This window comes from Melanerpes formicivorus, unplaced genomic scaffold (genome assembly GCF_026170545.1).
Source record: "Melanerpes formicivorus ecotype bairdi unplaced genomic scaffold, bMelFor1.0.p_v2 SCAF_4, whole genome shotgun sequence".
Lineage (NCBI taxonomy): Eukaryota > Metazoa > Chordata > Aves > Piciformes > Picidae > Melanerpes > Melanerpes formicivorus.
The window spans coordinates 7,337,261-7,452,796 of NW_027142356.1; the positions used below are offsets into that span (position 1 = coordinate 7,337,261).

The following is a 115,536-nucleotide window of genomic DNA, read 5'->3' on the forward strand; positions in this document are numbered from 1 at the left end:
TATTATGTGTTTGTCTGTGCAAATATTGAATACTGTCCAAGAACATAAAAGAAGCAGCTCAGCATTAAAAGAGATACGAGCACTGCTCTTTCCAGGGAGGTGATTGGGAAAGAAACTTTTCTTGCACAAAAATTAGAAATGAGTAGCCAGATGGTATTTATTTGTACCATTATGATATGAAGAAGTGATGATTCCATCCTGGTTGTCTTTTCTTTGGCCCACAGCTGTCCTCTGTTTAGATGTCATCTACTTTCTAACAATTAAAATTGGTTTGAGTTTTGAGCTTGAATGTTCTGATTATATATTGTGCCCTGACTCCCCCCATTCTTACACATGTGGTTAGAGCCTCTTAGCACTGTTTAGAGCCCTAATTTTACACAGGAGTGGAGACTAAGAGAGGAGAGGGACAAGGTGAGAAATTTTGTTGGGTTTGAGAGATTGGCTTCAACTTCTAGACAGATATTTCATGTTTTTATGCTAATGCAAACTCAGCTTCTCTGCTTATGTTAGAAGAAATAATGAGAGATCTTGAAGGTTTATTAGATAAAATTATTAAACAAGACTAAAGCTGCTAAATGAATTCATTAAGATGACTGAGTAATTCCAAAATTACTGAGCTTCCCACCTAATTTCAAAACTGAACATTCATGTACCCGGGTATGATTTGGAAATAGCTTTTTGTTAGCCATGTGGTGATCCTAAAATGTAAGTCCAGTTCAAATAGAAGTCCAATTCTACACTCATTTGCCCAGACATTAATGTGGGGTAATTCTGCTGAAACAAGTCTGGTCACTGGAGTGGCACGAAAGAGTGGTTCAAGAAAGAGTAGAACTGGCTATATATCAGAGTTTCAGCTGTCTTTCGTCTTACATCAGTGTACTTAGGGCAGCTCTTTACCTGAGAGTGGTCTATGGATGTGAGATTGTTTCCGATGTGAAGTTAACCTGTGTGTATGGCTGGATTTGTGTCCTGTAATGCTTCCTCTGGGGTCATAGCCTGTAATTCCTTCCCCAGATACTTCAAAGGACTGCCTCTTTTTTTCTTTCTGATGGGGAATTTGAAGTTTTTCAGGTGTCTCTCAGCAAGGGGCTCATTCAAAAATGAGGAATCTGGCCACAAGTCACATGAAGTTAGGATTGAAAGTACTTCCTCAGGGGCCTTTTGTTTTGGTGTTGTGGGTTTTTTTTTGTTTGTTTGTTTTGTGGGGTTTTTCTTGGTTTGATTTTTTTTTTTCTTTTTTATGGATGCAGACTGTAGTCAAAGGCTGTATTGAAGCCCTTGTACTTGAAGAGACTTACTTTTTGGTTTGCGTTTAAAAATCTAGGCTCCATCTATGCCTAGAATTTCTGGCAAGGGTATTAGTACCTATATTGAATTTAATATAACTCCTTTATAGCCAACTTTGGCATAGCTAAGAACAGATCCTGATTCTAAATTGATGTAGAATGCAGCTACATTGACAGGTGGTCAGTTTAGAAGAAAACTCCCTTCTCCTATATTAAAAAAGTCCTTTTTGGTATGTTCTTTTTTAACTTCACACTTCTCTCAGTAAGTCCTCAGGGAGGACTTCAGTGAAGGGAAAAAGTGCAGTTATGAGTTGGGCTTGGTATGTGGTACTTTTTGAACTGCTTTGCTCAGTTCTCTGCATGTACAGGACAGTAACATGAAACTTTCATTGTGAAGCGGCACTAACAGCATTAGGTCCCTACTGTGATTTTTCTTACCTGTACCTTTAATTCTTTCTATGCACATTTCAGTTTTAAGCCCTTTTTAAACAATAGATTCTTTTGATATTGTAGATTCTGACATTATAAATGTCCTGGATTTGTTAGGATGCTGCCTGAAATAAACTAGTTCTTAAATTTTCCCAGGATTCACTAATGCAGCCTTTCAGGTTCCCAAGTATCTTAATTACTTGGTATGTGATTTCAAAGTTTTTGGTAATTTGAACCTCTTGACATTTTAATGTTGAAACCTTACTCTGTGTCCATTATGTTGTCCACTTAGTTTAGGGAGATTGTAGTAGTGGATTGTTTTCCACAGTTTAGATTTACCCTAAACTAAACTACACAATTGAATTTTTAGTAGTGGTAGATTATGCTGATTCTAGCTGAACACTTCATAAGCTTCTCATCCTGCTGGCTGCTTTCCTTGCATACGAGTGCTTCTGATAGGCCAGTGCAGCATGTAATTTCTGATAGCATAAAAAAGCAGTGAATATCTTTGTATGGGTAGCAATTAAAAAAAAAAATTAGTTTACAGCCCAACAAATGATTAGTACTCTTAGCCAGAAAGCTTAAGAGTATCCTGAATCCTGTCTGCAGAGTAACAGATAAAACTCTTCAAGACTTTTAAGGAAAACTTTGCATCTATGAAGTCTGGATATATGTGCAGTTTTGGCTGTGGAGAAGGATGTATGAAAGAACAAGTCTGCATCTGCAAGATGCTAAATGCTCTGTTCTTCATCTACTACAGTACTCTGCCCATGGCATAATTTAGAATAGAATACAATAAATCAGGTTGGAAGAGACCTTCAAGATCATCATGTCCAACCTATCATCCAACACCACCTAATCAACTAAACCATGCAACCAAGCACCCCATCCAATCTCCTCCTAAACACCTCCAATGGTGGTGACTCCACCACAAGCTCACCCCATATTCACTTCAAGCTGTCCAAAACAATATACTTCAATGAGTGTGGCTCTTAGCCTAAGTCAGTAACCCTTGTTCAATATACTGACTATGGCTAAAAGTTGCACCCACACAGCTACATCTATTACAATTGTCTGCCTGTAAGCAGAACAGCCCAGAGCAGGTAGAATGTCAGCCTGTCAGTGATAAGTTAGACACCCCCTCACTCAGATTTCAGCCTCATGGTAATTCCACTGAAGCAGCAAACTGCAATGAACACATAATCTACCACCCTGAATATAGGCTTTGAGTGTTCCACTAGAGTGGTCATAAAGAACCCCGGACACAACAGGGTCATTCTTCAGTGGCTACCTCATGTTGTTTGTGTGGGTTTTACTCTTGCCTTCCTTCCCTTTTGTAAATAAATCAGTCAACCTTTTTGCAGAATGTGGTTATTCATCAAAAGGACAGGTGAGGTAAAAAATTTTACTGGTTCTTAGTTGCTAGTCTATCTATCCAGATATCCCCATATTTCCTAAGTTACCAGGAATCTTGCTCAATCCTTTATTTTTGTTATGTTGAGATACAAATACCGTAGGGAAATTGTGCTTGTTACTCATTAGACTCTATACATTATTATACTTTCATCTTTTCCTGCAGAACACAAGATAGGTCACGTTACTGTTCTTGAGCTGCATACAATGTGTATGTGCAGTTTACTTAGCAGAGTAGCTGTTTAGTTGGAGAATTGGAAGCATGAAGAAAATGATCCATGTAGCATCCTGGGGAGGAGAAAGGAAAGAAAAATGCATCCTCCTTTCCTAATCAGTAGCAAATTGGGATCTGGTTTTGGCTGGACCTTAGGTTGGAGTATTAAAAAAGTCAAAACCAAACCAACAACATAAAAAAAAACCCCACCAAAAAACCACAACCAGCCAACAAAAGAGCAGCTTGATAAGTAACACGTCTGTCATCCAATTTCTCTCTCTCCTTTTTTTTTTTTTTTTTAATTCCCTTAAAAATACTCTGAAAAAAATGCTTTGTTTACTGTGATGAATCTTCTGAAGTAATCTGATGGGTTTTGGTAATTTGCAGGCACAGAATAAAATGAAATGTTACTGAGGGGCAAGGAAGATACAAAATGAACTGTCTTAATAAAGCAGAAAAATGCCAAATAAGTCACCTTGTGTAAAGCTGGCAAGATATTTGATCAAATCTGCAAATTTAGTTAGGCATTTTTCAGGAATGCATGTACACACTCAAGAGGTCTTTTTATTTGTCTGCAGACCAGAGCCTTTTTAATTTTCTGGTGCATTATAACAATCCTATCTATACATACAGTTGAGTGGAAAAAAAGAAGTGTTCCATTGCTTGTTGCTTTCATATGGCTGTGTGAGTTTGGACCCTGCATAAGGCAAAAAGTGTTAATAAGTTGTGTTATTGGTGTTAGGTTGCCTAGAAACATGGTAGCATTGCAAGATATAGTTGGCGCTGGTGTTACATACTGGCTACTTTCTCATCCCTCTTATTAATGAATTCACGTCCAGTGATGGTGTTAAGCATATGACTTCTAATGAGAGCTTCAACTGGAAATTGTAGCTAGGTCAGCTAAAAAAGGAAAATGTGAAAGAGTTTGTGAGAAAAGGTCTCAAGAACTTTAAGCTGTGTCTGTAAGAAAATTGCTATGAACACCTCTTGGTATGACAGCATTTGTACCATCATCCTTAGCTCTGCTTTTTAGTAGTGGTGTTGTATGCCACTGAAAGCAAAGGGTAGAGGGTGTCAGTAGCTGTGTTAAACTGGCTCAGGTGCTTCTCTCCTCCCACTGAGTCTGATTGCCTGCTTTTTGTGTTCTTCCAGTGCTGCTCTGCTTGGCTGTCAGGGACTTAGGAAAAATGTTTTGTTGCTGTTTCTTAGTTTTCTAGTGATATCTGTGTGGGCTCTGTGCCAAGCTATTGTGAAAAGTTTTGTAACCTTTGATCCAGACTCATGGAAAGTTAGTCATCTTTTGCTGCATGTTGTATTTGTGGAGTTCCCTGAGGTGCAAGGGATAGGGAAGCAGAATGCTGTTTTCTAGCAGCTAAAATTCTCCATGGAACTCAGTTATTAGGAGTAGACAAGTACCTAAGACAGTTCAAAAAATCAGTGTAGTGATGTATCTTTGCTGCTCTCAACACATTAACAGTATGTCTGATAAACACTGTCAACATAATGTATTATGCTTTGAAGCATGAACATAGATTTAATACACAAATTTGGCTTCTGATTGTTCCAATGTAGTGTTTTGGAGTTGTGTTTTTCTTTTGTGTGTGTGTGTTAGGCATGGAAATGGAACCATCTGTTTTTCAGACTTGCCATACTTTAAATAAAAGCAAAACAAGTTCCTCAGCTGACTCCTCAACCAGAGTCAGCTGCTTGACTTTTGACATGTCAAAGCAGTGGTTTTTTTTTTGCTCTTGTGTTTTTCCCCTCCACGTGTTTCATTTCCATGTATGAATGACTACCTAACACATCTTGACTTTAATAAATAATGCACAAAGAAATGGAAGTGTTTGAAAACTGGTGGTTAGGCTTTTTCCTTATTTTTAAATCTGCTTATCTTAATCAACACAGCAATCAGATTATGCCAGGTACTTGGAAGTATGCACCAATTGTTCCAGAGTATAGGTTGATTGGGCTGATCGTTGTTCATCCTGATATATTAGCAATTGGTGTACCAGCAAGCAGCTAAATGACAATGTAGTCAGTATATTTGTTTGTATTTGCCCATGGACAAAACAATGTGAAAGTTTTAGTGATTAATTAGCAATATGAGTGCTTTTTTCAGTTAGCTTTTTTCAGTTAGCTTTTTTCAGTTAGCTTTTTTCAGTTAGCTTTTTTCAGTTAGCTTTTTTCAGTTAGCTTTTTTCAGTTAGCTTTTTTCAGTTAGCTTTTTTCAGTTAGCTTTTTTCAGTTAGCTTTTTTCAGTTAGCTTTTTTCAGTTAGCTTTTTTCAGTTAGCTTTTTTCAGTTTGCAGCATCTCTTTCTCACTAAGTTAGTAAGAAAGGATGAAATTCTTAATGTTTCTATATGCTTGTGCTAGGAGAGGCTGGATAGCAGGCAAAAATTGGAGCTGCCTTGGATTTGATTTTACTGGCAGGTGAGATATTTTGAAGTGAGTCGCAAGGAGTTAATCTTAAGTGTAGCAAGATCATTAAGTGTAACCAATTCCTGCAGCTCTTGCTTTTCTGTCTGTCTGGAGGAGAAGGAGGTATCTTGAGAATTTAACATTGCCAGAAAATGTGTGTGCATCTTGCTGAGACTGTTTTTAAAGGGAGTAATTACTAGGAGTAGAAATCTGTTCTGAGCTGAACGAGGAGCTTTGTGGCACAACCAGAGAGCTGGTAGTGGTTTCTGTTTCCCTACTAGAAAGCTCAAAAATCTGATGAAAAAGGCAAAATAAAATAATGAGGCTCCATTAACTGTACTTGGTAAAACTTTTCTCCTTGAAATACATATATAGCTTTACTTTGCTAGGCTTTTATAGTCCTTCTGCTCTGTTTTGCTTCCTGACACTTTTCATCTGTAAACATATTTAATTCATAAAGCTTTCAAGAAGATTTTGTGTGTGTGTGTGTGTAAAATCTACTGTGAATATTTTTGATGTGGTAAACTTCTGCTGTATTATCAAGAGACTTTTTGATGCTTTTGGGTGTAATTATTTTAACCAAGCTCATATTGTTTTTCTTTCCTTTCTCCTCAGTGCATTTTGGCATGTTTTTATACCTGGAGGTGAAGACATTTCTGCTACTTAAATGTACAAAGACCTATTTTTTTTTTTTTTTTTTTAATATGTGTATATATATATATATTTTGTTTTAAACTTGAGCTTGGAAAGTGTATGAAAATGACTCCATTGCTTCCTAGTCTTTTATCAACAGATTGTTAAATCAGCTGCAGAGTTTTCCACACTCAGGTCTATAGAGCCTGGTTCCTAACTACATTCTCTCTGTTCAGATGAGTGCCCTAAAATTCTGTGCTCAGTCCATGGCAATGTATTCTTCAACAAAATCGTGGGTGGCATGTTAATGGATCTGGGGGCTGTTAGCCACAGGCACGCAAAAGTCACAGCCTTGTCTAAGGAATATAAGAAAGCAAGTCTATCAGCCCCAGCAAAGTTTGGATAAGCACGGGATTGTGCTTAGTTGACTTCCTACTAATACATAGGCTGCATTCAGATGTCTGTATATTGTAGTGCAGGAGAAGCCATGAGAAACAATGAAGTTCCCTGGAGTTCAGAAGCATTTCAGACTCACGAAGTCCTGGGTCTGGGGTCCTGTTTACTGACATAAGCAGCCACTACAGTAACCACATAAGAGAATACAGAATGAACCAGGTTGGAAAAGACTTTTGAGATCACTGAGTCCAATCTGTCACCCAACACCATCTAATCAACTGAACCACGGCACTAAGTGCCTCATCCAGTCTCTTTAAACACTTTCCAACCTTGGTGATGCTGTGATATTGTGTGATACTTCCAGTGATGGTGACCCCAGCTCCCTGGGCAGCAGATTCCAATGGCCAATCACTTTCTGTGAAGAATTTCTTCCTAACATCCAGCCCCTGGTGCAGCTTGAGACTGTGTCCTCTTCTTCTGTCACTTCTTGCTTGGGAGAAGAGACCAGCTCCCAGCTGTCTGCAACCTCCCTTCAGTTAGTTGTAGACAGCAGTAAGGTCTCCCCTGAGCTGCCTCTTCTCCAGGCTAAGCAACCCCAGCTCCCTCAGTTTCTCCTCACAGGGCTTGTGCTCCAAACCCCTCCCCAGCTTTGTTGCCCTTCTCTGGACTCATTCCAGCAATTCCACATCTTTTCTAAACTGAGGGGCCCAGAACTAGATGCTGTACTCAAGGTGTGGCCTAACCAGTGCAGTGTACAGGGGCAGAATGACGTCTCTGCTCCAGCTGGGCCACACTGTTCCTGATGCAGGCCAGGATGCCATTGGCCTTCTTGGCCACCTGGGCACACTGCTGGCTCATGTTCAGCCTACTGTCAACCAGTACCCCCCAGGTCCCTTTGTGCCTGGCTACTCTCCAGCCACTTTGTCCCCAGCCTGTAGCACTGCATGGGGTTGTGGCCAATGTGAGGAACCCAGCACATTGATGTGGTTCTGCAGCAATCTGTAAATTTAAGTTGCTAAACAGGGAGCAATAGAATATAGCAGGGGGAAGACCTGGTGTGTTTGTGTTGCCAAGGTAATTAACAACTCTCAGGTAAGCTATTTGCATTGAATTGTTTTCTTATCTTGTTCCAAAATGTGACCTTAAAATACTATCTTCAGATGCATGATAATATTTTGTCCCTGGTCTTATCTGTCTTTCAATTTGTTTCTTGCATTGACAAGAGATCATTTGGGAAGTAAATGCTGTAAGAGTGGTAGACTGATTATGTATATGGAAAGCAGCAGCAGTATCAAAAAAGATTAAGGAAAAATTGTCAATGGGTTCTTATTGTACACAAACCAGCTTCATCTTGCAGCAGGAGCAGAGTTAGCTTGTGTTTCAATAATCATTACAGTATCACAGTATCACCGAGGTTGGAAGAGACCTCAAAGATCGAGTCCAAATTGTCACCACAGACTTCATGACTAGACCATGGCACCAAGTGCCACATCCAGTCCCCTCTTGAACACCTCCAGGGACGGTGACTCCACCACCTCCCTGGGCAGCACATTCCAATGGAGAGTGACTCTCTCAGTGAAGAACTTTCTCCTCACCTCGAGCCTAAACTTCCCCTGGTGTAGCTTGAGACTGCTCATTGAATCATTGAAACATAGAATCAACAAGGTTGGAAAAGACCTCAAGGATCATCAAGTCCAACCTGTCATCCTGTCACCCAAGACCTCATGTCTACTAGACCATGGCATCAAATGCCACATCCAATCCCTCTTGAACACCTCCAGTAATATCACACATTAAGCTGGAAGTCTGGAAATTTTATTTTCTAGGTTGTTCTGTTGTGTGTTCACTAAAAAACCCCAACAGGTATTTTGAATGAACGAAGATAAAGTCATGGCAAAGCGAACTGCACAACTGAAGATCCTGACTGGGAAGAGAGAGAGGGGAAAGTAAGGAAACGCTTGAAAGTGCATAGCTGGGTTAGGGCCTTGTGTAAACTATTTTGAAAAAGTCAAGAAGTTGAGGAGTATGGGGCTGGTGGAGGAAGAACAGATGACTGGAATGGGAGAGTAAAGTAAGATCACAGAATCATAGCATTGTCAGGGTTGGAAGGATCATCCAGTTCCACCACACCCCCCACACCCCCCCGTCATGTGGGACACTTCCCACTAGATCAGGTTGCCTAGAGCCACATCCAGCCTGGCCTTAAAATCTTCCAGGAATGGGGCTTGCATCTTCACCTCCCTGGGTGAAGAACTTCTTCCTAATACCTAATCTAAATCTGCCCTCCTCTAGCTTCGATCCATTCCTCCTAGTCCTATCACCCTAAAATGCCCCTCACCAGCCATCTTGTAGGCCCCCTTCAGATACTGGAAGGCCACAATAAGGTCTGTATTAAAGAATTCTCAGTGGTAGGTGCTGATCCTGCAATTATTTGTGCACAGCCACTCTAAGAACACAAGTAGTTAACTGACTGAATTATGATTCCAACAAGTGGTTTTGCAATCAAACCAAAATTATTTGGTGACAGACAGCAAGTGGATGTACCATTCAGACAGGGAGAACGTTTCTGAGTAATTTATTATGCACATTAATGAAACCTCCTTTAAAGCACTTTCATGATTATTTCCCCAGAGACTACCAAGCATTTATGCACCCACAGTTTGATTTAAAAGGATTCTACCAGCTAGCACTCTTCCAAATGCAATCACAGAATTCTGTAGCATAGAAGCTAATTATCCAAAATATTGCTCTTTGTGACTACTGCTAGTCAAAAAGAGTTCCACTTAATTCATATTTCACTGGAACCTATCTGCAAACAGGCAGTGAAGGAATAAAGACTTGCCACATCAGTGAGCACAAAAGGAGAACAAGGCCACTCTCTGTTATTCACCCAAGACAAGATCGATTTTTCAGACATGACATTTCACAGGGAGTCATCTGCTAACACTTTGTGGATACCAGTCAAGTCTTTCCACTACTGTAATAAATTTGTTCCACAACTGATGTTCTGATGTCAAGGTCTATCAAATCTCATAATGAAGGAAGAGGCTTTCCAGAGGTAACCATTTTATATTGCCCTCAGCCCCACCCTTTTTTTTATTCTAATGTATAAAGACTGCATGAGCTGCTAAGGTCTTTGGCCAGTTGCTTATGATAACACAAGAATTAACTCAGTAGTATATGTTCTTTCCAGGAAGCATAGGAGTATTCACTCATATTTTCCCTTGATTAAACAGACCACCTAAACTGTCTCCTTTCCTGTAGTGATTTCCATTAAGAAATTCTAGCCTCAGCAGTGACACGTAAGATTTGCGTCATAATGTAAAGAGTCTTCTGCAGCCATTGGACTTTTTGTGATTTAGACAAGTACCTTCATTAGCAAAACTACTTATTGCTCTATTTTAAGAAAAAAAAAAAAAGAGTAAACACTAATTTTCAGATCAGGCTTTAACACTCATAGAATTGCTTTAGAATAAATCTTAGGAAGAATGACTGAAGGATCTGGGGCTGTTTAGATTGAAAAAGAGGAGGCTGGTAGAGAGGCTGCTGCTGGTCTCTTCTCACAGGTAATGAGTGATAGAACAAGAGGGAATGGCCTCAAGTTGCAACTGGGTAGGTTTAGACTGAACGTTAGGAAACATTTTTTCCCAGCAAGAGTGGTCAGGCATTGAAATGTGCTGCCCAGGGAGGTGGTCGAGTCACCAACCCTGAGTGTGTTTAAAGGTCATTTGGACAGTGCTTGGGAATATGATTTAAGGCTGAACCTTGTAGAGTACAGCTATTGGTTGGACTTGGTGATTCTGAGAGTCTTTTCCAGCCTGGATGTTTCTGTGATTCTGAGTGCCATTGTGTCTAGGAGAAATTTCATGTAAGTCTATAAAGGGTGAAGGGAGGGCTGAAAGCTTGGCCATGTATTTAAAATAGTAGAGTTCTACTGTGCATTAAGCACAGCTGGCTATTGCAACTCTAGATGTGACAGTGCTTGAATACAGCCATTCTGGGGAGTTGAGGAAAAAAAAAGGCAAAGTCATTATTGTTAAATTAATTATTGCATCTTATGGCACATAAGTGGATAATTTGTGATGAGTATAGTCTTTATTTAAACAACTGTATGGTTCTTGTGATTATGCATAAATATTAAAAATGGGAGTTGTGGATGTAAGATGCTCTATCTGAATCTCTAAGCTGTTGGATAATAGCTGCATGACAGCAGATGCTGACTTACAGCCTCAGTGACTTTAATATCAGTATGAATGTTTAATTGCTGCTAACTTATAGGGAAGTAGAGGATTAATCGTGTTGCAGATTTACAAAATACCTGAGTGTTTTCTTGCAGCACTCCAGAGGAAGCCAAGGGGAATAGACATAAATTATATCTTTCATGATGAAGAAAGAGCTTGAGCTGAAGTGTTTAAGTGAGAGAGACTTGTGAGCTCTCAAGAATAGTGGAATATTCATAACAGGTGCACAGTTGTAAATAATTAATTTGTTAGCTCAGGTGATCATATTTGGGGTCATCTTTTTTTTTTGTGGTGGACTCTTCTGAAATAGTTGTGAAGGGATAGACCTCTTGTTTGGTACCTGTTCTACAAACAACAAAGAATGTTCCATTGTTTGCAGTTCTGTTAGTCAAATCCATAGAAGCCAAGAGGCTTGTCAATAGTATTGAAATGTGAATGTCTGTTTAAAACAAAGTTTTGTCTTAAGGACTACTTATTGGTATATGTCAAATCTCACTTCCTAAAATCCACTATGACCTATTGCTTATTCTAGCATTTTCATGATAGAAGGGACACATCTTGGAAACTACCGTGGCTTGACTGAAGTCTACAACGGCGTTAATTTTGCCCTTGAATATCAGCCTACCCTACAAAGCTTCTTAATTATGAATATAGTTATGCTATGTGATTTATTGTTGCTGCCTAACTGGACAACAGGAATGTTCTTAGTAGTATGCACAGGAATGCTTCCCACTGACAAACTTAATCTGTGACAATCATTAATCTGACTACCTCTCTAAATACAAAGGAAGGTCAATAGATAAACTCCCCTTATAATTAGAGGTTTGAATTAGTGCCTGTATGTGCATGCTAACAGAAGGCATGTAGTCTAGACACTTTTAAAATTAGTGTAGAGCCTGCTCACATCTCAAAAGCATCAACACCAGATGCTGGAACAACCTGTCTGCTGGAGGTCTGGCTGCATTCAAAAGCAGCAGTTGGGCACATGAGCAGTACAGTTCATTTACGTTTCAAATACACAGATTCTTTGAGACTGCAGAATAGCTATAAAAAAGACTGAGCAAGTAAGGAAGTGGGAATGTAGAATAACTTCATAGAGCTAAGAGGCAGGCTGCAATTTTTGGACAGTATAACAGCCACAGTTTCATAATTGGTGGGAATGGATTATTTTTTTAAACTGCCTTTCAAAATAAATATATTGATTTAGCCTTTAGGCATTAATTTATCACAGCTAGAAATTGTATTTTTGGATAATAAAGCTCAACTTGACAATATGAATCATGAGGATTAAAGCTAGGGTTTTTTTTAAGTGGTAAAATGTCAGATGATAGACTGGAGGTTACATCTAAATTGTTATAGACAAGTGTGCTGAAGGTTTTTCAAAGGCAATTTATGCAGAAAAATTATGGATGTTCAAACAAAGTAATTTAAATCTACTCAGAATTAATCAGAAAGAATACAGGGTAATAGTTATCTTAATTGAAGTAACTCAGTCACCAACAGATCTAATGTAGTGTGAATCTAAAAACCTCCCCTGAGGACAGGTGCTGGTATTCCAGAAGACAGTAGTTTTACGTCTTTGTTTAGCAATGACATGTTTAATTCTACTTTTCCTTGCTCTTTTTCATGCTAACATACACTTAACTGGCTTTCAGGAAGAGGAGAGTGTCCCTTTTGAAAGCATCTATTGATTGTTGCCTATATTATATAGTTTTGTGGGGAATAGTAAAGTAAAATCCTTTTAATCTCTTTGATTGGAATCAATGGAATAGAAATAACAATAGGCTGAGTTCACTTTAATCTCTCCATGCTTCAAATGAGGACTGGTACAAGGACAAGTCTTGTACAATGGAATTGATATATACCAGAAAACTACAGAATTCCTTCCATCTGGAGTATGAGTTAAGGTAGAATTCCCCCAATTCACTGAGTAGAGACCAATCAACAACAGACAGCGTGTCACTGTACATCCAGTGTCATTTAGTAACTGCCTCAAGCTTTTAATCATTCAAAACAGAGGCAAAAACTCTAGCTTTGAAACACAACACTTTTTCATTCTCTGCCAGCTAGACATTGGCACTCCATATTGGTTTTGGCTGGAACAGGGTTAATTTTCTTTGCCTAGCTTGCATGAAGCTGTGTGCCTGAATCTGTGCTGAAACCATTGTTGCTAGCACAGTTGTTTTAGTTACTGCTGAGCAGTGCTTACGCAGAGTTAAGGTCTTTTCTGCTTCTCATATGCCCTGCCAGTGAGTAGGCTGGGGCTGTACAAGAATTTGAAAGGGGGCACAGCCAGTGCAACTGGCCCCAACTGACCAAGTGGATATTCCATACCACACACAGCAATGGTTTACTGCTGCTGGATAGGCTGCTAATGTTCTTACAAATATTGATGGATGTCATTCCAGCAATACAGATGCACAATCAGTGCATCAGTGCACAAATAGTGGTGTTATTAAACATGGCTATAATGTTTGGGAATGCCTGGGAGGCTGTTGGAGAGATGCAGTCATAATGTGGACAGAGACGCTTAACAGGTCATAAAAGTACTCTGCTTTGTGTCCATAAGATAATTACTAATAATGCAGTATAACAACAGGACTTTTGTGATTAAAAAATGATGTTGTGTGTGGAAGAGGATTGTCTTTATATTGATTTGGTTACCATGTAAGTGGAATTTTCCTTGAATTGTAGTGCATGCTGTGTTGATGTTAGTGTACTGGGTTTAGACTCTTTTAGTCTGTCCTCATAGCAGAGGTGCTCCAGCCCCCTGATCATCCTTGTGGCCTTGTGGATGTTTCTGAAGCTTAAGAGGTGGGACAAAATAGGTTTTGCTATAAATTTGCATAACAGGTTTGCAGGCTATTTCTGATGAAGATGACTGTGATGTTTGCCTGATACATAATTTCAAGTACCTTAAATATTATACTGGAAAAATCAGGGTAAAAATAGAAATATTTCAGTCCCCAAGTTCAGTAATAGTATGTACATGTGTGTATGCCACCTGTAAACTCTGAGCTGCTAATATACCCAAATATATCTGCCAGCATAACCAAAACTGCCATATTTAACCATCTGTTCCATTTGTATTTAAACAAATGCTGGATGTCTATACTGTTTCATCAGCTGACAGTATTTTGCAGCAAGGCTGAGGCAGTTGGAGAAATCGGTGTCTTACACTGATGGGTGGCTTTAAAGAATGCTTGGCGAAATGGTTGTGGGTCACTGTCTACCCTGAGTCTGTATCTGGGACTAAACTACAGCAGTTGCTCTATCACCCAGTGACACTTCCCCAGCCAAGAATGGGGACTGGGAAAAGGAGAGAAGACCCATGTGTTTAAGTTAAAACCATTTTAATGAAACAGCCAAGCTAATACCAATGCCAATATAAAGTACACAAAGCCATACTCAGCCTGGAGTATGCAGTGATCACAATAAACAGGGAAGCAGGCCTCAGGAGTGGGAACCTGAGCAGGAGGCCCCCTTTTCAGCAAACTTCTCCCTGTGTAACAAGTGTGCCATTTATGTCCTCAGATGCACCTCTGAGCCAGCTCAGGTCAGCTGCCCTGGATGACTTGAAACTGCTAACATCCTGCAGCCCATGGCTGGCCTAGGATCTGTCCTGGTGAAACCAGGACAGGGAAGAGTTGATGGAAGCTAGGTCTTGTTTCTAGTTCTGTTGCAATCACTGAAAAAGGAAGGAGTATTGACATAGAGAGACTTTCCATAACTTTTATTATAAAGTAGAAGCACCCTTGTAAATTAAGGAATTAATTGTATACGTCAGAAAAGGCTCTGGCCAAAGTAATGTCTATTCTGATGTTTTCTTTTTATGAATATGAGTGGATGGGAGCATTAATTGTGTTAGGGCTGATGGGAGTTAATTCTCAAAGGGCCCTCAGCATGAGCCCTTTCCAGCACTAGAGCCTAGTTAAGAGTTCTATCACTTGCCATAGCAATTCCAGAGGACAAAATGCAGTATTAAACTTGATTGCCATTGTGGCAGTGGCTTGGTATGTCCCCTCCTTGACTGGTGTACAAAGAGCTAAAATGACTTATAAGTATGGCAAGTGTGAAACTTCCTTCTTGTCAATGCTGTTTTAATTGTTACTGTTTTTATTGATTGTCAAAATGATGGGAATCCTTCCAACCAGAACTGATGAAATTTTTAATTACTGAATGATAATTCACTGGAAGACTTTCAGACTCTAACTTTTTGCTAGTTTTGGTACTCTGGACACAAAGAAATTGATGGCTTGAATAGTAATTTTATTATACTAGCTATGAAGCAACAGAAGTTGATGGATTAAAGTTAAAAGACTTCAGTGCCCAGCAAGGGGAATCAAATTAAACTGAGCTTTTAATTTAACTGATGTTATACAGCCTGTTCTTTTTATGTCAGTTGACACCTGTATGGTACCACAAAGTAGTGAAGAGAGTACTGCTGTCGGACTGCTGCAGATACTTGCGTGTTGTCAAAGTATCTCCAGCAATCTCAAATTCACAACAGCATTGCAATGGTACAACAGGTCAGTTCTTCTGAAGTGAAGAAAATCAACATCTAGGATTTGTGTACCAAATACAAGATATCTTAGAATGTTTCTGTATCTGAGGATTGAGAGTACCCTCAGCAAGTTCACTGATGATATAAAACTGAGGGGAGTGGCTGCTATGCCATCAGGCTGTGCTGCCATCCAATGCGACCAGGACAGGCTGGAGAGCTGGGTGCAGGCAAACCTCATGAAGTTCTATAAGGCCAAGTGCAGGGTCCTGCATGTGGGGAGGAACAGCATCATGCACCAGTACAGGTTAGGGATTGCCCTGCTGGAAAAGCAGCTGCATGGAGAAAGATCTTGGAGTCCTAGTGGTGAACAAGTTCTCCATGGGATAGCACTGTGCCCTTGGGGCCAAGAGGACTAATGGGATCCTTGGGTGCATCAAGAAAAACATGTCCAGCAGGTCTAGGGAGGTTCTTCTCCTTCTCTACTCTGCTCTGGTGAGCCCACACCTGGAATACTGCATCCAGTTTTGGGCTCCCCAGTTAAGAGAGAGACTTGCTAGAGAAAATCTACTGGAGAGCTATGAGGATGGTTAAGGGACTTGAATATCTCCCCTATGAAGAGAGACTGAGAGATCTGGGGCTGTTTAGTCTTGAGAAGACTGAGAGGTGATCTTATCAATGTATATATCTGAGGGGTGGGTGTCAAGTGGAGGAGGCCAAGCTCTTTTCTGTGTTGCACACTAGTAAGAAAGAAACAACAGGTACAAGCTTGAACATAGAGGGTTTCACCTCAACATGTGGAGAAACTTCTTTACAGGGATGGTGACAGAGCACTGGAACAGGCTGTCCAGAGAGGTTGTGGAGTCTCCTCTGGAGATTTTCAAAACCCACCTGAATGCATTCCTGTGTGGACTAGTCTAGGTCATCCTGCTTTACAGGTGGATTGGATGTGATGATCTCTAGAAGTCCCTTCCAACCTCTAATATACTGTGATTCTGTGATAACTGGGATGAATCAGCCTAAAATTATTGGGAGAGTTTTCATAGGCATTTAATATAGTTGCCTTAGATACTTGTGACTAAAACAATTGCATATAGTGATATTCTTAAGACATCCTATGAAAGAAAATACCCTGTAGTAAGCAGCAGAAGCCAGTTTTTCACAGGTTTTTGTGATTTATAAAGCTTGGTGGGCAAACCTTCACTGACAATGATTCTTACACACTTTAGTAAACCACTTATACAAACATTCAAGATTACATTAAAACAAAAAGTCAAGGAAATATTTTGTTCTCCTTATACTCCTGCAAAAAGAATCTCATTTTCACAGTATCACTAAGGTTGGAAGAGACCTCGAGGATCATCAAGTCCAACCTGTCACCACAGACCTCATGACTAGACCATGGCACCAAGTGCCACATCCAACCTCCTCTTGAACACCTCCAGGGATGGTGACTGCACCACCTCCATGGGCAGCACATTCCAAGGGTGAACGACTCTCTCAAGTGAACAACTTTCTCCTCACCTCGAGCCTAAACTTCCTCTGGCACAGCTTGAGCAAACCATTTTAAATTTAAAAGTGCATTTCTTACTTCACTTTGACTTAAATATTGCAAGATTTATCTCTTTTTAAAGCCTGGTGGAGGTTCTGATATCATCATTTAAATGATAAGGCATTGTAACTAAATTCTACCTTTTTACTGCTGTGCTTGGAAAACAGTGCATCCTGGAGAAACTTTTGTCAAGTGAATGTATTTGTTCTGTCAGCATGCTACATGGCTGTGAATTCTGGAACAAGACTAAATTTTCTTTGACTAAACTGGCCAGAAAGTTATGGAAATTTATTTGCATTGTGATGCTCTGTAACATTTTCTCCTGTGCATTATGCAGATGTTTAAAGGAATTTCTTTGGTGGTTTTCATTCTGATTATCATCTTCTAGACGAATTGCTGAACCGTGTCTCTGCTACAGGTATCTGCATTTAGTCAGAGTAGTGATGTTTCAATATCGACTCTCTGAGCATGCACTTGTCTGCAGTGTAATTGCTTTTATCAAGTTATAGGAGGTAAGAAAAGTTTGTGGTTCTCTGGGGACTCTAATCCAGAAACTAAGCTATGAAGCAGAGAATAAAAATATAGGTAGAATGTGCTATGACACGATCTTTAAGGTCCTTTTCAATTCAAGCCATTCTGTGTCTATAGTAGTTACTAAAGTTTTGTAAAGAAACAAAAGCTTGAGACAAGGGCACAGGCCCAGTTCAGTACTTAAATGTTTCCAATGTGTTTGGAAACTGGTGACACTCCTGAATTACTTTGAACAAACTGCTTTTTAGGAAAAGTAAATAGGGTAGAATTTTGAGAAGCCAAATGGCATGTAAAGATTCCATGTATATCTTTTTTGAAGTGATCTTATAGTGCAGTGCTGAGGCAAAGGCTGGAGAATCAGACTTGCTTGATGATAGAAGGGAACAGTCATGCATCTGTTCTATGGATACTCACAAGTCCATGGGACTGGATGGGATCCATCCTAGGGTGCTGAGAGAGCTGGCGGATGTGCTGGCTAGGCCACTCTTCATCGTTTTCCTCCAGTCCTGGCTCACCAGTGAGGTCCCAGGTGACTGGAAACTGGCCAATGTGGTCCCCATCCACAAGAAGGGTCAGATGGAGGAACCTGGAAACTCCAGGCCAGTCAGCCTGACCTCAGTGCCAGGGAAAGTGATGGAGCAGATTATCCTGGCGGCAATAACTGCGCACCTGAAGGATGGCCAAGGGCTCAGGTCCAGCCAGCATGGATTTAGGAAGGGCAGGTCCTGCCTCTCCAACCTGATCTCTTTCTATGATCAGGTGACCCGTCTGGTGGATGTGGGGAGGCCTGTGGATGTGGTCTACCTGGACTTCAGCAAGGCCTTTGACACCGTCCCCCACAGCAAACTGCTGGCTAAGCTGTCAGCCCGTGGATTGGACCATTACACTCTGTGCTGGGTTAGGAACTGGCTGGATGGCCGGGCCCAGAGAGTGGTAGTGAACGGTGCCACATCCAGCTGGCGGCCAGTCACCAGTGGTGTCCCCCAGGGATCAGTGCTGGGCCCCATCCTCTTTAACATCTTCATTGATGATCTGGATGAGGGGGTCGAGTCAGTCATCAGCAAGTTTGCAGATGACACCAAGTTAGGAGCAGATGTTAGTCAGTTAGAGGGTAGAAAGGCTCTGCAGAGGGATCTCGACTGACTGGACACATGGGCAGAGTCCAATGGGATGGCATTCAACAAGTCCAGGTGCCGAGTGCTGCACTTTGGCTACGACAATCCCATGCAGAACTACAGGCTGGGGTCAGAGTGGCTGGAGAGCTCCCAAACAGAGAGGGACCTGGGTGTGCTGATCGACAGCCACCTGAATATGAGCCAGCAGTGTGCCCAGGTGGCCAGGAGGGCCAATGGCATCCTGGCCTGCATTAGGAATAGTGTGGCCAGCAGGAGCAGGGAGGTCATTGTGCCCCTGTACTCTGCTTTGGTTAGGCCGCACCTTGAGTCCTGTGTCCAGTTCTGGGCCCCTCAGTTTAAGAAGGACATCGAAACACTTGAACGTGTCCAGAGAAGGGCAACAAGGCTGGTGAGAGGCCTTGAACACAAGCCCTATGAGGAGAGGCTGAGGGAGCTGGGATTGTTTAGCCTGGAGAAGAGGAGGCTCAGGGGTGACCTCATTGCCCTCTACAACTACCTGAAAGGTGGTTGTAGCCAGGAAGGGGTTGGCCTCTTCTCCCAGGCAACCAGCACCAGAACAAGGGGACACAGTCTCAAGCTGCGCCAGGGGAGGTTTAGACTCGAGGTGAGGAGGAAATTCTTCACCGAGTGAGTAATTCGTCATTGGAACAGGCTGCCCAGGGAGGTGGTTGAGTCATTGTCCCTGGAGGCGTTCAAGAGGGGATTGGACATGGCACTTGGTGCCATGGTCTAGTCATGGGGTCTGTGTTGATAGGTTGGACTCGATGATCCTCGAGGTCCTTTCCAACCTAAGTTATACTGTGATACGTGGTTCATGGGGACAGAAGTGGATTACCACATTAAGTATCACCAAGGTTGGAGGAGACCTCAAAGATCATTGAGTCCAACCTGTCACCACAGACCTCATGACTATACCACGGCACCAAGTGCCACGTCCAATCCCCTCTTGAACACCTCCAGGGACGGTGACTCCACCACCTCCCTGGGCAGCCCATTCCAATTAACTCAAGACAGTATGTATTGGCTTTGTGCCTGATGGAATTTGGGAGACTGGTGTGGTTCCTGTAAGAAGCTTGACATTGAGCTTTGGCAACAGTGCTGATTAATGCTGTGTCTCCTGCTCCATGGCTTTTGTCCTTGCCTTTGTCCCATTACCCATGTATTAATGGAAATAGTTTTTCAGTGATGACTGTCTTTGGGGAAAAAAATGTCCTGCTCAAATGTATTTTTTCTTCTCGCCCCCCACCCAGTCCAATGTGTTCTGTAATGCTGCTTGCTTGAAAGATGCCTGCAGAAATAGTCCTGCCAGCAGAAATGGTATCTAGTGGTAGGAACCAATTTATTTGGCAACAGTGGTAGCTCAAATGTAAGAGGAGCATTTAGTGTGAATGACACAAGTTATTTCTTGGTTGGGAATTCATCTTTGATTCAGTGAAATGAAAGGATGACAATTTTTTGTGTGCGTGTGCTTTTAGATATTGGAATACAATCAATTTTCTCTTGCATTTTCATGTTTTGCCACACTCCACAGTGAAAGTGGTTAAATGTATATTCATGCAAATTGTGAGCACGAAAGCATAAATGCAGTAGTATATTATTTACTTTCATTCAGAATTTCAGTCTAGGTGGAAATCATTAACAAATTTGGTATTCCTTGGTTTGAACTTAGAGGCTGACATCTGTTTATGAGTCTTCTGTCAGTTTATAGACAAAGTTATAGTCACTAAATATCAGTCACAATCAGGTCACAGAGTCCAAGTTTATTAGAATAAACCTTTATTAGAATAAACCAAACCAGGTTGGAAGAGACCTTCAAGATCATCGTGTCCAACCCATCAACCAATCCAACCCACCCAAACAGCTAACCCATGGCACCAAGCACCCCGTCAAGTCTCCTTCTGAACACCTTCAATGACGGCGACTCCACCACCTCCCCGGGCAACCCATTCCATAGCGCAATCACTCTTTCTGTATAGAACTTCTTCCTCACATCCAACCTGAACCTCCCCTGGCGCAGCCTGAGACTGTGTCCTCTTGTTCTGGTACTGGGTGCCTGGGAGAAGAGACCATCATCAGCCTGTCTACAACCTCCCTTCAGGTAGTTGTAGAGAGTGATAAGGTCACCCCTGAGTCTCCTCTTCTCCAGGCTAAGCAGCCCCAGCTCCCTCAGCCTCTCCTCATAGGGCTTGTGTTCCAAACCCCTCACCAACTTTGTTGCTCTTCTCTGGACTCGTTCCAGCAAGTCAACCTCCTTCCTAAACTGAGGGGCCCAAAACTATGGTTTACTATGGTGTTGGTGAGTTGGTCTGTGAAGTGCAATATGCGGCAAACTTAGTTAAGTTTCTGTGAGATAAATTATTGTCATAATTTATAAAGAATGTAAAGATTTATAGCAGACTGGTTTGTTCTTTATATAAAATGCCCTTTCCCCTAAGCCCCAGAGATGTATGAACTAAAAGAAAACACCTGAAAGAAATGTTGCAGGTTTACTTTTATTTATTAGCACCTATGAGTTCAAAGTCCTCATTTATATGGATAACCTTATTGTTCTAAAGACGCTGCGCTGACATCAATTTATTCTTGTAATTGAAAGTTCTTGTAAGACTGACTGGGCCCCTAGGTGAATCCTTAAGGCTATATTAATGTGGTTTTACTATTGATTCTAGATGTCACCTTGGCTCAGCAAGGAGACTGTGATGTGCTGCCCAGGGAGGTGGTAGAGTCGCCATCATTGGAGGTGTTTAGGAGGAGACTTGATAGGGTGCTTGGTTGCATGGTTTAGTTGATTAGGTGGTGTTGGATGATGGGTTGGATGCGATGATCTTGAAGGTCTCTTCCAACCTGGTTTATTGTATTCTAAATCAAGAAAAGATAAAGGATTGCTTTTACTGATTGCAAATAATAATAATCAAAATGTAGAACATTATTTTTCTAGACAATGAAGTTCCATGAACTTCAGGTTTCTTGTAAGAACATTCCCTCCGTTTTATGGCAATCAATATACAGTAAATAAAATTTGCTCGGTGATGCATTAACCTGGACTGTATTGTTGACTGAGTCTTGTCTCAAGCCTGCCAAAGTGCACTAAATACATTTCTGGGGGAAGACAATGACAGTGGATGCTGAGATACAGAGAGATCTTAAAATCGAAGTTGAAAGTGATCTCAATTTTATGACATGTTCCCTGGTTGAAGAAGCTTCTTTGCATTCTCCAGCAACAAGAATTAACTTTTTCTTAGCATAAGCTCTTTATTGACAGTTTTAGTAACTTTTTTTTGTTTTGTTTTTGTGAGGTTAGAAAGCAGAGTTTTAAAGTATAAGAGGCTAAACATCTACTGTCTGGTTGAGTCTGCAATTCACTACTAGAGGCAACATATTCAGGAAGATGCTGTTCATGGGGGTTCAAACTTGATAAAGATACATCACATAGGAAAAGGCTTTTTGTAAGTTTATTTACAAGTTAGCTATAAAGACTATTTGGATCCTGGGAGACAATATGTTGTCATTGGTGATCTACTGCAGAATTTAAATTTACAGTAACATAAGGGATCGTTTTTAATTTGGCTTTTACAGGTAAGTTAATAGAACTCCTGTGCCCTGTATCCTACCCATTTTTCTGTTAGGCTGTCTGTTGCATTTTCAGCTTTTAGTGTGCTTCTCAGTCTTTCTCTCAACAAGCATATTCTGTATTCCGACTGGATTTACTGGTTTTGCTTCCTGCCCTGCAAGTACTGTTGCTGTATAAGAGAAGGCACTTGTCCTATTAAAAGTGGTTTCTACTTCAGCAGCAGCATCATCTTTCTCCACTCTTGAATGCAAATTATCTGGGCTGTCAGATCTTGCACATTTCATTGTTATGTAAATTTGTAAGCCAAGATGTAGTTCTCCAGTGTTGGAGATGGTACAGGACTGAAAAGGTCTGAAACAGAAAATGGCAATTAAGCAGAGGTAGTAAGAGAATCTGCAGAGCGTGAGCTACACTGTAGTGACTGCTGGATTATGGCAGTGAGGTAACTATTCTCAAGTGGTTCTGCTCAGTAGTGAAACTGTCAGGCACTCCTGTGGCAGTATTTGCATGCTTTGATTTCCATTTCTCTGGAAAATGTATTATCTAGTTTATCTAGTTCTTCTAGCACACCTACTCATTTGGATCACCTTTAATCAGCATACAAGAATATTCTGGAAATGGGAACTAGGAATCATTACTGTCTACTCTATGAAGACATTGAAACTTGATTAGCTTAAGCTTTTCCCCATGGTGACTTTGTTGCAAGAGCTTCTTTACTTTTGAATTTGTAGTCACTTATCAACTTTCTTGTAGACCCCTTCAGGTACAAGAAGGCTGCTGTAGGGTCTCCTGGGAGCCTTTTTTTCTTCAGGCTGAACAGCCCCAACTCTTGCATCTTGTTTCAATAGGGAAGGTGCTCCAGCCCTCTGATCATCTTTGTGACCTACCTCTGGACCCTCTCCAGCTTTTCTTTGTCCCTCATGCTGGGGTCACCAGAACTGGATGCAGTACTGCAGGTGAGGTCTCATGAGAACAGAGTAAAGTGGGAGAGTTGCCTCATCCTGCTGGTCATGCTTCTTTTGATGCAGCCCAGAATATGGCTGGCCTGTGTAGTAATTGTAGTAGTTAGAATTGGCTCCTGTATCAACTGGGGACCTGGTCTACCGTCTTCTTACAGATCCATTCACTGTGTCTCTACTTGGTCTGTCTATTCTGACTCAGTTGCTGTTCTTTTTCACATATGCACATCTTGAATTCAGTTGAAAGGAAGAAATTTCTTGTTATGCTTAATCACTGTTCTTGTATTTTGGCTCACATTGAACCCCAGTGCATACTGACAAAAGCACTGAGTAGACAATATGTTGTGTTAGTTTCATTCTTTGATAGTCTTAGTGTAATTACCTAAATAGGTAAAAATAGGTACAACTTACAGCACTAAAGGAAAACACCAGGGTGATGGCTCTTAGAAATATACCCAAGAAAATCAGTGGCCTTTTGTGCACACCAACATTTCCTGTCTCCCACAGACTGTTTGCTTCAGCCAGTTCACATAATCACAGAATGATTCAAGCAGCTTTCGTTTTCCTGCGTATCTTTCCTTCACACATAGCTGTGGGTGACTCATAAACCCTCTCAAAAAAATGTAGGAGTCTCTCAAGAGAAGCACTCTGCAGACTAGATGAAAAGCATATGCTGCTAGCAAACATGTGAACACAAACACTTAGGACGGTACAGCTCATTCACAGATTGCATTGGGTTGGAAGGGACCCTTAAAGATCATCTTGTCCAACCACCCTGCAGTGAGCATGAACACCTCCAACTAGAGATGGTTGGCCAGGACCATGTCAAGTCTGATCTTGATCGTTTCCAGGGACAGAGCCTCAACCACATTCCTGGGAAGCCTGTTCGAGTATTTTACCATTGTCACTGTAAAGAACTTTCTCCTCATGTCCCATGTAAATCTAACCTGCTCCAGTTTCAAACCATTGCCCCTCCTCCTAGCACTACAAGACCTTCTAAACAGTCCTTCCTTCATCTAGAGTTCTTACTCTTTGCATCTGTAGTGGATTGAAAAAAAAACAATCCAACATTAAATTTGCCAGACCGGCCTAGCTGGAAGCAAATTAAGCTGTATTTACAAGCAAAACTGCAATCTACAATGGAATGCAATTAATATGTACAAAATACATAGTATTTACAATATTTACAATTGACAAACAGCACAAGAACCCTCCCAGCCACACACCAGGGGAGCTGCAATACCTTCTTCCCTTCTTGCTCCCCTCTTTACCCACCTTGGACACAAAAGGGGCAAGTGAAAGAGCAGAGTTGTTAATACCAATCACAACAAAAGCAATGCAGTCAAGGTTAGTGAAGCCAGGAGGAGCATCAGCCAGAGCTGAAGAAGCAAAAAGAGAGAAAGATTGTTTTCGTTACTAGCTTTATGTTTGTTATCTTCCAATGGATTGTTTAGAAGTTGTCATTATTTTCCTTTTTACACCCAACAGTGATTTATTTACATTTTACCACTTTCTGTTCAAGATCTGTGGAAAGAATTTAAAGGTACACCCTAAAACTACTACAGTATCTCTAACAGACAGTGAGGAAGTATAAAATTTTCTTTGAGGCAGATAATGCCACATCAAGTCACCCAAAGGAAGCTAGGAAACAGAAGCAGTGGCTCAACTAGTGACTTTAAGCAATAAAACTGGAAGTTGATTTTGGCTTGCTGTTTGCTAAAGCTGGATCATGAGGGAAACCCAAGACCAGCCATTTAATCCTGTGTATCCAGGCAAAAATACAGACCACTAGCCTGTTTCCTCTGGACAAAGACAGACTTCTCTTTCAGGATGCAAATTATTTTGTCAGAGCCATTTAACCTGAAACTCAAAATGTTTGTGACATGAGTTCTTCCCCAGGCTCCTAGAGTACTGTGTTGTAAAAGTAGCCTCACTGTTATGCACACTGGAAATGTGACATTGCCATTGTTCCCATTTTCTGTTAGCATCTTCTTGGTGTGTTGTTTTACTTCACACTCTGATAGAATGGTACTTCTGCATTGCTGAGTGTGATTTATTTCAAGTTTCTTTATCACAACAGAAGGACAGTCCTGGACACTGATGTTTTAGTGTGTGTTTACTCTAGCCTCTGTCCATGAATTCATGAGATTAGGGACTCAGCAAAGCTTTCAGTTGTTCCAAGTTATGTTGAACTGATGGTAAATGAAATATCTAAAAATATCTAAATAATAATAATATCTAATATTAATATCTTAAAATATAAGTGTTTCTGGAGGTGGTAATCTCTAAATAGCAGGACTCACTTTGAAGTGCAGTTTCTGATGCTGATTTCTGAATAGTATTTCAGTAATCATCAATGACAGCTTGAAGTCTATCACGTTAACAGTTAAAGACATCTCAGTGAGTAAACCACTGTCAAATCTACTAATGCTTGTTTCACCTGTTTCAAAATAATGACAACAGCTTGATGACATATCTAGTAATGTGTGACATATTTGATTATAAAACCCCCTCATCACTGAACAGTTTATTTCTTTCTGCACATGCATCATCCTTGACTTTTTAGAAAATAGCCAATTAGATGGGTGTGCATTTTTTGTTTGGGGTAGAAATTAAAGTTAGTACCCGATATTTGTTAGAAAGAGAAATAAATATTAAGTATAATAAGTTTGCAAAACATCTTCACTTATGCTACGTTCCACAAAAGTTCTTAAACACTTAAGTACAACAGATGGCTTCATTTCCCTCATACAATCAATAAGGTTGGAAAGGACCTCAAAGATCATCAAGTCCAACCTATCACCCAACACCTCATGATTAAGCCATGGCACCAAGTGCCACATCCAATCCCTTTTTGAATACCTCCAGGGATGGTGTCTCCACCACCTCCCTGGGCAGCACATTCCATTGGCCAACAACTCTTTCTGTGAAGAACTTTCTCCTCACCTCAAGCCTAAACTTCCCCTGGCACAGCTTGAGACTGTGTCCTCATGTTCTGGTACTGGTTGCCTGGGAGAAGAGACCAACCTCCACCTGTATACAACCTCCTTTCAGGTAGTTGTAGACAGCAATAAAGTCTCTCCTAAGCCTCCTCTTGTCCATGCTAAAAAATCTCAGCTCCCTTGTCCTCTCCTCATAGGGCTTGTGCTTGAGGCCTCTCACCGTCAAAACAATCTGTAAAACAACAGGCTTCCCTATCAGGAGAATTTCCTCTGACAGGGCTGCAAAAATGGATGCACCACAAACTGTGGATGCTCAAGGATGGCGAGGGGTGTCAGAGTTTGCCTCGCTGTCATAGGAACAGTAAGTTACTGCAGGGGCTTTTGCCACCCATTCATGTCCTTTTAGAGACTGTGCTATGAGGGTCATGTCCCAGGGAAACAGTGCATAGAATTCTTCAACTTCCATTACTCTTTTCCTTTCTTTAACTTAGTAGAGACCAGCTCACTTAAACACAATAATTTGTTGTTGGACAAAGAAACTAGAGCCAAGCAAGATCTGTTTCCTCGAAATTGTCATTCAACAAAAGAAAAGTGCCTTTTCTCCCTGTGCAAATTTCACCTTGACTTATACCCGGAATTAAGCATGTGGTTGTCTCATAACTGGAGCTAGAAAGTTGTGGAAGTTATTTGGAATAGAATTAGGTACAGGAAGGTCTTATGTCAGTGGAACAGTATGGGTTATAAAAGATTAATTTTATTCATTTCAAGAAAAGGCAAGTTTGTAACTAACAGAAAAGATCTTCTGACAGAGAGATTGTCAAAGGTCAGTACTGGGCCAGCCTCTAGATGAGTGACAGATGCTTACTGTTACCCTCTTTCATTTCCACAAGGGAAAGTGGATAAGAGAAACAGACTTAGGAACTGGAAAAGAAAAATAAAGCTGAACATTCTAACATTAGAATGAACTAATATTGAACCCAACCCTTGATGGCAGTTAGAATGCTGTCACTAATGATACTGTGGACAAACACTGGACTCAGCAGCAGGTGGGAACTGGCTTCAGGAATTAGACTTTGGAACTAAATTCAAGAAAGCACAGATTGGAAGATCAAAGGCCATTGAAGAAGAGGCTTGACCTTTGTGATCACTCAGCTTTACACTGAATATAATGTGTGTAGAATGGATACCTCATTGATCAGTTTAGGGTCACCTGTCCTGTCTGCTCCTTCCTCCAGGTGCAGCTGTTTACTTTCTGCATCCCTCCCATGGCACACAGGGTTTAGCAGTGACTTTGATTTGTATAGGAGCAAGCATAAGCAAGAGCTGTTCTGCATACCACTCCTTAGAACTAACTACAAACATCAAGTGCTATCACTGCAGAAGCAGGCACTGCCTGCAAAAATATGCTGTTACCTTCAGAAACTGCAGCTACATGAAAGATTGCTGAGAAGTAAAATCACTGAACAGAGTTAGTTTTATTCTAACTCAAACCAGGGCACAGATTTGCTGGGCATGGAAAATTTCCAAATGCAGGAAATGGATTATTTTTTATTTTTTAAAGATGGTATGGAAAAGTTGTAAAACAACTTATAAGAAACAACTTTTTTCCTAGCAAAACTATTAGCTGGGAGATTTAGTGGCTCTGTAATTAAAATGTATTCACAAATCAGTGGCTCTGCATCATAGTATTAATTCTTGTCTGTCTTGTTTTAGTATAGTGTGTATGAAAAGTCCTTACTACCTTCTGATTTCATTTGAAGCCTCGTAGCTTACACATTAAAAAAACCCAAAACAACAAACCACAAAAAAACTCAACCAGTAAAAACAAGTTGGATAAATCTGAATCTAAAAAGATTATTAAAGATTTGTTGACTTTTTAAAACTTTATTACCTGATTCAGACACATTTTGTTAGTAGAAACCAGCAGTAGTCTTCTGTAATGCATTGAAGATAAACCGGTAGTAGTTGTCGTTAGGGAGCCTGCCACTATGTTCTTTCCCATGGAGTATAGGAGTATTAGTGGGGCAGGTCTGAAAGGAGGTTGTAGAGAGATGGGGGTCACTTTGTTCAACCAAGTAACAAGTGCTAGAACAAGAGAAAATGGCCTCAAGTTGTGCCCAGGGAAATACAGGTTGGATATTAGGAAGAATCTTTTCACTGAAAGGGTTATAATTCATTGGAATGGCTTGCCAAGGGAGATGGTGGAGTCCCCATCCCTTGAGGTATTGAAGAGCCTGTAGTGCTTAGGGGTATGGCTGAGTCAAGGACTTGTCAATGTTAGGCTAATGTTTGGACTCTAGGTTCTTAAAGCTCTCTTCCAATCTAGGCAGTAACAGGTAGCTGGGAAGAGTGGTATATGGCACTGCACCTCATCTACAAGCTTTTTATTTCCTTTTCCTTTGTGAATCAGTGTGTGTCATGTTTTTTGTTTTTTCAGTCTTTTGTACTCTTTCATTACTGTGAAAGTATTGTACACTTCAGAAAAAGTCTGAGTCTTGATGTTCCCTGTGCTGTAATGAAATGCTTTGGGAAAGTGATTTACTTGCTACAACAACATTTTAACAAAGCCTTTAATAGGTGCCACAGAAGTTTCTGGTTCAAAGTCTATGAAACTTTTGCATTTGCCTGAGGCAGGTAATTTTAATTAAAACCATTAGTCTAAAGATTCAGTATGTTCCACCAACTCCTAAAGGGAAAGGGTTCAACTATAATAAATTGTTCTTAACTTTTGTTCTCGATTCACTGAGGCCAAAAAATTTTGGTTGCAGTGGGAGGAAGGAAGATGTCCCTCTAGTTGGGTATCTAGGTATTGGTTGTGCTTCAGAGCATTTAGTGGTGTGCCCAAATACCTTTATGAGCACTTGCATTTAGTTAGTAGATGACTTGAAGCTTTCTTAAAAGCAGGGAAAAGTCTAACTCTGTGAATCTTTGGAGATATTCTGTGCTTCTCTGAGATGGTTTGTGATTTGATCCTTATGGTTTTTTCATGTTCCTTCATTTGCATTGCAGTTGTAAGGTGTTCTGATACGTAATATTCTCTGATGATGACTTCTCTGGCTTTTGTTTAGTTTTGAAATGGTGCCCTGGCCTAAATGGTGAATGCTAGCAATCACAAGGGAATAGCTGAGGCTGAATGAATGCTTTCTCTGATGCTCATTAGATACAGAAGTATGTCCCAGACTTACAGGTGTTAACTAATAACTCTTGGTTCATAAGGGAAGTGAGTGATTGCTGTACTTCTTTTCCTTGTAATGGGGTGTGTGCATTTGGTAAGATACCTGCCTAGGAATGATTTCAGTGATACTTTTGTTGCAGGGCTTTTTATTTTGTGACTGTGATTCACCATTTCAGTACCTCAGATGCTCAGAGGATGTGTATTATACTGTTCAGTTTCCCTAAATTTCATGTTTAGATAAGACAGCTTTCACTTTGTTTTGTGTGTCATAATGGTTTCCATTACATGTGCTTACAAGTTTTTTATTTTTATGGGTGGTGTTTTTTGAGCTGCTTAAACACCTTTAAGCACAGACATAAATATGGGGCATCTTGTTTTTTTCTGTCTATACTCTTGTGGGAGAAAGATGGGTGAAATCTTCAGCTGCTTGAGTTCCAACAGCCTTATCTGTCTGATTGTTGTTTCAATGTTCTTCAGTGGCCTGGCTGTTGGACATGTGAGCATCTACATGACATGCCTTTAGAACCTTGTTTAGGGAACACTGTCCTCCTGCAATGCAGCAGCAGCACAGATGTGTTTGCCCCTCTTTTTTCATTGCTGTAACTACCCCTATAGAGCAGTTGACACCATCCAGGATTCAGTACAGAAGTAGGATTCTGGACCCTTATTCAGCAATCTAGGGCTATTTGGATGGCTTTTATTTTTGCCAACTCATTTGACTCACTGTCTCCTTCAGCAGCTTCAGTTACTTGTCGTGTAGGACTCCACACAGCTTTCCACTTATAGTAGTTTTCTACCACACAATACGATCCATCAGTAAGCAAAGCATAATATCATTCAGCTTCTGATTACTCATTATATGATGGTGCCTCTTGGACACAAGCCTCCTCTTCAGTTAATGGTTCTGACTAGTCCATGCTGTCTTCCAGGATTTCTGGGTAGTTGGATATCCCCAGATGAGTTAATTGTGGGATCAGTGCTAGCTGTTTACTCCATGTAGTGCTGGTTGCATGACGTATAGAGGGAATGTTTCCTTTAATCATGCAATGTGGCATGGACAGTAGTGGTGCAAAGAGGCAGATCTGCTTCTGTACCCACAACTTCTGAAGCAGCTCTTCCTAGTGCAGGCTTTCCTGAATGCAAGCTATGCAGATGCTCTTAGCTTTCCTGTGGGAAAGAAAAGGGTTCCTTTCAAAGTTGTTTTTTTTTTTCCTTTCTCTTCCTACTAAAGAACTTCACAGCTCTATCCTTCCATGTTGTATGCATCAGTGCCTCTTGAGGAACAATGTTTTTTAATCAAGGGAAGCTTCAAGCAGTTAGGGGTTAAAAAGTTTAATTTATCAGTTGCAATTTTAGATGTAACAGGAATTTCAGATTTTGGGTTTTTTCTTTCATCTGGTTAGCGAAGATCAGAAATTTTATGGCAAAAACATTTGGACAAAATTTCTTCTAAACATTCACATTAACAATGTTGAAAAGAGGTTTTGGAATGTATAAACCAGGTATTTACATTAATAAAATGTATTTATTCCCCCCCCAGAATGACTTCTGGTTTAGAAATATGCCTCTCTGATAAGAAATAGTACAAGTGTTCAAAGGAATCAAATGAGACTTTTCTTTTTGGCTAAGCACCATTACAATATTTTTGGGATTGGATTGGAAGGGATTTTCATTTTTCAAGATTTTTTTGATTGATGGCTTAGCACCATTAGAGACTGGATTAAAAATCCCAAATCTTTTGAGTAGCGTAGTAATTCTTCTCAACTTCTTACTTTTCTCTTCTGACCTTTGTTCGAAATAACAGGTTTCCCTACTGTTAAAATTACTGATTTTCTTAATGGCCCAGAAAGATTGCTTTACAAATAATAGTTCTGGCAAATAATAATTCTGTTTCAGAAGCTCATCCTTTCTCTCCCAGAAAAAGCTAATGACATTAATCTTACTGGATAACTGGAGCAGTGGGTTTTGATGGGTATTTAATTGTTAAATCAATTTCTCTTGCTGTCTTTAAAAAGATGTACTATATTTTCACAAGGCTTTCATGGCTATTTTGATAAGACATATGGAAAAGACTCTCACATCCTTCAAACACTTTTCCATTTAGTAGCATTAGAGAAGTTGTTTCTCTTTATTTCTTGCTGTGGTGCTGGTGGCTTTATCAGTAGTTGTTTGGTTTTTTCCTTCTGAAACGGAATGTTCCAGATATAACAGTCATTCATGCAAGCCATTGTTTAGGCTTTAATACATATCTAAAGAAAAGCTCTCACTCAGCCCCCTTTCTGTTTCAGTACTCTTGCAGAGGAAGAATTGTATGGCAGAGAATAAAGGACAAGTAAAGAATCCATTTTCTGGTGCATGCAAGTGAAGCCTGTGTCACAGAGGTTAAAGCAATTATGTTATGACTTTCCAGTCTATAGCCCATTAGCTGTTGAGGTAATAGATTCATAGAGTAGTTTGGGTTGGGAGGGACCTTGAAGATCATCTAGTTCCAGCTCCCCAACCATGGGCAGAGACACCCTCCACCAGACCAGATTGCTCAAGGCCTTGTACAGCCTGGCCTTGAGGAACCTTCAGGGAGGGGGCATCCACAACATCCCTGGGCAACCTGTTCCAGTGTCTCACCACCCTCACCAGAAATAATTTCTTCCTAATATTCAGTCTAAATCTACCCTCCTCAAGCTTTAATCTATTCCTTCGTGTTCTGTCACTACAAGCCCTTGTAACAAGTCCCTTCCTGGTTTTCTTGTAGGACCCCTTCAGGTACAGGAAGGCCACTGTAAGGCCTCCCCAGAGCATTTTGTTCTCCAGGCTGAGCAGCCCCAACTCTCACAGCCTGTCCCTATAGGGAAGGTGCTCCAGCCCCCTGATCATCTTTGTGCTCCACACATCTGGATCCACCTCTGCATCATGTTGATGTCCCTCTTATGCTGGGGGCACCAGAACTGGATACAGTACTCCAGGTGAGGTCTCATGAGACCAGAGTAGAGGGGGAGAATCACCTCCCTTGTCCTGCTGCTCACACTTCTTTTGATGCAGCCCAGGACACAGTTGGCTTTCTGGGCTTCAAGTGCACATTGCTGGCTCATGTTGAGTTTTTCATCAACTTACACACCCAAGTCCTTCTCCTCCAGACTGCTCTCAAGCCACTCCTCATCTGGACTATATTTGTGCTTGGGATTGCCCCAACCCAAGTGTAGGAGCTTGAAGTTGGCCTTGTTGAACTTCATGAATGTGGTTGGGGCCCACCTCTCAAGCTTATGCAAGCCCCTCTGGATGCCATCCCTTCCCTCCAGCTTGCTTTCTGTACATTTGCTTCATATTTGCAAAATATCTCCATGGGCAAGAAGCAGATTGATCTGAAACATTTTATTTCATGTTTGCACAACTTATACCAATTTAAGATCTGGGATGTGCAGTGTTGAACATTTTTGGCAAGGTGCCAAGGTACTTTGCAAACATCTTTCTTGACTTTGTTTGGAATCAGAGCTTCTCAGTACTTCAGAGAACAAAGCTCTGTAGTGTCAAAAGGCCTTCATTTGTATGAGCTAAATGACTTAAGTAGAGGTGAGAAAGTGTGTGTTGGTTTCAGCCCTTGGTTTCTCAGTTGAGCTAGTGAGTTCTGGCTATACTGGTGAATTCACATCCTCTACCCACTAAACTGCCCTCCCATGATAGCTGTGGTGTCAGGGGTGCTTTGAAAAGCTCTGTATCTTCTTAATAACATCATTGAGATCCTGAAGTCAAAACATATAGACCAGTTGCAGAATAATGCTTATTAGTAGCTTTTAGAGCATGCAGAAAAGCATATAGAATAGAATAGAATAGACCAGGTTGGAAGAGACCTTCAAGATCATCGTGTCCAACCTATCATCCAACACTACCTAATCAACTAAACCATGCAACCAAGCACCCTATCAAGTCTCCTCCTGAACACCTCCAGTGATGGCGATTCCACCACCTCCCCAGGCAGCCCATTCCAACGGGCAATCACTCTCTCTGGGTAAAACTTCCTCCTGACCTCCAACCTGAACCTCCCCTGGTGCAGCCTGAGACTGTGTCCTCTTGTTCTGGTGCTGGCTGCCTGGGAGAAGAGACCAACCTCTGCCTGTCTACAACCCCCCTTCAGGTAGTTGCAGACAGCAATAAAGTCACCCCTGAGTCTCCTCCTCTCCAGGCTAAGCAGCCCCAGCTCCCTCAGCCTCTCCTCATAGGGCTTGTGTTCCAAACCCCTCACCAACTTTGTTGCCCTTCTCTGGACTCGTTCCAGCAAGTCAACCTCCTTCCTAAACTGAGGGGCCCAGAACTGGACACAGTACTCGAGGTGTGGCCTAACCAGTGCAGTGTACAAGGGCAGAATGACCTCCCTGCTCCTGCTGGCCACACTGTTCTTGATGCAGGCCAGGATGCCATTGGCCCTCCTGGCAGCCTGGGCACACTGCAGGCTCATGTTTAGCCTACCATCAACCAGCACCCCCAGGTCCCTCTCTGCCTGGCTGCTCTCCAGCCACTCTGACCCCAGCCTGTAGCGCTGCATGGGGTTGTTGTGGCTGATGTGCAGAACCCGGCACTTGGATGTGTTCAATCTCATGCCGTTGGACTCTGCCCATCTGTACAGCCTGTCAAGGTCTCTCTGCAGAGTCTCTCTGCCCTCCAGCAGATCAACTCCTGCCCCCAGCTAGGTGTCGTCAGCAAATTTACTGATGATGGACTCAATGCCCTCATCCAGATCATCAATAAAGATGTTAAAGAGCATGGGCCCCAGCACTGATCCCTGGGGGACTCCACTACTGACTGGCCGCCAGCTGGAGATCTCTTGCTTGTTCATACATTCATCTTATTTTATCTGAATTATTTTATCTGTTCAAGTGATTTTGACTATTTACATGTTCTTGCTCTTATGCAGCTAGGAAGGAGGGTTTGTGTTTTTGAAACATTAGGGCTGTGGTTGTGTAGCCTCACAATCAAGATTTCCATACGTTAACATGTACTGAAGGATAAATATCAGATAGGTGTAGAACAGAAGTCAGTTGCAAAAGATCATAAAATGCTGGTCAATAAGGTAAACAGGTGCATTAGAAGTTAGTAATTCCAATGGACTTAAGCAAAGAGAAAACTGATCTAGCAGAAACCAGTCTGCTGTGTAAATTGCTGCCTTTGTTGACTCTGTGTCCACAAGTAAGGATTTGATTTCACCCATCATGCCTTCAAAATGTCACCAGGTTTTGAGAACAGATCTTGGCTGTTGCATTTCCAATAACTCTAAGATTTCTCTACCCATACCCACTGTTGTGCATCAGGAAAAACTTTTCCTCTTACATTCAGTAAATGAAATCATTTGAGTAGCTTAGCAGAAATACCTAAAAGCTCATTAATGATTGGATGCTAGCAGCGCTTTCTTCTTCCATCTCTTTCAAAAAATCATGTAATTTATAGCTCTATAATTTTAACAGATTATCAGTTTCTGTGTAAAAGGATGCATTTGGAGTAAAACTGGGGAAAATAATGCCTAATGTTTTCTTCTTTCTACTTGAGTGAATACAAAAGAAACTGTAAAGAAATTATCTGAGTGGATTTTGTTCAGTTATATCAGAGTGAACTCTGGTGTAATTTAATTAACTTTATTCCATGCATATGAAATTAATATAGTATTTGGTCTCAGATACCCTTACACAGATCATTTTGTGAATTCAGAGGTAACCTTGCAAGAAGAGGAGTGTTGTATTTTTTCTACTTGAGAGAACCAGGAGAAGTTTTGAAAGCTTTTTCTAATCAAGTGGACGAGTATTATTATCAAGCCTATTTTCATCTGTCAGTCATTTCTTGTGTTGCATTTAAATTGTAAGCTCACTGAAGCAGCAGTGTTTTTGTTTTCTGTAGTGTGAAGTGTGCAGCACCATTGCTTCATGGCAAGAACCATGGCAGTCTTATGTTACTAATATTAGAGAAGTAAGTAGGTGCTTATGTATTATGATGATAAAATAATATTTTCTCGTACTACCATCTATGAGGTGAGACCTATTGGTTCCTTATCAAAGTTTTCAGTGTCATCTTCACCCAGTGCCAGCTGCACAGCTTGACATATAAAAAGAAGTATCTCTGTTAAAAGTTTTTGAGGTTCCTATTGCTTTTCCACATTAGAAGGATACAGAGATTTGTACTTTGATATTATATGATCTGGAGAGGGGGGTAAAAAAAAGCTTTATTGGAATTCGTGGGAAGTCAAGTTAAAAGAAATTGCATTTGGTCCTCATATATCTCTCTCTTTAAAAGACTCTCTATTTCCAGGAAAAGCTTTTCTGGTGTATTCAACGAGGAAAATACTGGACCTCAAAACTGTATATTCAGCAATTTCTGTAGCTTGAAGGCTGACTGCTTTCTCTCAGAGTAAGAGAGAATACTACCTTCTTTTTTGATACCCTTTCCCCACTTTTTCTTCCTTTTATTCTAAGGTCTTCAAGATAAAATTAACAATCAGATATTTATTACAGTCTTATTTAAAAACATTTAATGGCACAATGCACCTTGGGAGAAACATAATACAGATACATAATGGTAATCATCAGCTGCTTTTTTCTGCTCGGAATTTGTCTTAGAGTAATGTTTGTTTTTCTCATGCTGAGTATCAAAGCATCTCCTGCAGTTCTGACTTTTAAGATAATGAGCAAACTGAATATCCCCTTCCCATCTATGCAGATTGAGGCAAGACTTTTCACAGAGGAAGAGCTGCAGACTGACATTTCTCAGCTATAGTGGCCTAACTACAGACTCTTCTTAGGGAGGTCATGGTGATTCAGTGGGACCACTTTCAGAAGAGCTTGAAAGCCTTGAGGAGGAAGATGAAAGAGGTGGAATTTACATATATAGGCAGAAACGTGAAACTGATGGGTCTAACACTATTTAATCTATTGGAGAAAGACATGAAACTTCAGGTGTTTGCAAGGGGTTGAATTTCATCAGTTTCTTGCACTGTAGTGATGTGATTTTAAATAAAAAATAATTTTATTTTTTTTTAAAGCACTCAGCCAAGCTGTGAAAAGAGAAGAAAGTAAAGTACATGTTTGATTATTCATGTCATGGTAAAGTCCAACTCTGTGCATCAGTAACTTGTGGTAAAAAGTTATTTACATATGCTAATTTAATTTGTGTGCGCAGTTCTTAGTTTTTTAAAACATCAAGCTGATGCTCTCATGATAGTTATGCTACTTGGGAAATGGCTGGCTCCTAAGAGCTGATCCCAGCACAGACAACAGAATTCTGTGCCTTCCTGTCCAAACTAATTACATATCCCCTGTGGAGAGGTAACAGGTGAAGTTTCCTGAGAGAGAGAGAATCTATAGTGTATCAAAAAAAAAGAGAAAAGGCATTGCGCAAACTGGGAGAATGTTTTGGGAATTGGTAGCACTATTACTGCTGTGAGCACCAACTAAATTACTGCGATTGTGGGGTCTCTCCAGGGAGGAGACACTAGTAGCCCTAGTCCCTTGGTGCAGAGTCTGGCTCCCCACCTCTTTATTTAGCACTGCAGCACATTGGTGTGCAGACTCCTTGTTCTTTAGCCTGACCAGTGTGTTAGGATTGCTGCCTTTGATGCTCCCCAATGCCATCTCTCCAGAGACAAACCTTTCCAAAATTTAAATTATGTCTGGCTGGCAAAAGATGGCTTTTTATTGCAATGTGTTCTCTTCTGTCTTTCTCTACTCTCATCTTCAGGCAGGAGCTGTGAGCCTTGCAGAGTTAACAGCCCTGATATATCCTCTGCTTTCTCTGCAAAGTTAATTTAGTGCTTGACCTTAATTCTCAATACCTATAGCAGTGATTGGAAAGACAAAAGCAAAGTTAAAAGTGCTTCATCAATTAAAACATCAAGGCTTGTCCTAATATATTCAGAAACCTATGGTGGCTAGTGTAAGAGGAATTTAATTTTGTTTCTGTTTTCAATTATCTTTAAATTCAGGGGCTTCTGGGTACTGTGGAACACTTCCTGCAAGCTCCTTTATCACCTCCTCAGAGGCCTCAAAAGAATTAAGGCCCTTCTGTAATTATCAGTCACCAAACCATTTTTTCCCCTGTACAACAGGAACATGTATTTTGGGCTGTAGGTCGCATTGATTGGGAAAATGGTGACCTAGATACTGTCAAAGCTGTACATAAAAATAATATAATTAGCACACTTCTCTCTGTCATATCAACCTCTGCGTTTGGGAGAGACAGGGACATGACTATCTTGCAGCGATTCGTTTGTCCCAGCATCCCATTTGTGAAATTCTGCTGGGTATTTGTTGTGTCACTTGCAAATTCTTGCAAGGATCTGGGCTCTGTGGATGGGCCTCAGAGCCACCACTGAGAGGCCAAGGTGTGCTGGGAAACTGCATAGCTCTTTTCCATAGATGAAACTCATACATTTCCTTCAAGGTCTTTCTTCCCTGGAACTTGTCTGTGTATGCATACATTATTTGTGCTATTTAAAAATTTATTTATGTTACACCCTCTTTGGTATGCCCTGTGACAGGCAAGGCAAATGGAATTGCTTGGTAGTAAGCATTTAGAATTGGGACATATTGCTCCTGCTTCATTTGAATCTGTAGGTCTGTGTCCAGAAGGATTCTAGAGCTCTCTATGTCAGAGCTTGCAGAAGCACAGCCTTGCTGGGAGGCCTGTCTGGCTACACCAAAGCTCCCTCATGGCCTCAGGGTCAGTCTTCTTTTGAGCTGAAACAAGGAGAGGTTGCCCAAAAGTCTCACTTCCCATCAGCCTGCTGCCTGATGAATAGGGTGCATAAGAAGCTTTGCCATCTTCTTTGGAACAGGCAGAGCTAAATGTAAGTATTAGATACAAATATAACTGTTAAATGTGAGTGCAGTAGTTTAATAATAACTTCTCTTGTGAATCACAGCTACCGTTTCATTTGCTGGATTTCACTGTACTTTCATTCACAACCCAACCTTCCCATTCATGCCTATGGCCATGTCCTCAGAAACTGAGTATTTCCACGAGCTCCTATATAGCCTCAGATAGCAGGGTGATTGATGCTGTAATGCACATAATTTCTGGAAGGTACTTATACCAAGTTTTTAATAGGAAAACAGTAGTTAGCTAAGCACATACAACACATTTCTACACATATGTAGAAAATTGGTTAAATCCTGCTGAGCTGAGGGCTGAGCCATGTATAGAGCTGATCCTATTGTTGTACTGGGTGACATAGTGGCATCTGGGAATGGGAGCTGGCCAGATGTAAAGATAGCCTTGTCTTTTCCTTGCATGAGGCACTGGCATAACTTAATTGTGTTAGCTCAGTAGGACAGCCAGCCTTGCTTCAGATGCTTAATGAAAGATAATTTCCTAATCAGCCAGCCTGATACTTGGGAATACGAGCCACTGGTGCTTAGACTGTTTGAGATGGAGGTAAATAACAGAAGTTGTTGGATTTGTTTGGCAATGATTTTCTGGGTTTTAAAGTTGTTTGTGCTATTCTATTTTTAGAAAGCATTTAGCTAAAAAATGTTTCCTTGTGGTAATACGCTTGCAGACTGTATGTTTCAAGCTGATTCAACAGTTCAGTGCTGTTCACCATGCATGGTTTCTTGCACAATACAGGCATGTAAACAGGCTTTTGATATGATCTTTCAGCGTGTTCTGTGGTCTGTCAATTCAGCATTCAGATAACAGTGCTGCTCGTAAGAGCTGGGGCAATTACTCTTCCAAATTTGCAGAAGTATTAACAGAACTCTGACCAATTCTGTTCATTGCTCTAATTCCCTGTCAACTCTGCTAAATCTGGACAGTCTTGTTAGTTATTTGGAATATTCAAACAAGATTTCCTTCCCCCCTCTCCTTCCCCACCCCCCACCCCACCCCCCCACTCTGGTAATTGGTTTCTTTTTTGTTGCTTTCTATACCACAGATTTTTCCATGGGTGAGATATAGTTCAAATAGTACTCCTGTGGTTTTCCTCAGGATAAGACCAGAAGGGAAGGGGTTAGGAGCTGGGATTTTATGTTAATATTGGAAAAAAATATTGAGGAACCATAGAAACTGTAAATTCAGAGGGGAAACTACAGGAATAATGAGGGTATTTCTGACACCCTTATCTATTTCCCATGGAGTGCTTCACTCTTAAGAGAGAAGTAGCAATATGTTTATTGATACCAAACAGCAATTTAATGTAGTTTGGTAGTAATTTTGACAGTGGCTTAACAGGATTTGATGGCAGGGTACACTTGATTATTTACTGCATAGAGAGGATAGGGTCGGCAAAGCTGCCAGAGAGACACTTCAGTTGAATCATACAGTTCAGAAAGAATCCCCTTGTGTTAACAACTCCTTCTCAGAGGGGAGTTGAGGTGTGACTGGATCCAGACTTGGTCCCAGACTTGGTCAATGGTTTATGTATAAAGGACTATATGTGCACAATCAATCCTTTATATGATTTATACGAGTGATTGCCCATTGGAATGGGCTGCCCAGGGAGGTGGTGGAGTTGCCATCATTGGAGGTGTTTAGGAGGAGACTTAATAGGGTGCTTGGTGCCATGGTTTAATTGATTAAATGGTGTTGGATGATGGATTGGACACAATGATCTTAAAGGTCTCTTCCAACCTGGTTTGGTCTATTCTATTCTATTCTATTCTATTCTATTCTATTCTATTCTATTCTATTCTATTCTATTCTATTCTATTCTATTCTATTCTATTCTATTCATCATTTAGTTAGGATTTCAAAGTTTAGCCTGCTATTAATGACTTACTGAGAATCTGTTGTGGCAAGGACTCTCTCAACCTCATTGAGTAACCTTGAGAGGTGTCCCTACTCAAGGGAAGATCCTGGCACACGGCTCACTGTTTATGTAGTAAGATAACTGACTTATGATCACAGTTACATGCTGACTACATATGTTAGTTTCTTTCAGATTTGGCTTGAGTTGGACATTGACCAGCATTGTGGTTAGATAGGCACACTGTTCACATTAGTCCTTGGCTACTGTGTTGTTACCTCTCTCCCCTGATTCTACATTGAGCTGGATGTATCCATCATGACCAGGTGGATCCATTACAACTACCACTGGTAGTTATAACTGGAGCAGGATTTTGGGAAGTGAAAGTCAGACTGGGGAAGAGGGAAGCACATCACCACACTACCCCTCAAAACACAGGGAGATTATCAATGGATTGCTTGTCCAGAAGGTCATACTCTAAAGTACCTTGTAAGTGAAATTGTTTCACTAATTAAAGACACAAGTGTGAGGAAGCCACCATTTCTTCCTCAATATTTGTCAACCAAGGATCATAACTGTTAAATGAGAATGAAGTTTCATAGGTTTGTGATGCTGTATCTTTATATACAGCTCTTTAAGATTTATGCTCTCCAATAAATCTCATTACAACCATGTTATTCAAACTTACATTCATTTATTGATGCTTATCAACACTGATTTTGTAACAGCCATAGTTAGAAAACACAGTTTATTTAACAGCTATACGTTTGCTGTATGTTCCTGAAAAGGTGTACATGAGGCAGAGGATGTTACAGCGTGGGTTTGTAATATGTCACCATCAGGCTTAACATGCTTAGGTACATTTTTGGGTGGGTGTGGGGTGTGGATACCTTGAATCTTGTCATAAGAGCTGATAAATACCGGTGAGGATTTAAAATTCTTTAAAGAGGTTATTTCAAGGGAATAGAGTAGAAAGCTATTTTTATAGGCATTGCACAACACTTGTTAGTTTAGTATACCCTTTGTTTTGAAGGAACAGTCAGAGTACAACTGTGGCATGATGGAAAATAGAGCTGTTTGTTGAGAAATGCAAGCCAAAAGGAAAACCATTAACGAGGAGAGTTCATTGCTTCAGTGGATTTAAGATCAGGCCTTGGACAGGAAAAGTGTGAGTTTGGGACTAATGATACATTTTTATCAGAGCACAATGTTCTATGACCATGTTCTTCATTTATTCCACGTGTGGAGGGTTTAATATTAAGTACTGGGTTTGATGACATTTCACCTTACACAGGATTTTAATTTAGCTGAGTGATACAGCAGCGCACTGAAATTACAATACAGAAATTACACTTAGCAGAATACAGCAGCTGACTACACAGAAGAATCACAATACAAACATGATTCTCATTACTGGTCTCTTATGCTTACTGTCACAATGCCTTGCACCCCCGGTTGCTGAGAAGGAATGTTAGCTAAAGCCAGCTCAAACCTTTCTCTCTTCAAACTTCTTTGTTATAATTGCTCAGCTTTGGTAAGGTGTTGAGTTAAGCTAATTATACACTCCCCTGTGCCAATCTGGCTGACTTAGGAAGACATTCACACTCTCTTGCTTAGATTTTAATTAACTCTTTCAGAACATACACAGCCAGTTGATGAAGAAAGGTTGTGGGGCTTGGGGACTTCTAGCCTAGAAAAGACTGAGGGAGGTGGATCTTACCAATGCTTACAAGTACTAAAGCATGGGTGTCAGGAGGATGGGGCCAGTCTGTTTTCAGTGGTGTCCAGTGACAGGGCAAGAGTTAACAGACACAAACTTGAACATAGGAAGTTCTGTCTAAACATGAGGAGGAACTTCCTTACTTTGAGGGTGGTGAAGCACTGTAACAGTTTGCCCATAGGGGTTGTGGAATCTCTATCTCTGGCGTTAGGGCAGGTTTCCAATGACTCATTTCTGTACAGCCTGCTCTAGGCGAACCTTCTTTGGCAGGGGGCTTGAACTAGATGATCTCTAGAGGTCCCTTCCAACCCCTCTCATTCCGTGATCCACACAACTGATAACAGCCATTCATCTAAAGCAAAAAATGTCTTCTGGTTCTTCTGTATTAAGTTCAGCTTTCTTTGCAACAGTGACCATCAGTGGATTTTGACTGAATTGGGTGGGACATTGTGTGTGTAATATTGCCTGATGTGTTTTCAGATGAAGACAGAGGAGTATTTTTGCATGCATCCAGCTATGGGAAATTTGGGAAAATAGCCCAAATGCTAATATTTTTTTTCCCATTGTGAAGGTGTTTCATAGTGAAATATATGTATCTTCTGCAAAAAAAAGTTCATTGATGGACACATGAGTATTTTCCTTATGTGTGAATCACCAGTTTAAAATCTTTCTAAGCTTCTGTTAGGGTCACTGAAGAAAGATCTTTCCACTAGCACTAAGATACAAAGCTATAGGACATTAATCTAAATATTGCATCCTCCTGGAAGTACACCTTCCATTGGAGTCAAATGTCCACTGATACAGAAACTTCAGCAGAATCTGGATTAGTCTCCTAGAGATGTTCTCCTTTTTCAAAGCAAGGAAATGAACAAACAAAACAACACTTTTGATATTCGAAAAATGTACTGCTGCAGAGAGAGCTGAACTTGAGTAGACGTGGGGGCCATTAGGTCTTTATAAAGGGTTTTTTTCTCTTTTTATTTTAGTCAGCTCTTATGTAATTTTGTTACTGTAGATTAAATTCTCTCATAATGGAAACCATCATACAATTCAGCTTCAATACACAAAGGAGCCTGTTAGATTTTAGTGAGTGGAACATAAGTGCCACAGATCAGGTACAACTGAAACAATGTCTGGGTTTGTGTCCATGTGCCCTTAGCTTATTTTACGTAACGCCTACAAACATTGCCTTGTAGAAGGTGCAGTTGTGCTTTTGAACTGGTGCATGCATCAGGTTCCTCTTTCTTTCCAAAGCAGAAAAAGTAAGTGATGCTTGCAAGTCTCATATTTATGCCTAGGGTTCATCAGTGGAATTATGCTTACTTTCCTGTAGCATGAATGTCTAGTCCCAAAGCAGATGATCCTTGTCCAGTGCTACCCTTTTAGCAACTGTCACCATGAAACGCTTAGGAATAATCATCTGCTGATGTGTGCAGTGAACTGATGAGACTTGAGGCTGTGGAGATAGTCTTGGAATTCCTCTGTGAGCAGTCGTTGAAACTCGTGTCCCTTGGAGCTGCTCTTTTCTTACGGCTGCTGTGGATGTTGTCTCCATCGTTAGTGTCGAACACCATTGTCATGCTGGACTCCATTCTGGACACAGCATATAGGCTACTTTGCCTGGTGGGATGAAATCTGGCTGCCTTGAGCTCTAGCTCATCGTAGCTGGACACCTCAATGAAGGGGCACCAACGGAAAGCTCGTTTGAAGCCAGCTCGAAACCTAGGAGGAAAGGTAATTGGTGAAAGCCTCTGCTTGCAAGACCCAGCCACAGGTCTTCATTTGAGAGCACACACAGTGCTGACAGGACACTGACTTAACTCATTATCTTGCCCCTGATAGTGTTGGTGGTCAAGTCAGTGGGATGTTGCTTGATTAAGTCTAAGTAAGGTAAAAAATATAGCTGTCACAGCTCATTTCTGTTTCTAATTTTCTGTGTACTTTCCCTGCTTTTTAACATTGCTGTTTTCCTGGTGCTCAATTTCACTTCCTTTGCACATACCTAAATAAAAAGACACAAGCTTTCATGGCTCTGTCTTCACAGAAATTGTTTTGATGTGACCTATGATGAAATCTGCACCTGCATCACTTCTCAGCAAGAAAATTTGTAGCCTCCTTTTCTCTAAAATACCTTGCCAGCTTCCAGCTTCCAAAATCCCTTCTATGCTTCCTTACCAGAGATGCTTAAATGGGAAAAATGAGGTAAAACTAAAACTTAAAACTGCATTCTACCAATGAAATTCATTTAGAATATCAATGTTTTCATTGCCTTCACCAAAACATCCAGCCAGAGTGTCCCAGCACTGTCCCTTTCTCAAAGGCACAGCCTCAAATGGTCACATGGCTGATGTTTGTACAAATGATTTTCCAAATATTTTATAATTAAAGAAAATCCTAGAATCTTTAGAACTGAATGTGAGCAACATACCAATGGCAATTTTGAGGCTTTAGTTGTTAGTGCTTGCAACAATTCCAGAGGCAGAGATTTACTCTAGAGACCATTGCTACTTTCCATGTGAAAGCATTTCAAGAATGCAAATCATATTAGAAAAATAATTTTGGTGTATACTTATGAAAAGAACATCTTTGCAACTTGCCATAAAACTTAGCTGACTTTCTCCCCTGTCTTGCTTCTCTTATATTTGTTTCATTTTGTCTGTAAGCTTTTTTCCCACCCCTTTTTTTCTTTTGAGAAACAGTTCCACTCTGACAGCGATGACTACAGATAAAAATTTAGATCAAGCTTTCAGCAGAAGTCGACTGATCTGACAGAAAGAAATTTGTTGGTTTGTCTGCCTTTCTCTCTGCCTTTCTCTCTGCCTTTCTCTCTGCCTTTCTCTCTGCCTTTTTTTCCCCCTCAGCTTTTAATATCTGCCACAGAGCTGTCTTATGGTGGTGAAGAAGGACATAGCCTGGAGAAGAGGAGGCTCAGGAGTGACCTCATTGCTCTCTACAACTACCTGAAAGGTGGCTGTAGCCAGGAGGGAGTTGGTCTCTTCTCCCAGGCAACCAGCACCAGAACAAGGGGACACAGTCTCAAGCTGCATCAGGGGAAGTTTAGGCTCCAGATGAGGAGAAAATTCTTCACCACGAGAGTCATTGGTCATTGGAATGTTCTGCCCAGGGAGGTGGTGGAGTCACCATGCCTGGAGGTGTTCAAGAGGAGATTGGACATGGCACTTGGTGCCATGGTCTAGTCATGGGTCTGTGGTGACAGGTTGGACTCGATGATCCTTGAGGTCTCTTCTAACCTTGGCGATACTGTGATAGTGTAGCTTGCTGCTTAGCATTCCTCTGTTTAGATGCAGTCCACATTACAAAAAGATATTAAAAGAACCTCTGATGGAAATAGGCTTAGTGAAGGAAGATGTAAATATTTGTAAACTGTATTATTTTTTATCTCACTTTCTACTTTTTTTCACCTTCAGGATGTGACTTTTCTTCATATTGAAATAATATACTCTTTATCTAGAAACTTAAGTAATGTCCTAATTAGCCTGTAAGATGATACTAAGAACAAGTATTTTGACTCCATCTGATACTATACCCAGCAAAGGTATCAATACTGTATCAGACTCTCAGTGTTAGGCTGTATTTTCCTACTGCATGAAAAGTAACCAGGCATTCTGGCTTCGTAATTTCAATATGGAACTTAATTACAAGAAAACTTTCATCAGTGTTTCATTCTTGCATTAAATTCTGAACAAGATGATCTGTAGTGTGTCTCAAAATTATTTTTTGGGGGTTAATTTGTATCCTTTAATCCAGGTATTTAATTTTGCAGAGTATGAATGCCAACATAAATCACATTAGAGATTAACTTTTTTAAAAACAACATCTGCCATAATTTATTATATTTTTTTATTAAGAAAAGGGCAACACTTTTGTGACAGCAGATTTTGTGATAGCAATTGAGAAAATGTGAGACCTTGGTTTTGCAGATACCTTTTCTCTTTTTCACTGCTGACAGCCAGTGAAATCTGATCGGTGTTGAAATTCATGGGAAATTCACTGTTTGAGTTAGCATTTCATCCTTACATATTAAAGCTTTATCTCTTCTTTAAACAGTTGTAAATGTTCAAAAGGAACAGAAGGCGGTATGAGATCAGGCGTTACCTTAAAAGATTGAATATTAAGCACCACAAGCTACCCTCATCAAGGGGGCAGACTCCAGCGTTTTTACACCAATCAATCGCAACAGGATTTGATCACTTCATTAGCAATTAGACTTTTTTAGGCTGTTATTGCGTGGTCTATAGTGGGATCTTATAAATATTTAACAGATTTGGTATAAAGCTTGTCAGCAATTAAACGTCACACTGGCTGCTCATTCAAAAGATGATGCTTGTTCAAATAATATTTAAGCTTATTAATTCAGTACTAATTCATACTGACTTTTTGAACTAATTTATTCATAGCACTCTTTTTTCCAGTAATACTAGAAGAAACGCTGAAAAATAGGGTGGCTAGGATGAAGTTTGTTTAGATCCTTGTCCTACAAGAATGAACATGAGTTCAGTCTGCAATCCTGTAGTTTAAAACTGCCAAACATCTGTAAAACATCACCAAACTCAACAAGTGCAGTGCCTCTGGAATTCAAAGCACAATGCTTTGCTATCAAGTACTGTATTGTATTGTAATTTATGACTGAGGAATGAGAATAGAAGTATCTGTTTTCTTAGCCTGGTACAGACTTCAGAGGAGAAATCTAATGGAGAGGTATGAAATACATAGTGAATCACGTTTTATGCTATATCCTTCCTGCCCTGCAAAACAAATTTGTGGCTACAGTTAGGGAACATACAGACTGCACTGTATGCTATTAATGACTATCTTTACTTCTTTATGTTAATGTTTGTAAGACAAAAAATACTAAACTGCTATAGATTTTAAATTTTGCTTATGGAAACCTCAAGAGTTAGGTTTTTTTCAAATTTTAATAGACTAAAATATTTACTGGAAGTGCTCATTTGGTTTGTTGAGATGTATTTCAAGCAGAAACCTAAAGGAGCATTTTGTTTTCTTTCTCTTTAACTGAGACCTGTTGAAGTGAAAATTCTGTCTTTTAAACTATTTGTATTCTCGTTCACATTATGCATACCAATCATTTAATAACCATCTCTTACCTCTTATTAAGACAGCAGTAGATAATGGGATTGTACATTGTGGAGCTCATGGCAAGCCAAAAGCTGGCCAGATAGATTTGCTGAATGTATTTCCACCGATTTAGCTGTTGATAAATCCCAGTAACTATGAAGTAAATGTGGTAGGGCAGCCAGCAGATGGCAAATGTCAGCACAACCACGATCATCATTTTTACCACCTGAAAGAAGGAGGTAATAATGCTATTTTATAACATTCCAACATCCATTAGTCATTTTCTTGCATTTCATTATTGTTAGTCAAAGCAAAGATGAATATGCTTTTGTATCATTTTCCTTTGAATATGACTTACCTAAATTTAATTTTGGTGTTGGTGTTGGGTTGGTTTTACTGGGTCTGTTTGTTTGTGGTTTTTTTTGTTGTGGGTTGGGTGGTGTTGTTGGGGTTTTTTTGTGGTGGTGGTGTTGGGTTTTTGGTTTTGTATTCTCTCTTGGCTGAAGATCCTCCTTTCCCTAAGGAAAATAACATTAATATCTTCTCTAACTTTATTTTTATTGATTCTTCCAAGTAATATATTTGCTTCCTTATACTTGACTATCTAAAAAATACCTTTTTTTCTCTGTACCTGTAGTCACAGAATACAGTTACAGGGTGGGGTTTTTTTTGTTTTATTTTATTGACCCTGGTGTCTTTTTGTGTTGTGATCTGCAATTACAGTCCTTGTCCACAATTATTTGATGTGATTTGAGTAAACACTGGGACACTAGATTGTAGGAAATGAGCAACTGCAGTATTCTGTTCCATTTCAGAGGCTAACAGTTCCCTTGGCTGGTGATCATTATTTGTTGTTTTCTGCAGGCATTGTAGCATCTGTTAGCTACCATAGTTTCCATAAAGCAGAAATGAAGAGAAGCTCTGTTTTGTGCTTGAAACACAAAAAGAAAAGCTGTGAGCCATGTAAATTTTTTCACTCCTGTCTTTCTCTCTTCAATTATGTGAAGTGCTAGCCCAGCTACCATTTTCAGCAGAGTAAGTCACAATGTGTCCTGTTAACAGATATACTTTTTTGTAGGTAAAATGAAACCAGACATGATGGATCTGTGCTGGGAGGTCTCTTGTCCATTTGTACTGTGAATACTGAGGAATATTAGAGATGATTACCAACAGTTCCTTTCATGTCTCTGTGCAGGCTGTTGTTACCTATTGTCTCTAGTTTTGCCAGGAGGAAATAATTAAAAAAAAGAACACTGAAATTTCCAATACTTACATGTTTTAGGTTGGTAATTTTATAGTATTTCTGCTAATGTAATTAAATAATTTTACATATAAATGTCATGATGCCATCTTTAGCGCTTATCACAGCTTCCTGTGGGAAACATAAAGCAGTCTTGCATTTAGTATCTGGCACCACTTTACAACCAGTTTCCTGCTGGCTTGGACTGTACTGTACAAGATTTTGTTTATGAGAATGCTTATTATTACTGATACACATATTTAAAGAAACCAAAGGGATGTCTGTCCACACATACAACAACACTGTTAACATTCAGTTCTCCTGAAACACTTTTCATCAGTGAAACTGTGAATAACTGCAGAAAGGAGACCAGCATTGTTATGAGGGAAGGCAACACAGCAGGGTATCACTGTCACCTTTGGTAAGCATGCATCTGTATCTAGGCAGGTACAGAAGCATATGGGACTGTGTGCAGTACGTGGTTTGGAGGAGGGAATTCACTATATATGAATAGACATCTCTGGATTAAATCATATCTGAAATGATGCCATAAAAATGTTGTCAAATCACAGTCTATCATTAAATGACATCTCTTATTTTTACTCAATTACTTCGCTGGGGATTTACGCAAATCAGCAAGTCTACTGATGATGTAAAAGTGGGCGGGGTGGCTAACACACCATCGGGCTGTGCAGCCGTCCAATGAGATCTCAAAGGCTGGAGAGCTGGGTGCAGGCAAACCTCATGAAGTTCAATAAGGACGAGTGCAGGGTCCTACAGCTGGGGAGGAATAACAACATACACCAGTACAGGTTAGGGGCTGTAAAGAAAGACCTTGGTGTCCTAGTGGACAGCAAGTTCTCCATGGGGCAGCAATGTGCCCTTGTGGCCAAGAGGACCAATGGTATCCTGGGGTGCATCAAGAAAAGTGTCCAGCAGGTCCAGGGAAGATCTTCTCCCCCTCTACTCTGCCCCAGTGAGACCACACCTGGAATGCTGTGTCAAATTCAAAGGAGACAGAGACCTGCTGGAAAGAATCCAGTGGAGGACCATGAGAATGATTAGGGGACTTGAGCATCTCCCCTATGAAGAGAGACTGAGAGACCTGGGGCTGTTTATTATGGAGAAGAGAAGACTGAGAAGGGATCTGATCAATGTCTATAAGTATCTGAGGGGTGGGTGTGAAGTGGATAGGGCATCTCATTTCAGTAGTGCACAGTAATAAGGCAAAGAACAATGGATACAAACTTGAACATAGAAGGTTTCTCCTCCAGATGAGGAGAAACTTCTTTATGGTGAGGGTGAGAGAGCAGTGAGGTTGTGGAGTCTACCCTCTCTGGACACGTTCAAAACCTATCTGGATGCATTCCTGTGTGGACTACCCTAGGTGATCCTGCTTTTGGCAGGGGGGTTGTGCAGGGTTATAACTTTGCATGTTATAACTGGAGCCACTGTTGGAGCCATAAGAGTCGTTCTGGGGAACTGTGGAAGTAACAGCTACCCTTCTGGTATTGCTACCTCGGGTTCTGCCACTTTGCAATTCCCTCAGTCTCCTGAAAAGATTAGAAGTTGGTTGGCCATCCCAGCGGTTCATGTTCTCACCAAACTGATCACGCAGAGTTATCCAAATAGTTCTATGTGATTGCCTTGGTGGTCTGTTTTGAAATGACCGGTTTTGGAATGTCCTGTTTTGGAATGACCTCCTTGGAGGACGTGTATTCCTCACAGATGAAACTTGTATCCACCTGGAGGGAGAATTGAAATTATCCTTCTGTGCCAATTGGTATATGGAATCTTTTAACTCTCTTATGCAATTCTGAATATCACCAGACATTGTTTTAATGGCTGAAACCAAAGAACCACGTGTCATGCTATCCTCCAATTGTCTCATTTGATCACTGAATTGGCCAACCGTAGGAGAAGCTCCACCATAACTTCTTGACACAATTCTGCTTGCCAGAATGTTTGCATAATTGGAAGGAGCAAGTTTGATGATCTTTTTAGCAAGACCAATACCCACAGGAATGTCATCAGGATTCAGAGTTTCATGTTCACCATAGAGTAGCTCTCTAACAGCAAATTCTCTCAAGCGCTTAATTCCCTCATCTATGGTAGTCCAGGGTTTAGGATTCCATGGAAGATCATCTTGGGAAGGGTATCTCAGGGCAACCGCTATTAAAAGGCGTATCCACAGATTAACCTTACCGAGAGCTTCGCCTAGATGCCTATCTATTCCATTATCCCTTGAGAGAGTTCCTAACTGAGCTGCTGACTTGTCTCCAACTGTTAGAGCTGAAGCACCTGTATCATAACACCTACTAAGCCAAGCTAGAACTGGCTCCTTATCTGCCCTGGTGAAATCTTTACGGACATTTCTCAATTCCTCCCGTGGTGACGAACAGTCTGTAATATCATCTTGATCTTCATCTCCCTGAATTCTTTGCCCGTAAAATCCTGCTGTCATTCTCCTAAGGATCTCTTTAAGCTGAGAACCACCTTTGCCAGCTGCCTTCCTAACTTCATCTCTATCCTGCTTTGATCTCACTAGGTTGGCTAGATCTTTAAAACAAACCTTCTCTTCCTCCTGAGCAGGATCTTTTAGAGTAGAGGGCCCCTCACCAGGATCAGTCTCCACCTCTTCTTCTCCATCTTGGGCCTTTCCACTTCTAGTCTTTAAAGGAGCCATCTTGACTGGAGCTGTGTTTGAATTTACAGCCACCTTAATGGAAGCTGACAGGTCCTGAGATAAATCAGCTGCTGGGGCAGTGACTTCCGGTCCCACCGAGGGAGTGGGTGGAAGTGACGTTGCTCCATTAATGGCCGACGGAGAAGAAGAAGAAGGAGAAGGAGTGGGAGAAGGAGTAGGTGCCATGTTGATACCAGCCGATGCCCTTGGCTGCTTGCCAGAATCAGCAAAGTCATTTAGAGCTGCTTTACCAATTAACTTTTTAGCCTTCTTTTTAACTGACACGGGTTCTCCACAGTCCTCGTCACTAGATGACTCTGGGACTGATCGAGAGCCACGGCGTTTTCTTTTTGATCTAGTTTTAATAACAAAACAAGCTCTGGACACCTTTTTCTCCCGACGCCAGGAATACAGAGAATACACATTAGTTATCACCAGCAGCAGAATTATACACATGAAATAAATCACCTTTGGATCCCAGGCATCACCTAAAGTTACTGTCTCCTCAGGCGGAATCTTAAAACTCTTTATCTCAATTGGGAGAGTGGTGGAGGTAACATTCCTGTATCTCACTGGCCATAATAAATTAATACATTTTCCATACCATAATTTAACTTTATACATAACCCACATATAAATTGTCCGCACCAAATATTTACCCAGGTAATCCAAAATCAAACCCAAACAATACCTGTAAACCAGAGCCCCAAAAATTGAAAAGAACAATCGCTCCACAAACCACAATACCTTCATGTTTGCTAATTCAGCTGGAAAACACTAAATCAATCAAGTAATAAACTAAACTAATTATCTGCCCCACGTTGGGCGCCAATAAAAAAAATGTGGTGAGTTTGGAAGGGGTAAGGCCAAGAAGCCTCCTCCCTTCCCCCTTGTAAAGTAAAAGGGAAAAAAAGTTGAAGGGAAAGGAAAAAAAACCTCACAAGCTGAATTAGCAAAGCAGTGGAGCTATATTTACAAAGCAGTGTAGGATTTGCAGGGAGATATTTACAAATTTACAATATCTACAATATATACAAAGATATACAACAGAGTAACACAGAAATGAGAGTAAACCCCTCGGCAGAGAGGGGGTTCCCCACCTCCTCTTTCCCCTCTTTCCCCCCTTTCCCCAGATTAGGTTAGAAGAGAGAAAGAGCGAAAGAAAGAAGTTAAAAGCAGTTTTGTGTTAATTGGAAAGGAGTTAATACCGGCTGTTATCTGGTCTTCAAGGCCGAGGCCTTGGCAGAAAGCCCAGCACAGGCAGAGCTGCTGCACGAAGCAAAGACGGAAGCAAGACTGACTGAGAAGTGCTGGAAATGTCCAGTATAGTCCCAGCTCAGAAGGTGCTTCCTCCCACTTTACCAATGAAATAGTTTAGACTATTCCTTCCATTTACCAACTTCCGTCCACCATATTCCCTTTCTTAAGGGGGCAACGTCAACCGGCCACAGGGGTTGGACTTGATCTCTGGAGATCCCTTCCAACCTCTAATGTTCTGTGATTCTGTAATGCCTTGCACAGATTGTACAGGTGGAAAACCTAACTCTGTAGTTTTAGCACAATACTTAACCTTTCTGTCCATTGATTTATGGGTACATGTTGCTTGCTGCTGCATTTGTATAGCTGCCAGAAATGATAAGTATTACTTCAACACTGTTCAGTACTTCTGTAATTTCAGGACACTTGAGAGTCTAATTACTTGCTTTGATATTTAATTAGGAAGTATTGCAGTACCAGCTGTGCATGTGAAATTATTCCTAGAATTATTTATTATTGGAATATCATAGGTACTAGATGGAATGACTTTTATATCCAAGTTTTCAAAGTGTAATCAAGCAAAGGCATATTTATAGTGAGCATTGCATCTGTGCAGTGCTTGAGCACTGAACCAGTAGAGATTTCCAGTAGTTTAATATGGTTGAATGCTTTTGTCACTTATGCCCCAAAAGTCACATTAACAGTGCAGGTAGCCAGTTCTTTCTGGCCATTTTTCTGTCGTACATTGAAGGACAAGGCAAGCAGTGCTTCAACAACAAATCTAAAGGTCTCCTAAAGTTAATAAACCTTCACAGGCTGTACTAACAACAGCTCTTTGACAACTGCAGCACACAAAAATTAACACAAAATGCATTAAGTTCTGGTTTAACCCAAATACCCTGGCTACAACCATCCTTCAGGTAGGTGTAGACAGCAATAAGGTCTCCCCTGAGCCTCCTCTTCTCCAGGCTAAACAATCCCAGCTCCCTCACCCTCTCCTCATAGGGCTTATGCTCAAGGCCTCTCCCCAGCCTCATTGCTCTTCTCTGGACATGTTCAAGAGTCTCAATGTCCTTCTTAAACTGAGGGGCCCAGAACTGGACACAGTACTCAAGGTGTGGCCTAACCAGTGCGGAGTACAGGGGCACAATGACTTGCCTGCTCCTGCTGGCCACACTATTCTTGATGCAGGCCAGGATGCCATTGGCTCTCTTGGCCACCTGGGCACATTGCTGGCTCATGTTCAGACGGCTGTCAATCAGCACTCCCAGGTCCCTTTCTGTTTGGGAGCTCTCCAGCCACTCTGACCCCAGCCTGTAGCACTGCATGGGATTGTTGTGGCCGAAGTGCAGCACAAGCAAAAGATGATTTTAGATGGAAATTAGTCTTTGATTTGTGAAGTAATAAGTTACTGGAATGACAGAAAATGAAGCATGCTATATTCTTAAACATTCAGGTGTGCAGCTGTTTTCATAAATAACAAAAATTACCTAAGCATTCAAAGTATCATTTTTCTCTCAAGTCTGTATCAGTCTTAGTTTCACTGAAATGAATGGTAATATGATGATACCTCCCAGTTTAGGGGGCGACATGCAATGAGCTTTCCTTAGTAATGGGTAAAGTGCATTTCCTGGAACAAAAAAGTGCTAATCTTACCAGGAAATAGGGATGTTTAAGACAAGGTTAAATTGCCATTCTTTTGGGTACTTATGTAGTGCAATGCACTTATTGACATAGATAAGTGAAATGTTGCAGGGTTTTGTGGCACAAAATTGTTCAAAACACAGGACAGTTCCATTTGAATTTCCAATCAGTCACAGAAGTTAGGAGAGGAATCCAAAAGCACTATTCTGTCTTCATTTCATCAGCTAAGTATGTGTATGTGCTCACAAAAAATGGAGAGCAAGAAAAGGAAGATGAAAAGAAGGGCAATTATTCCCAGTTTGCTTTACTATTTCAGAGATAGGCACACATAGTACAAGGCCATACCTGACAGTTTATGGATGCAGTTCTTGGTCTTTCCAGTGTTAAGTTTAATTTCATGATGATTTCAGTAGTGATGAACAGAAACTGCCTTCAAGGTCTATAAACCTGGGACACCTTGATTTTACATGGTGTAAATCCTGATGAGTAAGTGCCAGTAAATGGTTAAGCTCAATCAAGGCACAGGGAAAATAAACGCAATAAGCCAAGTATGAATTTGCTGCAAAAGCCTGATTGTCTTTTCCCGGTACACTGTGATATTTCACTAAATAAGTCTCCAGTGACACTTTGAAGGTTCAACTGCAAAGTGAGAGTCTCAGTGGTGGTCTGGGTTGGATTTTATTCTTTCTCTCTTTCTTTCTCTCTTTCTTTCTCTCTCTCTTTCTCTCTCTCTTTCTCTCTCTCTTTCTCTCTCTCTTTCTCTCTCTCTTTCTCTCTTTCTCTCTCTCTTTCTCTCTCTCTTTCTCTCTCTCTTTCTCTCTCTCTCTCTTTCTCTCTTTCTCTTTCTCTCTTTCTCTTTCTTTCTCTCTTTCTCTTTCTCTCTTTCTTTCTCTTTCTCTCTTTCTCTTCTCTCTTTCTCTTTCTCTCTTTCTCTTTCTCTCTTTCTCTTTCTCTCTTTCTCTTTCTCTCTCTCTCTCTCTTTCTCTCTCTTTCTCTTTCTCTCTCTCTCTCTTTCTCTCTTTCTCTCTTTCTCTCTTTCTTTCTCTCTTTCTCTCTTTCTCTCTTTCTTTCTCTCTTTCTCTCTTTCTTTCTCTCTTTCTCTCTTTCTCTCTTCTTTCTCTCTTTCTCTCTTTCTCTCTTTCTCTCTTTCTCTCTCTCTCTCTCTTTCTTTCACTTAGGCTTGTGACTCTGACAATACAAAGTTGTTTTATTTGGTTTCCTTTTAATATTCTTGTTCTGGTTTATTTAGTTAATTTTTTTTAGATACTACCATTTTTCAATTGCTTTTGCCTCAGCTCTGCGTTGCATAGAATTCATTAATCAGGGTTTGCTCTTGTGCATTAGTAAACATTTCTAAAGCAAGCAAACCAGAAAATTACTAAACTCAGCTGTGCTTAATCTCTAGCTCTTTTCCTTCCACCATCTCACCATGGATCTTTCCGAAATGCATGATTGTGTTGAACATCACTAACCTGTGTCCCAGTAGCACCATTCTCCCCTGGTGTTCAGTTCAATTTCTCTTTCAGCATTGTGGGCAGCATTGCTGGAGGAAAAGGTTTTTCCTCTGTTTCAGGACTTTTGTTAAAAAGAGTTGTGTGGAATCTTTTAGTTGTGCAACCTGTAGGCAAGTCTTGAGGCTAGATGCAGAATAAGATAAAACCCCCAAAGTACTTTGTATTTTGGTTTTCAGTGTGTTTTGCTGGTATTGTTGTACTTCTGTGTATGTCTAAGGAAAGCTGTGTTTATAAATAAATTGATTTATGTGCTGCAGCCTTGCTTGCTCTGTTAAATCCTTCCTCTCTAAGAAGCATTCTTTCATTAAATGATATTTAAGGAGAAAACCAGTATTTAAATGAAAAAAAAAAAAACAAAAACAAACAGGCATAGGTTCATTGGAATTGGAGACTTCATATTTGCTTTTGTGCTGAAACATTTGAAACCGTGAAAGCGAAAAGGAGCTAACAGATTCTGCTACATTTGGCAAGAGCAGCAAGTACATTTGTCTTTTCCCTCCTGTTTTCTTTGCATTAAAAATAGCTAGAAAAAGGAGTCTGATTTAAATGTAGCATTGAGAGCAGCTCTTGAAAGATTAGGAAGAGAGTACACTTTTCTGAGAGACTCAGTTGCTACTGGAGGGGCTACAGCAATTCACATTGCAAGGCATTGATTTGCCATCAATACCGAAGACTTAGGCAATGGAACAATTTACTTTTCAATCAGCAATGCAACCTTTCTAAGTCATCTTTGTTATTACTGCTTCTACAAGGTCAGGAATTTGGCTTCTGATTTCATTGCCACCAATATCACACACTATTGTCTCATTAGTTCCAGAACTTTTGCTCCAAGGTGTTAATGAGAAGCAGAGGAAATACTTTAAGAATGCATGCAGCATAAGAATGTCTTTGTTTACCCACTCATGGTTATTATCTATCTATAAATACAACTTAAATACAGTTTGCAGATAACCTGCAAGACTCATAATGTTTCTCTCTTTCTACTTTGTGCATTCTTGCAAGAGGTAAAATACCAAACTTAATACTGCATAAAGTATTTCTCCCAGCAGGTTAAGGTGCAATCACTAAACCCACATCCTGATCATTGGGACCTCCATGGCATTTGTGCATTGAGCATCAGAGAAAAGGAAACACTATTACATCTTTCACTTTGTAAGAAAAGCAGGATTCAAGGGTGACTTTACTGATATTAGTATAGAAATAGGGCTGATTCCTCAGATACCAAGTACCATGGGTTTTCATAAGAATTCAACAAGGGGATTTTCTGTGCTCTTTTCACCTGTAGGAAGGATAGATTCTTAATAGCTGAAGGAGATGCACTTTCAGACAGCTTGGAAGTCTTCCTGTCAGATAAGGTACTTTTCATTTCCAGTGCTCAACAAATAATTTTATTCCTCTGACTTACACTTTCCATCCATTTTTTTCCCTCAGTTGCTTGAAATAAAGTAACTACCTTTCATTTTAGTTTGCATAATCCCTTACTGCAGGCAGAATTCACAATCACTTACTTTGTTATTTAAGATGTAAAGTTGAAAAAGACACACTATTCTGGTATGAAGTTATTCTGAATCAGATTGCAGTCTTACAAATGTTAAAATGTGAGGTATCTGTCCCCAATCCAGTCAAAGGAGTTCTGTAATTTTTCATGAACATCCTTTACCATTGCCACTTTTGAATTATAATTTTCTAATGTTGCATGGAATGCATCTTTAACAGTGACTTTAGGACACTCTCAACTTGCCAAGAAATATTCTATTGAAGACTTTTTTCCTCAAGAAAACATAGTTTAATAAGCATCTGATTGGGAGAAGGAAGGAAGAGTTGCCACAGGTCTTATACTACTTCAGAATAGAATAGAATTAACCAGGTTGGAAAAGACCTTTGGGATCATCGTGTCCAACCTATCATCCAACACTATCTAATCAACTAAACCATGGCACCAAGTGCCCCATCCAGTCTCTTCCTAAACACCTCCAGTGATGGTGACTCCACCACCTCCCTGGGCAGCCTGTCCAATGGCCAGTCACTCTTTCTGTGAAGAACTTCTTCCTAACATCCAGCCTAAACCTCCCCTGGCACAGCTTGAGACTGTGGCCTCTTACAGATCTCTCAGTTTTTCACAGGAGACTGTTAGATATTAGACAATATGCTGTTCAACCTAAAAGAGCTTTTTTTCTGTGTATTAGATGCAAAGTAAAGATAGATGGCCTTGTATTGTTGCCTTGGTCTTCATCTAGGATTAGCAAAAGAGCTTTATATTCTTCAGCAAATGACTCCAAGTGGCTGTCATGGGATTGGCATTACTGGATATTGTTACCCACCTGAGATCTAGCTCTGAAAAAATGTGGAAAAGCTTATGTAGTGCTTTTGTACTTGAGATTCATGCTATCACTTCTTTTTATTCCAATACTTTTACTCCTGACCTGGAGTATGCTTCCAGTTCTTCCTGACCTAGAACACCTTTACAAGCAGAAAGGAGATTTGTTGTGGAGAAACAAAACAATCATATCTTCTTTTGTTTTCCTGGTAGGAGTATACTTTTTTCTTAGGTCTACTTTCTGCCACAATTCTGAATGTGTTCTGGGACCTTTAATCCTTATTGAAGGCTCTTTCAGAATGTCGGCATGTTCTAAGACCTTGTAAGATTTCAGAGGGATTTACTCATGTGTTGGTGTTTTTTTTTCTCTTGTAAACTAGACTCTTATGTTGAACAGTGCAATAAACACAACTGTGCTGAATTATGCCAATGAATTACATGAAAGAATCCCTACATGTGGATTGCATTATGTGGGCTCCTATCATTGGAAACTGCCTTCTTGAACCTAAAATGAGATGGGTACCTTTTGTTATCTTCAAAAGAGGAGCTTAGGCTCTTATTTCATATGGAGTGCCTACTGTCTTTTGGATTGTTTTATTTTCAGGTTATTCACTTCAGGAGTTAAGTGATTTATTGAATTAGAAACCATTTCAATGTTTATCATATTTCTTTATAATTTTAGCACAAGAACATCCTGGGAAAGAATGCAAAGTGTTTAATACCTAGTTTAAAAAACCTCTGTTTTCTTTTCCATTGATAGGTACAAAATTGTGTGGCCTGAAGATGTAATGAATTATTCGTGGACTAGACTTGTTTAAAATGCATGGCAAACTTATCTTCAGAAAAACTCACAGTTAAAACTACTCTTTTATTGCCATCACAATCAAGCAGTTGCAGTGGTTGTAACAAAGTTGGTGAGGGGAACACAAACCCTATGTGGAGAGGCTGAGGGAGCTGGTGTTGCTTAGCCTGGAGAGGAGGAGGCTCTGGGGTGACCTTATTGCTGTCTACAACTACCTTAAGGGGGGTTGTAGACAGGCAGAGGTTGGTCTCTTCTCCTACACAACCAGCACCAGAACAAGAGGACACAGTCTCAAGCTGCGCCAGGAGAGGTTTAGGCACCATCATTGGAGGTGTTCAGGAGGAGACTTGATAGGGTGCTTGGTTGCATGGTTTAGTTGATTAGGTGGGTTAGATAATAGGTCGGATGCGATGATCTGGAAGGTCTCTTCCAACCTGGTCTGGTCCATTCCATTCCATTCCATTCCATTCCATTCCATTCCATTCCATTCCATTCCATTCCATTCCATTCCATTCCATTCCATTCCATTCCATTCTTTCTTTTCAAAGATTGAAGCAGAAGTGTTTATTACTAAGGAGTAATAATAATAATGTCCCCATGTCTACTTTAATCTGAATTGAAAGTGTCAGTGATGCCTGAGGTTTATATTTTGCATTTGAGGCACTTAGAGTCATTTGTGGATAACAAAAATAAACTATTAGGGCTATGAATTTATTAGAAGTAGACTTGCAACTCACAGACAGGACATTTTGGAAATGCTTGGTCAGTAAAATGGTGATATGTGCCCTGGTCAATATTCTTGCTCAAATGTATCAGGAGTGGCATCCTGACAGCATCTGCTGTTTCTGCTGTTGTAAAGACATTTCAGTGTTACCTCAAACATTGAAGGATCTACACTGCTTGCCCATAATGGTCCACACACTGATCATAACTGCACTGGTTTGGTACTCCTATGGAATAAGGTATAATCTGACCTATGCCAGGGTGGCTGAAACTGTTTCCTAGGAAACCAGCTCCAAAGCCAGTAGAAATCAAAGAAACTCTATCCAGCTCAGGAAATGAGTAATGACATAAAGGTGCTTTGAATAGGTTGTTTACAACGTTGCAGTACAGAAATTTCTAAAGCATGATGTACTTGAGTTAAAAGAATTAATTTATTAGGTGAAGTTATCAACAGACATAATACAGACACCCCTCTGTGTGTAGGTGATAATTGTAGTCTGCTCCTAAAAAGGCAAATTTGGAATACTGTAGGTTCTCTGCTGTTCAGCTCCTGCCACTGTTTGTGGTATCTCTGGGCTATTTCAACTGCTTTCCTCTGTAAGCTTATGCTGTAGCAGGAGTTTAGTGAGGTCTCTCCTGCTAAGTCTTAAGGAATTAGTCATATAGCCTTCTGCTTTAACTCAGGAAAAGATATACTGAAATTATGTTTTGTTTTTCCATGAATGGCAACATGTAATGAATGTAGAAGTCTCTCAAGTGCAATACTGGAACTGCAGTTCTGCTCTGCTGGAATGTGCAGCTCTCAGCAATGCAGTCCTCCAAAACAACCGATCTGTGTCCAGTTTCCTGGACTTTTCACCACACAGGTTCTGGGCAATATTCCAGAAAGCTCAACAGCCTCAAAGCTTATTCTAAATTAACTTGTTCATGACATCCCTACAGATGACATCCCTACAGAGACTCAATGAAGAAGGGGCTTCTGAGGTTTTTAGTGTTTGTTTCTACATTAGTGAAAGAATTTTCTTATAACTCGAAAAACCTACTTTGTCCTGAGTGGGATGTTAAGGTTATCTGGCTGAAGGATAGGATAGGATAGGATAGGATAGGATAGGATAGGATAGGATAGGATAGGATAGGATAGGATAGACCAGGCTGGAAGAGACCTCCAAGATCATTGTGTCCAACCTATTATCCAACCCACCTAATCAACTAAACCATGCAACCAAGCACCCTATCAAGTCTCCTCCTGAACACCTCCAATGATAGTGACTCCACCACCTCACTGGGCAGCCCATTCCGATGGGTAATCACTCTCTCTGTGTAGAACTTCCTTCTGACCTCCAGCCTAAACCTCCCCTGGCGCTGCCTGAGACAGTGCTGATTGCCTGGGAGAAGAGACCAAGATCATGTCTAACACTTGAAGAGAATTACACGGCGGGGGAAATGGGGGTGCGGGAATAAACAAATCATCTTTCTGAGGAAAAAAATAAACAACCAAATCAACTCCATAGTTTTGACCATGGGGATCATAATCTCCATGCATAAAACTGAAATTTTGAAAAAGATACAGATTTGATTTTTCATTTACACTTCTGGTAGGTGTCTTGGTTTCAGTATTAAGGAACCTGTATGGTTCAGTTCAGCAATGCATTTAAAAATACACTGGATTCAGTAACACTGGAGTGGCTTTGCTGAAATTTTTTGTCTGTTTAATCCAGTAATACTTTTTTATTAGACAGTATCTAATACTAGCCTCCCTCCAAAGCAGGGTATATTCTGTGTCAAATCAGCTTCATTTCTTGTGTTTACTGAGGAGTTTAATACAGGAAAAATAAGAACATGCCAAGTAAGTTTGGTGAAAACATTTTTGTGTGCAGCTGTGCTGCTGCAGAAGCATAGCAGAGGAAGAAATTGGATGTTGAAGAACTGCAGGAGCAGGAATGCCACTTCAGTGTGTTAATCATATACTCAGTGTGGTGCCTGTAGTGATTGTGTCTCTAAGAGGGGTCATGGCTGTGACAAATATCACAGAACAAGCAGGAATTGCTTGATTAGTACTGTGCTAGTTTGGGGGATTGTTTTACGCTATCCTTCCATGGGTAGGCTCATATTTGGAAAGAAATGTGGTATTTGCTGTATTAAGGACTAATAAATTTTTCTGCTCTGAGTTGTGGAATGAACTGTTGTGAACAAAGGAGGAGATAGATGTATTGATTCATTACAGTCCAACCAGGTCATCAGTTTAATGAAAGGGATAAAGAGACATTAGGATGTGCCAGATGAGGTGTTTTCAGTAGAGATAGGAAATTGTGCAGAACCAAGGTGAGACTTCATTGATGGCATTCTGCATGGTTTTGGTCACTTGTGGCATGCAGATGTTGTTGTATGAAAGAAGACCAGAAGCATCTTTTTTGTTTATGTAATGGATCTAAATAAAGGCTGAGAGAGGATATGGCTATAGAAACATCTGTAGATGTGGCATCAGTGAAGGATAATAAGTTATTAATTAAGGTAACACAAAATAATTGCATAAACAAAGCTGTCCATAAATAAACTTTGCCTGGAAACTGTAACTCTAGGAGTGGTGAGATTTCTAGAACACATTCTATTAGATCTAGCAATCCAGAAGGGAAAATGATTTTAAAGTGGATATTTAAGATTAGATCAGAGGAGTTCTGTTAGGGTTGTCTGTGATGGCAGGTCTTGGGCCCAGAGGCTAGTTCCTGTCCTGTTTTCATTTAACGTTTTAATATTGAAGGAGACAAACTGACACTCAATGAATAAGTGGAGAAAGTTCTGGACACAGTTCAACATCTTCCAGTGTCTGGCAAACAAGGGACAAGTTTACATTTGAGGGAACTTTCAAAAGCTTCTGAGAACTCCTTCTCTATAGACTGTCACATTTCTTAAGGTAAAGAGCAAAACAATGTGAAACACAACCCCAGATAAAAATGGTATTTGAAATTTACTGTGGCTCATTGATATGGAAACCTTCAAATTGATTTAATTTCTAAAGCAGTTTCACAAAGTCTAAGATATGTGACTGTGTGAGTCTAAGCTCAGAGGAGATTCAGTTGAAAGTATGAAAACATAACATCAGACTAGTTTTGTGATAAGGAAAAGAGAGGTTCAGAGCTAATCACTTCAGAAACTTTTAGTTCAGTTCTTTGTGTATTGTATGAGCATAACAAGCTGCCACTTTGGATGATACTTTGTCACAACTTTATCTGCCTAAGGAGTAGATCAGTGGACATGTCCACATAAGTGCTGAGATAAAAAGCACCTCTGGTTTTTTTGGTTGTTGACTGACAACAGAGCAGCAAAATGTACAGAACTGGTGCTAGCTGGCATAAACTGTCCTTCAACCTGATACTACTTAGTCTTTTTGTGGGGTTTTTTTGCACGGGCTTCTCTCTGTTCCTCCTTTTCTAGCACACTCCTGTAATTTTTTTCCTTCATTTTATTTTCATTTTCAATCTCTGCCAAGTCAAAGAACAGACCTATTTACAGAAGAAGATTACTGATAGACCAAAAAATTACACAGGCATCTATTTTTGGCAGGAGCTATATATTATTCATAACAAATTGAATTTCTGCACCTCATTACTCCATGATGGAATGGGTAAGTTGTTTCACTTCTGACACTCAGAAATGTCAAATCAACCAAACGGAAGGGGTGCCGTCCCAGGGGGAAGCACGTGCGCGCCTTTGTACATGCCTGTATGCGCCGTTCTGGAGTGAGCCCCTTGTCAGTACGTTAGCAAAGTGCTCCTACATCACTATGGTAGTAATTTCTGTCCACAATCACAAATTAATCTGCAAGGTGGAAACATGCCCCATGAATAACTAAATAGCGGGAAAGGCACAATGGCATTTTTTTTTCTTCCACAGTCTGTTGTTTCTTGGCTAATTTGGATGAGTTATGCCCCAAAAGCTGTTCCTATGTATCTCTGCACTTCAGGATTTGTTTCTCTTTGAATACAGGACAGGAAGAAGTGAATGTTTAGACATACATGAAGCTTGTTAGACCATTACCTGAATAAAGTCTAAAAAAAAAGACCTATGGTTATTTCTGTCTGACTTTAAAAAAATGTTATTAGGTGATGAGCCAGTATAGACTGGGGTGTCAGCTGTGAAGATTGGGCTATCCACTGAAGTCTGCAGTACCAAGCTGTATAGACTAGCTGGTTGGGATGTTTTTAATGAAATTTAGGATAATCATTTCTTCACCATGAGAGCGGTGAAGCCCTGGAATGGGTTGTCCAGGGAGGTGGTTGAGGCCCTGTCCCTGGAGGTGCTTAAGACCAGGCTGGATGAGGCTCTGGCCAGCCTGATCTAGTGTGAGGTGTCCCTGCCCATGGCAGGGGGGTTGGAACTAGATGATCCTTGTGGTCCCTTCCAACCCTGACTGATTCTATGATTCTATGGATCAGAACTGCAATTTTTCACACAGACAAGAGTAACTGATTGATTTTACTTACAGTGCATCATTATCCTCTCCTAGAGGTTAAATAAAATAAGCCATTGGAACCGATGAGACAGAAAAAAGCAGAGTGTGGAGACACATCTGAGAGCAAGTCTTTGAAGTATATACATGAAATATGAAGAAGACTTTGGCCTAGTAAAGCTTATAGTTACACTATGAGCCACCTATATAAACTTCAGTTATGTATAAGAATATTGAAACTATAATTCCATCTTGTGAAAATGGAAACTGCAGGACACTATATGATGTTCAGTTGAACATTAGTGACTCCCATGCCAGGAGATGTAACAAGAACAGATAATGACTACAGTCTCCACATGTAGTGAATGTTACAAAGCTCAAAAGACTGATGTCAGGCAATGTTAAATGGGTCAATGCCTGAGATGTTTGATCTATGGAGAAAAAAAAGTAAAAAAACTCAACAAGTGATGCTAGTAGTCTCATGGGTAGTAGTCTCATGCAGTCCTGAATTTCTAATAATTTCAAGTCTTAGACCCTTAAAGCGTGAGTTTGTGTTGCTCAGCCTATGGTGCACGCTGTGAGTGTCTTTGAATCCTCTGTTATAGAATAGAATCACAGCGTGTGCTGGGCTGGAAGGGACCTTTAAAGGTCACCTAGTCCAACTCTCCTGCAGTGAACAGGGCCTCACGCTCTTTGATACTGCTTTGAGGAGGACTCAGGGTGTGTTGCACAGTCACGTGTATCAAGGGATGAGACTACCTATTGAAATACCAACAACTTTCTCAAGCTTCAGATGTCTCATTGAAAAATTACTGCTTTTAAAGGTCTTACATGAACTGTCCACTATCTTCTCAACATTAAATACCATTTCAAACAATCCTAGTCAAACATCCTTTTCACTTCATTCTTGCATAATATGAAATATGTGGTCAGCTATTTTATCTTTCTCCTTCACTGTAAGTGCGCAGAGTTTCCATGTGTCTGGATATCTTTGTGCTAAACAGCAAAAGAACCAGATGATTTCTTTGAATAAAGGAAAAGCAATAGCTCTGTTAGAAGCAGGCTGAGTGATGCCTTTATTTGAAATCTAGTCTATTATTTCATCTCCGTGAATGACTAATTATGATTCATCTTTCCAAATACCAGTTATTTCATAAATCCTGCCAGAGAGCGCAGCAGTGGAACTGAAGAGCTGCTGTGGAGCTCTGCCAATAAAGTCACTGATGCAGTTACAATATATCTCCATGTAATTTAATCCTCTTGTTGCCTGTGTTGAAGGCACACATTCCAGTAGTTTCACGTTTAAAATCCTTTTATTAAGGACGCTATTCCTTTTCTCTTGCATATATTTAGAGCTCTAATGAGGTGCTGTATGCAAAGGATTTAATTGCACCCTTCATAGTGAGTAACCTTTCCTCTTCAGAAACCATTAGTTTTTATGATATAAGATGTTTATTTTATTTAGTCATTATGATAATAAGGTGTTGCAGTTCTGGGATCTCCTACTGTTCCACGTTACTTTATAATGATTTTTCTTGCCATGCTGGCTGTTGTGAATTGTATCTGTTACAGAAAGTGATTCCTTGGCTTCTCTTTACAAACCATAAGGTGGCCAACCTCCACTATTTGCTTCCTTTTTTTTTCCACAGCTGAAAGGGCAGTTTTGGTTAATAGCACAGTTAATCAGCCAGTTAATTCTGCTTATGCTCTGTAGGAAAGGTAATTTTGTGACTTTGAAAATACACTTCTGAGTAAGTGTGATGGTAACATTGGACTTTCATGGATGATCTTTTGAAATGCTTCTGGACATTAGTGCAGTAATTTTACTTTGGGGCAAATATGCAAAGCCATACTGCTTAGTTTTCCATGATGATTTTTCAGCATTTTCTCTCTGTTCACAGTCAAAATAATCTTTGAACTGTTACAAAGCAATAGCAGTGATAATACCAGTCAAATTGCATTTTTCTTTCATAAGATAGACTAGCATTTTGCTTTCTTAAAAAAAGCTATGTAAAAGCAAAAAGAAATAATGCTTTTGATTTCACAGGAAGCACATAGAATTTAGAATCACAGAATCATAGAATTGCCAGTGTTGGTAGGGAGCTCAAGGATCATCAGTTCCAACCCCCCTGCCATGGGCAGGGACCCCTCACACTAGATCAGGCTGCCCAGAGCCACATCCAGCCTGGCCTTGGAAACCTCCAGTAATGGGGCTTCCACCACCTCCCTGGGCAACATGTTACAGTGTTTCACCACCCTCATGGTGAAGAACTTCTTCCTAACATCCAATCCGAATCTACTCATTCCTAGTTTTGCTCCTTTCCCCCTAGTCCTATTGCTGACACCCTAAAAAGTCACTCACCAGCTTTCTTGAAACTGGCCACAATTAGGTCTCTTCAGAGCCTTCTCTTCTCCAGACTGAACAGCCCCAACTCTCTCAGTCTGTCCTCACAGGAGAGGTGCTCCACCTCTCTAATCATCCTCGTGGCCCTTCTCTGGACATGATCCAACACATCCATATCCTTCCTGTAATAGGGGCTCCACACTGGATGCAGAGCTCAAGCTGGGGTCTCACCAGAGCAGGGGGAGAATCACCTCCCTTGACCTGCTAGATATGCTTCTCTTGATGCAGCCCAGGTTCTGGTTGGCTTTCTGGGCTGCAAGTGCACACTGGTGGCTCGTGTTGAGCTTCTCATCCACCAGCACGCCCAGGTCCTTTTCTTCAGGGCTTCTCTCAAGCCAGTCACTGCCCAGCCTATATCGGTGCCTGGGATTGCCCTGACCCAGATGCAGGACCTTGCACTTGGTCTTATTGAACCTCATGATGTTGTCATTGGCCCACCTCTCCAGCCTGTCAAGGTCCCTCTGGATGGCATCCCTTCCCTCCAGTGTGTCTGCTGCACCACACAGCTTGGTGTCATCAGCAAACTTGCTGAGGGTGCACTCAATGCCACTGTCCATGTCACCCACAAAGATGTTAAACAAGAATGGTCCCAGTACTGATCCCTGAGGGATTCCACTTGTCACTGGCCTCCACTTGGACATGGAGCTATTGACAGCCACCCTTTGGGTGTGGCCCTCAAGCCAGTTCTTTGTACACTGAATGGTCCATCCATGGAACCCATACTGCACCAGCTTGGAGACCAGGATGTGGTGTGGGACAGTGCCAATGGCTTTGCTCACGTCCAGGTAAAAGATGTCAGTTGCTTGGCCTTCATCTATTAATGTTGTGACCTTGTCATAGGAGGCCACGAGGTTTGTCAGGCAGGATTTGCCCTTGGTGAAACCATGCTGATTGTGCCCAGTCACCTCTTCATTATTCTTTTGCCTCAGCAGTGCCTCCAGGAGGATCTGCTCCATGATCTTACTGGGCACAGAGGTGAGACTGACTGGCCTATAGTTCCCTGGGTCATCCCTCTTTCTCTTCTTGAAAATGGGAGTTATGTTTCCCCTTTTCCAGTCAGTGGGGACTTCCCCAGACTGCCAGGACCTTTGGAATATGATGGAGAGCAGCCTAGCAACCTCATCTGCCAGTTCCCTCAGCACCTGTGGGTGTATCCCATCAGGTCCCATGGACTTGAACACTTTCAAGTTCTTCAGATGCTCACGAACCTGATCTTCACTCACAATGGGCAGTTCCTTCTTCCGGTCCCTGCCATTATCTTCCATTGTTCTGGAAGTGTGGCTGGAGCCCTTGCCAGTGAAGTCTGAGGTAAAGAAGTCAGTGAGAACCTCAGCCTTCTCCGTGTCACTCGTCACCAGCTCACCTGTTTCCTTTCTGAGGGGGCCCACACCTTCCCTAGTCTTCTTTTTACCATTAATATACCTATAGAAACTTTTACTGTTCCCCTTGATCTCCCTGGCTAGATTTAGTTCTGACTAAACTTTAGCTTTTCTAACCAGGTCTCTTGCACATCATGGTGTAAAGCTGTCAAGGCATGCCTACTGTTCTGACAACTGAAACTTGCCAAAGAAACTTCTACTCTGGTCTTTTAAAAGTCTGAAAATATATGAATGAGAAAATGATCTTAATCTTTCCTTTCATATATCCTCTGCCATCAGAGCTTCTTCTGTGTAGAATGTGTGGAAAACCCACTTTTGTATTCCTAGCAGTGTTCTGAAAGAAATGGAAATGTCAGTGTTCTCTAATATTTGGAGAAGATCTCTTATTGTCTTGTGACCCAGCTGCTACTGCTGCAGTGCCATGGCATATACACAGTACCAGGAAGCAAACTGAGCAATTGAAAATGTGAGTTAGAATTCCATGTTTGGGTAGTAGTTTTTCAAATCTACAAGGCTACATGCATTTTAGTATGAAAAATGGTAGAAATAAAAAAGCAGAAGGGCTGCCTTATTGAAGAAGAAAAATTATGTTATGAAAATGAGTGTTACAGGAGAGAAACCTTCACAGCATTGCAATGTCAAGAAAACTGAACAGGCAATAGTCAAAGAATCAGTTCATAAGCAATCCAAAACCTCGTTAGATCAGGAAATACACTGAAAAATATGGAAATAAAATAACTGGGAAAGGATAGTTTGTGTTTCTCACCTAAAAGCTATTGATTCAAAACCTAAATTATTCAGCGTGAACAGGTTTGATTAGCAGTCATCTCAAAGAAGCATTAGGCTTAAGTCACTGAAAATTATACCAGGATTCACTTTCTATTCACTATTCTAAGTGGAGCATCTGGCCTAAGAGGAGCTTAATAGTTGACTAGCCCATTGTTCAAACTCCAGTATTTTAGCTCTGTAAGGCTGAACATTTGTGCTTAGTTTCCACGTATCATGCACAGTATATGCTGCTGCCTGTGGAGTATAAAGCTAAAATTCAAATGTTACCTCTATTTAATGATGAACAGTAAAGCTACAAAAAGAACAGTTTGTGAACATGGAAGACAATTTGGCAAACTCACATTTTTAATCAAACTAGATCTCTCATCGTTGTTATTTCAAATAGCCTAGGTTTCTGAAAGAATATACTCTGGTACTTTGCAGCACAATTTGCACAGTTATCAGGATTCACTTAACGATGTTTAATGGAACAGTACCTTTCTCTTAGCTTTGAGCTGCTCATGATATTTGTTGGATGTGTCGCCTGGTATTTCTCCTCCCCAGAGGGTAATTCCCACTATGGAGTAAGTGATGCCCATGACAAGCAGTGGAAAGCAGTAGACCAGCACAATCACAATGACATGATACCTGCAATGAAAAAACATTAAGCTGATGAGTGCTTTGGGAGGAACTCTGCCTTCTGGCTGCTAGAAGTCAAGAGTGCTACTGTAGCGCAAAGCATATTTTACATTGACTCTGTGTTTTCACTTTCTTTTTGAAGGTGTTGAATTGCATTTAAATTTATTTACATTTTAATGCAAGTACTGTATGGGGTTTCTGCTTCTGAACTTGCACTAGCATAGATTAAGAGTGGCTTTATAAATTATCATGATCGGTGCCTGCAGAACAAGGAATGGGGCTGTTCAGCCTGGAGAAAAGAAGGCTCCAGGGTGATCTTATAGCTGCCTTCCAATACCTGAAGGGGGCCTACAAGAAAGCTGGGTAGGGACTTTTTACAAGGGCTTGTAGTAATAGGATGAGAGGGAATGGATTGAAGCTTGAGGAGGGTAGATTTAGACTGAATATTAGGAAGAAATTATTTCCAGTGTGGGTGGTGAGACACTGGAACAGGTTGGCCAGGGAGGTCGTGTATACCCCCTCCCTGGCCTTTAGCAGTCTGGTCTAGTGGAAGGTGCCCCTGCCCACGTTGGGGTAGGGGGTTTGGAACCAGGTGATCTTTAAGGTCCCTCCCAACCCAAACATTCTATGAATCTATGGATGTTTGTTCTGAAATTATTTAATTATTGCACAGCCAAGTATCCAAAGAGCAAGCTAGGGATTTTGAGCTTAAATCAAAGAGGAAAATTAAGTATTCAGATGGGAAGGCCCTGATAAATGTCCTGTGGTACCCAAAGTACTTCGTAAGGCAGATCTGTCATGCCTGTGCAACAGTGCAACATACTCATCACTGCTGATGTAAGCACTGAGGGAAAAAAGATAATTTCTTTTGTCTCCTGTTGACTCCTGGTTACATGACATCTTCAGATGGAATTCTGGTGAATCATCAGTGAAGAATCCCCAACCATCACTGAGAATAACCTTCCTGCCCTAAAGAAAAATATCTGTGTATGGCTTTTAAAGTGATAAAAATTATACATAATCAGAGCCTCTCTCACCAGCCTGAAAGAGCAGAATATCAGATTTGAATCTGGATTGTTAAATCGGCTTTCAGCCTTGGACATAGTACTCATATTAAATGTCAAAGAAGATGTGAAAGGGCAAATAGTGTTTTTATGGCTAGATAACCACTTATTCCTAATTCTGGCAGGGGGTTAAAGAGGATACATTCAATTTAATTGACTGCTATTTTACACTTCCAGAAACTCACAAATTACAGGTATTACAGTGTTCTTATTTGAACTGATATCTGATAAAAGTAATTGTAATAGTGTAATAGAATAAAGAGGGAAATCCAACCCTCTGATGAAGATACCCAGAGATAAAAGTCTGATCAGGAAAAAGTGATGCTGGAAATGCTTTTCTGGTTAAGATGAAAAGAAAGCTTGTTTTGAATTGCATATTCTGTAGCCATTTCTGACTGTCCAAAGAAGTAGCCACCTTAAGTGACGCTATGATGGTACGGGATGGAGAAGTCTCATTGATGTAGAAGAGAATAAATGTGCTCTACTTATCATTTAAAATGCACTATCTTCCTAGCTTTGAAAATCCCTTCTCACTTTCTCAGTGATCAATACTGTTATTCTGTATGAAACTCTATAGCTTTGCCAAGCCCACTGCAAGTGTAGACACCACAATGCACAAGTTTAAAAGAACAAAAGCTTACGTAAAATGCTGTTTTGGACCACCTGGCCATGCTACATAGCACAGAGTTCTCCCAGGCATCACCTTGGTTATGGAGTATAGGCACTGAGGAAAGGCCAACAGGAAAGCCAAAATCCAGATGCTTCCGATGACCACCTTGGTAGCCATTGCAGATAGCCTAGGTTTCAAGGGATCAATAATGGCCATATACCTGTAAAAGAAAGCAAAAATCTGTATATAAGAATCAATTAAAGCTTAGGGTTGGGAGAAGAATAAAAGCAGAGATTTTGTCTTCCTGGAGTTCTGAAGGCATTGTGCATTTGGGTGGTTCAGGCTCCATAAAGGCAGTGCTGGAAGAAAAGGCCACTGGAATGGGCTGCCCGGGGAGGTAGTGGGGTCACCATCATTGGAGGTGTTTAAGAAGGGACTGGATGAGGCCCTTGGTGCCATGGTTTAGTTGATTAGATGGTGTTGGGTGAGAGGTTGGACTTGATGATCTTGAAGGTCTTTTCCAACCCCGTTAATTCTATTCTAAAAAACAAATGTTCACTGAATATTATTTTAAAGCTGTGGGTTGCCTGGTTAACTGTGTGTATATGAGTGGAGTAACTATTTCTCAAGGAGTTAGTTAATGCTGTTTCTGCATAACTTTATTCAAAAGCAACAAGGCAGCCAGATCCTCTGTTGATCTGTGACACAATACTGGGTTTATCTCTAATTAAAAAATCAACAGCCAAGCTGTCAGGATTATTTGACATCTCTCCAAAAGCTACAGGAGCCTGACAAGTCTGTGTGTAGTTATTCCAGCAGACAAAGACTGACTTTGGATGGTCTGCCAAAGTGCCTCAGACTGCAAGTGGTTCATACAGAGATTGAGAGAGGAGCCATATGAGCATTTCCTGGGGCAATGCAGATATGATAAAAGCACTGAGAGAAGTAGCTGCATAAAGCATGAAAACATCTCATTTTCTTTCTCAGTTCCTGTGCTCTCAGATAGGATGGCATTCTGCTTGCTGTCCTGTCTTGCGTTGGCAATCAATGCATGCTGATAACTTTACAAGAACATGCAAAAAAAAGAATGTAAAAGTTTACTCTAAGTATTTAAAATTTAAAATTGTAGGAAAAGAAGGCAACAGGAAGGCATCAAAACAGATAGAAAAAGAAAAACAGGTCTTATTTTCTGACTTTTGATCTCTGTTATAGATGTAAGGGACAAAGGCAATAGAAATTTTGTCTTTTATATACTCCATATTACACACTTCATGTGTTTTCCACATTTTTCTTAGCATGACTATGTCTTTGCTTTCTGGGCTAAACCCTGAATTAATGTATTTTCCACCAACTTTTCTGATCATATTCTTTTGTTTCATTTAACAATGACCAAAGTATGACTTGCAAAATCATTAATCATATTAATTATTTAGGAACACTGATCAAAACTCTCCCACACTTGAGGGAAATGCTGATGACTGTCATTCAGAATCACATTTAAAGAAATTGTTGTACTTGATAAAGCCAGGGAGACACTGGCTGTGTTGTGGTGGTTTAAGCCTTAACTGGGAGTTAAGAGCTCAGATGGGGGCAAGGCTGAGAATCTCTCCCCTGCTCCCCCTTCCTCCTTCCCAACAGAGAGGCAGGGAAAAAAAAGGAAAGGAGCAAATCCACCAAGCAATAATTTGGATTCGGCCTGGAAGTAGAGAGGTAAAGAGTTTTCTTTAAACAAGATAGATAGATAGATAGATAGATAGATAGATTGATAGATTGATAGATAGATCGATAGATAGATCGATAGCAATAACAGGTAAGGTTCACAAGGGCAAGGAACAAGGATGGATGGGAGGAGGGGCACAAAGAAGAAGAATACAAAACCAGTCTCTCTCTGAAGAGGCACAGCGGCAGCAGGGAGAAGGACCAGGCCTGACCACATGGCAGAGGAGCAGGAAGGCAGCCGCAGTAGCTCTCATCCAGGAGAGGCAGGAGCCTAAAGGAGATAATGACTCCAATGCCTTCCCTTTTATACCCTAGCTGGGCAAGGAGCGGGGAGTGGAACAGACTCAGTTTCCTGGGAGGAAAACTTCCTGCAGGGAGGGCAAAGCACTTGCAAGCCCTCCACCCTGTTTTTCAGAATGGGCGTTAACCCACCACATGCATGTATGTCCATATTGTGTTACCAGTACAGCATACTTAATAAGAAACTATATGTTCTTTAATTTGATACCATGGTGTTTTCCAAAACAACACAAGGAAATGTTTCCTTTGTATTAATCTTTTGCTTCAGATCCAGAGGGTATTAGAAAATATTTTTATTTGTGATCAAAACAATATTGTTTGTGAGTTGATGTAGGAGTTAAAGGATCAGCAATTTCAATCAAGACATTTCCATGGAAGTATTCAGTGTACCTCTGTCTTTTCTGAAGTCACTGGTAGCACTGACATTCTACATTGTGTTTTCCAAAGCATTGCTTTTCTGCAATAAGAATCGGAATAGGAATAATTTATAAGCTTCTCGGGAATAACCAGGGCAAGTCAAAATGAAACTAACCAAATTACTTTTTTTTCCTGTGTTTTGTTGTTTGTTTAGGATTTTGTTTTCTTTGCTGTGTTTTGGTGTTGTTTGTTTGGTTCTTGTTATTTTTGTTTTACATTTTCGTGTCCTATGAAAAGAACTGAGTTGAATGTGGATGCCAGCTTGAATGTTTTACTGATGAGTTTTCCAAATTCCTAGGAGAATGTCTGAATCACTTTAAACAGTTTGTAATCACTCACAGGGATTAGTAGTATTTCTGGAAGAAGCAAACTTGTTGCTAAAGAATAGTTGTGGCCTGTTTACTTCCACTCTCTTTCACAGTACACATGTCCAGTTATCTGATCACCTTTGACCAGATTATGGGAGTCTATCAGCAATTTCCTAAAGGTCCTCTTTTTCCATTGTAAGTCTTCAGCCTTCATGCCTCATAATTGCCACTGTCCATGTCTGCTTCAGCCTTTAAATACAGTTAGAAAGTCAAACCACACCTATTCCAGCTGTATGCTTAGAGAAAAATATTTTCAGAGATTTCAGTATTGCTTCCCTCTTTGAGTTATGTTACACTTTCTAAAGGAATTTCAATAAGTAAAAGATGGCCCTTCATCTACTATTTCTGTACATTTCTACCTCACATAAAGATGGTTTGGGATAGACTCAGAGATTATTTTCTGTATGGAAAATTACATAGGCAGTAATAGGCATTGTAGGGCAGTACAACCAGTATGTCTCCTCAGCATTAGTAGATACTGTGCTGTTGTTAGGCTCTAGGTGTTGCTGTGGGGCTTAGAAGTGATAAAAATCAGATTACTTTATACTCACAGAGAATTAATTGTTTTATAGGTAATCAAGCGTAGATCCAATTCCAATGGGACACTAATATGCAGCTACTGTTACTCTTCTTGTCTATGTTTGTCCTTTTGACATTCATAGATTAAAAGAGTTTCAAAGACATTCATAATGTTTGCTTTTTGTGTTCTCATCTTCTGCGTTGGCTTTAGATCATGTGTACCCTTATAGCATCATAGAGTCATTAAGGTTGGAAAAGACCACCAAGATCATCAAGTCCAACTATTGCCCCAACACCACCATGCTCACTAAACCATATCCTGAAGTGCTGTGTCTACAAGGTTTTTTGAACACCTTCAGGGATGGTGACTCCCATCTCCCTGATCAGCCCATTCCAATGCCAGACCACTCTTTCAGTAAAGATTTTTTCCCTGATATCCTAAACCTCTCCTTGTGCAACTTGAGGCTATTTATTCTTCTCCTATTACTTCTTATGTGGGAGAAGAGACCGACCCCCACCTCACTACAATCTCCTTTCAAGTAGTTGTAGAGAGCAAGAAGGTTCCTCCTCAGCCTCCTCTTCAGACTGAACAATCCCAGTCCCCTCAGCTGTTCCTTGCAAGACTTGCTCTCTAGACCCTTCACCAGCTTAATTGTCCTCCTCTGAATACACTCCAGCAACTAATATTGTTGGCTCTATGTTTCTAAATCCAGGCAGAATTTGAACTGCAATCAGATTCTGCCACTGATTTGAATCCATTTTTTTGTTGGATGAATAAATTCTGTTCTGCTGCAATTAGAAGAGCAGCAGACATGTAAAATGAAGGATGATGTGACATGTCCTAATTGTTATGTTAACGTGCCCTAATTGTACATGCCTAGGTTCTAGGCAGACTTGGCCAAAATTTGTAGGTACAGACATTAACTACAAGCCAATAATACTAATATTCATAAGCCAGTGCTCCTGATGAGAATTTGTGTAAGTAATTCTCCCTATTTATCCATATTTACTCGCTGTACTCAAGAAATTTCATTTAAGGTCATCTTACTTTCTGGAAATTTCATACTTGTGAGATGGGTAATTGTCATGGGTTAAGTCATTGACCTATTACAGTAATTATACAATAGGTATTTTTCTTAGCAAAAATAACTCTGTTTATATTTAGCCATCAAATATGTCATAAATGCAACATCTGCCATCACAGTGTTCCTCAGCCTCTAGTGGGCCTGATAAGTGTGCTACTACAAAATATTTAAATGCTGTTAGAGTACTCTAAGATAATTTCAGTTCCGAATCATCAATTTCTATATCTAGAATTCCAGGCCTAACCACTTTGCTTTGTTTTTGCTGTGCTGACATTTTTTTCCCCACAAAATAATTAGTTCCCCTTTCCTTTACCTGCTTTTTTATTTGTTTCAGCTAAGCTGCTGGGTTTGGTTTTACATTCTAACTATTAAAATGCAGGATATCTTGTCCTGAGAGCAGGAAATCTGGTGAAAATAGACATTGATTGGATTGTTGCCCTCTACCCCCTAGTTCCCCTGTCCTCCAAAAAGTGAGTACAGCTTGGTAATGAAGTTAAGTTTTTAGTCATGAGTCCTGTCTTTCAAATTGAGCTAGCTTGAGTGTGGGCTGCCAGATACTGTCCAAAATGCTTGATTATCTTTACCTGTAGTAGGTGATAACACATAAAAAAGTCATAATTTTCACATGCTTGTGGGATTCTTAAGGCATTTTCTCCTAGCCTGGAATAATGTCTTTCAATTGCCAGTTTTCTTCAGATTGTGTATTGATATTATTTTGTGTGCTATTGCCAGTTTTCTATTGCATTCACATTGTTCTTATTCTCAGTTATATTACCCTTGATCTCAACAGGTATCAGCAGTAATTCCGTTGTTTGTTGTTTTATCTCCCTGTCTGGCGACTACCCTTGAAAGGTGTGGATTGCTTGTGTGAAATGACTCATGCAGCTCTTCTGATGGAAATTCTAACTATTGGCTCTCTTGAGTGAGGTAAGTCAAAGGACAAGGATCAGATAAAAAGCAGGCTACTTGCCTTTTTTTGTAGTTGTTGAAATTTGAGTGATAAACCAACAGCCCAGCTTTCTCACAAGCTAGGTTACAAAAATGTAGCAGGCAGTCGTTCTAACAAACAAGATGGGGAGGAGGTGGAGGAGCCTCAACAATGCCTTTGTGCAAGAAGGACTTAGCTGACCAGGGACTATTGACAGCTCTCTACTACTGAGCTTTTGTAGCAAATCTAATTTATTCTAATTTACTAGTACACTAACAATTACAATGAAGTATCTAACTTGTTCTTCCAGTGACTTTTCTTAGCAACAAAATTACTTAATTAACACAGTGAGATATTGCTTTATAGCTGTAATTGTCACACTCACTGAAATTCGTCATATAAGTGTGCTAGCATTTTTCCAGAGAAGCCATCATTATCATAGTTAAGGATATAGTGGAAAGTGGAATGACTCTCAGCTACAGGTTAAAAAAAACACACCTCCATAGCTGAACTGTACCTAGATGTTGATCTCTGTAGGCTGAAGTAGTGCAGAAGAGAGTTGAGTCATTCCTGCACTATTAGCTATCGTTTGCAAAGGAGGCTTAGCCTCTCCTGCCTTCAGTTTTATTTACTGGTAAAGTTATTTTGTCATTACTGGTACCTAATGTGGTAGCCTCAACCTGAAGGAGTTAATTTTCAGTTGGCCCTTGTCTTTGGTCTCTGTCTGTTTTGGCAAGGATACTTCCATAAGGAATGAAAGCTCCTGCTAGCCTAGGCTAGGTGTTCCAGGCTCAGGAGAAAATTAATGAGGTGAGAAGGCTGAGTGTGGGATAATGTGTGTGTATGCTGCAGGTTATTGCCCATTATATTCCAGTTATCCCTGGCTGACAACTGTTGTCTTTCATGGTTTAGCTCTGTCATTAACGCTGACTGGTTTCCTTATTCTTTTTGATAGCCTTACGTACCTTTTGCACAACAAAGTGTGGGGGAGCAGCAGACAAGCTGTCTGAATTGTGCACTGAATGGTGCTGAACATAGGGTAGAAAATTGAGGATTGTGTGAGTAGGCCAGGAATGAAAGGGAAAATGATGAAACAGGGAATCTAGAGCAAAAGCAAAGGAACCGAGACTGGGAAACTGCTGAATGCAAAAGTAGGAATAGAAGCAAAATGAGTAATGAGAAACAAATAGGAGGAAAAGCCAAGAAAGATGAATTGTAGAATAACAGCAGATAGAAACTGTGTTGAGAGAGGGGAGAATAGGAAAGGAAAATGGGGTGATGTAAAGGCAGATATTGCCAGGTAAGCAGAACTGGTAGAAAAGCACAGTGTTTTGATAGGAGTGCTCTGTGGTGGCAAGCCCCTTTGCCTCTCCAAATGTGTGGGAGAGAATTCCCAAAGATTTGTTCTGTCTGTTATCAGTCAACCATAAACAGTCTGCCACAGGAACAGATGGACTTTTCTGGTGCTCTGCTGTCATGTGTCTTAATGACTTTTCTGGTTCTCTACTGTACTTTCAAGTCGCCTGAACTGCAGTCCTGAAACCAGTCAAAGTGGCAAGTGCTGAGGCCTGGGTAGCTCTGCTGTATTCTGTGCTATTTAGGAGAGATAGAATCAAAACCACTAGAGATAGTAGGCATTTGAGGTAATGGAGGATTTATAATGGCTGCAAGCAACTGAAGTCTTGTTGCACCACTGAAAAGCATTCTGTAGCCACACAAACATTTAGTGAGTGGCTAAGCCAATTTGCTTTGCAGTGTTTGGACCTTTACTGTTCAGTCAATCACCAGGCTGGAGCAATGGGACCCTCTGCTAAGCAAAGGGCTCTGGATTCTTACTTCAGTATTGGACTCCTAATGCTTTCTCATTCCAGTGGGAGCTGCTAAAATGTCATAGATGATTTGTTCCATGCAATAAAGCAGGGATACTGAATCTAAATTACTTATCAACTGTCAAGAATTAACTCATTATACTCCTTTATCACAACAAGCAGAAGCCATTATTACCCTGTGCAATATAAACACCAGCACTTACAAGATATTTGTAAGATGGAATATGCACATTTAGAAATTTAGGGATCTAAATTGGTGGTGGAGTCACTGTCCCTGGAGGTATTCAAGAGGGGACTGGACGTGGCACTTGGTGCCATGGTCTAGTAGTCATGAGGTCTTGGGTGACAGGTTGGACTTGATGATCTTTGAGGTCTTTTCCAACCTTATTGATTCTGTGATTCTATGAATACTTGCAGGTAGAGACTGAAGCCAATACTTGAAAGAATGAGGATCACACAGCATCTGCACCTTATTCTGTGTAATACTCTAAAGCAATTTTAGATAGCACTTTAGTTTCATCACTGGAATCATGAGCACATGATTTTTATTTTTTTTCTGTGAGCACACCATATCCCACTGTCATGGCTTTTCTTCCAACTTTGGCTTGTGCCAGTCTTTGTCCCTAGCTAAGTACTATTGAAGTCAGCATCAGTCTTTCCATCAAAACTGGGGTGAAATCAGTCAGACAGCAAGATACAATGGCTGGTACATCACGGTGTGTTGCTGCAATGCCTCTTTTTCTTCAAGACTCTTTTCTTTTTTATCTGCTGGGGTCAGAATAGATCTAATTTCCTGCTGGAGTCTACAATTTGCTGTTTGGTACTTGTTTCTTGGGTTCATAAAATCAGGAAAATTTGTTTTCTCTGAAATGGTAATAGAGGCAGTCCCCATTTGAGTAACCTTGATAAACTCTTTACGACAGTGGTTATGACGACAGCATAATCATGAGACTCTTTTGCTCTCTGAAAATAACATGAGACAAATAGCTGGTAAGTACTAGAAAAGATTCTGAAGTTTGTGATGGTCCTGATAGTAGAAAGGATAAAAATAATCCCAATTTATCCTTTTTTGTAAAACATAGCTTTTGTAAAGCATAAATTGAAACAGGCAGGAAAATATTTCCTCTTCCACACAACATTGAGGAAATTATAGCAAAAATACATAAGACATTATAAAAACAAAACAATGTTCAAAAGTGGATCCTACAAATGCCATCTGGAGACAGAGTTGGAACTCTTTAATCATCCTAAGTGATTTGTGTCACATGTTTACAGTGTGTTTATAAATTCAGATGGGTGAAAAAGTAATCAGTTCAGCCTTAGATTGCAAGAGGAAATTGGGGCTTGACAAAGGAAGAGACAGAGAAAATCATAATGCTTGTATGTAAGTGCCTTGTCAACAGCAGACAGCAGTGTGCTTCCTTCATGAATACACAGATGCTGTTATTGCCTCAAAACAGAAACTAGTTTTCAAACTTTATATTTGGAATCAACTGGTAATTAGGAAGCTTAGGCAGGGAAACTGCTATGATTCTCTGCCCTTATTTAAAACATTGTTGTGGAAAACGCTACAGAAGATCTCTTTGGGGTAGAAGAGAATGGAATGAACTGTGAGATTTTAGAGGTATTTTTTTGCATGATGAAAACCAAATCTTGAACTTTGGTATTCTTTGATCTTTATCTTCTACCTGCTAGATCAAGGCTGTGTCTTGTCTCATGGGAATGGTTTTTATTCATTAATTTAGACTGACTTTCTCTGCAGGAAGAGTGGCTACAGGCATTTTTCTAGGACTGTCTCTGACTTTTGAATAAGGCTACTTTTGGTGGCCAGAGGGATATACAGTGAACAGTGTTGCTCTTACACCATTCTCAACTAAACCTAACAGCACAAAGAAAGTTAATGATAGCAAACAAACACATTGTATGGTTGAGAAATCAGTGGTCAGTATTCCTGAAGAATAACTTGGCCTTGATTTACCCAGAGGCACATGTGACAGGGCTGCTGTGCTTTGAGCAGAGAGTAACACTACAGTTTTTTCTGAATTCAGGGCTAGTGTCCAATTCCTTAAAACAGGAATATTGGGATTCTTTATTATAGCTGAGTTCTTATAAACACTCCAATGCTATCTACTTGAGAAACACTTCGGTAAGTGATAATAGGCTAGGTTGTTGGAAGCATATGATCGATTATACACAATGTATTCTCTACCTGTGCACATTGAGAAAGGATAACATTTTTCTTTGGTCTGTCTCACAAAATGCTAGACTGACTTCCTTCCAGAAGTGCTTCTGTTTCTCTTGCTCTTTGAATACAGTACCTCTGGGATATCAAGGGCCAATATCAATGCAAATTCTGCCAAACCAGCTCCATCTGCACAAACTACAACACACCCTTGTTACTGCCTGCATTTCTGACATTGCCATCTAAATGCCTTCCTCCTCCTTTCTGTGTTTTCTTTTGAAATAGTTTTCATTTAGGTGAATAATTACATGAATGGTATAAAAATTTCTCCCTGGTTGGTAAACCAGACAGAAATGCATCCATATAGCAGATAATATTAAAATAAAGCCACCAAAGAAAACAACCCCAGCCTAAAAAAAACCCACAAAAACCCCAGCTTCAACCCTTGACTATCTTTGAAAAAGTACTTCAGGCTACATTACGCAGTAAACCACAGATATATCTTCTAATAGTTTTCCTGAAGCTATGAATAAGGTCATTGAGAAATTGTATTTAAGGCTAAGACTGTCTAAGATGAACTTCTCATTTGAACATCAGTTCAGATTTGTCAGATGTTGTTTCCTGTCTTGTACAAGAGGACATGGGGTTAGTCACTGTTGTAAATGTTGCTTATACACCTCGAGGTATTGGCTTATCAGCATCTCTTTTTTTCCCCCACTGCATATTTTGAAAGCAGCTTGTTAAATATAATATTTACTCCATGAAAAACAAGGAGGGAAAAAAAATAGCCTATATTTATCCCCAGGCTGTCTCAATATGTTACTGATAACATAATTCTGTCATGGGTTTTGACCAAAACTCAAAAAAGGATTTTTTTTTCTAACTATTATGAGTTTGTATCATAGCAAGAAATGGATTATTTTTCCTACATCTCTGGCAGCCTGAATCTTGTGGCTGTTGCATTAGGATGTTCTGCAGGAATTATTTCACCTCTTTTCTCAGAAAGAATGAAAGAGTATTGTAAAACCAAGAAAATAATTCTAGGCCCTCAAGTCATAAAGGCTCCTTTGTGTCTCTCCTCTTGATTTCTGAACCCATAATGCTCTCCTGTTCAACTCTTTCTCTCCAGTTCTGAGGAGTAGTATTTTTCAGAGGGTAGCCTAGATACTCAATCCAGAAATAGGATGTGCTTCCCCTCAAAACATAAATTTGGGCAATGCAGAGAAATGGGGATTCCCTGTTTGAATTCTATAGTCTATTCTATTTTATTGGCAAAGTAATAGGAGTAATAATAGTGATAAATTTAAAAGAATGATATGCAGTGACAAAGGCTGATTCATGAAGTCACAATTATGAAGTCATCCATTAGTCTGGAAAACAAAAAGGATTAAAAAAAGCTATATTGAACTTTAGTTTGGGGATATGGTAGGTAGTGTTTTATGTAGCTATGTCATACTAGAGGCAGCTAAAGCTAACTAGCAATAAAATGTCATCTTGTGGAAAAATCAAGCATAGTGAGTTTACATGAGCTACACTTTCAGATATGAGGGGGAGGTCTCTCTCGGGAAAATAGCCTTTAAAGCACAACAAACTTGAAAACAAATCTGTCTAGCTTATTGTTTTTATTATTCCTATGATCATCTGTCTCTCCATGGACTTCAGTGCAAATTCCTCTCTCCTTTAACATGGAAACCATTTACTTTGAAGTATCAGAGTTTGAGGCAAGTGTGAGATGGGGCAAAGGCTGCATTTCTGTTAGAGCTGAGCTCTGTGCACAGGATAGCAGCTGGCTGGGTGATGCAGGTTTCCTGCCTGCCGCTACCGAAGCCGCTATCCATTGACCCAGCATGTGTACAAGAATGCAAGTACCAGTATACATCTTCTTGCTGGAACTGCTGCCACATGACTACAAAATGGGGCCAGACCTATTCAAGGTCAGTTTTTCCACACACGCATTTCCCTATGCTTCAGCATTTCTGAACATACAGGGGAAGTAACAGATACTTAACTCCCAATTCAGGTAGTCTTATTCTACATTGAAATGGTCACGTATAATTTGGCAGCAGTATTAGTTTAAAATGTTTATGGCACATGAAGGCTTTGAGTGGTTTGTCTGAGGAATAGGAACTCATGCAGAGATAGCTACTAAAACGTATCCTACCGGCAAGACAATACATTTTCTAATGTGCCAACTGCCTACTTCATAATTTCAGTAGCAGATTCCTTTATAGGACATGTGGTACTACTTTTTGACGATAATACCTGCTCTTACAACATACATGTGAAGAGAATGAAGAGCCTGAGTCACAGAATCACAGGATTAACCAGGTTGGAAAAGACCTTTGAGATCATCGAGTCCAACCTATCATCCAACACCATCTAATCAACTAAACCATGGCACCAAGTACCCCATACAGTCTCTTCCTAAACATCTACATCTAAACATTTTTAGTAGCAGGACAGAATGTCTTCCAGATAGCTGGCCTGCAGAGCTGGCAGAAGGAGCAGCATAGTTTTCCTCTGTTCCAGAATGGGGTACTTGGTGATCTGCTCAGCCCCTTGGATCCCCACAAGTCCATGGGACCAGATGGGATCCATCCTAGGGTGCTGAGAGAGCTGGCAGATGAGCTGGCCAAGCCACTCTCCATTGTTTTTCAGCATTCCTGGCTCACTGGAGATGTCCCAGAGGACTGGAAGCTGGCCAACGTGGTCCCCATCCACAAGAAGGGCCAGTTGGATGAGCCAAGGAATTATAGGCCTGTCAGCCTAACCTCAGTGCCAGGCAAGATCATGGAACAGGTCATCTTAAGTGCAATCACACAGCACTTAGAGGATGGCCAAGGGATCAGGCCCAGCCAGCATGGATTTAGGAAGGGCAAGTCCTGCCTGACCAACCTGATCTCCTTCTATGATCAGGTGACCCGCCTGGTGGATGTGGGGAGGCCTGTGGATGTAGTCTACCTGGACTTCAGCAAGGCCTTTGACACCGTCCCCCATAGCAAACTCCTGGCCAAGCTGTCAGCCCATGGCTTGGACGGGAGCACACTGTGCTAGGTTAGGAACTGGCTGGATGGCCGAGCCCAGAGAGTGGTGGTGAATGGTGCCACATCCAGCTGGCGGCCAGTCAGTGGAGTCCCCCAGGGATCAGTGCTGGGCCCCGTGCTCTTTAACATCTTCATTGATGATCTGGATGAGGGCATTGAGTCCATCATCAGTAAATTTGCTGACAACACCAAGCTGGGGGCAGGAGTTGATCTGCTGGAGGGTTGAGAGGCTCTGCAGAGAGACCTCGACAGGCTGGACAGATGGGCAGAATCCAATGGCATGAGATTGAACACATCCAAGTGCCGGGTTCTGCACATTGGCGACAACAACCCCATGCAGTGCTACAGGCTGGGGTCAGAGTGGCTGGAGAGCAGCCAGGCAGAGAGGGACCTGGGGGTGCTCGTTGATGGTAGGCTGAACATGAGCCAACAGTGTGCCCGGGCAGCCAGGAGGGCCGATGGCATCCTGGCCTGCGTCAGGAACAGTGTGGCCAGAAGGAGCAGGGAGGTCATTCTGCCCCTGTATGCTGCATTGGTTAGGCCACACCTCGAGTACTGTGTCCAGTTCTGGGCTCCTCAGTTTAGGAAGGATGTTGACTTACTGGATCGTGTCCAGAGAAGGGCAACAAAGCTGGTGAGGGGTTTGGAGCACAAGCCCTATGAGGAGAGGCTGAGGGAGCTGGGGTTGCTTAGCCTGGAGAAGAAGAGACTCAGGGGTGACCTTATTTCTCTCTACAACTACCTGAAGGGGGGTTGTAGACAGGCAGAGGTTGGTCTCTTCTCCCAGGCAGCCAGCACCAGAACAAGAGGACACAGTCTCAGGCTGCACCAGGGGAGGTTCAGGCTGGAGGTCAGGAGGAAGTTTTACACAGAGAGAGTGATTGCCCATTGGAATGGGCTGCCTGGGGAGGTGGTGGAGTCACCATTGCTGGAGGTGTTCAGCAGGAGACTTGACAGGGTGCTTGGTGCCATGGTTTAGTTGGTTGGGTGGTGCTGGATGATAGGCTGGATGATCTTGAAGGTCTCTTCCAATCTAGTCTGGTCTATTCTATTCTATTTTATTCTATTTTATTCTATTTTATTCTATTTCCAGTGATGGTGACTCCACCACCTCCCTTGGCAGCCCATTCCAATGGCCAATCACTCTATCAGAAGGACCTAAAAGGGGGTAAAGATGGCATTATTATTGAAATCATCATGGAATTCTGGGACATGTTCAAGTTTTAAGCTTCAGAAATGGTGATTTACTTTGATAATCTCCTAATTTGAAGCTAATTATTGGACTTTATTTTTAACAACTCACTGAGGTGCAAAATTTTAACGGCATCAGAGCTTACATCAACACAATCTGTGATGAAAGATTTGTGATTGAGAAAAAGTGCATGAAAGTGGAAGACTTTTTAACACTGGACTTTTTTGGTTTTATTCTATTATATATATTCTATTATATATTCTATTATAAAACCTTTGACTAGTTGATCTGGAAAATGAGCTGGGATTTTTGCAGGGTATAAGGCTAGGGAAAAATGGTTAACATTTATCAGAATCTGATCTTTAGAAAGGGTAATACCAGATCCACACTTTCCCTCTTTCCTAATGATTTGTTAAGAAAAGTTACGTAGGTCTCCTTGATGCTATTATATTGACTATGTTGAGCAGCAGTTAGCCTTGAAGGCTGTTTTGCAGTAATGCAGAACACTGATGTATCATAAATCTAATTTTATTTACACTTGTGTGAAATATTGGTATATCTGTCAGTCTTTACAATTACTTTTGTATACAAGGAAATCTAATGTGTATGTGATAGCTCTCCAAAGTCCAAAAGTTTGTTTGCATGCTGGGAACCTGTCCAACCTGTCACCCAAGACCTCATGACTACTAAACCATGGCACCAAGTGCCATGTCCAATCCCCTCTTGAACGTCTCTAGGGACGGTGACTCAACTACCTCCCTGGGCACCTCTCTCAGTGAAGAACTTTCTCCTCACCTCAAGCCTAAACTTCCCCTGATGCAACTTGAGACTATGTCCTCTTGTTCTGTTGCTGGTTGCCTGGGAGAAGAGACTAACCCTCTCCTGGCTACAGACTCACTTCAGGTAGTTGTAGACAGCAATAAGGTCTCTCCCGAGCCTCCTCTTCTCCAGGCTAAACAATCCCAGCTCCCTCAGCCTCTCCTCATAGGGCTTGTGTTCGAGGCCTCTCCCCAGCCTTGTTGACCTTCTCTGGACACGTTCAAGAGTCTCAATGTCCTTCTTAAATCGAGGGGCCCAGAACTGGACACAACATTAAAGGTATGGCCTAACCTGTGCTGAGTACAGGAGCACAATGACTTCCCTGCTCCTGCTGGCCACACTGTTCCTGATACTGGATGCCATTGGCCTTCTTGGCTACCTGGGCATACTGCTGGCTCATGTTCAGCTGGCTGTCAACCAGTATCCCCAGGTGCCTTTCTGCCTGGCTGCTCTCCAGCCACTCTGACCCCAGCCTGTAGCACTGCATGGGGTTGTTGTGGCCAAAGTTCAGCACCTGGCACTTGGACTTGTTGAACGTCATCATGTTGGACTCTGCCCATCTGTCCAGCCTGTCAAGGTCCCTCTGGAGAGCCCTTCTACCCTCTAACTGATCAACACCTGCTCCCAACTTGGTGTCATCTACAAATTTACTGATGATGGACTCAATCCCCTCATCCAGATCATCAATAAGGATATTGAACAGGATAGGGCCCAGCACTGATCCCTGGGGAACACCACTAGTGCCTGGCTGCCAGCTGGATGTGGCACCATTCACCACCACTCTCTGGGTTTGGCACTCCAGCCAGTTCCTAATCTAGTAGTTCCTAGCAGTGCATTATGCTGCTATCCAAGCCACAGGCTGACAGCTTGGGATATTGATTTCTACTGGAAAATCATCCAATGTGATCCCATAGTTCCAGTTCCCTCAGTAGCTTTGTCCTAATATGTAGCTTTAAAAGAAATAAAATATTTTAAATGAATGTGAATGTGGAGGATGAGTTTACTGTGTGAAAACTCATGAAGCGTGTCCTCTCTGAAGCACTGTCTGAACTTCTACAGAAGCTAAATGGGAATCAGAGTTTTAAAAAATGTCCACCTAGCTGAGCTGGAGCCTCAAAAGACATTCCTTGGGGTTTGCTTTGACTCAGCTTTTCTCTTGATTCTGTAGAAGTGTGCTACAGAGGCAGTCAGGAAATTGTTACGGTACTGAATCCTGTTGAGTGTGATTTGGCACAAAAGGAAGAAATAGCAACGTGAATGGGGAAGGAGGGATAGACTGCTCCTCTGTTTATTTTACACCTGCTCCTTGGTACTGCAGAGAGCTCACCTAAACACAGGGAAGATTTGGATTTGTCTTTAGGGACAAGTGAACTTAGAGATGTGGTGGGGATGGAAATGGTGGTTTCTTCCTGAATTTTCAGATGAGAGAGATCACAGTCAATAATAGTAGTGACTGACTCCTGAGCACCAGTGTCTCACATTCTTAAACCAAGGAAGACATTTGCAATATATTTTATCTGACTATTGCACTTCAGTCAGCATGGAGCAGAGCTATTCTTCCCTCACTCTGGAAGTGCACTCTTTGGATTCCAAAAGAACTGTATTAATTTTTATTTCCAGTTTCCTAGCATAAATGTAGCAACTTTCAAGATAGTACTATGTCTCTGGGTATGGTTTTGTCAGGAAAATGGAAAAACCTCACTCAGAGCATTGTAGTAACTGCTCAGTTAATTACATAATCTGCTGCAGCAATACCAGATAAATCCCCAGCATCACCTAAAACCTTTTTATCTTTCTGAAAGCCTCAATATAGGTGAGAATCTTAAAATGATCCCCACATAGCAATGGAAGAAGTCTTATTCTGGTTAAAGATAGTATCATTTGCTTTACGCTACGTCCTCCATTATTAATGAGAAGCAACAGCTAGGAACAAAATACATCACTGGCAAGAGGAAGGTGTACTGATTCTCTCCTGCCTTCACCCATCCCCAGAGCAGAGAGGTAGAAAAGTTGCTAAGAATCTCATTTTGTCTTTCATTTTTACCTTTATGGAACAGAAATGCATCCAGCTGAGAATGCCACCTAAAATTTGTAATTCGTTGAGCCAGCAAAAAAGCATTATGAACTTGTCCATAGAACAAACAAAAGGTAAAACAATGTGTTCCCCATTCTTGGCACCTGGAAATGAGAAATAACATTTCAGAAGATGGATTAAATCTCATAAAATCCTAACAACCATTGCTGGGAATGCTGAAGTTCTGCCAGGTCAGTTAAGGCAAAGTGAATAATTGTGCCTTAATTGTGAGCACCTTTTCTAAATTCACTTAATTTCTCAGCACCTTCTGAGAAAGATGGTCCATTAAAACATCTCTGTTGGAAATCTGACAGCTACATTTCCTTTTTACTGTACGAAGGCTACAGCTGTCCTATTCCATTATTATCAAGAGCACAAAGGTAAAGTTCTTCCCTGTCCTATTTTCTTTCACAGTCACAAAGGCTTGTTTTGCTGCAAGTAATTAGAAAAAAAAGCAAGCCCTTTGAAACCATGTTCTTACCAGCCCTCAGATATGCACAGATGGCAATACAAAGTCTCATTAGTTAAAATCAGAAGGAGGCAAGCAGCTCAGAGCTGTCTGTGAGAAGAGCTATTAAAAACAGGGTCTGAAGTGATTTCTGAGGAGGAGGAAAATGCCTCTGCCAGCTGCAGAAATACAAAGAGGAGGGAAATTTGAAATCTTCTCCCTTCACACAATCTCTACTACTCCTTATCAGTATGATTTAGATGACATAACTGAGGGACAGAGACTGTTTTCACAGCAATGTCTCCTGTTACAGAATGACTATTCAAAGAGCACAGAGTGCAGATGAAGTCAGAAAGCAGAACTGTTTGTTGTAATTGAAAGCAATAGAGTAAACCCAGTGTGAAGGTGAAGGAGAAAGATCAAAGACAGGGAGAAAAACTGCATAAGAGAGAGATGTGAAAGAAGTAAAGAGGAGCACAACTGATGAACTGTCGAGGGCTCTGCCTCTCATAATTTCATAATTGTTAACTCTGCATTTTTACTTCGGCAGAGAATCTGATTTCAGTCTCTCACCCCTGAACTTTTCCTCTCTTTTCTCACCTGTCCACAGCTATCGCTGTCATGGAGTAGATGCTGGCGAAGACAGCTGTGATTGGGAAGAAGTTGTGGAAGCGGCAGTAAGCCTCTCCAAAGTACCACTCGCTGTGCAGTGCATAGATGAAGTTGATCAGGGTATTGAAAGCAGCCATGGAGGCATCAGAGAAGGCCAGGTTCACCAGGAAGTAATTGGTCACTGTCCTCATGCGCTTGTGAGCCAGGATAATCCAGATGACAATGAGATTTCCAAACACAGCAACTGCCACCACACTACCATAAGCCAGAGACCACAGGGCAATGCGCCAAGAGGGTTGCACAAACTGATTGGAGAAGTTGGCTGCTGAGGATGCTACAGGGGGAGAAGCATTTCCAGCTGGCACTCCCAGCACCTCTCTCCACGTATCGCCTGCTGCTGCAAGGCTCATGTTCCACCTGCTACTCATACTTGTGTTCCAGTTGGTTGTGGGGACAGAAGTCATCCTGGTGGAGCTCTCCTCTGTTATAGCAATGATGTGCCTCTGCCACCTCCCTCTTCTAACCTTTCAAGATCCCCACCAACAGATAAGGAGAGGAAAGAAATTAAAAAAGAAGTAAGGTATCACAGCAGGTACTGGGCAGTAGAGATCTCTCAGAAAAAGCTTTAGCTGGACTGTTCAAACTGCTAGACATGCTGCACCAGCTGAGACAGAAGAGCTACCTCTGAGTAGAACAGCATCATCTTTCCTCCTCTGCACAGACACCTCTTGCTTTTAGTTTTGCTGAAGGAGAAGGGGACTGGTAGCCAAGGCACATTTTATAGGCTTGTGAGTTCCCAGCGTCATGAAGGGAGCGGAGCGAAAAGCTCCGTCCGCTGGTTGGTAAGTTAACACCTCTTTCTGTTTTCCCTCCTCCCCTTTTATTTCATTCATTGCCGGCAGCAGGCACTTTCAGGAGCTGTAGAGAGTGCCACGAGGAAAATGAATTCTCATCTCGTTTATGTTGAGAGATTTGGTTTATATTGCCTTTCTTTAAGTTTCATTATTGTGCTTCCTTTTTAAACAGCCTTTTTGCCCTGTCTTTGCAGGGCTAATTAGCCAGCTTGGTTGAACATCCCAGGACCGAGACTGCTTTTTATTAAAGCTGTTTTCAGATTAATTTATTCCAGATGAGTTCAGATCTGTTTTTATGCTGCTGTCTCTTCATTTAGTACATGCTTTCCTTTTAAGCATTCTGTTAACTGTGGATTTGGAATAGTGAGCTCATTCAGATAAATAAGTACAACCTTGCTGCTCTCTAATTTCATTTTTGAATCTGTAATGTAACTGACATCAAGAAACATTTATAAAATTAAAATGTGACTATTTTTTCCTTACACTGCTAACTTTGTAAAGCCATTTGCATGTTCACCAGGTACCGCTCTTTGTCTATGCAGCCCTAAACATAAATGTCCTTAAATATGGATAAAATGGTAGGGGGTTGGGTGTTTTTTTTTTTTTTTTATATCTTTGAAAGAGAATTTTAAAATTATTTTTATTTATTTCCATTTATTCCACACTTAGTGCTAATATGATTTTTAGCAATCAATATTTTCACATGCAGAGAGTTCTATGCTGGTAGAAAAGGGTAACTGAGGAAATTTAACACCCGATGTTTTCACATCCAAGAAATCAGTTTTCATGTTAATATGTTAACAGCAGCTGGCCCTAGGAATTGCATGCTTCATGCAAAGGTTGACTGCAAGGGAATTTGACTGACAAAGCTTTGTTATTCAATAGGCTGCAGTCTTTAGGGAGAAAATGTGTTTTAGTGCTGATCTGCTCCATGCTTCGACAATTTAGAGCTACTACTTGTCATCAGCAGAGATTTCAACTGTATCACAGCAGTGGGAGCTATTCAATACCCCTATCAGCAATGACACATTCTACATTTTTTTAAACAAAAGCTTCATACAAATATTAAATATTCCTGGTGTGCCACTTGCTCCCTGTGGCATTTACCCAGTGGAAGTAGTGTCTGCACTTTAATTGTCGGGTCTTTACTGCAGTTTTAATTTGAATGACTGCAGCTGTACCCAGTTATATATGCTTCTCACTTCTTACTAGCTGACACAATCCCAAGCAGCTGCCCACCCCAGGCTTAGCAGTTCTACTGAAAACCACCTTTTGCTACAGCATGTCTAGAACTTGCACTGCAAGTCCTTATCACAGGAAAACCACTGTAGTTAATTCCACAGTTTCATTTTGAGCCCCAAATCTTCCATCCATGTCCTCTTCCTGGAGGCAAGTAAGTGTGAAGAAGGGAGCAGCAGTTCACAGGCCATTTCCCCAGCAGGCTTCCTGCCATGGTCTCAAGAGATCCCACAGTAAAAAGCATACCAGCAGAGGTTGTAGTAGTGCTCCATGGCTGAACCGCTCTGAAGTTGTCTCTCCAGAAAATTGTAGGATACATTTCTCTGCCTTTTGGGCACATACAGAGGGGACTTTGAGAAGGAGTGAAGGATAAGCAGTTGGGTAATTCAGGTGCCTTCTCCCAATAAAATCACTGAGGTGCTGGCTAGAAGGTTAGTAGCTAGGGCTCCTTTTTGTATCATATTGCCCAAAGTAGACCAGTGGGATAGAGATAATCCCATACCTGAGCAAAGAAATCTGACTTGTAATCGATTATCTAAATGCAAGCAAAATCCAAGTAAGAGGTTGAATTAGGTGTGGTGAATAAAATCTCTCTGAGTTAGAATGTTGAAAGAATTAAAATGTTGGTTCCAATGAGTGAGGAATGCTGGACTGATTAGTTATAGTAGAGACTTGGACAGTCAACTCTTGAGTCTAGAACATTCACTCAGGTACTTCATATGGCTATGAGCCAGAAGTCATAAACCCAGCCCTGTGCCCTATGCCTTTCTACATTTGTGCCCAAACCAGGAACTCCAGACCATATCCTTTTACAAAGCTGAAGTGTTTTCAGTATTCCTACACCAGCTGCCCACATCCTTGTGTCACATATGATTCTCTTGCTTCCACCCCACTTCTCCCAATCCTCATTTTCCCCAGTTTCAGCAGAGACATACAGACCTTCTTTCTTGCACACAGTACTGCTAAATGAGCAGCAGAGCATATTGGAACAGATGACTGTATAAAACTTGCAGTAACTTCCCCTGTATAGAAACACAAAGGCGCTTCATTTGAATCACTTGCTCTGTATAGTTCATTGATTCACATCATTCTTTCTCAGTGGTGAGTTCCCCTGAAAAATGTGCAATATGCAGTTGTTCTGCACCAAGGCTGCTATGTAGGGGCCGTGTATTGACATAGAGAGCAGGAGTCTAATTTCTTCTTCCTGTTTTCTCACAATAACAATGCTTGTTCTAGCTCTTTGTCTTGGAAAATTGCTTGCAGTTGCATACTGAGTGTTCTGGAGAGACCATGCCTATGTGTCTTTTGCAAATCCATTATTTTCCATAAGCAGTGCAAACAAGTTGTTCCCCTTAGTGCATTCCTAGTCACAGTATGAGAAGTCAGTACAAGTCAACATCTCTTAATGCAAGCAAGGTAATTTGAGTTCTTGAAATTTCCTTTACACAAAAATCAGGGAAGTTTTTCTAGTCTGTGTTTGTGCAATGTCAGCCTAGATCATCAATATGGGATGGGAGCAAAAGTGTCAGCTTTGTGGTGTAGAAATGAAAATATCATTGGATCTTGGCTTCCTGTTCAGGGGCAATCTGAGGAAACTGAGAAAATATTCTGCTCCTGGAGGGAGCTTTTCAAACCCTGTGACCTTCCCCATTCCCTCTCCTCCATGCATGAGGAGAAGAAAAATTTTGGGGTACCATTAGCATTATGGACAACCCAGATTTTTCATTAGTAGCTTGCTCAGTAAGTTGGATGTTATCTGGTGTGTTGCAGCGGGTATCCAAATCTGGGAGAACATGTGGCAGAGTATCTGGAGCTATGTTGTTTTGAGAATTGGAACACTGAACAGCACATGGCAAATGTTAGGCACCTGGGTCAGCCTCACGTGGGGGGAATTTACTGTTCCTTTTGGAGATGACTGTTAAATTGTCTAGAATAAATCCTCTGTGCTCTGGCTTTCACTTTTATTGAAACTTTAGAGGAGCACTCTGGCACAATCAATTGCAGCAAACCCAGCACCTACCTTTCTAGCTTTTTATTTAGCTTGTTAGGGGAGCAGGTTAGGCAGCCAGGAGCTGGCTCTTGCCTAGAGAGGAAATTCACTTGGGCAATGAAGTCAGTTGTGCTTCTCCATCAAAATTTGTGTTATTATACATATACTGATTTAAATTCTATCAGCTGAAGGTCAACATTCAGTTTCTCAAATAAACTGCAGGGCAACTTTGTGAAAACACTTGATTTACTTCTGAGTAGCAAAAGTTGCTTGTCTGTGGTGAAACTTTTGCAACAGAGCAAGTACAGAAGGTAACCATTCTGGCATTTTCTTCTAAAACAGTTACATCATGTTTTAGGTTAACTTTTGGCCATTCCAGCTTAGGCATATTTGCAGTGGGGAAGTTTCATTTTCATTGAGGTAAGACTGTACTCAATTTTAGAGTGACTGCTTTCTGGTTATCTACTACTTGCTGTTCTCTGCCTTTCCACTGATAACTACTTTGTGCTTGTACAGTCCGCTGTAGCTATTAGCAGTTCCCCATTCCCAGTTTCATAGAAATACTTAGAAATGCTATTTATAAGACTATGATTTCATCTTCTACAGGTCCTCTGGTGTACTTGAAGTTTTCACCAGAAGTCACTCTTCCACTAAATTAATCTGTATGCTATGGGAAAGAGCCAGAGAATACCAGTAGTATTGTACAGGTAGGGATTTGTAGCACAACAGCAGCCTGCTCACCGTAGCTATTTAGCATGAGTGTTAATTGCATCAGTGTTAATTACAGCAGTTCTGCTTCACACCATTTGTTCTCTGGGCTTTTTTTCTTTTGTACATGGCACTGAGGGCATTGCTAACTTTGCTTTTGAGTTTGGATTTGCTTACTTGATTAGACTTAGCCTAATAACTTAATTCCCTGGCTCCTTCCAGCACCCAGCTGGAAGAGATCCTTCAGCAGCAGCTTTATTGGTCCAGATTTTCTTTCAGCTTTGATACCTCATGTTCATCAGGAGTCAGTCTCGTGCAAAGTTTTAGCTATGGGAGGAGAAATTTCACAATTTAAGAATGTTCAACACTGTCTTGTTTATTATGGCTGCTTTTTAGCCTTGTGCTGCTATCATGACAATACCAACCCACCTGGATTTTGAACAGTTTGCTTTTATTTCTGTAGCCTAAAATACAGCTGGAAAACTCACTTTGAACTTGGTTTCTGATTATTGCTTAGGCATGCAAAAACATTCTTCTGGCAACAAATGAAAACAACTCAGTAGGATATTGGGCAGCTTCACAAGCATGTGAGTAAGGATGTTCTAGTAACGGGACAGGCCAAAAGCAGAACTATTTTGTGGCTCTTTATCATAGCTAGACAATCAGAGCCAAAGAACTGATGACAGACAAGTTTTCTTCTAGATGCTGAGGTGCAACTTCACTGAAACTACTTTTAGAATAAAAAAGAACTAAGGATGAGTAATACTGAGTTTAAATTAAGACTATTCTGAATTATAGATATTATTCACAAATTAATTTGTAGGAGAAAACTTTTATTCTTTTTTTGATGAACGAACCAGCATGATTTCTTCAGCCATTGTGTGTCTGATCTTCTGATCCTCCAGAAAGGCTAAATACACTTCGTTGCCATTGTCACTGACATAGCTTAGTCCTCTGGCTTTCATCTGCTGCACATAGGACAGGACTGAAGGGGCTGAATAGTTGGTAGAGTCAAAATGTGTCAAAATATGATTTGTAGGCTACAGTTATCCTGTGAAAAATAATTCTTACTCATTTGCTTTCCTGGTCAGCTAGGGCTTTGTAAGGAAAATACATTACCCAAAGTGTGACACAAGCAATTTTTGGGGAAAAAATTAAGTGTTTTGATTCAAGTAGTTTTTCTACATGACAGAAGTCTGTCTGGTGAGGAGGTTAAGGGAGAGCGAAATGGGATGTGATATAATAAACATTTTCTTGGACAACTGTGATTAGTCTTCTTTCCTGGTATTCTTTGTTGTTATATTCTTTGTTGTAGTCCCCAACACAAATTAGTGTGAAGTCTTCACTGAATTAATTTTGTCTTTCCCAGCTGCTCTACAGTCTTTATTTTCTCCAGTAGGAGATAAATTGTTTGCAATTGTAATTCCAGGCACCTCTGCCTTTTCATTTTCCTCCAACTGCTGAAGTGTCTATCTAATGTCATAGATGAGATTCACTAGCAACTGACATATATGTGTGCACTCATACATGTTTCCCCATATTCTGATTTTCTCATTTGCTTTTAAATTGCTTTAATAATAATTTTTCTTCCCCACTCCCCCACTTTTATTTTAAAAAGAATTGGTTACATTTAACAAGGTCTTGCAAATCAGAGATGAAAACAATGGCTTTTATTAAATCTTGAAGGTTCTGAATCTCCAGTCTTGAATCTGAGAGGTAGCTGTTGATGCCACCTGAAATTCTTGTGGGCCTGCTTATAAGTCCGCTAAAGTCAAAGGAAAAGACACTGGCAACACAATTTCCTCTGTCTTCTACAGCACTCTAAATGATTTGTTCCCTTAAAAGCATCCAAATTAAGGGGGATTTTATTGGTGACTTTTCTGTCTCCTGTAGTAGCCAAATATATCTTATGTACAATAAAATGTACATGCATATTCATGGATAATAAAATGCATATTTTAAGGTCTAGAGTAAGCTGAGGAGGCGTGAATGGAATCTTAGTAACTCAGTGTGGACGGACATGGTGAAATACGATTCAGATAGCTTTATATACGTTATTCAAAGAGCATTGGTGGTGACACATCTGTGTTTCACTGGTACCTGAAAAATAAACCAAGGAGGCTTCTTGATTCTGCTTTTTTATTTATAGAAGGTATTACCTCATTACCACTCTGTAGCAAGAGAATATTCCATGTTACTGTCTTCTTTCATTAAAAATAAATTTTTTATGGATTGTCCTTAGATTCACAGATTATTTTTTAAAAGAACAGACTAGACTAGACTAGAATAGAATAAACCAGGTTGGAAGAGACCTTCAAGATCATCGCGTCCAACCTATCATCCAACACCACCTAATCAACTAACCCATGCAACCAAGCACCCTATCAAGTCTCCTCCTGAACACCTCCAGCGACGGCAACTCCACCACCTCCCTGGGCAGCCCATTCCAATGGGCAATCACTCTCTCTGTGTAAAACTTCCTCCTGACCTCCAGCCTGAACCTCCCCTGGTGCAGCCTGAGACTGTGTCCTCTTGTTCTGGTGCTGGTTGCCTGGGAGAAGAGACCAACCTCTGCCTGTCTACAAACGCCCTTCAGGTAGTTGCAGACAGCAATAAGGTCACCCCTGAATCTCCTCTTCTCCAGGCTAAGCAACCCCAGCTCCCTCAGTCTCTCCTCATAGGGCTTGTGTTCCAAACCCCTCACCAACTTTGTTGCCCTTCTCTGGACACATTCCAGCAAGTCAACATCATTCCTAAACTGAGGGGCCCAGAACTGAACACAGTACTTGAGGTGTGGCCTAACCAGTGCAGTGTACAGGGGCAGAATGACCTCCCTGCTCCTGCTGGCCACACTGTTCCTGATGCAGGCCAGGATGCCATTGGCCCTCTTGGCTGCCTGGGCACACTGCAGGCTCATGTTCAGCCTACCATCAACCAGCACCCCCAGCTCCCTCTCTGCCTGGCTGCTCTCCAGCCACTCTGACCCCAGCCTGTAGCACTGCATGGGGTTGTTGTGGCCAATGTGCAGAACCCGGCACTTGGATGTGTTAAATCTGATGCAGGTAGAGAGGGGATCTTAACTTGGCTTTTCTGAAACCTAAGGCATCGTAAACCACCATTTTGGCTTACGTGCTGACAGTGTATTGTCATGTTTTGTCCACTTGCCTATGTGACTATCAGTGGAAAAGAAGTGACTGTCAGTGGAAAAGAAACAACTGTCAAAGTTGGTGCATAAGGATCATGGTGTTCTCACAACGTTTTATCACAAGCATTCTGTTTCTCAACTACAGAATTTATTAAGCGGAAAGGTCTGCTAGTTAGCTTGTTTTTGGCAGAAATAATGACTCATTTTCTGTTTCCAAAAGACAGTATTATCTGCTTGTGTAGAGTTTTATGGAACTATTATTTTTCAGTGAAAGTTATCACTGTTCCCAAACATAATTTAAATAATTTTCTTATCTCTTCTCCTTAATGCTCAGTTTCTGTTGCGCTCTTGTGTGATGTTTCTTCTTCTTCTGGAACTGGAATGAAAGGAAGAACAACTATGACCATATCAATGAAATTTAATATGTGACTTCAAGAAGCCAATCAATCTGGTGTATCTTTTCTGCAAACCATCAGACCAACTTACTCTGCTATGATATATATTTACAGAGTAGTTCTTATTAATTTGATTTCCTATATCCACATTGAAATTGTATTATTTATGTAAGAACAAGAATGCTTTGTGTTTGCCTTTCGTCATTCAGAATTGGAATTTTTCAGTGTGAGAGGGCTCATCCCTGGAGCCAGCCCAAGGAATGACACTGCAGTTGACTGGCTGATGTTCAGGAATAGAATAGAATAGAATAGAATAGAATAGAATAGAATAGAATAGAATAGAATAGAATAGAATAGAATAGAATAGAATAGAATAGAATAGAATAGAATAGAAACACCGGCTTACCCTCAGCTGACCAGTGCCCAGCCAGTGTCTGAGCAGCAGCACTCCCAGCCAAACTAACCCCTAGTTTTATATGCTGTCACATTTTTTTGTATTACAATGCAGCTTGCAACTACTTTAAGGGGAGCTGCTCTAAATTCCTGCCTTTCTAACTAATGAGTGATTATTTACAATACTTAAAAGTTCCCTATCAAAAATAGTTATAGTGGTGGTGTGGTTTAACCCCAGCTGTTGCTAACAAAGCCCCACACATCCACTTGCTCACCTCATCCCTTCTCCCAGCTGTTTGGGGGGAAAGAGAATTTGAAGGGTAAAAGTGAGAAAACTCGTGAGTTGTGGTAAGAACAGGTTAATAATTTAAATAAAATATAATACTAATAGTGATGAAAAGGAAAATAACAAAGAGAGAGAAAGAAAATCCAGGACAAACAAGTGATGTAAATGGAAACACCTGCTTGCCCTCAGCTGACCAATGCCCAGCCAGTGTCTGAGCAGCAGCACCCCCAGCCAAATTAACCCCTAGTTTTATATGCTGAGCACGACATCATATGGTGTGGAATATCTCTTTGGTCAGTTGGGGTCAACTGTCCTGGCAGTGTCTCTTCCCAACTTCTTGTGTACCCCCAGCCTACTTGCTAGTAGGATAGGGTGAAGAAAAGGAAAGACTGTGACTCTGTCCAAGCACTGCACAGTAGTAACTGAACCATCCTTGTGTTTCCGGCACAAATTCAAAACATAGTCCCATACCAGCTACTATAATTCTAGGAATGATTTGTAGTGCTGAATGTATCTTCCTTGCTTTGATTGTGTTATGTAGTAGGATGTGCTAGCTCCCTTAGAGGGATCTGACCCATGACATGCTCATTCTGAGTGATTTCTTTTCCTCTACACTAGAGAAATAACATTTTCTGGACGATGTTATTCTTTCATTCACAGAGTATTACTAGAGAATTAGCAGAGTTCAAGCAAGCATTTTCTTACTAGTCTGTGTTCTTCTTAGGTGGCAACTAATGATGATTGACAAAAGCTAACTTCTAATTAGAAAATATTTGTAAAACTATTTCCCAAGAGCTTTTGTTTCAGGCTGTTGGTAGCAATATCTAATTTTAAATTTTGTGCAAACCTTTATTGTGCTGTGGAGGGGAGGAGAGTGATGAGTAAGAGGTATTTGCCCTTTTTTTGCTGCCTCTAACACACAGTATTTCAAGTGTGCTGGTACTGCTTAGTCTGTAGCTGATCTTCAGTAAAATGTAGAAGTAAGCCAAGTTGTACCACTTTTAACTTAGCATGAAATAGTGTTCTTATCATTGCTTTGTTTAATTGAGCTGACCTATATCTCAGTCTAGAGAGGGAAAGACACTCAGTTCTCTTGAATATGCCAATGTTATGAAATTAGAGGCACAAATGAGGCCAAAATACCAACAGTGAGGCTATTTATTAACAGAATAAAGGGGATGGATCAGAAGGGGAGAGAGAGAAAATAGAGAGTGAGAGAGAGAAGAGGAAAGGAATTGTACTGCCACACCCCTCACCCCCCAAGGCAGTTTGGGTCTGTGGAGGAGGCATGGAGGAGATGTTGTCCTTGTTGGTTGTGCTGTCCTCTGAGCAGCCTCTTCAGCTCTGTGAGTTGTAGCAGTCAGAACTTAGGACACAGAGAGAGGATTTCTCTTGCTCTGCTTCTTCCAGGCTGCATGGTGATGTCTCTGTCATTTTTCTCTTCTGGTATTCTCCCCATTTTTCTTCAGAGCAGCATTGCCCCGGGCTTTTCCTTCTCTCGTGTTTTGCTTCTTCCGAGCCACTAGTTGCTCAGATCTTTTATACAGTTTTTTAGGTATGTCTATTCCAGAGAGTATTGATAGCAGTGGCCTCTGCCCATTATTTCCAAGGCAGCTGCAGTCTGGTGAGCAACCTTTATCTATGCACCTTCCAGAGAGTCATTATCCAGTGGCTCTGCCCAATACACATCAGCTATTGTCTGGGCAAGCAGCAAAGGTGATTTTATCTTTGTTGAGTCACAACAAGAGAGATAAGATTTAGTCTCTCACAACCTATTAAACCACTTTTTTATTATGCACCAACCCTGTTCACTGTTGCTTAATAACAGCAGGTTTTGAGCATGTTGAATAAGCTACATTTATTAAAAAAAAAAAAAAAGTAAGAAAGAGTGTATTCTTAATTAAAAGATGGTTCGTTGTTCAACGTTAAGAGCATTGCACTGGGCTTGCAGAGACCTGGGTCCTAGTTCAGCTATGTGTCCTGGTTTTGAGCCATGAGCTGCCCAGAGCTAAAGGGCAAAAAAGATATTTTACACCTTCCCAAGGAGTAAAAATAAAAATGCTCCACCCTGGATTGGAAGTTTAAATAGGAATTCTATTTACAAAAGGTATTCAGGTGAAAGGAATACATTCAGAAATTAGGCTCAGCTTTTCAGCTGGGCCTACCAGGCCAAAACCGCCCAGAGACTTCCAAACACTTCCACCCCACTCAGCCTCAGCAGGCCCAAGAGCAGCCAAGCTGCCCCCCACTAAACCCAGTCCTACCGCAGGCTTCAACAGGCCAAGTGGTGTAGCTGGAAATACACTGCCAGCCAAGGCCAAGAGCAAAGCTCTCTCCCACAAACCATAAGATAAGAGCATATATGTGTCCCGAGACGGAGAGCAGAGCTGTATTCTCCCTTAAATATAAAGATACAGGAAAACAGAATAGAATAACAGATTACAATATCCTGGGGTGCACTGCCTTTCCCCTGGGACTCTCCAGCCTCTGTAGGGTTTTCTTTATGGATACACCAATTAACTCTTGATTTCCCTTAACCTACAACACTATAGCACAACCCAGCTTGGAAAAGTCAGTTTTTCTCTCAACTTCAGAACTCCCATCCTTTTGATCTGTCTTGTAAAGTGCTCCAAGATTACCAGTTACATCAACAAAGCATTGCTGTTAAGGTTGGAACCCAAATGTTAGTAATTTTGTCCCAGGCTTTTCTCTGTATAGCATTCCTTGCAAAAACTTTTGTCCTATTTCTAGTGTCAAACAGGCTTATCTGGCAGAATAAGAATCTTGTAGCAAATGGGCTGACCTTTCTCCATCCTTCAGCGTGTTCCAGTGACATTGTGAAGACAACAGAGGGCAGCAATTAATTTTGAGGTGAAATGATTTATACTAATTCATCTTTTGTGGATATAACATCTATCAGCAGATGAATTTTGGACAAACAGTAGCAAAGGGGGAAGAAGAGACACACATGGAAGAGGCAGTAACCAAATAGAACTTGTAAGGAATGCATATTGTTTCTTTAGACAAGCTCCAAACCTTAGCCTTCACATTTGCTAATTATTTTGGATCTTTGCAGAAGGTATTTAGAATAGAATAGAATAGAATAGAATAGAATAGAATAGAATAGAATAGAATAGAATAGAATAGAATGGAATGGAATGGAATGGAATGGAATGGAATGGAATAGACCAGACCAGGTTGGAAGAGACCTTCAAGATCATCGCGTCCAACCTATCATCCAACACCACCTAATCAACTAACCCATGCAACCAAGCATGATTTTTATCATTATGTCCTTTCATTTTATTTTATTTGAAGTGAATAATATGCCTTTTTTTTTTTTCCTGATGCAATTTATTTAGTGTGAAGATAGATCCTGCAAGTTCTACACTTGTGCTCTGCTCTAGCGCACTAGGCTGAACTATGATGTCCTACACAATACTAGAGCAAATACTGATAGGAGTTGGTGGTATAATTATTTTCTATACAATTTCTAAAGGGGTGATCATTTTTCATTTATGAAAGGTATAATTATCATATTGCTTAATCACTTGCTGATTTCTCCTTTTATCCCGTCCAGCTAACTGATTGATGTTCAGTGACTGTAATAAATTACAATGCAAACTAGCAACTGTGAATGGTAAATGCTTTCTTGTATTACTTCCATGAGTGTATTATTTCATCTGACAAATTTTATTTTTCTGTGGTAAGATTCCCCCCCTGCCTCCTCATGGAAAACCTGCCTTTTTATACATTTATTTTTTAATCCTCATTTTCTTTAAAAATACAAAAAAAAAAAACCAACAAAAAACAACCCAACCAAAACAAAATTTGAAAACTGAAAGTTTTCTTAGGAAAAAGTTGACATTTTCAGTTTAAATTTCCCACAGAAACATGAAAGTTGCTCACTTAGAGTGCTTATTTCTGTCAAGAACTGTCTCAAACTAATATTTTGACTGATCTCTTATGTGGTAATAGAGTTTCTCTTGCTTATTATTTCAGCTACTTTTTTGAAATTCAGAGTTATTTAATTGTTATATATTTCAGTGAGGGAATTCACATATTTCATAGGTGGACTCTCATCTATTCTTCCCTCAAAGCAGGTTTCTCTTCCCAAATATTTGTTACTTGAATAGTTGTGATCATTGCTGGTGAATTAACTCAACTAAAAAGCTGCTACCGAATTATTAAAGAACCAGGCCAGGACCTACAGATTCTTTCTTTAAAGGTTGAACTTGGTTTAGGCTATTAGCAAGAAGATACTAAGCTGGAGACTTTCAAAACCCACCTGGATGCATTCCTGTGCAGACTATTCTAGGTAATCCTGCTTTGGCAGGGGAGTTGGACTTAATGATCTCTGGAGGTCCCTTCCAACCTCTAACATTCTATGACTCTATGGATCCCTTCAGAACATCAACTTTTCTGTTGCTCTTGGGACAGCTTAGGGTGGTAAGTTGCCTTAAAAAACTTGTTTGCTCTCTTTTTCAGTTACAACTCTCCATAAGGATTAGAGATACAGTCAACTCTACCTTGTTCCTAGTTTCTCACTTCTTTAGGACATAATAGAAAAGCATTCTGCCATAAGTGTTCTGTGTTCAGGTATGTGTGTCATAAATGTTATGTACATACACAAAATACTCACGTGCACATGGACTATTAATTGAATATACTATTGGTAGAAACATTGCCTATTGTGTTTAGGCAGAAGGGTGTATCTGAGGGAGGACTATGACAATTTCCTAAATATGGCTCTGCAGGGTATCACATTCTATCCTGTGCCTTGCTACTTCTTGCATACCACTTGAGTAGCCACATGTCAGTTCCCTCATTTGTCCGTTTGTTGAGAGAGATTTTCATACTTGCAATTTCTTGCAATGGAGATGATACCATCCATTTAATACTACGATATAGAAGGGCAAGCTTCTGTAAAGCGTTCACTTTGTTTCTCTTCTTTCTTTTCAAGATGCCTTAGAAACAGCTGGGTAGCAAGTGACCTGGGCAACTGGGTAAAACCTGAGTACCCTGACAGTTGTCACTTGCATTTCTACGAGTTTCCAAAATGTTATTCAATTGTTGATTATCAGTTTTGTCACTGATTCTTTAAACTAGGCAAGAAGGAAATCAGGCAAGCTTTAGATAGACAATGAAGCAGGAAATCTAAATGTGGAGAGAGAGCTCCCTAAACACACTTGATGTGAGATTTTCCTTTCTTGCTTTGACAAACCCTTCATTCCTCCTTGTCTGAAAACAGCTCCCCCCCAGGAAAAAAACCCAAATAATTCAGCAGTCAGAAAATTTTCAGTAAAGAGATCTGGTAAAGGTTTTCAGGTTCCAGTAAAAGCATCTTGGGACACCCAAGCATATTATTTTTACTGCTTTCTGTGAGCTGTTCCCTTTAACCTCTGATACTGTGGTATGAGTAGTTACCTTGGTAGCTAGACCAAGAAGATACATTAACCACTGGCAATAGCCATTTGTGTTAAAAATACTGGAAAACTGGACAATACATTTGAAGAAAGATTGTAAGGGGTTGTCTCTCCTTTAAAAGAAAATATGTGAAGATAAAGTTATATGTCCTTTCATTCTCTACCAATGGAGGCAGGAATCATAAAAAGCTTGTTCCTGAGAAGAAAAATTTCTGCTGTTGTTCTCTTTACCACAAGAAAGTGAGTTGTAAAAAAGCAGAGTTTCTGTCACGACCTCTCCACTAACACACACCTGTGTGTGTACCTAGCTACCTGTGACTTGCTGACACGAATGATGCCATTCCCCTAAGACTCAGGTTGTGAAAATCTATGTCACTGGCTCTTGAAAAACTGTTTCAAATACTGTTTTTAGGTTTTTTTTTATGTTGTTCTGTTTTATAAAGAAGAAACATGTTGTTTGTGTTTTGAAAAGAAACTTCTATCCAGAAAGTAGGCTTTCAAATAAATGTTTAAGATGCTCTCATTTTTTGTAACACAAATGAGTAGTAAAGAAAGGTCACAGAATCACAGAATTGTCAGGGTTGGAAGGGACCTCAAGGATCATCTAGTTCTAATCCCCCTGCCATGGGCAGGGACGCCTCACACTGGATCTCATTACTCACAGCCACATCCAGCCTGATCTTAAAGACCTCCAGGGATGCAGCTTCCACCACCTCCCTGGGCAACCTGTTCCAGAGTCTCACTACTGTCATGGTGAAGAACTTTTTCCTGACATCCAGACTGAATCTACTCACTTCTAGTTTTGCTCCATTCCCCCTAGTCCTATCACTACCTGACATCCAAAAAAGTCCCTCTCCAGCTTTCTTGTAGGCCCCCTTCAGATACTGGAAGGCCACAACAAGGTCTCCTCAGAGCCTTCTCTTCTCCAGACTGAACCACCCCAACTCTCTCAGTCTGTCACCTTAGGAGAGGAGCTGCAGCCCTCTGATCATTCTTGTGACTCTTCTCTGGATATGTTCCAGCATGTCCGGATCCTTCTTGTAATAGGGGCTCCAGAACTGGATGCAGTGCTTAAGCTGGGGTCTCACCAGAGCAAAGTAGAGAGGGAGAATCACCACCCTTGACCTGCTGGCTATGCTTCTCTTGATGCAGCCTGGGATACAATTGGCTTTCTGTGCTGCAAGTGCACATTGACGGCTGTATTGTTTGAAAACCCCACAGAAAGCACGTTTTGATGTGATTTAATATTCTATTGTCTAGAAAACAGTATTTCAAAGGGGATATTTTTTCATATGAGAGCTATCTCTGCTGCAAGATGGATGTTGAGAACAGAAATAGTGTCCTAAAACCCCAGACATCTTCAGGAATTTAGAGTTAGTTGGGAGTTTGGAATCAATAAGTTACTGCAAAATCTTTTTTTCCCCCTGCCACAGGCTTAGAGAGGTGTTTTTTTCTTAATTGCTGATTGCAGTAATCTAGGTTTCCCAAACTAAGTGACTTTAACTTTGGTCTTAAGGTCAACTTACATCAACAATTCTGTTTGATAGCTTGTTTTCACTAGGAGAGACAGTAGTTAGAAGCAAAACTGAAATACTGAAATGTAATGATGAAGGGGCTATGACAGCTCCATAATTTGCAGTTAATAAGCCATTTCTCATCCTTGTTGCTGTTTTCTGAACAAGAAAACAATTTTTATGGGCAAATTTTAAAGAAGTTAGTAGATAGCACTGCTGCTCCTTTCCTGGCCACAGTCAAGGCAGGTGGATGGATAGTGTATCTACACCCATAATGTGTTACTGCATCCACAATGGCAATAGTTAATCAATCATCTGACAATTTCTGTAACCCTATTAATCTGTCAATGACATTGTTCTCTTTAAAGGATGCCATTCATTTAGTGTTGGCACTGGGTAGTAATCTCATGCTAAAAAGGCCATCTAGCTTTACTGGGCTTTTTAAAATTAAAGGTGAGAGCAACAAAGGAAATGGCTCAGACAGACATGGATGTCCTAAAGTCAATTTTTGTGTCTCATAGTTGAATCATTACTCCAACAAGTGAGAAATTAAAATTAAATCTATGGTATGATGAACTTACAAGCTAAAACTCGGTATAAAAAAATCTAGAGGCAACTATGATTCCCCAGTGCAATGACTTATAAAAGAGTAGCTACAAAAAGGACTATAAAAGAGTTCATAGATCTGGGGTTTTTTTTAATTAAAATGTGAATCTTTCTTAGCTTTCTTGAGGCAGGCAGAAAGAAAAATATTCTGATTAAATCTTTCATATTCCCTTCAGGCTATTATCTGGAAATAATTTGTTCTCTTACATGTATCAAACACTTGGGATTCAGCTATTTTATAAATCTTTTGCTCTTTTAAATTCAATACAGATGGTGGGTGTTGATAAAATGTTTGTTGTCTCACTGAACTGTTCAGATGATTTAATTTTGTCAAGTAGGTTTTGTAGTGTTAGGAATATATGTAAAGGTAGTTAGTATTTGTTGGCTGAAAAAAAACCTGCTTTGCTGTGCTCAGTGTGTTATCTAATAGATTTATTTCCAGATTACTTTCCCCTTCATCATTTGCTAAAGATAGGGAAATCCTTGGCTGCCATATTACTTTGAGTGAATTCTAACACTGACCTAATGAAGAACACCTTCTCAGAAAGATGAACTGGTGTTCCCTGGTGCTGAGCAGTGGATTTATCTCACATTCTTATTCCTTACTGAACTAGTGTGTGGGATGCCCACGAAGGTAAAGAGTAATTGAAGTCTAGAGCTGGGGCAGTAGAAAATTACATCCATTAAAACAGGTTCAATTCAGAGTAAGAAGACCAAAAAAAATGGAGAGGGGAAAAAAACCAAAAGAAGCACAAAAGGGTAAAAGACAAATCAATAAATAGTAGGGAGACAGGAGATTGAAAAGAGAACACTGAAGATAATTGGAACATGAACCAAATTGGTTTAGGGTGGGGAAAAGGAAACACTGGGTTTTATTCATCCTCCATTACCACAGAATCTAGATGCTACTCATGTCTTCAAACCTTTAGGGAAAGAGTTTGACATATGGACTGTGGAAATTACTTCTTTCATGAAATATAGCAAAGGATTTTGTGTCTGTTGTTTTGTTTGGTTTGGTTTTGTCTTGTGATTTATTTATTTTTTTTAAAATCTAAACTTTTGATCATTTCCACTTGGGAAAAAATTAATCGTGAGCTCTTGGCTGATGTTTTTTGTCTTGATTTAGGGCTAAAATGTTTAGGAAATTTCTCATGGCTGTACTCTGGAGGCTGGTTGGTTTTTTTTGCATACTATCCAACTCCTCCCATCTCTTTACAGGCAGCCCAAAGCCCTAAGATCAGAAAATAGCAGTTTGATACTGTGTACAGAAAATTGTATGTTTCACTTAAAGATTTGCTTTATCCAGTTGCATCTCCCTTTCTCCAGCTGCCATTAATCTGCACCAATCAACTGTGTTTTTCGCTGCTGTCAGTTCTTGTTTGAGAAGAGCAAACTGTTCTTTTATAAAGTGAAGTGCAGCCTGACATTCCAAGTCTATATGACTGACAGATTCATATTGATATGCTAATCACTCTTGTTCTCACCTTTGTGCTGAGCTCTTTCCTGTTAGAATGTTCGGCTCTCAAAGGCTGTGGTTTTTTTGCAAGACCCTTTGCTAAGGCAATTATTCAGCTAATCCAGGAATCATCTCCCATCACAGAAAGCTAAAATAATCGTTTCTGCTTTATATACTCTGCATTATTTTTTTTTTTTTGTCTCTGGTGAAATCGTTACTCTTAGATAGATTTAGAATCATATAATTATAATCATTACCAGCATTCTCTTCACCAAAAGGGTTGGGAGGCACTGGAAAAGGCTGCTCAGGAACATGGAGTCACCATCCCTGGAAATGTGCCGATGTGGTTCTGAGGGACATGGTTTAGCGATGAACTTGTCTGTGCTAGGTTAACAGTTGGCACAAAGTCCGTGCCAGAATCACTTTGCATAACTGAATGTAATTCTCTTGGGATGAAACATCTAAGAATTACACTGACATTAGAGAAAAATTAAGATCTCCTAAACGACAAGGGGGAAAACTAGCATTTACTTCAGAAAGGCAGGAGGCTGTTTACATGTCTGTCTGTCATACCTAATTCTTAAAGGTCAACACAGCTTCTCTTTTAGAAAACAATAAATTAAATGGTACAACAAGACATCAAACACAAAATACATCCTGTCATTGATGAGGAGGGCTGACGTTTTGAAAGAGATGTTGGCAGAGTCAGTAGGAAACACTGAGGAATGGAAATTATGTACTTGCAAGCATTAATAAGAGTTAGTGGCAATTTCTTAGATAAACACACTATAATTCAGGGGAATTAAAGTATTTGTAGTTCAATAATGGCATTCATTTAAGACATTTGGGTCTGAGTTTTGGTTTAGAGTGCTTGATGTAGAACTGTGAGCTCCTTATCAGCCTAGCTACTTCAGTGGAAGCTATAAAAACTATGTAAGGAATTGCTCAGGGTCCAGTATTCACATCTCGGCCTGGAGTAAAGAAAAATTAGTAGCAGTTGCTTGATGACAATCATTCAGATTATCTCAAAAACGTCTAAACTAAGGTACAGAATTGTACTTTGTGGAAGAGAATGCTGCAGTTTTTTATAATTAAAATTTTCAGTTTTGTTAGTCTGCTTTTATGCTTTGAGGAAATACACCACAGTCCTTCCTCTTGAAGCTTCTTATATGGAAGTCCAGGAACAGATTGTGCAGCCTGAGACAGTTAATCATGATGCTATGACTTGTGTGTAGATCCTCCTTGCTGAAGGAGCCACCTTCATCATCTTGCCCAAGCCTGAAAGATTGATGCTAGTTAGAGAAGAGGAGAACTGAGAAGATCTAAACATGCTTGGCTTGAGGAAGAATCACCTGGTGGATAAAGCAAAGCGCAAAGGGTGGAGCTCTCTTTAGCTACTTCTGTGACAGCAAGCTTCTGTCAAAATAGCAGAATGAATTTCAAATAAGGACACCCTCCCCAAATTAAGCTCTTGCTAGTATTAATCAAAGCTTTTATTAAACACTAGTCCCTTTTGGGGAAAAAAAAAATGGCAATACCTTTTGCTCAAAAGAAGATATGAAGATATTTAGCTGGCTGAGAGCAGAGGGGAAACTTAAAGCAGAAGCAGCTCATTTTGCTGTTAATAAGGTCTGGCCTGGAGTCTAATTTGCTGTGTTCAGAAATGTACTGCCCAGCTAGCACAGCAACAGCATTCAGAATGAAAAGCTGCCACCTTTCACAAGGTCACCCATTGCTCATGCTTTGACGCTGTTTGAATACAGAGACCCCAGTTGGTAGTGAGATCCTTTCAAATAGTGTACAACAGACTGCTAAACAGATCACTTCTGAAGTAGAAAAATAAACTCACAAACAGTAATTCACAGTAATTTTCTAAATTATTTTCCAGCAGAGATTTATGTTAGAAGTATGTGGAAGCCAAAGCATGAGACTATGTTAAAGGAAACAGCTCTGGGTTGTGCCGTTGAGACATTTACCTAATAATTACCTCCTTTGAATCTTTGTTTTGTGAATTAAATAACTAATGCTTATAAAGAATTTTGGAAATGCAAGTAGAAACTCTACAAACACTATTATTATTACACATGAATCATTGTATTAAGAGCAGCAATTACCTGCCACAGTTATGGACCCAGTCCAGCTCCCAATATTTTTGAAAGAAAGTGTTTCCTCTAGGCTAATGAGTAGTCCAAAGTAGTTGACTTTTCCATAGCATTTAGGGAGAAAAACCTTTTCTTCCTCGATGTTATCATTATATACTGAGGCTTTAATAGGAGTCACATGTCTTTTTCATTATGTATAGTTCCTGGTCCTGTAAGAATTATTTGTTCCAATGGTGCAAAAAATGTTGTTAGTTTGGAAATAAAACTGAAAGCCCAGGCTTTTTAATACAGATAAACAGTGGAGGAGCAACAAAATGTCTTCCCTGAGCTCAGAGTTCACTTTGTTGTTTCACAGTGCTGAAATAATAGCTTTGCCATCTCTTCTTGACAGAGACTCTCAATAGAAATGCCTTCAGTTTGGGAGTTTTGGTTAAAATTGCTTGCCTTCCTACATTTTCAGTAGTGCTTCCAGGATAGCACATGGAGGCTGTATAATCCCATTTCTCAGTTGTTCCTGTTGTGAGAAATATTCCCCATTGTGGAATTGTACTGTAACATAGCTTTGTTTCTTGTGTTTTCCTCCAGTTGTTGTAATACTACAGAAGAGGCTGTACTGAGCCATCTTAACCACGGAACCATCTTAAGCATCATGGCTAAAGAAACCTTCAGGATGTGCTGGAATGCAGACACATTCTCCAATACTTTTCTCAGTGCAGGAGGTGAGTGACTGAAAATGGAAAAGAATGGAGAAATATTTGAGGAAACTGACTTTAGCAAAGAGAAAAACACTAATTTCTTAAATAATACATTTTATTCACCCCACCTGGAGCAGATGCTGATAGTGTAACCCCACTTGGGTATTACTTGTACATTTATTTTTCTGTATCACCCTACATCCACAGTGTTTGAGAATCTTAAATAAGCATTGTAGCTGCAGTCTTGGGTTAGATAAGATAAAGTCTTAAGGAGGTTTTATAAAATATGTTGCTTTCTGATGAATGTCACCAGCAAGCATAAAAGTGCTGTGCTCACATCTCCTGTAGTTGTTCTACTAAAAGCTAGCAGGGTGCTTCTCTGACTTTACCATTGTGTTATGTACATCAACTTTGTGTTGATGTTTGCTAGGTCTCACCATGCTGTGTAATGTCTTTCTCTTCTCTTATCAGATATTCATTTCCTAGCAATCAGATGTTTCTTTGCTCCAGCATTTGTTAGCATTCATAAACAGGAAAATTAAGTAGCATTAATTAAAGCCCTGTGGCAAAACCCTGCAAAACATTTGTGATTTAGATTTGTTTTCCAAGAACACTAGCTGCTCTTTCCCTTCATGTTGTTAGCACAAAAAAAATACCAGTCTGGGTGTTTCACTCAAGTACAACAATATCTGTGAACACCCAGAGCATCATTGTTAAGCTTGCAGGACAGAACAGGAGAGTGGCACAGGTTGCTGTGGTGGGAGGTAGGAGTCTTTGTGTGCACATACTAACAAGTGTCATGCTCCTCTGAAGTTGCTCATCTGACTTGGTTTCCCTGGCATGCCTTGTCAGCTAGACAGTTGCTGCCTATGAGTCAGAGGTTGAATTCATACTTCACTTTCTGTGGCAAATACAAGCCTGAGCCTAAATATCCTTTATAGCTCCGTTTTCTACATCTGGCTTGATGCTACCCTTGAAGCCGTTTTCTGTTGTCTTTGTATTCAGCTCAACCAGTGACACAGGCATTTTGTTGACAGTTTGAAAGAGTTGGCTTCCCCTTGCTCACCTTTGCTGTGCCATTGGTGCCTGGAATAGCCTTGTGTTAGAATACAGCTGGGAGACTAGGCAGAAAAGTGGTGGAAATGCTGCTAGAAAAGTAATATCAGCAGACTCTTGTATAATTCCTTTATCTCTCTTCAGCCCTCTCTCCCCTTCTCCATAAGCTGACATGAAAGTTATAAAATACTGATGACAAGATCTGTGCAGTATCTGAATCAATTTCTCTCTCTATTGCTTTACAAAGTCTATTTTTTTTACAACAGTTTGCTCCAAATAATGACCATGAAAGAAAACTACGCCTCCTTAATTGCTAGACCACAAAAAGCCTGGCACTGGATTTGTAGGGCTATAAGATAAATTAATCCACAGAAAATGGCAGGGAACTAAAATAGAAGGTGGGATGTGTTTTTTTTAGGTATAACATTTTAAAAAAGTATAGTGAATTAAAACTTGTTTAATTTGATAAGAAACTACCATGATTTTTCAAGGACTTGTATTAGAACATACAATTTTTCTGAAAAATATTGCTCTGCTACTTTAGCACCTATCCATTTATATGCACCTTAGACTTTTAGCAGTCAGTCATTGCCTTGGCAGTGGTTCTGGCCCCTTTCATGTTCAAGATTTTAGAGGAAAGGCTTGTATTTAAAGAACAGATTATGTGTCTTATATTTGATGCCACACAATGCAGGCTAAATACATAATAACACAGGATCAAATGGGAGCTGCATTTCTGGTGTCTGTTTCCACAGATACTTAATTAGAGAGGAATAGAGGGCAGTGAAAAAGAGCAGTGGGTCTAAGTACAAAACACAAAAAGAAATGTTTAGTATTTGGTAACAAATACATCCGTAGTCATGCTAAATTGCCAGCTATGGCAACCATAGACAGTTGTCTAAATTACTGGAAATGTTTCTTGGTTTGGAAGTAGAAGTGTTGAAGAATGCTTTTGTGAAGCTTTCTTCCTTCAAGGTGATAAAATTATGGTAGCTGCTCATCCTGTTTCTGCCATGCTACAGTTACAAGTTATGCAATTCTTTGTTAGAACTGGCTTTTATTTCAACAGCAAAGATGATCACTTGCACTTATTTTGAGGGATGTGGATCTGTGCAAACACAACTACTTGCAGAAATTTGGTGAGTAGGATCTACTTAGAGAAACACAGCTAACAACAAATATTGAAGGCAGGATTTGGAAACTTTGAATGAAAGTTCAAGCAACAATAAAATACCTTTCACAGAAACACAGGATGGTAGGGTTTGGAAGGGACCTCTGGAGATCATCTAGTCCAACCTTCCTGCTAAAGCAGGTTCACCTAGATCAGGTTGCATATGTAAACTTTCTGTAAGTTTAAGAAATAAGCAAAATTTAAATTCACTTCCATCCCTGTCATTGTTGGCCAACAGAAACAAGTAAGAGTGTGCTGCTGTTACAGATGAAGTGACTTGCTTCTTACAGTCTTCATTTCATGAGTTGATTGACTGAAAACTTGAGGACTTGAAAAAGAAACAGAGGAACTTGAAGCAGGGTACAAAGGTGGCTGTCAGGACTGCTAAGGAGTTGATCAAGCACAGCCTGCCAGAGATGCAGAGATGCTACCTTATGTGTCCTGCTTAACTCTTGGCACCAATCCACACTCTACATCGCAGCCTTGTCAATAGCTATAACAATACATAGAAGATGGCTGTGAAGGATAAGAGAAAAGGAAAATACCTGCAGTTGGTTGTCTTCTCATTCCTGGGCAACTTTCTATGCTCTTGAGAGTATAGTGTTATGCTGAGACCTAGTTTCTTTTCAGTACCAGTTTTCATGTAGTTCTTTTGTGATGAGCTATAGCAGGATAATTGCCTGCTAATTTACATCCAGCTCCTGTTCCAGCAAAGATCAAGATGTGTTTTACTCCTTGTTTCAGCTGAAGACATGTTAGGTCCCTAGCTCTGCTCTTGAGGCAAGGAGTGATGAAAGAAAAGTGTGAGCAACACAGGAGCTACCAGAAAAAATAAATTGGCATCTGCTGAACAACTTGGAGTTTCAGAAAAAAGACAAGAAGAAAAATGAGACAAGAAGAAAACTGATCCATGTGAAGTAAGTATTTAAAGAGACTAGAATCCCAAAATGTGTGTAATGAGGAGCCCAGGGTTACACTGAAACCTCTGCCATTTGATTGCCCACTGTTCTTGAGCAGTGGTTTTTCTTCAACACTTTGAAAAATTCTTTGGAGTCTATGCTGAGTGCCGAAGCTTGACTACCAAGAAAAAGGCATTGGCACTATTTCTGGTGTGTTCTGCTAAATGAGCTTCACAGAATCCTTTCACACCATCTCTTTCTGCATCTTGATTTCCTTTCAAGGGAGGTTATATTGTAATAGTTCCTAGAATAAGAATGAGATGTGCACTCTGCTGCCATACCTGGCTGCAACTGAGGGTCTCATCCTCTGCAAGAACTAGGTGCTCGTGTGCACTAGCTGTTTCTGTTTAATGGCTACACAGTGGCTGTATTTTTGTCTCTTTTGAAGGGTGAAACTAATTTAAATGTAAACATAATTCATTAACTGAAGCCTTTCCTACATGAGGGATTTTTCTGCAGATACTGCATCAAAAGTGTTTCCTCTTCAGCTCTGACATCTTCCTGTCAGTTTATTTTAGAATATCTTGTTATTCAATTTATGGCAATGCCTAGCTAGGATTTTTATTCTTAAAAATATATTCAATGCAGATATTGCCTGAACTGGAACCATTTTTCTTTCCATTCATAAGGTATCTGAATTCAATATATTCTTTCTCTCTTTCTGATGCTGTAAAAGTTTAATGTCATTTGTCTCTTGAATTTATGTCTGCATCTGTGGTTGAATATTGTGTACTTATTTTTGAAGGATCAAAGGTGATAGATTGTGTGCTTTCTGAAGTGAGAGTGTGCTTACTGTCTGGCAAGTTCTACAACGTCCTGAATTATATTACTTGATATTGAATCAACTAGATTTAGAAGTAGTTTCAGTACCAAAAGGTACTGCAATTCTGGTGCTTGTTATAGCAATTAAGGTTATTATTTCACCTAGTTCTACAGAGTCTCCAAAATGACTGCCACTGGGATTTTGAACACTTCCTGTGTATTTTCATGACACTGTCACAAGGGTCAACAAAAGGAGCTACACAATACAAACTGATTTGCATCAGAAGTAAATGTGAGTTGGGGTTAAAAATAGTTATCAGTCTAGAGAATTGTAAATAACAGCAGGGAGTGTGTAATGCTAACTCTAACCCCTTAAGTGGCAACTATATGTTTCTGGAGGAATTATATGACTGAACTTCAGAGCACAGAACATCAGAGAAATGCTCTTTTCTACTTGGATCTACAGCCCAGAATGTTATCCTAAGGGTCAGTGCATCATGAATAATTTTTCTAATTCTTCTGTAACAGAATTTATTCTTTTTATCCATGTTGCTGTTAACTGCTAACCATGTAATTGCCAGCTGGCTGAGACTCCTCATCTATGAAGTGTGCAATTGCTGTGAAATTCTGTGTATAGCTGGGTGCTATAGCAAATCAAATGTGTCTCTAGATTCCTAAAGATCTGGAGTGGACAATGTGGCTGCTCTGGACTTGGCACTCTTCTAGTGCAGTTGGGCCATTGTCCACTAAAGGACTGAAGAAGCAGCAAAACAGGGAGAGTGGCTTGTAGCCCAGAGATGAAAGCACTTGTGTGAATAATCTGTGTTCAGATCCTTACCTCAGTGCTCATCTCTGTATTTTATTGAATGACTGATTAAATATATTCCGCAGAAAGAAGTGCTACCTGAGATGGAAGAGGTTGCACATGCAATGGACTACTGACTTAGCATTTCATGAAAGAGAATAGATAGCCTTAGACATCAAGAGATTCTATTTTGGTAGTTGGTCAATAACATCCTTTGAAGTGTTTGTTCCTTAGGACTGAAACATAACTGGCTGAGTGGGGATTGAAGCAGCTGATAAGATTTGATGAAACAACTTGTTGCATATCTCTGCACAAAGCTAAAGACGACAGTATTATAGAAAGCTGTGGTGATGTGGGTCCAATGAAAGCTATGTGAAGTCCATAAAAGAAGTACCTTGTTTCTTCTGGTGGTGTGCCTTATCTGTATTTGCAACCAGTTACTGTGTATGATAGCTAGCTGGAAGGTAAAAATGATTTTAACAAACGGTTTTGGGGATCCCACTCATAAGGTGATAGTGTTCACCTTGTGTCTGAAATGCAATATACAGATAAGAGAACTACTTTGTTGTTAGAACTGACTTTTAATCAAGAAAGCTATCTTTTGTCTTGTTTTCTTCTGTGCAAACCCAGCTGTGGACAATAATTTTTTGTTTGTGACCATCAAGAAAGATAAATCTTAAAATAAAATGCCCAGTTCCACTTCCCAAACCTTACCCTAGGAATTTTAATGAAATAGTAGTATCAGTCTAAGAGTCAAATGAAAAATAGCAAAATATACTTTCCAGAAGCAACATCTTTGTTAGGAGGCTTTTTGTTAAAATAACTAACTAGATTATGTACATTTTGCAGTCCTGAAAAGTCTTAACATCGTTTTACAGCTGTTCTCCAAATCCAAAAGACCCTAAACTAAAAAAGTTATGTCAAAGTTGAAGAAACTTAAACTGTTTTGAGTTAGCTTTTAGCTCCTTATTCTGCAGCTCCAATCTGAATATCATTCCTTCAGTCCTCAGGACTTACATTTTGCTGAACTCTATTCCCAAGAGAGTGATGTGTGTGGTGTGTTGATGTTCGTTTCCCTGAAAAAAGGCTCATCACCACATGTTTTATATGTTCTCTCTGTTCAGATACACTTATTTTGGTTTGGGCTTAAAGTGAACATGAAAGAAAAATACATTCAGTATAGACAGTGTCTATCAGAGTCATGATACCTATGATACACCTGTGACACATTACACAGTCACCGATGTTTAACTGCAGTAATGTTCACTTGGGAAATAGTCAGTCTCTGTCAGAGCTGGGCTTCTTCTTTGGCAGGTGAAAATAACCCCAAAGTCCATACCTGGCAAAAGTCCAGTAGTGAGTCTGAGTCTTTGTAGGGTCTTCAATTCTATCAAGAACCCTGCACATCATTCTCAGATAGCGGAAATTTTCCCTGACCACCATACCTAGCAACAGATAGGGAATTTGGATTCTTGTAGTTTGAACTCATTAGATCCTTCCTCATAGGATATTCTCTGCCTTGTACCATCTGACATGAAAAATACATGCAGCTTGGATGCCTATGCAATGGAGAGAGGGTTGCAGTGTTTCCAACAAGCACAAATTGGCAGGCCTGTTGTGTTGTCCAGTCAGAGGATTTGATGTCTTATGCTGGAGGATCTATGGCTTGGTTGTCGTGAGTCTAAGCTTTCATTTCTGTCTAGGTGCATTGAGAAATGATTTGGCAAGTCAAACTGCAGGTTTTGTATCAGATATCAACTGTATTTCTAGGGCAAATCTTTTTGTTTTGAGTAAACAAGACTTGTTTGTTTGTTCCATCAGAGTAAGTTGTGCAGGCCAGCTGCACTCACAGGCCACAGAAAACTAGCAGCATTCCTTGCTATTGGGACTTGAATTCAGATTTCAAACCAAAGAAATAAAAAATGATCCTTTAGAGAAGTGACTTCTCATTGTTCAAGAGGGGATTGGACGTGGCACTTGGTGCCATGGTTTAGTCATGAGGTCTGTGGTGACAGGTT

The 115,536-nt window shown here is 40.4% G+C and overlaps 1 protein-coding gene across 1 annotated transcript; it reads right to left on the minus strand.

Moving 5' to 3' along the window:
• Positions 1-40,838: 40,838 nt before the first annotated feature.
• On the minus strand, positions 40,839-88,685 carry TACR3 (tachykinin receptor 3). The gene is made up of 5 exons (XM_068171069.1): positions 87,945-88,685; positions 70,452-70,640; positions 68,605-68,755; positions 46,956-47,152; positions 40,839-43,551 (listed from the first exon to the last, which is right to left on the minus strand). The coding sequence occupies exons 1-5, from the start codon at positions 88,418-88,420 to the stop codon at positions 43,236-43,238; spliced, it is 1,329 nt and encodes a 442-aa protein (XP_068027170.1). The 5' UTR covers positions 88,421-88,685; the 3' UTR covers positions 40,839-43,235.
• Positions 88,686-115,536: the final 26,851 nt, after the last annotated feature.

Excerpts from the sequence above, each read along its gene's own strand:
- TACR3 (XM_068171069.1), bottom strand. The coding sequence starts at position 88,420 with ATGACTTCTGTCCCCACAACCAACTGGAACACAAGTATGAGTAGCAGG. Across the intron at positions 70,641-87,944 it reads ACAGCGATAGCTGTGGACAG|GTATATGGCCATTATTGATC; the intron begins GTGAGAAAAGAG and ends TTTCTTTTACAG. Across the intron at positions 47,153-68,604 it reads AGCTCAAAGCTAAGAGAAAG|GTGGTAAAAATGATGATCGT; the intron begins GTACTGTTCCAT and ends TCCTTCTTTCAG.